Source organism: Barbus barbus, assembly GCF_936440315.1.
Source record: "Barbus barbus genome assembly, chromosome: 17".
In the NCBI taxonomy this organism is placed as follows: Eukaryota; Metazoa; Chordata; class Actinopteri; order Cypriniformes; family Cyprinidae; genus Barbus; species Barbus barbus.
Window position 1 is genome coordinate 4,435,195 of NC_136745.1, and position 144,179 is coordinate 4,579,373.

Here is a 144,179-nt window from a genome sequence, read left to right on the forward strand (position 1 = left end):
TCTGACAATTCATTAAAGATTTAAACATCTTTTTTACATAATTGTCAAACTATTGTTGACAAATATACAGTATCTTATTTAAAGTTTGTTTATACATCCATATAACTTGTCCTTAAAAACACAGTATGATTTAATGAGAACAGGTGGACAAAGTTTCAAACCAAAATTAATATATAACTAGAGTGTGTTTGCTGATGTCACATGTATAATTTTACCAATGTGAAAAGTGTAGCACTGCTTCAAAATTACCTTTTAAATCTGCTAAACAGATACATTTTATTTACATGCTATAAACTGATCACAATTATTTGTTTATTTCATCAATACTTACAGAAAAGGAAATCTACTATTAAGGACGTAGCACCAAAATTGAATCTTACACTCCACAGAAATCAAAGTGGAAAACGTTTGTACACCTCCCACCTTTATATTTACAATACATTCTTAAAAGTGGAATCAAGAGCATTAAGAGGGAATTTGTACTTAGATGGCACTCCCATATACAAACAACATGAAACCAAATAAATAAAGGTGAAATCATGGCCAGCTCTAACAAGCTCTCACAGGCCCTCAGAGGAAAGACTGGTGAATGCAAATTCAGTCTAATTTCCATTTCAGAAACATCTGAGCTCAGTCTCTCCACTGTTTAGAAAAGGAAAAAACGTCAAGCCCATTCTTACCAGAATATTCATCCAGTACCTTCTCCTTGGTGATCAGGATACATCATGCCAGCGATGGGTGGCAACTACAATTATAATTATACTACAAAACTATAATATTTAGGCCTTAAAGATGCATCTTCTTGTTCTGAGCTAAATGCTATAAATATAATATTAAACCATTACCACAGCCAAATTTAGCTTTTAGGTGCTTTAACATTTAGCTTTTAAACCATTACATACAGCCATATTTACGAAGGCCATTCTTACCAGGGCAGATCATTTCATCAAAGTCATCTCAGGAGACTGCATGATGCTGCAGAAAGCCCTCGACAACCACAAGTGGTCTCATAGGCAATACAGACTTTTAAAAATCTTTAATTAATTGCTCCGTAATTGTTTGTTAAATTAGATCTCATGTATGCGGTTTAAAATTAGATGCACGTTACTGGACAGAAGCAAACATAATTCATTTAGACGGTTTTATCGAAAAAGGGATTTACAAATGAGGAATGCAACAAGCGAATCATCTGAAAAACATTCACCACTGAATCGAATTATAGGCAGCAACATTTGAGCACATTGTCCTGTGGAGCGTCGACGGGAGTGGCGGTGTTTGAGGAGCCGGACACAGCGATTGGACAGCTCGCGACAGATACACACATGCACGTGTGAGCTGTTTTTAGCTTTCAAACTGAATTTAGGCGGGGTTTTCGGTTTACCTCACTTCAGCCTCTCTCGAGATCAGACAGCTCTGTGACGGCTTTTGGGAATGATTCAGTTGCTTTAGATTCGTAACCTGTTAAACTGCAGTGTTTTGATGGGGAATAACGGATCTTCCGCGGTGTTTTCCGCTCAAGGGACAATTCCCAAGACAAGAGTTCAGTGGCAAAGCAGCAGTCTGCAAGGTGGGTGTCTCGCTTATTTTCTGACCAGACTAGTAATGTAGTGTATGGTAAAGTATTTTAACAGTTCAAAATGTCACAGCATTAGACACGAAACCTAAAAACCGGTGGCATCTTAAACTTTTTGAGCTTCTCTCGGAAATAACTTTTCTGAGCCGTTTATACAGTGGCTCGTGCCAAGGTGAGTTTTAGTGGATATGTGACGTCAGTTCCCCTCACAGGTATCCCTAGCAGAGTAACTACGGGTGTAGTTCATTATCACACTAGCCTACCTAAAAATGAAAAAGATCCACACGTTTCGGTTCAACAAAGTGTTAACACTATGGGCTGCATCTGAATATGTCTAATTCCCCTTCGATATAGTAACTTAGGTGAAAGTATGTCCACATTTACAGTATTCATAAAAAAGTGATCTATTGACCTATTATTTGAACTGATTGTTGGCCATGTGATAATGACGACATGACGAATGTCGTATGTCTGGATTATAATCATATTGCACTCATCATTCATGCTATATAGAACATCATTTTTAATGGTCGCAAAATACTTAATCAATTAAAAGTTTCTACTCAGAGAGTTTGAGATTTCAGACACAGCCTACATCTCTTGGCGATGTTGGGGGAAGTTACTTTTAAAAATAATGCATTACTTAATTTTTTTGTTACTCTTTGTCTGAACTGGGCTTACTTATTACTTTTTAATAACACAAAACCCAAAAGTTATATTTTTGGCAACTGTAAAGGCACACCAAAAGTGAAATTAATAAGCCTCAGGGTATATGAAGTGCCTCTGCACCTCACTCCCAATTTTTCTCAACCCGGTGACAAGAGAGGTGTCAGTGAATAAATGGGAAAACATATTAACTCATTTGAAAAAGTCACTCTTGTAAATTTAAAAGTAATGTGTGACTTTACTAGTAACTTGAAAAAGTAATCTGATTGCGTAACTCGTAATGCTTATTTCAAATCTAAAAAACTAAACGAAACCATGGCTGTTGATTAGTCAGTGCATCACTCCAGCAGTAGCTGGCCACAAATGATTGTCTTAATGAGTGAGTAATTGAATCAGTCACTCAAAATGTTAATTGAATTTGTTAACAGATTTACACAAACATGCTTTTGGAAAATTTGGATTTATTCAAATTTTTGTTGTTAGAAAATTATTTTGGAAAGATGTATTTATTCATAACTTCTTGATGTGTAAGAAAACCCCATCACATTTGCAATTGTGCGTACGTGATATTACTCAGTTATGAAATTATATAATTCTTTATTATAAATCTACAACATCAAGGACTACAATAGTGGTCTTTGTTTTTACTGCAGAATTGTGACATTATTATTCATCTATAACCTCTTTCAAACTCTATTAATTTGTAGAATATAATACTGCTCTGTTATAATACTTCATAATATTGTTGGGTTGTCATTTATTAGGCCTACATTTTTGGAAAATACCATGAGAAAGGACACTGCTCCAGTAATTTTCAGAGTCAAGCAGGAAATGTAACTCCCACGATGAGAGAGGGGTGGCCAGTGGCTTCTGAGCTATGCAGAGTTGGCAAGGTTGTGGCTTTCCCAGGACCTTGATGAGAACAGTAGAGAGGGAGCAGTTATTTCTAGTACAGAAATAAGGACTCTGAGAAACATTTGGTCTGACTAACATTGTATAAAAAAATAAATTAAATTTGAATTAAGCCTTTCAATAAAGAGTCTCAGAAATTAAGTATAAATTGTCTAAGATGATGGCCTGGAGGATCTTTTAGCATACTATTGTACACAACAATAGACCATTAGTTTGCACTTAATGGCGTAATCTTACCAGCAGATGGCAGCTAATATCTAACTAAATAATGAACTATTTATTTCTTTTTTTGTTGTTGTTGGATATAATGTAATGAGAACAATAATAACAGAATATGTTATTTCTTTAACTAATAGCAACAATTAACAGTTTAAAATAAAAGTAGACAAATGTTGTTGTTTTGTTCAACCTTTTTTATACATCTTTTTAGTGATCTTCACTTTGAATGAGTGACAACTAATGCGGCTCTATTAGCCTTTATTAAACACATTCATGTTTACTTAGTTTTCTCCAAGTAGTCATCATTTAAAGTGTTTTCATGCTGACAACCACAGATGCAGGGCTCTAACATGTGTTTTTATGTATGTAACTGAGTAACAACTCTTTGAACATACATACATTGTTTAAGGCGCTTGGCTTCAAGTCAGATGAGTAGTTTGTCTGCATCCCATCATCCACTGAGTCACAGGCCAGTCAGCCAAATGCAAAAAACAAAAAGCGTGTTGTAAAATAAAAATGTTTAAAGAGTATCAGATTTATTGTATACCTTAGAGGGAGAGGATATAACTTGAGGGAGGATATATATATTAATTCTTCAAATAAACAAATCAAACAAATCATCCAAGACATAGGCCAGCTATCCTTTATAGTCCCTGGTTTGTAGCAGCTATTCTATGATAGCCAGGCAAACAGGCACAAAGTTTAGTGAGGATTAACACATCCTAGAGCAGGGGTCATGAAAGTGTCATACAGTGAGTGATAAAGACCAGACGTTGGTTGTAGACAACACAAATATGCGCATAAAGAGGAAACGACGCAGTGACACAGCTAGCAGCATATAATAATCTATATTTATAGACTAAAAAGTAAAGTGCCTCCCCAGCCTGATCTCACGGCAATTCGTACATATTTTACGAGGGGGCTAATATGTACAAATTCGTATGACCTCACTCATACAAATGTATACGATTTTTGCTAAATCGTACGTGTTTTACGAGTTGCCAATTCATATGAATTTGTACGAATGACCTACACCTAACCCCGCCCGTAAAACCTACCCGTCACTGGGGTTTAGACAAATCATACAAAATCGTACGAGTGAGGTTGCACGAATTAGCCACCTCGTAAAATACGAAAGATACGCGAGATAGCATTAGCCTCCCTATGGTGTTATTTTACTGCCAAATCTCGAGAGCGCATTTTTGTAGCGAGAAAGTAGATTAATATAATCTCCCCGCTCGCACGCGGATTTGCTTTGCTCTTGCACAAAACCAGACGATATATGACTAAATATTATTAAATTGTAAAGAAATTCCAGGATCAGTTCCCTCTTCACATAGTATTTTCATCGGGTCAGTCGTAGAAAAATCTGATTGGTTGATAACTTTTGACGTTTAATCCAGGTGTGAAAAGAATTAATATCTAGCGCAAGAGCACGGAGAGATGTGCGAGTGCACAGGACAAAGTTTGAGCGCGCACACTTGAGCGAGAGGAGAGACACGTTTTAAGTGCAAGAGCAAAGGATATCCACGTGCTAGCGGAGAGATTATATTAATCTACTTTCGCGCTACAAAAATGCGCTCTCGACATTTGGCAGTAAAATAACGCCATACCTCCCTGCATGCACTACTGACCTTACAGAGATTTAACCCATTATGCTGGTCTTTTCAGCATGGCCTTCAAAACAAGACAGTTGCTGTAAAAAGTTCAGTTCACACTGACAGCGCTTTGCATGGGCAAAACAAACGGAAGGGTTGGTGACTTCAAGCATCATTAGCGAACACTAATGATGCAACAAAGTTGAGTACGTCATTTTGAAACTTCATGTAAATGCAAAGGGATTCAAATTGTGGGAGTGAAGACAGTGGATTTGTGATGATGTATGACATGATGATACATCTGGGTACAGAAGTGGCGTAGGAATGATTGTTTGAAACCAACAGTCAATCAATTTTAGGATGACACAAACCTCGGTAAATAAAGGTAGTCGAATAGCTGTTAAAAAAAAGGTTTTAACAGCTATTCGACCAAGTTTTAATGTCAGTTAAATGTCAAAGATTATTGTATTTAAACGTGTCTTTAAAATGAGCCTGAAATGACATATGCAGCCTGTTTTAATTCTGTGATGGGATGGGTGGGATTTTATCTAGGAGAAATTGATTAGATTTCTGGTGAAACAAGTGGGTGATCCTTACCAGAATAGAGACAGACCTAAATGTTGGTATAATTTCTGCTAATTAGGTCATATTGACCAGGACTAGGATGTACAGACTAAAGATCAAGTTTACCCTCAAGACCACCTGAATCTATTTAATAGTAGCAACCTATATTACATTAACATGATTTCAAAAGGTCAATGTTTGGCCTTTTGAAATGGTCCACTCAGTGTGTGTGTGTGTGTGTGTGTATATATGTATGTAGCTGAGGATAGTTGTCAGTGAAGAGCTTGTGACTATGTGCATTCTTGGGGTGTATTAAGAAAGTAAAAAGGGTCAAATTTATGTTGACATTAACTGACTTTTAACTGTCCTCACAATCCTCATTTAAAACAGAGCGAGAAAACAGTTATAGCATTAACATAATTATATGTTCAGTTTAATATCATTCAGGGCAACTGGTTTGTCCTAGTTAGTGAGTACAAAGTCAAACATATGGCAGTGCGGCTTACTGTGCTTGAAGCTTGTTGTTAATCATGTAAAACGATCATTTGGGATATGAGATACCCTTACACAGAGGAAGTTCCCATATTTACAGCTTCTTAAAATAGCCCCTGTACACAGCACTTGGCATGTATCAGTGTCCCTTTCAGAAGCGAGGGGCCCAGATTTTTTCCCACACATGGATGAAACTGATGTCATGGTTTGCTGTGAAAAGCTGAAGGGAAGAAGGGAAAAAGGGAAAAAGGGCATATATGCACGGATGTTGGGCCTGGGTAGAGGAGCAAAAGGTGACCAGAAACTATAAAACCAAAGGCTCATCTCCCTTCATCATTTTACCAGTTTGCTGGGGAAACCATAACGTAATGCTAAAGAATCTGTGACCTGCTATTAACACCTTGTCAGCCATTCATCGTTGCAGTTTTGTTGGGGAAAATTGTGTTGCTGTTTCTCAGGGTGGACTCACATTCATACCTGTTGACATACCTATGGTACTCTTTTTTTTTATTTTTATTTTTTTTTATTCTCTATTTCACTTACATGTGTTGTAATACATTGGGCTTGGCAGTATCACCTGGTAGAAATGCTGCTATTCCATTTTACTGCAACTGGACTGCTTTATGTTATTTACATGTTTGACACAGAGAACAAAATACAGAGAGGAACGTATCAAAACAAGCATTAAATTGTAAACAAGTATTAATTGATAAGTACTAGGACAGTAAAGACAACATTTCTCTGTTTGCTGTGGAGTCAAGAAATCTGCAAATATGATTAAAAGATGAATATGAGAGAAAACTACAGAATGTCACATTTTATTATTGGGTGATTCGACACATAGATGTTTTACCAGCTAAGAAGTTCAGCACTTTTAGAGTTTCATCCCTCTATCTGATGTGAGCATAAGTATTGGAACAGTTGCCTCACAGGCCTTTCTAAGTGATCAGCTGTGTCCTGTTGCATTAATTCTTCAGATATTAAAAGCAGAGAATGTGTCGTATCAGTTATATCCATTGCTTCTGCATTCTGAATCTTACATTCGATGATGACACACACAAACCAGGATAAAGATGAGGGAGCTGACTTTGAGAGAAAAGTAAGCAATTTGGATGCTTTCAGTAAAGAGGAAGAGCTATAATTAGAACTATTGTAAAAACAAAGGGCATGCATGGCGAAATCAAGAGTTTGGAAACCACCGGCGACATCAGCAACCAATAATAACCTGATCGGCTGAGAAAAACAACAGCAGTTGATGACAGACAAATCATAAAAGCTGTGAAATGAACCCTAAAATACATGTGTGTAAAACCACCAACAACCTCCAGAAAGCTGGGGTCATGCTCTGACAATCTACTGTGCGCAGGAGACTTTGACACAGAATTACAGATGCTACACAGCAAGATGCAAACCTCTGACCAGCACCAAAAATAGAAAGGCAAGATTAGAGTTTGCAAAAAAGTGAGCCAGTAGAATTTTGGAACTGAGTTTTATGGACAGATGAGACAAAGATGAACCTTTATCAAAGTGATGGGAAAGCAAAAGTGTTGGGAAAAAAGGGAACTGCAAATGATCCTCATCTGTAAAGCTTGGTGGAGGTAGTGTCAGAGGAGACTTAAGGCAGAAACTCCCCAAAACAAGCAACAGTTGGAATTGGCTGCATTAAAGGCTGGGAAAAGCATTTCAAAGAATAAGACCAAGAGTCTGGTGACGTCTGTGAGTTGCAGACTCACTGCTGTGATTGCACGCAAGGGATCTGCAACTAAATATATATAAATATATATATATATATATATATATATATATAATACAGGTCCTTCTCAAAAAATTTGCATATTGTGATAAAGTTCATTATTTTCTGTAATGTACTGATAAACATTAGACTTTCATATATTTTAGATTCATTACACACAACTGAAGTAGTTCAAGCCTTTTATTGTTTTAAAATTGATGATTTTGGCATACAGCTCATGAAAACCCAAAATTCCTATCTCAAAAAATTAGCATATTTCATCCGACCAATAAAAGAAAAGTGTTTTTAATACAAAAAAAGTCAACCTTCAAATAATTATGTTCAGTTATGCACTCAATACTTGGTCGGGAATCCTTTTGCAGGGCTCCAAACTGCGACTAAAATGGTCGCATTTGCGACCAAAAATATTAATTTGCGAGTGAAGTTTTTGCTGAGGTCGCCACTGGCGACTATATATAATTAGCATGAAAGGGCTTTTTTCCCGATTGTTTTGCGCTCACATCTTTTGTTATGTTCACGTATTAAACTTACATAAGACGATGCGCATCAAAGTTTTACTGAAAAGAGTTTCAAACGGTCCTCGTCTCTGCCGCACACAGTCTGCTGAACGCAGTGAGAGAGACCTGAAAGGGCCTGTTTACACCTGGTCACTTCATGCATTTTCTCTGATCGGATATCTATATGATTTGTTAAAACGTTTCCCCATTTACACTTGGCCACATAAATGTGTCTTCGCAAAACGGATATAAATCCGTTCTTCAATTCCCGCTTCATATGCAAATATAACGGAGTTCACGTCAATGAAAGCAATGGATAATTTTATTAATTATCAGCTAATTTCAATATCACAGATCTTCTTATCGAGATCTTAGTCTATATGCTGTGTTCTGTTAATGCATGGACTTCCTGTTATTTGAAGCGCACTTGCCATCCAGTAATCGCAAAAAGCTTTGTGCTGTCTTACTTTTTAATAAACAAAGTATCAGCTTTAAAATGCTACGAAATTCAAATGATGCGGTTTGGGTGCTCTTTAATGCGGACCACAAGCGCACACTTTCGGTAATATAAACACCAGTACCCCGCGTCCACACGGTCCGTGTATGCGTCCGGATCGCGCGAGTGGAGAGTATCGCACTTAATGCTCAGGCGCGATCTCTTTAGCACCTCAGTTAAAGCAGCAAGTGAACCCATTATATATTTCCATTTACTAATATAGTATGAAATGAACATGATCAAAAGGTAGGCAATAAGAAAGCCTATAGTACAACTTACTGAAATGTTTTATGTAAAAGCTCATTGTTTCAAACTGAGGAAATGTATAAAGCTTGTAGCATGTAAATGTAAACATTGCATTGTAATACATTTACCTCAGAATAACCACTCAGTGTCCATAAACTCATCAGTCAGCTAGAAAAATAACTATAAAGAGGAGCGTTTTGCTATATTTATGCGCTGTTGCATATTAATATTTTTACTTATTCTGTTGTACATGATTCAACTCCTCCTATAAAATTGCATTTTACTAATGAAGAAAAACAGACTGAATGTGTGAAAGACGTGACAACATTTATAGGATGCACTGCACTCAGTTGCCAAGTGATGCTTATGGTCCATGATATTGGTACAGATTCTGTGTAACGAACAATTCTTTGTGACTGTACATTTCAAGTTGTAAAAGACATTTAATTCACACTTTAAGTGAACCTTAGTCCCCCGGTCGACCTGATCATCTACAAGATGGATTAAAATGCTGATAAAGCCTAGAAAAGATAAGACATAAACACATGACAAAATTATTGAAATGTTAAAATAGGGGGGAAAAATAAAATGATAATAATAAAATAAACCACTTTTATTCTGTGGCACCTAAAAAAATAATTTGGCGCCTAAGTTTTTCTTTTATAGGAGCCAATGGCTCCTTACTCGATTTTTTTGTCTGGAGCCCTGTTTTGCAGAAATGACTGCTTCAATGCAGCGTGGCATGGAGGCAATCAGCCTGTGGCACTGCTGAGGTGTTATGGAGGCCCAGGATGCTTCGATAGCGGCCTTAAGCTCATCCAGAGTGTTGGGTCTTGCGTCTCTCAACTTTCTCTTCACAATATCCCACAGATTCTCTATGGGGTTCAGGTCAGGAGAGTTGGCAGGCCAATTGAGCACAGTAATACCATGGTCAGTAAACCATTTACCAGTGGTTTTGGCACTGTGAGCAGGTGCCAGGTCGTGCTGAAAAATTAAATCTTCATCTCCATAAAGCTTTTCAGCAGATGGAAGCATGAAGTGCTCCAAAATCTCCTGATAGCTAGCTGCATTGACCCTGCCCTTGATAAAACACAGTGGACCAACACCAGCATCACTGACTGTGGGTACTTGACACTGGACTTCAGGCATTTTGGCATTTCCCTCTCCCCAGTCTTCCTCCAGACTCTGGCACCTTGATTTCCGAATGACATGCAAAATTTGCTTTCATCCGAAAAAAGTACTTTGGACCACTGAGCAACAGTCCAGTGCTGCTTCTCTGTAGCCCAGGTCAGGCGCTTCTGCCGCTGTTTCTGGTTCAAAAGTGGCTTGACCTGGGGAATGCGGCACCTGTAGCCCATTTCCTGCACACGCCTGTACACGGTGGTAGGGGTCGACCGATATGTGTTTTTCAGGGCCGATGCCAATACCGATTATTACAGACCAAGTAGACCGATAACCGATATATTGAACCGATATATATGTCTGGTGTAAAAATGAAAATGAATGTCAAAATTAAGAATAAAAGTGCGGTGGTGATGGCAACCTGAGCAAGACACTTAACCCCCTAGTTGCTCCAGAGGCGTGCGACCTCTGACATATATAGCAATTGTAAGTCGCTTTGGATAAAAGCGTCAGCTAAATGAATAAATGTAAATAACAAGGGCTCTGACAAAAACGGCCTTCCCTAGTGTTGGTTGCACTTCTTACTCTTGTCTTCCCCCATGCATCCATCTACAATAAGGGTAATATATAAAGAGAGAGTTAAAAGTGGGGCCACTGTATGCTTCATGATTAAGCCTATGAATACTAAATACTACAGCTAAACAGCTTGGGGAAATGTAAGTATTTGGCTTCAATAATGTACATGTTAGAAATGTATGTGTAATAGCATAACCTCTCATAATTCTTCATTAATAATTTTCGGTTGACTAAATCATAACCTACAAGAGGTGACTATTCAATTCATCATCTAATGCACATCAATTGATTAATTTAAAAAGCGCAATGTATATAATACGTGTAAATAATTTAATTGTCTTCATAGCTCCATTGTAGAAGTTGCGAAGAAGACCGCAACTATTTTAATGAAACTATAACACTAATAGCCTGTTATAGGCTCACTTGGTTCAATAGCTTATTGAAATGTCCCAATTTCCGTCATCCTAATCTTGGCCTATGTGACAGTAACTTAATCTTGGCCTATGTGACAGTATCTTAGTCTTGGCCTATGTGACAGTAATTTCCATTAGTTTTCATTTACAGAGCAGTGCAAATGAAGGCATAAAACATTAATTTAATTTATCTTTTAATCAAATGAGAGTTGAACTCTATTTTTTGGCAAACAAATGGGTTTACTATTAAAATTAAAACATGTAAGAAATAGCGTATTGTGTGATTGTTCTTTTAAACAAAAGTTGTAATAATTATAGTAGCATTAGTAAATAAACCGAACTTTTATTTTGACGGGTTGCTATGAGGACCTCTTAAGTTTCTGTAGCCTATTTATGATATGACGATCGTTTTACTCAAACGAAACAGTCAAATGCTCATGAAGTAACTCTCAGAGCATTTCTGGGGATGATGTTCATGTATTTATGTCCTCATTTAGTGACATGGCAGATGCGGAAAACACCGCGAGCGTCGCGCACTTCAGTGTGTGTGTGTGTGTGTGTGTGTGTGTCAAAACCGCGCGTCTGTGCCTTTCACATATACAGAGACACGCCGAACATGCAGAATTCATATTTAAATAGTCTTTTAGCAGCTTAATGTTTACAGATAGTCCATATCATGAGTCGATTTAAGTGTACTGACCTACTTTTGATTAATTCATCCAAACTTTGACTAATTCCGTGACTCCGCGTTATACAGTAAATTCCATATGACTGGATTCCGCGATTCCCCCTGCGTTTCCCCCATCTCGGAAATCATAAATAGATAATATTGAGGTTTTTACAACTTCAGTGTAGTGGATTGTAATTTATTGCAACTTGAGCAACGTCTGCTGCTGCCTTTGAGAGAGAACTGATGCGTGATGAAGCAGCACCAGTTAGCAAGCGCTTTCGGTGTGAGAGTGCCTTTAGTCTTCCACGTTGATTGGTCGGACTCCTGACTCTCAACAAATCAGATGCGCGGTGGGCGGAGACTGCTCTAGGCCACAGAGTGGTGAGTTCCGACAGGCTGCATCAGAGCCAAATAGTGCGTTTCATAATTAAATAATTTTATCGGCACATCGGTTTTGAAAATGACCGATGCCGATTATCATAAAAATGCTTAATATCGGTGCCAATAATCGGCCAGGTCGATAATCGGTCGACCCCTACACGGTGGCTCTGGATGTTTCTACTCCAGACTCAGTCCACTGCTTCCGCAGGTCCCCCAAGGTCTGGAATCGGTCCTTCTCCACAATCTTCCTCAGGGTCCGGTCACCTCTTCTTGTTGTGCTGCGTTTTCTGCCACACTTTTTCCTTCCCACAGACTTCCCACTGAGGTGCCTTGATACAGCACTCTGGGAACAGCCTATTCGTTCAGAAATTTCTTTCTGTGTCTTACCCTCTTGCTTGAGGGTGTCAATGATGGCCTTCTGGACAGCAGTCAGGTCGGCAGTCTTACCCATGATTGCGGTTTTGAGTAATGAACCAGGCTGGGAGTTTTTAAAAGCCTCAGGAATCTTTTGCAGGTGTTAGAGTTAATTAGTTGATTCAGATGATTAGGTTAATAGCTCGTTTAGAGAACCTTTTCATGATATGCTAATTTTTTGAGATAGGAATTTTGGGTTTTCATGAGCTGTATGCCAAAATCATCAATATTAAAACAATAAAAGGCTTGAACTACTTCAGTTGTGTTGTAATGAATCTAAAATATATGAAAGTCTAATGTTTATCAGTACATTACAGAAAATAATGAACTTTATCACAATATGCTAATTTTTTGAGAAGGACCTGTATATATATAAATATAACTTAATTTATATCGATCACTCCTCTCTGACTTCTCTGCTAATGTTTCCACTGCTAAAAGGACATACTATCATGACAAAATTAACAACTCACCTAACTCTCGCATGCTATTTAAAACATTTTCTTCCCTCCTTTGTCCTCCTCCTCCCCCTCCTTCATCATCTCTAACAGCTGATGACTTTGCCACATTCTTCATTTATAAAATTACAAACCTCACTGCACAATTTTCCACACCACAATCTATCAAGCATATCTTACCAGCAAACATACACTCGTTCACATCCTTCTCTCCACTCTCTGAGGCAGAAGTCTCTAAACTCATCCTTTCCAGTCATCCTACTACCTGTCCGCTTGATCCTATTCCATCTCATCTCCTCCAAGCCATTTCTCCTGCAGTTGTACCTGCACTCACGCACATCGTTAACACATCCCTTTGCACTGGAATTTTTCCCTCAGCATTTAAACAGGCTCGTATAACTCCACTTCTTAAAAAAGCCACTCTTAACCCAACTCTTTTTGGGAACTATAGACCGGTTTCCCTTCTTCCTTTCATTGCAAAAACACTTGAACGAGTTGTGTTCAACCAAGTCTCTGTCTTTCTCACACAGAACAACCTCCTGGACAGTAACCAATCTGGCTTCAGAAGTGGACATTCGACCGAAACTGCCTTGCTTTCTGTTGTTGAAGCCCTAAGACTTGCAAGAGCGGCTGACAAATCTTCATTACTCATCTTGCTAGATTTGTCTGCTGCTTTTGATACAGTCAACCATCAGATCCTCTTGTCAACCCTATTGAGAAAGGGCTTCTCAGGAACCGCACTCCAGTGGTTTGAGTCTTACCTCTCTGATAGGTCCTTCAAAGTATCTTGGAGAGGTAAGGTATCCAAGTCGCAACATCTAGCTAAATGGGGTGGTGATGGCGCAGTGGATAAAACACATGCCTTTGGTGTGAGAGACCCGGGTTCGAATCCACTGTGAGACACCAATGTGTCCCTGAGCAAGACACTTAACCCCTAGTTGCTCCAGAGGTGTGCGACCTCTGACATGTATAGCAATTGTAAGTCGCTTTGGATAAAAGCGTCAGCTAAATGAGTAAATGTAAATCTAGCTACTGGGGTGCCTCAGGGCTCAGTTCTTGGACCACTTCTCTTTTCTGTCTACATGGCATCACTAGGTTCTGTCATTCAGAAACATGGCTTTTCATATCACTGCTATGCTGATGACACTCAACTCTACCTCTCATTCCATCCTGATGATCCGACGATAGCTACTCGCATCTCTGCGTGTCTAACAGACATTTCTTGCTGGATGATGGACCATCACCTTCAACTTAACCTAGCTAAGACAGAACTGCTTGTAATTTCAGCTAACCCATCGCTTCATCACAATCTCAGCTTCCAGTTAGGCTCATCTACCATAACTCCTTCAAAAACAGCCAGAAACCTTGGAGTTGTGATTGATGATAAGCTGAATTTCTCAGACCACATTGTTAAAACTGCCCGGTCCTGCAGATTTGCATTATATAATATTAAGAAGATCAGGCCCTTTCTCTCGGAACATGCAACACAACTCCTTGTTCAGGCTCTTGTTCTGTCCAGACTTGATTATTGCAATGCTCTCTTGGCAGGTCTTCCAGCCAATTCTATTAAACCTCTACAATTAATCCAAAATGCCGCTGCAAGATTAATCTTTAATGAGCCGAAAAGAACGCACGTCATGCCTCTGTTCATCAATTTGCACTGGCTACCAATAGCTGCTAAATTCAAGGCATTAATGTTTGCCTACAGAACCACCACTGGCTCTGCTCCCCTTTACCTAAATTCTTTACTTCAGACTTATGTGCCCTCTAGAAGCTTGCGTTCTTCAAGTGAACAACGAATTATTGTACCATCCCAAAGACACAGAAAAACACTTTCAAGGACTTTTTCATTAACTGTTCCCATCTGGTGGAATGACCTGCCCAACTCGATCCGAGCAGCCGAATCCTTACCCTTCTTCAAGAAACGGCTAAAAACTAATCTGTTCCATCTTTACTTGACCCTCTAACTCTAGCACTATCTATTCTAATTGTATTTGATCTATGTCTTTTTATTAAAAAATAACAATAATAATAATAATTATCTGTACTGCGTTAGGCTAACCAAGACTTGTAATAGCACTTGCACGTTGTTGCTCTTTTGTTGGTTTTGATTGCTTCTAGGGCTGTAATCAACCAAAGAAAATCTTGGTCGACTGAAGTCCTGAAACTTTCGACTAAAAATCGACTAAAAATGACGTTGTGGAGAGAAAAAAAACGTACGTTACATTAATTAGATACGCACTGTGCTCAGTACTTGGTAGCCTTGTTGTCTGCCTAAATTAATTATAAATAAACATAAAAAACTAATAGGCTATTTGCAGTATATTAAATCGTTTTTGACCTAATTATTTTGCACTGAAATGAGTCTGACACACGAGTCTGTCGTCTCTGACAGCGGTGCATCACGTGCACCTGCGCAATATCATAGCCTGTGATTTCTGAAAACAGTACTATGTTGTCAACTAGTGATATCACAAGAACTTTTGAGGAATGTGCAACATAATTTAGAAAATTATTTTTGTCATATGTTATAAGTATAACTGTCAGACACTATCATTTCAGCCACTCTGCGCAGCTCGCACAGAGCGAGGCTGAAGATAAGAGCTCAGCTTCGCGGCTGAGACACGAATAGACTTAAAGCTTTTACTCTTAATAAACACAAAAGGCGCGTCCACTTTAATAAAAAAAGAATATTTATTAAACAAACAAGAGCAGAAACCAAATAAAGTGCATAACTGAAAAATAAAGTATCTTAGGCTCAAAACTAACACAAACAGTGGGCACAGCGCAATTGCGCAATATTGTGAGAACTGATCGCGCGCTGTGTGAGAACTGAGAAAGTGGAGCACTTCTATCAGAGTGATTCCGCCTATCGCGCCTTCACTAACTTTAAGTTAATCAACAACGAATTGTGACTCCTGGGAAAAACGGGATGTCTGGTCACCCTATCCCTATAACCATTCAGTTGCTGAGGCCATTGTTTCAGATCGCTAGTTTGCGTTTTGGTAGCGTATCCGCCCACTGCGGCTGCCATACTGTGAGATATACAAACGCCCCTCATCTGATTGCGATCCAGTGACAGGGACGCACATTTTAAAAGACAAGACAGTCAACTTAGCCTATAGGATGTATTTTGAATGTCCGGTAGTCCTCAAATAACATTTTAGTCCCGTCTCGTCTCGTTAACGAAGACGCGGATACATTTCGTCATAGTTTTTATCATCAGATATTAATTTTATCTCGTCAACTTCTCGTCTTAGTCACAGAAAAAAGGTTCGTTAACGAATATTTTTCGTCGTCCTCTTCGTTAACGAAATTAACACTGGTTCTTTGGAAGGAGACAGCTTCTTGTTTTTACACTAGCTTATTATTAAATAAATAATATTCAGCATCAAACCTTCTAAAGCCTACTTATCTGTCTCTCTTCTCCAGTGGGTTGGGCTAATCCAAAAAAAGTGAAAACAATGGGGGTGTTCTGAAAACAGACTGTTACCTGTGAAACAGGGGTGCTCTGAAAACACCCCCATTAGCAATTAGTGCTTTCCACCTGATGAAATGAGCGCGGCCAAACTGATGAAATGAGCGCGGCAAAAAATCGACCAATCAGATTTTTGGCCGAACCAGACCATATCGACCAATTAATCGACTAATCGACTGGGACGTTACAGCCCTAATTGCTTCTTATGTCCTCATTTGTAAGTCACTTTGGATAAAAGCGTCTGCTAAATGACTAAATAAATAAATAAATAATAGTAAATAATCTTATGCTCACATCAAATAGTGGGATGAATTCTAAAAGTGCTGTCCTTTTTATTTGGTAAAACATGTATGTGTTGAAACAGCTAATAATAAAATATGACATTCTGTAGTTTTGTCTCATATTCATGTCTTGACTACACAGCAAACAAAGCAATTTTGTCATTGCTGTCCCAATACTTATGGAGGGCAGTGTATATGTATACACACACACAGACACCCCATGTGATATGAATATTTATGATTTTGGTCATTTCGCCAATGAAAGTTGGTTAATTGAAATGTCCTTCTGAACAGCAATATCTACGTGACTAGCATGACTTGGAAGCAAGGCTCTGAAATGGGGAAAACAGAGTGCTGTGTCTGAATAGATCCTTCCTCTGCTTTTTTTTTGTGTTTGAAAAAGTCCCCTTCACAGGGAGGAACACTTCAAGAGGGTGCCAAAATAAGCAGATGTAATCACAAGAAAACAAGCAAGCTATCTTCAGACTTCCACTGCTGCACATGCTGCAGCTGTTTCAGCGAGTCATGTGATAGTGATGTACCTTGGAAACCGCCAAAACAGTAACGCTGACATGCACAGTCCTATTGTTGGTCACTACAGCTATTGTGTTCCCCTCTCCAGGAGGCTTGTTCTACTAATAGGTCTTATATTTGTATTGTAGTTGTCTGTTTCAAATCAAGGAGTACTGTAAATGTTAACTAAAAAGCAATATATAAAAATATATCTGCATAATAATGATCAGATAAAACATTATAATCAATAGCAAAGATTTCTGACTTATTTTACCAACCCAGGCTCATTGGAAAAATGTGCCTATGGTGAAATTTCGGCAAAAAGGTATTATGCTGCTTCTTGAAAGTTGCGCAACACTTTCAAAATGTCAGTGAGTGGTGCTGAAAGCATGTTTAGTTTTATCAGAAACAGATGAATGTGAATCGTTGATGTTTTATTGCGAAGGCTGTTAAAAGTATTGCAGCATTTCATGAAATTAGATGTCTAGTGGGTGGTGCTGAAAGGTTAATGCTTCATCATGTTTGAAAATAAGAGGATAAGTGCTCCACATTGCAAGTGCAATGCTGTACCAGGTGGGCTACCGAGCATGTTTATTACATAAAAAAACATACAAAAGGAGCTGATTATGTGATGCAAATGTCAAAAGGTATTATTATTATCATGCACTATGGTGAAAGTGTTTTGAGGCCATGACATAGCATTGTGCAAGGAACCACACATTATTAATCGATAATCTGCCCCTGTATTCATAGTTTGTGTCAACAGGAATAAAAATGATTGGTGTTTTGCTGCATCTAGTGATCATTTCAGCTGGAAACTGGAGTGAATTGTATGTGTTGTATAAGTACATTTTTGAAGTTTTACAAAATGGGATTGGGTTGCATTTACTGTTGTGCTCAGTTAAGTGAGCAAGTACAAATCTGCAAAAATCACTATACCTACACTAGACAGACAGATTGCCTCTGCAAAAGCCAAGATGTTGTGGGAGCTTGCCAGGGTGTTGATAAGGTTAATTGTTTTATTCTATTCAATGTGTCATTGTTTGGACAAACAGGTAGGAAATCAAGCCAGTCTACACACCCCTGGTAAAGGTGCTTTCTGGAATGTAAAAAAAATAATCATGTCAGAAGGGCTGTCGCAAGTAGGTTGTGAGGCCCTTTGCAAAGAGGGGGAGGGGGTTGGTTTAGGAAGGAATGCAACTTTCATGCACATCTAATGGACACAAACAAACGGCAAACCTTATCATTCAACTGAATGGTACACATCCATTTCAGACGCGGATTTCTAGCATACTTTCTTGAACTTCTCAGGTAATATTTTTGGTTTGACCCATTTCCGAGGCCAAAATTAGAGTTTAAAATGCAGTAAAAGCTTTAAAAGAGTAAAGCTCTCTTAACTTGACGTGCTCGCTGACATGAATGCGTAAAAAACACGGTCACACACACTGCTCGTTTATTTATTTATTTAATACAGTAATTCATTACTGTTAGTCACCCTTTACGTTTTTTTTGTGGGTTTTGCAAATATTTAACCAATGAAAAGTATTAAAAAGACCTTGTAACTAAACTTAACTCTAGCTTGAATGTAGTCCTGCACACATTTTGGTCTGTCTCTGCTTGTATGCTATGCAAGGGTAAATAAAGAAATGGTTGTTTGAATATGTGCAACATTTTCTTTACTTAAACTCTCTCTCTCTCTCTCTCTCTCTCTCTCTCTCTCTCTCTCTCTCTCTCTCTCTCTCTCTCTCTCTCTCTCTCTCTAAGGTTCTATTTAAGTTTGAGCATCTTGAGCATTTGTCGTCAGTCATAGCAAGTACTAATTAGTCTAAATAGACTGTGCGTAGCACTTGGTCTTTAAAATCATGACATTTTGGCTAAATGACAAAGTAGCGGTTTTGAACACAAGTTTTTTTGCTACGAGGTTTCTGCCCAACAGTGATTAAGTACTACTGCACAACACATTTTTTTAACAAGCAGAATAATACAGCATCATCATGATACACATAATCTCACTATTAGCTTTAACTTTGCTATTAGTCTTTCGAAGGACAAAAACTTGTGTGTCTGTGTCTGTGTGTGTGTGTGTGTTTGTGTGTGCACATTTTTGTGACAAATGAGGACATAAATATGTATAATGACACAGGTATGACATAGATATTACAAGGTGAAGGTGACTTTTCAGGACATAAGCCCATGTCCCCACTTTTAAGAAAAAAAGTAGAAATGCACTCTAGTCTCCTTTGAGGACTAAGTTTAGGTATAGGTAGGTGTAGGGCAATAGCACATACAGTTTGTACAGTATAAAAACCATTACACCTATGGGATGTCCCCACTTTTCACAAAAACAAACTTGTGTCTGTGTGTAATTGGCTTTACATTCATCAAGTCAGCTGTCACTTTATTTTGCTGCGAGGCCAGTGCGGTTGCACGCTTGGCCTAGCCCTTGCGATGGCGCTGCATGTCAGACCTTATTCTACATTTAAAGGTGGGGTGAATAATTTTTCAAAAACGCTTTAGAAAACTGAGTCGGGGCCGAGTACTAAAACAAACTTGTAGCCAACCAGCAGTAAGGGGAGGAGGAGTGTTCAGTGAACAGCCGAGCCGAGCGACAGAAAGCTAGAGATGGCGGATAAAAAACAAAAGAGGAAAACGTCTGCTGAATGATAAGGCAAGAAGTAGGACCCGTGTAAATATCGGATCAGCTTTCCAGCGCTGGAGAGAACTCAAGGAGCGGAATGCCTGCGATCGGACTAGGGATGTAACGATTACCGGTTTGACGATAAATCATGATAAAATTCTCCACGGTTAGTATTACCGTTTCATATTTTAATTATCATTAAAACCGTATTCGATTACCGTGATCTGAACAACTCAGGATAAATAAATACTGTCCATCATAAAGCAGAGTGTAACAGTCTCAGGTGCGCACGGCAGCAGAGTAGTTTCATTCTGAGAGAAAACAGGGCAGAAAAGCTGAGAGGTTTTAAAAGAGTGCTGAGGGACTTATACACATGAATATATCAGTGAATTAATTATATGAATGTACCTCTGAAGGATCTGACTGTCTTCAGAAACGATTCGATGGCATTTTGTTTTCATCTCAGCTCCATGTAATACCTAAAGGAAGTGTTCCTAAACGCAATACTGCTTTGTTCGCGGAGTTTTCACGGGATTCACGGGAATCAGCTGTAATTCAGCTTTTCCATATAGCGCCACCTGCTGTCAGAGAGTGGATTTACAGACACTTATTTACATTCAGTCTGTGTGCAGTTTCTGTCTGCCAAAAAACGGACCAAATGTGCATGCCCTGCTGTAAATATTAACCGGTTGATGAAAAACAAGCTTATGTGGATTCTACACATTTAAACAATTCAGATAAGCTATATAGAATTATTTATGGAGCAGATAAGTGGATAGAGAGTTGGACTTGTAACCTGAAGGTCATGGGTTCGAGTCTCCGGTCCGGCAGGGATTGTAGTAGGTGGGGGAGTGAATAACCAACACTCTCTCCACCCTCAATACCACGACTGAGGTGAGACCCTTGAGCAAGGCATCAAACCCCTAACTGCTTCCCGGACGCCGCAGCATTGGCTGCCCACTGGTGTGTGTTCACTACTGAGTGTACACTTGGATGGGTTAAATGCAGAGCACAAATTCAGAGTATGGGTCACCATACTTGGCTACACACCACTCCCCCCCCCTCCCCTTCCCCTTATTAATCAATTATCATTTTGACTTAACTCTTTTCTTTAAAGGCTGAAATGTGAGGTTTACCTTTATATGAAACTTTTTCAAAGCTTTATTTGAACATTTACATTATTTATTTGAACATGCTATTAAACTGGTGTCAGTCAAGTTGTCATTTAAAATCCAGACCTCATTGGTAATGTTATTGTTTTAGTGATTATGCAAACATAAAGTCATTTTATTTGCTGTTTGTTGATTTTTAAGTATAAAACTTGAAGTGATTTATGTATCGGTACTTTTTGAACATCTCCAGCACATTTTAACAATACCAATACTGATAACCGTGATAATTTTGGTCACTATAATCGTGATGAGAAATTTTCATACCGTTACATCCCTAGATCGGACGCTGAGGTTGCTTTGGTTCTTCTCGATTGGTGAGTAACACCGTGTCTACACCGGACGTGCCGCGCCGCAACAGCTAAAGTCTGCCTACACTGGATGCCATAAAGCGACCGTTGAAAATCATTAGAAATTTGTGTCAGTACGTCATAAATAGAACGCGGCAGCAGTTTTCCGTCAGGGATTTGTCGTGTCGAACCGCGCAGCATCCAGTGTAGACAGCATCACTGATTATAATGATTTCTATAGTATTTTTTAAGACACAGTGTAGCATTGGTTTTGCTTTGTTTCACAGAACTAATCGTTGCCTGGGTTGTGTAGTCTGCGTATGTGTGGGGCGAGACTCTTTTGGGGTAGGGGCGTGTTTGTTTTGGTGATTTCAAATATCAACATTGGCTTCCAGAAATCCACCTTTAATGATGCGAAAGAGCTCCAGATTGATCATATTGCTGGGAGATCTCTCGTTTACAGCCTTTTCAAGTATTTTAATGTTGTTGGTTTTTTTATTGAATTTAGGTCTGGCCTCAGATTGGGACTTTCACAAACTCTCTTCTTCTTCTGAAGCCATTCCTTTATTTATTTAGATTTGTGTTTGAGGTTATTGTTGTACTGAAAGATGAAAGATAAAAAGGATCTAACTGTTTCTTACATTTCTTTTGTTGGTTTTAAAATTAAATTACAGGTGGAAAAGATCTGAAAGGATTTTAATTAAATTCACTTTTTACATCTCAAAAAGCTTCAATTTTAACAGGGGTGTGCACTTTTTATACCTATGCACAAAGAAGTCATTTTAACATTAAAAAACTAGACACACATCACCTGTATAAACAGAAACCTAGCTGTAAAAAAAAAAACTGAGATAAGACATTAACTGCCAGTAAATGGTGTTATGTCTCACACTCTGCTTCAGTGAATGTTATATGAATTGAGTCAGCCATCAGTAAAATTAGATTTTTCACAACACTTAAATTAAACACAAGATAGCAAGACTACCCTCACGCCTCAGACCCAAGGTCAACAAACAACATTCAAATGGGTGCTTTAGCCCAAAAATACCCTGCAATGTCTCTATCCCATGGAAAGTGGTATGGCCCACCTCCCTTAAGGGCCCCTGTGCTCTGGTGACAGCTTTCAGGGTGTTGTTAACCTTGTGCAGGAGAGATGACACGAAGCCCTACAGGCCAGTTTGGAGTTGCTTTAAAGGGTATTAAAATAGCATTCAAAGGACAGGACAGCTGTCGTACTCAGGACTTCTGAAATAAATACTGTGCATCTATAACTATTGACATCACTGTGATCTGGATGGCTTTGTTTATACAACATTAGATGTTTGTATCCTTGATAAGCTGTTCTGGTATTATAAGTTAATGATAAAGAGCCTATTGACATACATTAATGCAAATACATTTTTGAACATATCCATCTTTCTGACAGGGATGTTTTTTCAGTTTTTAGCCATGCAGAGACCATTCATCACTACTAGTATTACTCATATCAAAGGTTAGAGATGTGTAAAAACCCCTGGGTATTAAAGTGTGGCACAAAACTGACCCTGCAGACTATCATAGAGACTTGAGTCACTAAGGTAAAATGTAGCACCCTAATCACCTAGCAACCCCCGTGACAATGACTTCTCAACGAAGAAGCATCACTTACATTTTCTTCAGAAAAAAAGTGGTTCAATTTAATATTTTCAAATAGATTTGGTAATGTGTAATGTTGCTGATATGGTAACAAGGATTCCCTTAAACCAGCAGTATTACTAAAAGATCAAATTCACCTCTCATTAATCTCAAATTCACATGGCTTCCATTAAATCTTACGATGTGTAAGCCCTATTTAGAACACATGGCTACATTCCACTGGTTTTCAAAAACTGAATTCTCAGGAATAACAGCATTGTGCCATAGGAGGGGGAATTACTACCAGTTCTTTGTCATGACTAGACATGGACTTGTAGGACTTTACATAAGTAAAAGCAATATAGTACAACTCTCTAAATATGGAAATTCCTTACAGAAATTACAAATTGTAAGGTGTGTGAACACATGCTGGTTCCCACGTTTAACAACCCTTTGACCCTTCAAGATATCAGATGCCACAGTTTGGACTTGTTTTTGTTGATGTTCATGTCACATTAAGAAAGCAAGTCTAATGGAAACATCCAAGGACATAGACATGCTGTGGAACCGCTTTCTTGTCACATGCCAACAATGTATCCAACATTTTTGCTTTGTAGGAGTTTGATCCACAGAACGGTTTTTTGTTTTGTTTTTTAATTCTCTGTAAAAAGTAACTGCAAACATTTGTGTCTGGGATCCATATGCGCATACTAACTACCGCATGCTGATCACTTGTACTCACGACATTTTGAAGTCACTGACAGCTCTCTCATGTAGCCCCCCCCCATTAATTCAAGTCAAGTCAAGTCACTATTATTTGTATAGCGCTTTTAACAATGCAAATTGTGTCAAAGCAGCTTTACATCGGCTTGATATAAAGCTGGGTGGCTTTATATCAGCTTTACAGTATTTAGACGGGGAAATAATTTGTCGAAATAGTGTCATTCTCCTCTGGCCAGACAAAATCAGCAGTTTAAATCTAGGCTAAAGCAGAGTCAGATTGTGCAAAGGACTCATCTGGTTCCTGTGGTGTTGTCCCGATGGCCGTCTTGGAGACATGGTCTTCACTGGGGATCAGTCTCTGGGGCTCATCTAGGTGTCCTGGTTGTAGAGGTCATCTCTAGATGCTGATCCAGCATCTGATCTGGATACAGTCTGGATCTGGGTGGCTACGGTGACCTCGGAATAAGAAAGAAACAGACTAATATTAGCGTAGATGCCATTCTTCTAACAATGTAACAAGTACATCAGGTGTTTTGGGAAGTGTTCCCGGTTCCGGTTGACCTAATTCCCGAACAGTGTTAGGTAGATTGTTCCAGAGTTTGGGTGCTAAATAGGAAAACGATCTCCCGTCTGCAGTTGATTTTGATATTCTAGGTATTATCAAATGGCCAGAGTTTTGAGATCGCAGCTGACGTGTAGGACTATAATGCGATAAGAGCTCACTCAGATACTGAGGTGCCAAACCATTCAGGGCTTTAAAGGTAATTAGTAAGATCTTAAAATGTATACGATGTTTAATAGGGAGCAGTGTTGGGGAGTAGTTAACTACAAGTAGCGACGCTACTAACTTAACTACATTTTTCAGTAGCTTGGCAGTAGCTCAGTTGCTTTTTAAACAGTGTAGCTTTTCCAGTAGCTAACTACTTTTTGCAGCAAGTAGCGGTGTAGCGCGAGCAAAAGCTACATTGCGTTTTGTCGAGCCTGCGCGAATCAGCGCGATGCAAGGATATTCTTCTTGTTAGATTACAAACTCATTTTTTGCCATTACTGCCACCTGTTCAGGGCTTGACACTTACCTTTTCACCAAGGAGCACATGTGCTCCTAAGTCAAAAAATTTAGGAGCGCATTAAAAAAATTTAGGGGCGCAATGCAAATTTTTCAAATTAGGTGTTTTAGCTTAATAAGGGGATACAAAGAGACATTTACAATCACAATTATTTAATTTATCATATATATCATAATAGGCTAATTATGTAATTAGTTATAATCCTATTAAACTGTGTCGGTATAAAATTTTCACAATAATCATTGAAGCTTTTGTCACGGTATATGTTTTTGTTTTTAAATCACAATATATAATTTCTAAGTGAAAAAAAGTGTTGTCCTCCTAACATGTTAAATAACTTTATTAATGATAATTTAATAAAAGACTTTTATAAAAAATACATAAAAATATAAAGTAAACAAGTGTTTCAAGATTAGAGTGCAAAAGATTGTTCAAATGAACGAAAGAACAATAGGTAAGTAAGTCCCATTTGTTAACATTAGTTAAAGCAGGTTAACATTAACTAAAAATGTGCAATAGCTGTTGCAGTAGTTAATAATCTTTGTTAATGTTGATTAATAAAAAAATACAACTATGTTAGTTAATGTTAGCTCCATTGAATTATATTAAGACAACGTTTGATTTTATAATGTATTATTAAAAGTAGAAATTAAGATAGCATTATTAATAAATGCAGTCATTGTTTTTTTCATGTTAACTAATGGAGCTTGTGTTACTGAACAATAATAACGAATCAGTCGTTGATATATAGATAGGCCCACTGTTCTCTATTATAGATCAGTGGATGGGCCATGTTTTAGCTTAGAAAAAATGTTTGAAAATAAATAGCTCATTAAGTCTTTAAGTAAGAATTATTTGATGCTATTGTGAAGACTAAAGCGAATATAAATATCTAAATGACTGCGAGTGTGAAACATTATTTACACAGTTTTAGCAAAGTAGCGCAGCTGATGTGTTTACTGGGTTACCAGGGTAACGGCAGCGCCCTCTAGTGGCGAATGTGCGTCATTCAGCGCGTCTTCACTTTAACTCGCTCCGCTTTTCTTCTCATCTGTGCTCATTTAAATTAAACCGTTGCCTTTTTAAAGTTCTAAAGTAATCATATGAGGCTGCATCGCAATTTTTCCATAAATAAACAGAATAAATTAATACGTTTGTTATAGGCTACTGTATAAGTTAGGCTGTTTTGTATTTTGTTTTGTATTCGGACTTGTGCTCCTAAATACATTTTCCAGTTCGCACACATCTATTTTTAGTCGCAAATGCGAGTGAAATGCTCGCACTGTCGAGCCCTGCTGTTGTTTAATCACGCATCTTGCGGCTAACGGTTCACTGACGTACAGAAGTGGGTTGACACTAGGGATGTAACGGTATGAAAATTTCTCATCACGATTATAGTGACCAAAATTATCACGGTTATCAGTATTATCACAGTATTGTTAAAATGTGCTGGAGATGTTCAAAAAGTACCGATACATAAATCACTTCACCAAGTTTTATACTTAAAAATCAACAAACAGCAAATAAAATGACTTTGTTTGCATAATCACTAAAACAATAACATTACCAATGAGGTCTGGATTTTAAATGACAACTTGACTGACACCAGTTTAATAGCATGTTCAAATAAATAATGTAAATGTTCAAATAAAGCTTTGAAAAAGTTTATATAAAAGGTAAACCTCACATTTCAGCCTTTAAAGAAAAGAGTTAAGTCAAAATGATAATTGATTAATAAGGGGAAGGGGAGGGGGGGAGTGGTGTGGTGTGTAGCCAAGTATGGTGACCCATACTCTGAATTTGTGCTCTGCATTTAACCCATCCGGAGCAGTGGGCAGCCATTGCTGCGGTAGTTGGGGGTCCGGTGCCTCGCTCAAGGGTCTCACCTCAGTCGTGGTATTGAAGGTGGAGAGAGTGTTGGTTATTCACTCCCCCACCTACAATCCCTGCCGGACCGGAGACTCGAACCCATGACCTTCAGGTTACAAGTCCAATTCTCTATCCACTTATCTGCTCCATAAATAATTCTATATAGCTTATCTGAATTGTTTAAATGTGTAGAATCCACATAAGCTTGTTTTTCATCAACCGGTTAATATTTACAGCAGGTCATGCACATTTGGTCCGTTTTTTGGCCAGACAGAAACTGCACACAGGCTGAATGTAAATAAGTGTCTGTAAATCCACTCTCTGACAGCAGGTGGCGCTTTATATGGAAAAGCTGAATTACAGCTGATTCCCGTGAACAAAGCAGTATTGTGTTTAATAACACTTCCTTTAGGTCTTACATGGAGCTGAGATGAAAACAAAATGCCATCGAATCGTTTCTGAAGACAGTCAGATCCTTCAGAGGTACATTCATATAATTAATTCACTGATATATTCATGTGTATAAGTCCCTCAGCACTCTTTTAAAACCTCTCAGCTTTTCCGCCCTGTTTTCACTCAGAATGAAACTACTCTGCTGCCGTGCGCACCTGAGACTGTTACACTCTGCTTCATGATGGACAGTATTTATTTATCCTGAGTTGTTCAGATCGCGGTAATCGAATACGGTTTTAATGATAATTAAAATATGAAACGGTAATACTAACCGTGGGGAATTTTATCATGATTTATCGTCAAACCGGTAATCGTTACATCCCTAGTTGACACACCCATATTATCCATGATGGAGCAAGACGTGGCGGCAGATTTGGAGGATGGAGAAACAACTAACGTTAATTACCCATGGCCTTATTTGTCCAAGTTCATGTCTCTCAAAGAAACGACAAGTAAAGGTTACACTTTTTGTAACAGTCTGAGATATTTGAGTGTTGTGTGTAATAAAACAATACTCTTTGAAATCATAATTGTATTGCATTGTTTTAAACACTAAATATTTTACTTAAAACATTCCTCAGACACTTATTCAGTTATTTATAATATACGTTGTTCAAAAAAATCAAAAGTAGTTTCAATGTAGCTAGCTACTTTTTGATAGTAACTTGTAGTGTAGCTAACTACTTTTCCAAAAGGGTAGCTTGACTGTAGTTTAACTACTTTAACTCACGAGTAGCTTGTAGCTTGTCAAACTACAGTTTCAGAGTAGCTTCCCCAACACTGATAGGGAGCCAGTGCAGTGTTGACAGAACCAGGCTAATGTGGTCATACTTCCTGCTTCTAGTAAGAACTCTAGCTGCTGCATTTTGAACCAGCTGGAGTTTGTTTATTAAACGTGCAGAGCAACCACCCAATAAAGCATTAATCTAGCCTCGAGGTCATGAATGCATGAATTAACATTTCTGCATTTGACATTGTCATATATGGTCGTAATGTAGATATATTTTTAAGATGGAAAAATGCAGTTTTATAAATGCTAGAAACATGTTTTTCGAAGGAAAGATTACTATCAAAAAGTATGCCTAGGTTCCTAACTGATGACGAAGAACTTACAGAGCAGCCATGTATGTCACTTTTGCATGTAATAACCTCTAAAACCTGACTGGAAATCCTCACATATATAATTTTTCTCTAAGAAGGAACATAGTTATGATGATACTACCTTTTCTAATATCTTTGACAGAAAGGGGAGATTCGAAATCGGTCTGTAATTTAATTAAAACAATACAGAGACCACGAATTACTGTGATTTGTACCACAAATACCCCATACCCGTTGTAAAATCCCTGTAGCATACGACCTAGATGGATTTGTTAATAAAATCCAGAATAAATCCTTCTGTTAATTATTATAGTTCATTAGTTTAACTGAATGGCTATTTACAGTTGTCAGGCAATGCTGAAATTAAAAAGTAATTAAATACAGAATTGCATTGATGTGCCATCACAGGTGTGTGTGTGTGTGTGTATTGGCTATTTAGCAACAGCTATAAATGTGGCTTATCCAGTCAGATTTCAGTGCCTGAAATAGTCAATTTATAATTGTCCCAGTTTACATTAGTTTATGTAATAACTTTACCATCACCAGGTCTGCCACACTTGTTCTACCAAGTTTGGGTCTGTTATATGTTCCTCTAGATAGATGGAAAAAGACTACTTTAGGACAGTCATTAAAATATTCTTTTGGTATTTGACCCCTGTTGACCTGTTGGGTTTGTCAGGCAGGTCAACCTCTGTTGTCAAGGTTCACACTATCTTGTGTCTGTTTATGTGTTACGGCACTTTAGAGAACATGACACTCAGCAACCTCCTACTGTTTGTCAAATGAACCTCTGATACTCTAGAAGCCCGTAACCTGAAATTTAAGACCTCAAAGACTAAATTTTGAACATATTTGGGACAGTTTTTACCAGACTGACTATGCAGGATGGTTTACCAACGGATATTGGATGTACAATCCGGTGCATCATGGTTTTCTGAGGTAGAAAGGTCAGTTGCTTATCTTATCTGCACTAGCACTTACCTTCCTCTGATAATATTTGAGATGTAAATATATATAATGTATTGCTAATATTACAATGATTTGTTAAAAATAAAAAAAAACATTTGGCTAATATGAACATTTAATTAAATAAGGCATTGAAACTTGACATATTTTTCTACAGTAGGCCACATTTTGCAATTAGCATCCAGCTGCTATATCTCATGAAGACCTTAAAAGCCAAAGTACAAGAACAATGACAGTTGCTTTCAGGATAATGAATTCTGATAGTTCTGAATTCTGATAGGAATTGCCAGTTAATGCTTTGGTTGAATTTATTTATTAAGCAGCCCAGTCATAACCCAAACCATGACAGGAGCGTGAGATTTGTTATCTTGTGATTAATTTAAAGGGCATATTTTGAGAGTCTGTGTTGACCTAAAACAAGGGAGTCAAACATACAGAATACGACCCACAAATCCAATCCGGCCCATGGGATGATCTGAACAAAAATATTACAAAATTAAATAAAATATTATTTAGAAAATTTAATTTTTTATTTAAAGAGGAACAAATGGCTAATTTATTTATATTCATGTTACACCGTAACACACATGCACATTATAAAGTGGCACCAGAATCTTGAGCAGCACATAAGTGATGATAACTGTGTTGTAATGATACTTGTCTGGCAAGATACTTGTTTTTTCAAACATTTTCGAAAGAAGAAATTTGACCTGGAAGGGTGGACATTTAAGGAGAAATTGAAAGAAAGATATTGTTCTGTGAGTTCAATGGCAAGTGGGATGTTTAATCACAACCCGTGGCTGTGGTAAATGTGTGCAATATTAAATGACACTATGAGATGCACTGGGCAGCAAAGTAAATGAAAGTAAATGAGCTAGGGGTGTGCGATACATACCTACTATACTATCGTAATTGTTTTGTTTTTAATTGTTTAAAAACCCCAAAAAAGAGCCTTTCATTGCAAGATGAAGTCTATTCGGTCCGTGTAACGGTTTGCAGTTCTTTGTTCAATTTGCAGCATCAAAATTAACCAGATAAAATTTGGCTTCAAACTTTCATTTTTCGTTTTTTTCAAATACCTCACAAACGAATAATTGTCTCTCTGTTTGATTTTCCAGTCTACAAGTTTAGGTTGTGGCATCCGAATAAGATTTTTGAACAAACATAAAACATGACTCGTTATTCTGATTTTCCATTTTTTGTGTTTTGCGCTCGCGGTTGGTCCGTACCATTACTGCCGGGGGACGGAATGGGGGATTACTTTAAGCCTGCAGCGGACCCAGAGCGCTGCCGCTTTATGTATAGGCAGGGTGCGATTTGCCGGGGGGACCTTTAATGCTTTAATGTCCCGTTTAAATCAAATGATTCAGGATACGTGCTTTAATGTCCCGTTTAAATCAAATGATTCGACCTGCTTTAATGTCCCGTTTAAATCAAATTGTTCGCAATAAGCACTTTAAAGTCCCGTTTTGAATCAAATAATTCGCAATACGGGCTTTAAAGTCCCGTTTAAACAACTGATTCGCGATCCGATTGAAGCGCTTCGAAACAGTGGTCTGATTCGGAGTTTCAAAAAGCTCCCTTGATAGGCTACTTTGTTTTTGCTCGCTTTATCAATTTATTCGTTGTTTGAAATAATCATTACAATTAATAGGCCTAACTTACAATATTTTTATTAAATTGTGATCACGTTAGACAGTTTCAGTCGTTTTAAAAACATTTCATGACGTGACACTCATTACCTGGTATACTTGCCTAAAAAGACTGGTATCTAATGTGCGTTGTTAAACGATTACACTAACAGTTTGGTCAACCTCCGCCTATATGGAGAGAGAATATATAGGCTATATTTTGTGTGTGTGTGTTCGGGTTTTTCTATCCCGATGGGGACTGCAACTTGAATGAGCACTGACTCATGGGTCTCTGTAGGAACCTAAATTAGGTCCCCATGGGGAAACAAGTTTATACAGAATGATGTTTTATTTATTTATTTTATTCATATTTTTGTTAAACCAAAACAAATGCATAAAGTTGTTTTATGTTTATAGGGGAATGTTTAAGGTAAGGGGACATAATATACAGCCATGAAGAACAACAGGAATATTTAAGAAATTTAAGAAATGCCGTCTAATCCAGGCCACAGACGTTCAGAGATTAGTTACATTCCTGCTCCAACACACTGTAGTTTTCAAATAATATTCTGATTCCTAGCTAAATCAGGTGATATTTAAAAGTGTTCTTTGTTTCTGTGCTGCATCTTTAGAGCAAGTGCTAAGCCCTTTTAGTCCATCCATCCACCAAATCTCATGCCTTCACATGCCTTATAAATGACAGCTGTGCTCACATTTGTTCCCCTTTTATTTGTTAAACCATTAGAGGACTGTGATCTCTACTTCTTATCCAATATTTTGTGTGTAATTACCAATGCAAGTGCCTTATGTTCTATAAATCGTGGAAGTCGTGGCCTAATGGTTAGAGAGTCGGACTTGTAATCCAAAGGTTGCGGGTTCGAGTCTCCGGCCAGCAGGAATTGTAGGTGGGGGGAGTGAATGTCCAGCGCTCTCTCCACCCTCAATACCACGACTGAGGTGCCCTTGAGCAAGGCACCGAACCCCCAACTGCTCCCAGTGGGCATAAATGGCTGCCCACTGCTTCCGGGTGTGTGTTCACGGTGTGTGTGTGTGTTCACTGCTGGGTGTGTGTGTGTGTGTGTGTGTGTGTGTGTGTGTGTGTTCACTGCTGTGTGTGTGTGTGTGTGTGTGTGCACGTTGGATGGGTTAAATGCAGAGCACGAATTCCGAGTATGGGTCACCATACTTGGCAGTATGTCACTTCACCTTCACCTATAAATGCACTTCTCATTTTTATGTATGCTCATGTTAGATACATTTTAATTTATATTTGAAGATCTAGCTGAGCACTGTCTCTGTTCTTTTCAGGTGTGTTTAACTAGGGTTTAAGATAAACACTGTGACCAAGAATAAACATAGATTAACATACCGGTAGATTAAACAAAGCATGACATAGTAGTGATATGTTCTGCTTCAGCATCATAATTAACAACAATCCTTGGAAATCACTCAGAAAAGATCTGATTAAAGAAATAGGTATGCCTTTAAAGGACAGCCAGATTCTACTGGGTACCAGCACATGAAGGGATTTCTAGAAAAGAAGCTGCAGATGAGTTAGCAAAAGGTTTAAAACAGAGGTGCTCTAGCTCCAACCAGCACCAATATAGTTTCTAGTAATCCCATCTGCTTATCTGGTGTGTTTAATACCAGAAAGATATATGAAAGAAAAGGGGTAATGAGAAAGAAAAAAAAGTTAATATTGCACAAGCAGTCCAGTAGATCAGAAAAAAGATCTGAAGAAATGTCAGGAGAGGCATTTGCACTTGGAACAGTAGGTGGCGGTGCACGCTCTTGACAGAAGAAGCTACGGAATCTGCGTCATTGTCAACGACTGGGCGTGGACACACATCATACAAGAAGGCCAAAAGATGAATGAGTTGTATCAGCTGCAGTTCCTCTACTAACCTGCGGATTATACTTTCGTAATCATCAAGCGCACTCCACTCACACATCGTACAGAAAATCTGTAAAGTCACAGTTAACAGTCACAGTAGCCAATAACTTTTTGCAACTTATTAAAGCAGCAGCGCTCTGGGTCCGCTGCAGGCTTAAAGTAATCCCCCATTCCGTCCCCCGGCAGTAATGGTACGGACCAACGGCGAGCGCAAAACACAAAAAATGGAAAATCAGAATAACAGTCATGTTTTATGTTTGTTCAAAAATCTTATTCGGATGCCACAACCTAAACTTGTAGACTGGAAAATCAAACAGAGAGACAATTATTCGTTTGTGAGGTATTTGAAAAAAACAAAAAATGAAAGTTTGAAGCCAAATTTTATCTGGTTAATTTTGATGCTGCAAATTGAATTTAGAACTGCAAACCGTTACACGGACCCTATTCAATCCGTGTAGCATAAATGTTTATTTAATATTGAAAGTAGAAAATGAGAAATCGGCTCCTTTTTCATTTTTTCTTTCACAAAAAAATGAAAAACAAAAATTCACCTTAATTTTTAGTTTTTAGTTCAGGGGTAGAAAATGAATAAGCATCTTGAATATTTGATTCTTAAATATGGGCGGGAATTAAATGCCCTTTTCTGCTGATTGGTCAGCCGAAGATCAAACAGTGCCATCATCAGTTCTTTCTCATTTCCGCGAAGCAGAATAATAGTCCTCCACTGCTGGAGTTGTACAGATTCTTGTTGCGTTTATTGCAGCTACATTTAATCATGTCATAACCTACCCTGCTTGCCCAGTAATATTTTATTTGATTAAAGGTAGGGTAGGTGATTTAGGAAAGGCTAGCAATAGCAAGTTAGCTTTGAATGCAAGATCCCCACCCTCCCTGCGTAATCACTCTGCAAAGTCACGCCTCCTTCAAAACACATGAACGCGCTCCGTTTGAGCAGAGATTAACCAGCGATATGATACAACTGCAGCAGTGGTGGACTATTATTCTGCTTCACGGAACTGCGGAAGAACTGATGACGACACGGTATGATCTTCGGCTGACCAATCAGCAGAGAGGGCAGTTTAATTCCTGCCCATGTGTAGAAATTGAATATTCAAGCTGTTTATTCATTTTTCTAACCCTGAACAAAAAAAAAATTAATTGAGCTGAATTCTTGTATTCTGTATTGTTTTGTTTGTTTTTTTTCAAAATATCAGCATGATCACAAATGAATAGATTTTAACAGTTTAACATTTTTTGGACATTTATCCTGAAACGGGCTATTTTGCCTATAGCAGGTTTAGATTTCATGGGGAAAACCCAACCCCACAAAAAACTATTTTATAATATAAAATAATTTACATTTTTGCTGGAATAATAACTACAATCACTTTTTAAAGTTTATGAACCAAAGAGTAATCATGAATTATTAACCTCTTTACCGTCACTATTAGTTCTGCATAAATTCAGTCTTCCGCATATTCTTATTTAGAATAGCTTATTATGAATTTATTCACATTATTTCTGCATTTGGGAATGAAGTGAATCAGGAGTTGTTCTTCGTCATTCAGAGAAATGCCTCACATCTACTAGTCTGAGTTCAGCCGATATTCATAGTTATTTTCACAAAAGTCTACACCTGCAAAAATAAGTGCCCCCTAGACTTTATAGGCAAACACTGAAAACATGTAGACCAATTCACTGTAATCCACCTTTTTTATTGTTTTATTTATTTTATGGCATAATGCACACCTCTTTAAATGTATAATATTCTAAAACACTGACTAGTACTGTACAGTACAATGTAAGCATACTTCGAGCACTGTCGTCGCTGTAAGTGCATTTTTACAATCTCTAGACTGAATGAAGATGCCCTTTGTGTTATTTCATACAAAGATAAGAAGAATTTGACATGAATGCTGCATCATTATGCAAATATGTTGTTCTTTCATTATAATTGAAGAAGACACCACTAAATATTTTGGGACTGTATGCATTGTGTCCAATGATGACTCGTCAGGCCAATACAGGCACAAAATGTCTTGACACATGTGGGCAAAAATGCAGAGGCATTGCAGTTGGTGCACTGGTAACTTTAGACTTACACAGCACATGCTTGTGTTGTGCTTCTGTTTGTGTACCTTGATTCAGAAGCTTGGCGTTCCTTCTGATTTAAGTTCTGCCAGGTAGGGTGCATAAGTGTCAGCATTTGCAGGCGGTTGTATCAATGTAAGATGACCTCAGGGAAGATTTGAGATTGTCCAACGCTGCTTCTGTCCTCCATGTGAAAGTTTACAAACAGAGAGCTCCCCCCAAAAAAGAGCTTCTTGGGTATTGTCATGATGTCCAGCTGGAATGCCCATGAGCTCCTCTAGAGGGCACTCCGGTCCACACCTTTTCCACTGTTTCTTGGACTCCATTTCCCATAACACGCCATGCCTAGGAACTAATTGCATACACCCTTGGTGCCTGTCTGGAGGACTATTTAAGCTGCACACAAACAGTCTCACATAGTGGCTGTGTCCAAATTCAGGGTCTGCATCCTCCTTAGGATCCTTCCTACCCGGTTGAAGGAGGAGGGATCCTCCGACGTCCGCAAAACCCGGAAGTCGGTGTTTGTGAATTTGGACAGCCTACCCTTCTTTCAGTTCCCTCCCTTACCCGTTGCTCATATCCTGTCGCCTAGCAACCGTGACAGCGCCAAGCAAGAAGCGGGAAAATGGACAAACAAAGAGTTTTTCTCCTCATTTTAATTCTTTTGGAAGAAATAAAGCAATTAAATAAATTAAATACTTTCTTTGCTTGTTGTCGGAGAGTTTTTTATATCAGACTACAAGACAGTCACATCCAGGTAAGCCATTATAGCCTATTTTTATTTGTTTTTAAGTATTCTACTAATTTCTCCTACAAATTCATTGAGCCGAAGCATAAACTTTAGCTTGTTTTGTCAGAGAAACTCCTCTCCCACTCCGCTACCGCTCGCTTCGTCCGCCATTACGCTCTGCCGAAAAGAATTATGGGATAGGTAGGACGGGAAAGGATCCACCACACCCATCCTTCCAATTCGGGGAAAAGGAGGACGTATTTGTGGGCCGCATTTGAAGGATCCTACGAATTCGTCGCGGCGCTGTGACGTAACATCCTTCAAATGAGTACTCCGAAGGATGCAGACCCTGAATTTGAAGCCTTGTTCCACTGTTAGCGGACATATCTGGGCGTTTATTGTTGTTTTCATGTTAATCTTGCCTTGTTTTTCCCTTGCCTAGTTTTTGCCTTGCCTTGTTTTTGGATCTTGGACTGTTTCCTTGTTATATGATTGTTTGCTTCCTGCCTTGACCATTGCCTGTGCTTTGGACTACTCTTTTGCCTTGCCCTGGATATAGTTGTTTGCTGGTGTTTGACCCAGGTGAGTCCCTGGGGGGGCCCCTAAAACCCATCCGCTGCCCGTGATGGCAGTTGCCATTTTGAGTGTGTGGGCTACACACTGCACTCCAGAGGCCTCTCCTGTTCATGAGTCTGTCCCAGAGGACTCTCTTGTTCATGAGTCTGCTCCAGTACCTCCTGAGGTGGCAGCTTCGCTACAGAACCTTCAGAGGCGGTGGGGTCCACTTCAGCTCCTCACAGTCTGCCCTGTTACGGCTAAGGAGGCCATCCATGAACTCTCGTCCTGTCATGGCCAATGAGGCTGTCCGTGAACTCGCTGCTTGTCCTGTTACGGCCTCAGCGGACGCTGTTAACCTGTCTGTGCTCTCTGTTCCAGTCCCGTCTGTTCCACCTTGGTGGTCACCTGCCTCGTTAGCTCTACGTTGCTGGATATCTGCTCTGTAGTGGTGGTCATCTTTTCAACTGTGGGGATCTTTGGTCTCATCTGCTACACAGTGGTAATCTTTGCTCCTGTCTGCTTTGCTGTGGTGATCATCTCTTCTGCCGTGGGGATCTTTGGTTCTGTCTGTTCTACTGTGGGGGTCTTCAGCTCCACCTGATTCGCCCAGGCTTCCTGCTCTGCCGGCTCCGCTTTTGCTTCCTGCTTTGCCGGTTCTGCCTCATTCTCCTGGTCCTTCACTGTTCCACAGTCGATCACTGCTTCATGGTTCAGGTCCTCCACTGCTCCACAGTCTGCTACTGCTCCATGGTCCAGGTCCAGGTCCTCCACTGATCCACGGTTTGCCACTGCTCCATTGTCCAGTCCTACACTGTTCAACTGGTCAACTGTTAACGGACAATTTTAAGCGTTTATCTTTGTTTTCATGAGAGCCTACTCTGTGATCAGAGTTTTACAATCTGTACTTAGGTAGGAGGAGCTCCCAAAAGACTGAGGTCCATAAAGTGTTACGGGTAGCGTACAAGTGTTTCAGGTCATTATGTCAGAATGTCCCTGAATTTCAGCTGCCTTGGCACTCATCCAAGCATTCTGAATTTTAACCTCTTTGTTATTGTTCTTGACTATCCTGTCAACACTGATGAAGGCATTCTTTGTAGTGATGGATTGTTCTGGTGGGCGCAATGCAGTGCTTTTCAGCAAGTAGAGACCAGTCTGGCTGCTTGAGCATAGAGAGCCCTATCAGCTTTGATGCAGATGAATAATAGTATTTTGGAAGTATTCCCAGTCATCGCTGTCTGCAGAGTTTAGGTCAGAGAGTCAAGCCAAGGGGGACCACCACCTCAGTTGTCCAGACACTGTTCCCAACTTCCAATTGTCGATGACATATTGTTTCTCCCGTTTCAGAATGTAGAAAAGGATAATTCATATTTAATATTTTAAATGGGTAACTTGCAATATGTTTCATTGATAAAATATTTAGGGATGCACCGATCTGATACTCAGTATCAGTTTTGGCTCCGATACGGTCATTTTCTACCAGATCAGGTATCGGTCATACGAGACCGATCCAAATCCTATATTGTGCGTATAGTATTCTGTGTTATTGTTGAGACCCACGAAAGGCACAGAAATATTATAAAGCAACATAACGTTTTTGTGCACTATAATCCAAGTGTTCTGAAGCCATTACATAGTTTAATGTGAGGTAGAGATGAATATTTAAGTCAAGTTCACGTAGACTCTACTCTCCGCTGAGGCTGTCTGTCATCCTCCATTCAGCATTCAACTGCGTGTCATGTTCAGTTACAACAGTCAAGACGATGAAACTCTCTCCAAGAGCACAGTAATTGAAATTTAAAACTGTTCAAAGTAAAGGCTAAATAAACAATAAACTATCGCACAGATTTAATACACTACGCATCAATATCTCTTCATTTTGTGATTTGTACTTTTCTATGCTGCATGCTGTGACTCCGTGTTGCTTCAAGCGTATCATTCTGCACACGGGATGCGCATGAGCGCTTTTGTGCCGCTCTGTATTGGAGCCTTTCGTATTATAATACTTTTGCGCAATGAAAGATTATTAATAGCCTTTCTTGTTCTGTCCTATCTATCATATGTTGCTGCCTCCTTTACTGTGCTATACATTTAAAAGAAAAGTCTTTTAATTCTATAGTATATATTTATATATAAATATATTTACTTGATTTTCATGAATATATTTTACAACAATACAAAGAGCAATAACATTTTACCAGATTCAGTCCTACACTTATTCACTTTTATTTGTTCCCCACTAAATAATGTTATTTCACTTTGATAAAATTATTGTGCACTCATGATTTTTCTAGAATAACTTGTGCTGCTGAATTATCGACTAACCTAGTTTATAATAGTATTTTGTCATAGATTATGATTATATATTTTTTCATTTATTTTTATTTAAAATTAAGTTGTCTATATTTAGTAGATTGTGTTTAACACACAAAACAGTGATGATTAGGTCAACACACTGAGGTATAGAAATTCTACATTGATTATAAAAAAACAGTGCTGGTATCGAATCGGTATCGATATCGGTCGATACTCAGAATTTTTGGTATCGGATCTGATCTGAAAAATATGGTATCAGTGCAGCCCTAAAAATATTGAATATTACATATTAAAGTAAACATTGAGAATATTTTGATTCTCCATTTCATGACCCCTTTAAGTGAGGGAGAGCAGTGCAGCGTCAGCCACACTCTCTCTTCCCAACTCCCATCTGGATGACAAGAGGACTGGAGATGCACCTGGGTGCAGTGGATGACCAGGATGTCTTCAGTGTCTTGTTGTGCTCTGCATGCTCCACAATGCTTGCAGAGACTACATTGTAAACCATTGGACCTGCCATTAAATCAAGCGTAGCGTTAGTTCTGGCAGGTCATGTTAGTCAAGCTCGCATCAGCTGACTTTCAGTTGATCCCCATCCACCGATAGGAATACGACACCTATCTAAGCATCCATATATAAGGTCCGCCAGTATTATCAGCAGTTTTCGCATTGCTCAATAGCTAATTAAATAGCGAATTCAGCAGGCAAAACAGCATCATCACTAGGAATCGGGAGTTTAGCGAGTGGAATTCGTTTCCGCAATGGACTCACCTCCGATTCATTCAAGTTCATTAACTTGTACACGTGAATTCACTGCATTAATCATAAGCTGCCTGATTCGGTAGTGACTGAGTTAGCATTACTGCACGCATCGCTACATTATTGAAATGTACTCCACGAGTTATGTGACCAACTCAAGAATAAGTTCAGATGGGAACTTCATCCCCAAGAAGGATATCAACAGATCAAGCATCCTCGCCACAGCTGCTATGTTTCACTCTCTCGAATGTCTTCACAAGTTCCTTTTAGTGCTCTCAGGTTATTGGCAACATGCGTGTTGCTATGGCTATCCACGTTGCTTAGGCTCATTTAGTTGTTTAGTTGGCAATGTTCGGTACTGTGTTACTGGCATACGCTTGTCGTTGCAATATGCTGCGCTTAAAGGGGGATACAATGCCATTTCATGCTATCTGAGTTGTTTACACTGTTAAAAGTTGGATTGTTATGCGCGCGCGCAATCAGCGACCCGAGCGAGAGCAAGAGTTCGCCGCTCAACACGTTTCATTCATGGTACGGAAGTCATCGGCAGCGCCGTTGTCTCTAAAGATGTGTTTTTGGATGTGACAAAAAGATAACCTTAATCAGTGTTATGTGAACAGTGGATGTAATTTGTTTTTCCGGGGCAGCAACGGAGTTTCACAAACGTGTTTTTTATAAAAAGATACATTCTGACTCTGGATTTGCACATCGTTTGATTCTAAAGATGGAGCAGTCCCAGCGATAAAGATCCCCGTCATGACTAGGAGCTGCTGTAAAACTGCATCAAATATCTGTGATTGTTGCCAATCGGCCCGTAAGTGCTCGCGACTCTTCAGGTCTGCCCACGGCTCACCTCCATGAGCTCGGCTGTTTTTGGAGAGAATTGTAAGCTGTATCTTTCTTTTATAAACCTGATTAAACTGAAGACTCTTCGGAGATGTGAATGATGCAATACTACACTAGGCTCTCAAGATTAACATGATATTGGCCCAAACTGTGTGTTATGTCCTCTTGAACTTAGTCAAATCACCTTTATTTTATAGTACTTACAGCACAGATTTAAGCAGCAGATCATGGTGCAAACGGAATAATTTCTGCTGCGGCGCAGCTCCAAGAGGAAATGGTTAACGATCATTGTTCAGTTGAAGTCGTCTGCTCCGAAAACCTTGGCTGTTGACATGCTACTTACTGCTTTTCAGTCAATGACTTCGCAGGCGGCGTTTGTTCATTAAGGTCATGAAACTGATATCGGACATGCTTCTGAGGCAGCTTAACGGTTCAATGATATAGAACAAAATATAACGAGCTTTGTTGATAACTAAGCGGATATTTAATTACTAATACCGATTTCTCACTAGAAATAACTTGACATCATCTTTATTTTGCTCAACCTCACAGGATTGTGGGTATCAAGGCAGCGAAGGATACATCTATTCTGCCTTTAATTATCAACTAAATGAAGGTATCTCAGGAGGCAGGAAGCTAACATTGGATTCGACATGTCTTGATGCCTTTCTTCCTCAAATTGTGTCTTCCGTAGGCAGCATTTTCCACTTCGGATGCAGCCTTCATTTCAGCGTTGATTCTGCTCCGGTATCAGACATGCTTGTTCTGTCTAGTCGTATTGGAAACATGCTTGTTCTTAGTTATAGTTGTATTGTCTGGAACACGCTTGCCAGTGGCTGGACTGGAGCACCGGGAGTTTTCCAGATGGGCTGCTGTACAATGTGGGCCGGCCCTTTGCGTAAATATAAATAAAAAAATGGTCCGTGCGTCCAACTTGATTAAAAAATTCTTATTAATATAGCGTGCTCTGGCTCAGTGCAGCGGCTCAAAAGCGCTCGTCAATTTCAAAATGTTTTAAATAGCCAATCAAAGTGTAGAAGGCGGGACCATGGGGTTCTCAGTTAAAGAACATAATTTATTTTAAATATACGTACTTTGTAATAAGTGTAAATGTCTTTACTGTCACTTTAATACAACCTTGTTGAAGAAAAAAATTTATTTATATTTTTTAATCTTAACCAAGACTGAATGGTATCACATTTTCCACAAAAATATGAAGCAGCACAACAGATTTCAACATTGATAATAATCAGAAATGTTTCTTGAGCAGCAAGTCAGCATATTAGAATAATTTCTGAAGGATCATGTGACACTGAAGACTGGAGTAGTGATGCTGAAAATTCAGCTTTGATCTCAAGAATAAAATAAAATTATAAATATATAATTGTAACATTATATATTTCACAGTACTGTTTACTGTATTTTTCATCATCAAAATAATTAGTATACTTTTTTCCACAATTGGAGCTCTTTTCCTTAAAATGATAGATGTCAAGCTCCTGCAAAAGGACAAATTGGCCTACTGTATATGATCAAGAGAAAGGCACCATAAAAATAGTCCACACTCTGCACTATTCAAGTCTTAGACGATACCAAAGCATTGTGTCATATGAACTGATAATATAGGCATTTAACTTTTAGTGATATTAAACTGTCCCTCGTAAAATTATTTTTACAATTATTTACTATTTGCCATATAGGCTGACACCAGGAAAGACAAATTATAATGTAAAGAAGCATGCCAGTCATTTATGGTTGTCACGGATCTGTCTGTTCTCCACCAGTCATGACGCACGCATGCACCTGTTCTCACCTAACTACTGATCACATGCACCTGCACATCGTTAAACCACTGGTCAAACCACATCGTTAAACCACTAGTCATGCCATAAATACACACACCTCACAGCACTCCAGTGTCCGGTCTCGTTCATTCGAAAAGGACTACCATTGCTGTCGCAATCTCTAATACGTACCTCCTTGTCGACTTACCTGCTGTGGTTTTTCCTGAGTGTTTTCTCCAGCGATCCCTAGTCCGTCTGCTCCCGAGTTCTGTCCAAGTCAGCCGCATTGGTGAGGTGTGTGTCCAGCTCCTGTTCCTTGACTCCTGTCAAGGAAAAGATACTCAACTTAACGTTCCTCCAGATCTCCGAAGAATCCAAGAACCATCACTTACCTGTTCAACTCCATTTTGCCTGAGTCTGTCAATAAATACCATTACTATACGTCACGCTGTCTGTGTCCTACATCTGTAACAATGGTGTGGTGCGGTGTGTTGCAGACCGGGTTTGGTGGGCCACTCTATGCCAAAAAGTCCAGGGCCACTTTTTGGCCCCAGTCCACCCCTGCCCAGAGCTATCTGGTTGTTATTGGAACATTCTTGTTCTAAAAGCTGTAATCGTATTGGGAACATGCTTGTTCTTAAGCTACCTGGTCCTTATTGGGAACATGCTTTTTCTTAAGTTACAGCTGTATTATAGGGAACATGCTTGCTCCAGAGATATCTGGTTGTTATTGGAACCTGCTTGTTCTAAAAGCTGTAGTTGAATTGGAAACATGTTTTTTCTTAAGCCTATCTGGTGTTTTTGAGAACATGTTGCTTAAGCTTTTAAGTAGGGCCGGGACTCGATTAAAAAAAATAACCTAATTAATTAGAGGCTTTGTAATTAATTAATCGAAATTAATCGCATTTTAATCGCATATAAATATTTGACCTGAGAACAGTGAGAAGTAAGTTTTTTCATTTGGATTTTTAAACTTCCCATCCACAGGGCCAACCAAAGCGGTCTCATCAGCTTCTTTGTCCATGTTCACTGTGGTTTGTTTTTGTCTGAACGCTAGTTGGTGCTCCAGTATAATCGGTCCGCCGAAACTCATCCAGTGAGAAACGTTCCGCGGTGCAAAAATAAGTGCGATTAAAATGCGTTAAAAAAATGTAACGCGTTATTTTTGTGTAATTAATTAATCTAAATTAACGCGTTAAAGTCCCGGCCCTACTTTTAAGGTATTGGCTACATATTCATTAGGCCATCTGTTGAAGTTACCATGCTTGTTGCTACAGGTTATGTGGGTTTTCCCAAAATATTTGTTTTGGTCATTGGTTAAGGGCAAAATTCTTGTTGCTTAAGGCTTTTGATATTTTGCTATCAGTTTGTGTTGGGGGATATCAGCATATGGTTTTGTTTCGGGGGGTTCTCGCTGCTCTCCCTGCTCTTATCCATGCTAGGCTGCATGGATGCGCAGGGAGTACTTGCCCAGAACATACCGCCAATCCAAACTGTATGCTAACTGTCAAGCATACAGTTTGGATTGGCGGTATCTTTGACGATAGTGGTCCTGACAGAAATCAAGCGTAGTGTTAGTCCTTGCAGGGCACGTTAGTCAAGCTCGCATGAGTTGATCCTCATCTCCCTATAGGAATATGACACATATCTAAGCATTCATATATATATAAGGTCCGTCAGTATTATCAGCAGTTTTTGCATTGCTCAATAGCTAATTACCCTTCTCCATCCCCAACTCCTCCTCTGTCAGTCAGGATCCAGCCTTCTGATTCTCTTTTGAATCAGACAAATTTTAAAATGTGTACATAAAATTACTGAACTTTAACAATATCTGAAATTCTTTGTTGGTTCTGTTCTGTTTACCCTGGGGGGTTATCGCTGCACTCACTGCTCTCATCCATGCTAGGCTGCATGGATGGCGCAGGGAGTTCTTGCCCAGAACCATACCGCCAATCCAAACTGTAGGCTATGCTAACTGTCAATCATGTTTGACGATAGTGGTCCTGACAGAAATGCAAATATGCATTTTCAATAAAATGCTCTTTAAGACCTTCCCTCTAATACAACCTACATCTAGCTAGCAATAGCAAGTAGCAAATCACAAATTATTGCTGTGATGTGAACTAAAGACTACTAGATTTTTAAGAAGCAGATGAGTCCTTTGATATATCCATACCCAATCGTCTGTTTAAATACGAAATATGACAACATTGGAAAGAAAACTACTTGTTAAGCCAGCGGTTCTCAATTCCAGTCCTCGCGCCCCCCCCCCCCCCCCCCCCCTGCATATTCTGCATGTCTCTCTTAGTTAGCACACCTGATTCAGATAATCTGTTAGAAGTGAGCTCTGTGCATGAACTGTGTTCCGATTGACATGATCCCTACACAGTGTACACACTGAGCAGGGGAAATCCGTTGAAGTTTACTTCACTTTGGAACATTCATTCATGGATGCGCTGCGCAGCGTCTTCACACACAGACGAGTGGACATCATATACCTCTGTAAATAAATACAATTTAAATTCACGTCTCGCACACTTCAATGCACTTTGAATGAAACATATACGTTCGCTTCGAACTGGAATCATGGCGGAATATCCTGTGATGTCCACTTCGCAGGGCACTTAGAACAATATCAAAATAACAAAATCTATTATTCGAATAGAACAAACGTCTGAAGCGATAAGAGAAACATACAAAATGTGCAGAGCGGGGGGGCGCTAGGACTGGAATTGAGAACCGCTGTGTTAAGCCTTTTCATTGGGTCTTTAATAAATTTGCAAAAATAATCATAAAATAAAAAAAGTAACCAAAACGTATTACAAAACAAATTGTTTATAATAATAGTATGTATGTTCTGGCAGAAAATGCATGTCATAATGGCACAGCCAAGAGAAGAGAAGACATTGCATGCATGATTTTGTCAAGTCATGGCTATTGTATTTTGGATTCAATGAAATTCAATGGATTCAATGAAAGCATTAGGCCCACTTAGACAGTGGTTATGACTCATTTTGTTATTAAATCTGTGAGTTTGGATTTGGACAAGATTCCCCGGCTGCTCAGACAACCACATGCAGTCCTCCCAGTTGGCCATCTGCTTAGCATTTCAGTGTCTTTGAAACTTGATGGGAATTAGAATACTGCTAATGTAACACTTTGCAGTCCAAGGACTAGTCACTCAACCGCATTGTAGCGATTTTGATGCCATAGTCCAAGTCTTACCACATAGTGTGACAGCATCCTCTCTCAAAGAACATTATGCTTCTACTCTGACAAAAAAACTGTCTGGTGGTAGCTTTGGTACATGTGCAGTTTTCCTGCACATTTAAACGTATTCTTAATGCTGGTACAAATTTAGTCTTCTCCAAAAAACGCACCATGAAGAAATGTTTTTTCATGCATATCCTTTTTGTCAAGTCACATTGCCCTGATTGCCATCCCTGACCATGCCGATGGCTGCCAGCGTTACATGAAATCAGACTGACAGATTTGTGCTGATTGTTCCCAGAGAAGATGGGATACTGAAAATAATGTTCAGAAAAAGGTTTGTATATTGAGGTGCTGTTAAGACCATTACATTATCAAAGAACAGTATGACTGAACAGTCTAGTGCGAGTTTAAGCACTTTAAAAAAGCACTCTTATAATTAGTGAAGCTGTCTGTACACTGTTTTGATGACTGAATCTCTTACTCTTACTTAAAGTACATCTGTACTTTATTGATGATGTGAGAATTTGCAGGTGTGCGGAATTCAGTCAGTAAGTGCTCGCACTGATCAAAACGCTGGTATTTCAGCGATGACTCTTCTGAATGCTTCTGACTGAACACTTCATTCACTCAACAGTCGTGTGCGATTGGTTATAATGTGCAACGCTGTAAAAACGCATGAAAATAAATATGATGCAACATGAGCAGATCTAAATTTAATGCCGCAATCAACTATTTTTATTTTATTTTAATTTTATTTGTGACAGCCGTAATGGATTTAGTTTAACTGTGCAGGAGCAATTTGTCCCAAACTCCTGTTGAATTCTGACCCATTGTAAGGCCTTACACAGGACGATGGTGTATCAAACCCAAGTGCAGTGTATTCCAAAGAGAGAAAATCCAAAACCAAACTAGTGATGAGTGTTTCAAAGTACTACTTCAAACTCTTTGCAAATCATTTTTGAACCAATCTTTTGGAGTGCATATAAAACTGGCAAAGTCATGTGATTTCAGTAAATGAGGCTTCATTATGTCATAACTGTTTTGAAATGTTTCAAAATTTCAATAGCTCACTGCCGAACCCATCAATCATGCAGGGTCACCCCCCATTGGTCAACTTGTGTCTATGGTTTTTACCTGATATGTTTTTTTTTTGTTTTACCTGTTTGTTTTTATAAATTTGTTGAAATTTGATTTAGCTATTTGTATAATTAAAAGGGACAATAGTAGTTAATAGTCTCTAATTGGCCTGTTTAGCTCAGCCATCCATAGAACAAGCAAAGCAAGCACTGATTGATAAAAGACCATATACAAACACAGACACTTAATATTTAATAGTATTAGAACAGATGATTAATTTCATTTGATAGATTATACTTTCAATAAAACATTTGCAATAAGTTTGTAAAAGCACAAATTTTATGCATTTTGATCTTTTGCTGCACCTCTGACCAGCAAGCGTAACCAGCATAGTTTGGTGTTTTTTTAAGTACAAAGAAACAGGTTCAATTGACCGTTGGCAAAGAGTTTGATTGACAGGCGATCTGACCAATCATAACGCCAAATCTGACATTTTGCCCGACAAACAAATCAGACACGAGAGTGGAATTAACTTCGGTGGAATTAAACTTTTTAAAAATGTTGTATTGACATCTTTCCATGGTTGAAATAAAATGTTCATGACATGTTTATTTCATGCTTTAAGAAAATATGAAAAGACGATTGGTTTATGTGCCGCTTGAATTGTGGAAAAACAGCTATCTATCGCACTAATAATGCCTAAACATAGCACCTAACTAATTTGAGGCAGTCAGGTGGTACAAGTTGTAGCTCTCAGAAAATTCCCAATTCACAAGCTACAAGCACATGAAATTTTTTTACAAGTTTGTATCTCGTAAAATCAGTAATTACAATATAGCAAAAATACCAGATAATACCAGAATACCAGATTCAAATGCCAGATTAGGGTAATCCATGACAAAAACAACCAATGACAAAACTAAACTAAACAAGATAACAAGACAAAGAAAATCAAAGAAATCATGACATGTAAATCAAAGGAACCACAAGATCACATGAGGGGAACTTCAAAGTTAAAAGACCTAAACAGAACCCAAAACAGATGTAACAGTATTTTTTAGGGGGAGAAAAAAACTGTTAAATGACAACATTATGAATAATAAGAATTAAAAAATCAGGTATGCAACACAATGAAAGAAATGTTAAATTTCTTGACAATAATCTTAATTTATTATTTTTAATCTTAATCTTCCTACTAATTGTAATTTTATATATTATGTAATTTCACATAATATAGTATTTGTTTTATATTTGCCCACAGGAGCTGATGGCATGCATTCCATTGCAAGATATCATTCTATCCCAGACAAAGAGCTTTTATGCTTTTATTCATGTGATGTTTGTTTACAGTGCAAGTTTCCGCCTCAAGCATTCTTCCTGTGTTAACCACAGTTATTGCCGCCTTTCCTTCTAGAACCATTACAAATGCTTCAGAATTTAATTGTGCATTAGCCCTGCCTTAGTTTACATATACTGTGTGCATAACAGGAGGGTCACCATTTCTATCTGGTACAGAGGAATAAATTGGTATAAATATATTAAAATGCACTTTACCAAGAATCTGCTGCAGTTATATTACAATTTAATGGCTTTAATATGAAAGAATATTGCAAGATTGCTTTGTTATATGGGTATATCTAAAACCATTATTTTTTCTTGAAAATAGCTAATGCATTAATAATCCCATGGTCTTTGACGTCCACAAATGCCCTTTTTTTGTCCCAAATGGACTACGTCATAAAATTCTTACCCTATCAACCATAGGTAAAACTTTCTGGGTATCTTGAAATTATTTTATATGCATGGATATGGAATGACCATGGGCCTTGTTACTGTCTGAATTTTCACACTAGGTGACATACTGTGCATAATATGAACATAACCTGTCTTGAGAAGATCTGGGGCAGATTTAATAGCCGTTGGCCTGCGGCCGGCAATCATGGGCTAGGTCTGTTTGGACAAGGCTCCTCAGAGACAGCTACAGCTCACAAGACAGGAAACAGCTTGCATGGATCCCAGCGGTCAAGGTTGTGAGGAGATAGGATGGGGGTTGGGGTAGAGAGGGGATTTCCTCGTAAGGGGTTTGTGTCATTTTCAAAAATACCCACAACTATGCTGCCGCCATGAAACATTTAGGTACTAATCTGTTTTTCATATTTTTTATGTCTTTTAAGTGTTTTACTATGTGCTGGCCTGTTTGCTATTGTATGTTGAAAAATGCAAAGTTTATATTACATTTGAATATCCATTTGAAAAAGGGAATTATAAAAGACAAATTTCATTTAGAGCGAGGTAATTTATATAAAATAAGCTGTATTTCAAAAATAACTGATATCTAGTAATATTTAAATTTTAACATTTTTAAAGCTTATATAGCTAATATAATAATAATTAAATTAGCTTGACCCACAAATACAGATATTTATTTACTTCAAATTAGTTGAGTTAGATACACCACACTTATATATAAAAAAAGTACCATGACGGTAGGCTACTATGATTTTTGGACATATCCAATCAAAGGTAGTAGCCTATATGTTCGTTGACGTTCCTGTACATTTCCTGATATATAATAAATCATATCAGTACCGAGATATGTAACATTACTTTGTTGCGTTTTGTTGAGTCTTGGCTCAATAAGAGGCACGCGTTTTGCCATGGTGTCGCGTCTCGCGCCACGAGCGTTGCGTTTTAAGACAGGCTTATGAAGTTAAAAATAATTCCATTTTAAAAAAGACTCGCGTGACCAGCTGTTCTTGAACACAAAACGCGTCATGTGTGAATGTTCTCTACAAGCTGGAAGAATCGGCGTCGCGTCGGTCACACAGGACGCATCTGTGATATGTACACATGCGCCATTGAGTTGCGTCTAGCTGTTTTTATCAGGGTTTTGCACCACCAGCGTTGCGTTTTAAGATGCGTGTCAAGTTAAAAATAGTTTAGCTTTTAAAACGCTTCTTGAGCTCCCCTCATTAACTGTTACATTTTGCCGCGAGCTTTTTTTTTTAAACGCAAGGCTTTACAAATCGACGTGCGCGCTTACAGTGCATCCAGTTTTGTTGATTATAACGACAGCGTTGTAGTTGGTCGCGTCGCGTCCAGTGTAGATGGGTTGATCAGGCGTGGGGAGGGTTTGGCTGGCCAATGCGCCAATAGACGCCAATGGCTTGAAAAGCCGCTTCTGTGTGCATGATAGTATGAAGACGCTGCGAGTCTCAGACGCGTAGAGATTTCACACAGCTGCGATTACGAAAATATTCCGTATATCTGATAATAAATGGACAGACCAGGAGCAGAAGCATTCGCGATCCACTTGTCACCAAGGGAGAGCAATTATTGGAAATAATGGGGAATACAACACCCAAACCACTAATAGGTAGGTGATGGCTTGGTTGGCCGTTGGTTGTGACAGAAATCAAAGCATTTTTGTATGCTTTAATGTGGATAGAGATGTGTAATGTCTTGATTTCTTGTGCAAATATAACGCATGTATACTAGCTTCTGAACTATATATTGGGATAACAGTGCGCGCTGCGTAGGAGTGAGAAGATGACGGGTGATGTTCAAGTTATTCAAAGACCCTGCAAATGTGTCATTGCTTAAAGCTGTCTAATTCATTAAGCAACATCACCCTTTATGTTTTAAGTTTCTTTCTTTCTTTCTTTTTTGGATGTTGCATGGCGATTCATACAAAATTGTGAATATTTGGAAAGGTGGTCATGAATGTTGTAAACCTTCTTGTTATAAATATTTTTTATTTGTCTGTATTTAAACGTTAAACAAAGATGTTCTCTAGTAACAGATGGATGATTTATTATTCTGTATTAAAGAGACCACAAGAGTTGATGATAAACTGTACAGAATTCCCCATCCATGAGAAAAGCTCTGTTTCTTTCTGCTGAATTCTAATATGTTCTACACTCTCCTCCATCACCTACATTGAATGTACACAGAGTGTGCCTCAGGCATACCTTATGGACACAGTTTCCATTTAAAGCCTACATTTTTCCGACTAGATCAGTGTAAGTTCAAATAATTGCTTTTAATGGCATATAAAGTGAGCTTTATCTGTCTGTGGTTAAAGTAGGCTATATGCGCAGTCAAAAGTCTGAGGGGATATTGGCAATTTGGAAGATATTTTTTTATATCTTGGAAATAAACTCTGAGAGTTTTGACCATTTTAAAAACAAAGGTAATTTTTTGAGGTAAACTGAATAAAGAAATATTTCAGATTATAGTTCAATAATCAAATACGAGAATTAGTGACACTGATCATGTGAAGTGCTTTGTAAGACTGTAAAATGTTCTTGCTCCATTAAAGCACAAGATGGTCATTGTCAAACCAAATGTTAAGACATTCCTACATTCGTGTCAATTTTTCACTCATCTTGTGCAAATGTGTAATTAAAATGTATCAATAAATGAATAAAAAAGAATTTTCATGACCGGTCTCAGAATTTTGGACCCTGCTGTAGGAAATTTTGACACTGACCTGACTATAAATAGGTTTAATGAGATATGTAATTAGCCGATTCCACACTATCAGTAAAGTTAATCACATGGTCAGCACATAAAAGCTTACAGTGTGCATGTAAATCAAAAGGTTAGGAATGACTCACGATGTGTTTCAGTGGCACTGCTGGAGTTCTGCTTCTCATTGACCCCAAAAGAATATTCTTTGTTTCCATATTCACAAATAAAGCTCTATCTGGTATCCATTATTTCCCATTGTGTGCTCATTCCCCACCCTCTTGTAAGTTCTGCTAAGAGCAGTTGCTTTAACTCTAATACTGGAACGCTGAAGAACTTTTGCACCCACACACCACAATGAACTGTATGTTGACTGTAAAATGGTCTATTGATGAATAATTTACTTATAGCCAAATGTGAACTTGTGTTTTAAATATGTATGGCTTGGCATGCCGTACAAAGCTGATTTCCAGTTTAACTCTGAAACGCAGCATTATTGGGTGTGTGGAACACAATGCTGGATCAGGTCACAGTACATTTTTTTGTAAACACGTGAATGTATTCATCTTGGTGTTTTCATAACTTTTTTCATTTTGGCAATTTTGGAAATATTAGATGCTGTTGCCTGACTGGCTGAATCATATTGGTATTTGTGTACATATCATAGAAAATGAAAGACAGGAAATTCAAGATAAAACCTGCTGACATTTTACCTAGCATGGATCACGCATCTGTAAAATCTGAGCCCTGATTTGACTGTACCAGAGTTAGCACTTGAACTTAAATTCAGAGTAACTTTTTGGCTTTTCAGTCAAAAAATTATTTGTATATTTATCTTGCATAAGATTTATGAGATGGTGCAGTTGTGCTTGACCTAATGTAAAGTTGTACAATTTGGCCTGAAAATATTACAAGCTATGTACATCTATACAAACACAAAAATTAGCCCATACGCAGTTCTGTCATACTAATTTGTAGCAAGACATGGCTAATGTAGACATACAGTTTTTAAATTCTGAAATTCTGAAATTTCTTAACATTTATCACAGTATTCTTAATCGAATTATGCATGATGCTAATTTGTTTCGCAAAGCAAACTAAAAGTCAAGTGATATGGTTTTTAAAATAAATGTTTAGGTCGGAGCCAATAGTCTTGTGGTAAGCGCTTTGACATGTAACTGTGCTTCCTTGTTTGTCCATATTTTTTTCGGATCCTTGTTCCCCTCTATCTATCTTAGAGATAGTTAAGGTCAATGAATCAGCCACATATGCATTGACAAACTGCAACATGAAATCCAGGCTCAATGGAAAAATGTGTCTCCACCTACATCTTTTAACCTGTACATACAATTTACAGCAGTTTCCAGCTAAAATGACACCAGCCATTAGGTGGTAGTAGTGATTTTGTCTGTGCCAAAAAATAAGAATATATTCAAAAGTAAGACTATATGTTTTCAGTGAATTTTCAAAAAGTTTGCTTTGCCTGAGAAAACATGAAAGACGTGAGGCGAGCAGTTCTCAGACAGTTTTTCTTGAGCATGAAATCACATGCAAGCAAACCAATGAGGACACAGAACAATAATAACGATTCACAAAAACAGAGTGTAGGTGCCAAAGCTGCTGTATCCACTCACTCCAACCCCTAAATAACTGGTACAGATTTGCAGAAAATTACAGTTGTTTGGGAAAAAAGAATTTAAGGACAGTTACATATGTATTCCCAACATTTTCTTATGTTAGCTTTATGTTGTGCCTCAGATGACAAAGGAATTCATAGTAATGCTAATATTTAGCAAATCAGGGTAATGCACGCCCCTGATATGTAGCCACTAATTAGTGCTGTCAAACCATTCAAATTTTTAATCTAATTTTATATGATGTTGATTAATCAAATTCATTGCAAACTAATCAAACATCAATTTGGGCTGAGATATTACTCCCCAAAAGATAATTTAAAGTCGTAATTGTGTTAAATGAGAAAATAATAGACGTTACAAAAAAATAGTTTTAAAAATTAGTATTTTCTTTCAACCTGGAACTTACACATAAACATTTAAGGCTACAATGTGGCCATGACATTGTTTTTTGAAGCTGCATCTGAAGTGGCATTTAAATAGGATAGAATGGGGGAAGATGCCCCTCTTAAGAAAAATGTGGATTAACTTTCAAATTGTAACATTTTTAGATAAAAGATTAACATGTGCACAATGATAATGATGAATCAGCCAAAGTGTATTTATAGGAAATAAATAGAAACATTTGCTAATATGGTTGTTTAAACACAACATGTAAAATAATATAAAGTAACATTTATATATTTTTAAAGGGGCATTCATGTAAATACTGACATAAACTATTTTATTAAAAATTTTATTTAGACGATTTTATTGAATAATTGAATAACCAGTGACAAAGCAAAAATATTAATTTGAAAGGTAAAATTATTCTATGACTTATATACAAGCATAAGAATATTTGCAGATTTAACTGTCCATATTTTCATTGAAATATCAACACTATGCAAATGTAATGATTTCACTAAGTTTTCATGAAAGCAAAGATGTCTGAAATTCATGAAAATGTTAAATAAACCCACAAATTACATTTAGTATCACATTTTGAAATAATAACACTAATAACAACATGCCACTTTGGGCCTTCTGTGCCAATTTATTTTTACATCACAAATCTAAAAACATTGTGTCCAAATTTCCCTCATTAACAAATAGACACAAAAAACTTTTTTTAACATATATAACGTTTTTTAACATATATAACGTATTATTTAACATAATACAGTGTCATAGATCACTATTTTCCAGAGACGGTTTCGACTGACTAAATATCACAAATGTTGATATTCAGATGAAATGACAAAATTAAAACTTGCGTAGCTTACTCGTGATTACTGGTTTTAAATGTGCATTAATGCTTTGTTTTTTTGTTTTTGTTTTTTTGAATATTGAAATTGAATATTGCAGTATGTAATTTAAAAAATAAATAAATATAGTCTAAATATGAAGACCAGTAGGTGGCGACAACTCATTGTCTTAAAGTAAGTCATTCACAGCAGTGTTTTGTTAATTAAATCGACGTTTTGGAAACACAGCTGTGTGTTTCTTGGAAATCCACAACAGTTCTGATGTGGTTTTGTTTAGAAGCATTTTCTTTGGTGAAATTGAGCAAAAACAGACAATACTTGGCAATATTGTATTAAAAATGTAACAATATTAATTAATTAATTGAACTGTTGTATAAAATAAACATCACAATATCACATCGCACAGTCATCATGTATCATGTTTGTCAGCTACTGCATGCAATGCATTATCGTGTTAAATCGACAGCCCTACTAATATATGTATCACAAAAACTGCTTCTGATGTAGTAAACTTGCTCTGTAGCTCACCTGATACAGCATTACACTTGTGATGCAGAGCTTGAAACGCTAGTAACAATCCTTTGAGCACAAAAACTCATAAAGGACAACGAAAATGTCATGTTTACTTGAGTTTTTATCTTACATTTCCTTTTGTTAACAGGTTAGGTTTAGTATAGGGCTCGGTGTAGGTAGTACATTATTTTCAAACATGATAAAGCATTTACCTTTTAGTGTCATTCGCTGGACGTTTCATTTACATGATAAATATAGCAACCAAAATAATAAAATGTTGTCAGATTCACATTCATCTGTTTCGGATAAAACTGAATATGCTTTTAGCGCCACTCACAGATATTTCACTTTGAAAGTGTTATGAAATGTGCAAGTAGACAAAACAATAATTTTGAGGAAATGTAGGTAGAGGCATGTTTTTCCCCTGAATGAGGAATAAGGATTGGCAATGTGGGATTTATTAATTTGAGGTATTATTTATCCAATTCAAATCATTATGAAGGTGTTTCACTCATTTTTTCATTTAAAAATAATCTTTATCTCTGTCTTCAAATCTTTTATCATTTCCACCGGCCTATGATATACTGTTTGTTTGTAACACTTATAGCATAGACAGAGCTATAGACTCTCTTATGTGTGTGTGTGTGTGTGTGCTAGGAGATAGGAGTCAAGGGGCTGGACAGTGGCATTGTCATTATCCACAGTTCTGATTGGATAATGTAGGCCTATATTTGGAAGCCACGAAAACCACGCTCTGCTTCACAAGTGGCGTTTATGGCTCTCATCTCTCTTAAGCCTATACGCAAATCAGTGGAGAGCTCTTTTAATCACAGCCTGTGAGAAGGTGACTTGTATTTTATGACTCTGCCTTAGATCTGTTGATGAAAAACACTTCAAACCTGCCATATTAGCCCATCCAGAAACTGCAGTTTAATGCAGCTTATCGCTATGAAATGTTAAGTGGAAGGAGAGACTAAATGGAAAGTACTTATATACTATATGTTTCTATATTTTTATCTGTATTCTGTCACATCCGCAAAATTTTGTCATTTCTGTCAAGAAAGTTGAAGCATGTAATGTCTTTTTTTTGCGACATCTCTGTTGAATGCAGTGCTTTTATTTTACTGAAAGGCAATGAAAATCATAATCATAATGACAGTGTGCTGCGTACATCCTCAATTTTCAGGAAGAATTCTATTAACTGTGACACAAACTCACAAAATACAACAACAGATGCTACAAATGTTTCACTGGTTTGTTTTATGGCAGCATTATGTTTTAAATGCATTTAGATATAATGCTTAACTTGGTAAATGTGGCATGGAACATTTCACTGTTTGTACAAAGAGCTAATCGGTGCTTGAACAGTATAGTTCAGGCAGAGTTAAAAGCAAAGTACAGTTAATCAAATTATATCAAAATATGTATATGGACCACAAAACCAGTCAGGGTATATTTGTAGCAATCGCCAACAATACATTGTTTGGGTAAAAATTATCGATTTTTCTTTTATGCCAAAAATCATTAGGATATTAAGTAAAGATCATGTTCCATGAAGATCATTTGTAAATTTCCTACCACAAATAGGGGTAGGGTGGGGGAAAACGCCCCCCCCCCTTAAGGATTGTGCACATTTTTTTCTGTGAAACAAAAGTTAAAGTTATCATTGTTTTAATGACAGTGACATAAATTATAAACCAAGCATGAACAATTTGTTTTCATGTTATTAGATTTTTAACAAAAATAAAAATTTGTGCCAAGGGGGTGTATTACCCCACCTATATGGTGCAAAATGCCCCCCAGTCTGACAAAGCAATTTGCTTTAAACCTTTACAGCAAAATCAGAGTACAGGCAGCTTTAGCTTAAAATTAAAAAATAATATAATCAATAATTATGAATTACAAAATTATAATAGCCTATTTCAAAAATAAAATTGCTAGCTGATGCTAACTGGCTAGCTAATTAGCTACCTGATGCTAACTTGAGGTAATTTTTAAATATAATGTTCAAATATTTTTATTTAACCAACTATTTAGAATACATCTGATGGAAAAACAAAGGATTTGATGTTCAGAACAGAATAACTACAGTAATTGCGTATTGCCCCTGGGGGCGTTTTACCTCACCTGCCTGGGTGTGTTTTACACAACAGTCTATGTTTGATAAAAAAAATGATGTCATTCTGAAAATATAATGATATTTTTATTAAATAGCACCTACTCCCTATCTACAGGCCCTACTGTTCTCATATCATATATATCTGTGTTGTTCTACAAAACAACAAGCTTTCAAACACTTTTTTTCTTACTGCTGAAAATTAGATCACAATAGATTACTGTGAAATACGTTTTTTTTGGTACATCACCAGTGTAAGCTTCATGGTGAAAACTTCTACATCACTGTTGTCAACGTAGTCCCTGTTTCCCCCCACTCTACCCTATATCAAAACTACATTTTTGATTAGTAATATGCATTGCTAAGAACATTCATTTGGACGACTTCAAAGGTGATTTTCTCTATTTTTCTCAATTTTTTGCACCCCCAGATTCCAGATTTTCATGTAATGTAATGTAATACCAGATTTTCAAATCTGGAATCTCTGCCATGTACATAAGGAAATATAAAGGATATGCATAATTGTCATGCCAATAAATTGTCACTGTGCAAAAAAATCTTTATGCTTCTAAAATGGTCTTCATTTTCTTTATGTAAAACATAACATAACCCACACATTTCTTTGAAAGATTCATCAAATGTCATCATTATTAGGCACAGATTTATACTTGGATTAAGTATTTGATTTTGCACTTGTAAAGTGCTATGTAAGACATCCAGTTTTTGTTCTACTTTGATTCAAAAGTATGTGGAGTGAATTATGAGAGTACTTTCAACACTGTCATCATCATACTCCTTAGTGCTGCTGTTTAAATGCCATAGTTTCCTGGAATAGTGCCCTTGAGAGATGCCTATAGTGAAAACCAGTGCACTTATACATTTCACTACATAGACTAAACAACAATACAAAACAAAAAGGTTATACAATGGAATCCAAAATTTTATACCACTAGTACAAATGTTCTTATTTATTATTACATTGTCTTTTCAAAGTATCATTTCAGTAATTTTAGTGTAAAAGTTTAATAATAATAAAAAAAAAGGAATTAGAATTATGGAGTTTCAAAGTGATTTTTCAGAATCCTACAACTGTTTATTTTCAGTTAAAAAAAACAAAATCTTGCATTTTCAGTATAGTCTTTTAAAGTATTTATTTAAAACGTATATGTGCATTTGGTAGATTTATAGAATGCTAATTTTTTTATGATAAAATAGTATTTTTATGTTATTGTAGGTGTCTAATAAGAAATAAATGTATACTTAAATTATATTTGCCATTTGTGTGTATTACATGTATGTTGTGGCTTTTTACATGTTTCTAATTTGCTCTTAATGCTTTCATTCAAACAGACAGCAGCCTGCAGCATCGCCCAGTGGCCAGTCGGCAGTACTGCACTGTGTCCAACAGTGGAGTGGAGCGTCGCACCTCTGCCCCTCCAATCAGTATTGAGTCTCCTCGTTTTCACCCCCACGCCAAAGGCAAAAATATCCGACTGGATGCACAACTGCGCCGGGCTACCCGGAAGAACAGTTTCTGCAATGGCATCACCTTCAGCCAGCGTCCTGTGCGTTTGTATGAGAAGGTGCGGTTGCGCCTCTCAGGTGTCCACACAGGCTGGAGCGGAGCTCTACGTTTTGGTTTCACCAGCTTAGACCCTAGTGAGCTTGCCTTAGCTGACATCCCCAAATATGCTTGCCCCGACCTGGTGACTCGGCCAGGATATTGGGCCAAAGCCATGCCTGAGAGGCTGGCCATGCGGGAAAATGTTGTGGCCTTCTGGGCTGACCGACACGGCCGGGTCTTCTACAGCATCAATGATGGCGAGCCCATCCTCTTCCACTGCGGTCTAAGTGTTGGCTGCCCGCTCTGGGCAATCATAGACATCTATGGAATCACACAAGAAATTACATTACTGGGTAGGTATTCAGATAATCTAACTCGCTTCTGAAAATGAATTCTTTCATTCATAATGTTGCTGGAAATATCAGCTGGTAATGGGAGAATTGTAGCTATCAGTGGGTTTGTTACCACACCAGTGGTTCTCTACATAGTATCAAAAAGTACAAAAAATGTCTATAAAATCAAACACTGACACACATATTAACATGAAATACAGTGGTGTGAAAAAGTGTTGGCCCCCTTCCTGATTTGTTATTTTTTTGCATGTTTGTCACACTTTAATGTTTCAGATCATAAAACAAATTTAAATATTAATCAAAGATAACACAAGTAAACACAACATGCAGTTTTTGAATGAAGTTTTTTATTATGAAGGGAAAACAAAATCCAAACCCACATGGCCCTGTGTGAAAAAGTGCTTGTCCCCTAAACCTAATAACTGGTCGGGCCACCCTTAGCAGCAACAACTGCAATCAAGCGTTTGTATTTGTATCTATGCCATTGTATATAAGTTGTTTTGTGAAAGGTACTAAAGGCACAGTTTATGAAAGCACTGGGTGCAAATGTAATTTAATTAACTCTTTTTACACAGAACAATAGTCACCATCTAGCCACGACTATTACAAGCACATCTGTGGTAAAGTGTTGTTCAGTGTCAACCCTGGCTTTAGAACTAGCATCAGATATATAGTTAGATAACTGCCATTTCAAGAGCTTTGAAAGCCTACAGCTTTGCTGGAACTACTTCTAGGAGGCCGCACACAGAAGGGCTGAATGCCAGAGGAATGTCTCAACTGAGGTGCTGTAATTCACTTCTCACCTGGATTGACAGCTCTGAAATGTGCCAGTCAAATGAGTCTCAACAGCCTCAGAATTAGAGGACTAAATACAAACCACAAGTTCAGTATACTGGACATCAGTGTCTGTTCTTAGTTACAAAAAATGTATGGGAGTACACTTTATGCATAATTACTAATGAGATTTTATACACAGATTTTATAATTAAACACTAACACTAAACATCCTAAATCTGACATCCTAAATCTGAGAATGGGAGTCAGTAAACTGTCCCTGCTTCCTGTTCTATCTTTCTTTCGTGCTCCATTTCTCCATTGCTGAAGGATTTTGTTTGCCTTCTGTCTGGCAAGATCATTGACCATGTTTGGTCAGGGCTGCTGCGTGTTCCTGAAGAAAGCGTCCCTGCCTACCTGAAAAGCTTACTGAACCCAGACCTATAGAGATGTTTTGCCTGTGTCGTCAGTTTTGTTGGCTTACAAAGAAAGAGTTACAGGCAGAAAGATTTTTTGATCTGTGATGGGAAATCATTTAATGAAACATTACACTTGTCTATGAACCATATTAAACCATCTTAAGCAGTGGTTCTCAATCTTTTTCAAGTGACGGACCACCTTAACATTATAATAAAATAATGGCCCACCATGCACCCCAAATCTGGGAGAAACTGCATGCTACCTCAAAAAAAAAAATCCCCAAAGTTTTAAAATGATCTTTAGTTTATTCCCTATAACCTAAAACATCCAGTCCATAATTTTGATAGTTACATTTAGTTAATGAACCATAATGACACTGGCAATGAAGTTGGAGAATACACTTAATGTTAACACAATCAGAAAATTCATTGTTATTAATAGATTATTCAGTCGATTGATTTGATATTTTTTTGTCTATAATAATTCTAAAAGAAATCAGTTTGTTTGTTTGTTTTTTCAGTCAACCTGCAGACCACTTCATGGACCACCAATGGTTTGCACTACAGTTTGAGAATCGCTGATCGATTTTTGGCTTGCCATGTGAACATAGCCTAATTTCCCAATGATTTTATGCTCAAATCAGTTTTGCAGTGGTTGTTCACGAACTTTTAAATGTGACCCACACTGCAGCTTGATTAAAGCAAAATAAGTGCATACTACAAATAAAAATCTCTAATTAATATACATTTTTTGTTTAAACTTTGAATTTAAATGTTTATGCTAAAATATTCTTTGAATCTCACTATAAAACAACATACAGTTTACACAGAAGAATAGTATATGAAAATATATGTCAAATATGTGGGTAAATCAAGTGCCCAATTTCATTGAATGTCAAGTTACATTGATGTACAAATCGGATGTATTCCTGTTGACACTAAAATTTGGTCACACATTTACTTACGTATTACATGAAAGTGGGCCAGATGAGACTGCACTGCTTATAACAAAGAACAGACTATAGACCAGAAGTGGTTCATTTTCAAGTGTCACAAGGGGCTATGTTGAGTTCAGAATCTCTGTGAATGCAGTATTATCTGATCTGAGCTTAAAATATGTTGATACATTTCAACTCATGTGAACAGAGTATGTGACCATCTGACTGAATATGATGTATTCAGATCAAGTGTGATATAAGAATTATCTTCTTTTTTTTTTTTTTTTTCTTTATTCTAAATATCTGCTACTTCTGTAGAATAGATAGTCAGAAGGCAGAAATAATTATTTACATCGGTTGCATCCGAAAGTTGAAAAATGCTGCCTTTGCAGGCAGTATTCAGAGGTAGGAAGGCAGTAAGGCACGTCAAAATGCAATGATCATGTGACATTCTGTCTACTGAGATACCTTGATTTGATCGATTTTTGAAGGCGGCTCAGATGTATCCTTTGTCCTTCGCTGCCTGATATCCCACAATCCTATGCATTCAATTCCAAGACAGTCGAGCTGAAAAATGAAAATAGTGTCTAAACGTTTCAGTTTGTGTAAATGTAAGTTTTAAAACTTTTTTATTTTCATTTCTAGTGAGAAATTAGTATTGTAGTAATTACATATTGGCATCAGGCTTAGGTTTTGTTGCTGCTTCTGAATTCTGATCAGAACACTATCTTAGCGCCTTACGTATAATATGTTCCCTCTAAAAGTAAAAGGTGGTCTTTTGTCCTACTGGGAGCTATTCATTCATCATTCATTGGTCACACCAAGGTCAATATATGAAGGGTAAATGCTTTTGCTGTAGGCAAAAACAAAAATGGCAGCTTCACAAACAAATTAAGAGTTCAGCTCCTGTTAAGGGGGCAAATTACAGATCCAGAGGTTGAAAAGAGTAAAAAATGCATAATTAGAGCAGAAGAAATTAAAGTGGATATTATTTTTAACGACTCACTGGTCTTCCTTCCTTCTCACAGAGAGCACATTTGCTGAGAGCGTGGGTACGAGCTGTCTGAGTAGTGCTCGACTCAGTGCCTATCTTCCCCAGAGCAACCACGACTCGGCCAACTACAGCAACAACCAGCTAGAGAGCAACCAGGCCGCTGCAGCAAAATTTGCCACGCTACAGCTCAGCAACTACAACCAGCTCATCCCCTGCTGCTCCACTTCCTCTACACCCTCTTCATCCACCTCCTTCAATGTACAAAGGGCCGCCCGTGGGCTCCCCACGCCCCTTGACGCTGACCTGCATTTTCATCCAGTGCGAGGCCCTGACGTGGTTCTCTCGAACGATCGCATGGTTGCATGTACGCACTTCCTGGACAGCAGCAGGACATTGATGTTCAGCGACAGGCCCATACGGGTGGGCGAGACGCTGTACGTGGAGGTGGGCCATCTGGGCTTGCCGTACTTTGGGGCTCTTCTCTTTGGTATGACCTCCTGTGATCCAGGCACCCTCAATGCTGGAGAGCTGCCAGCTGACCCAGAGGTGCTTCTGGACCGTAAGGAGTATTGGGTGGTCTACAGGGGTTTTCCTGTGCCAGCGGCAGGCGATGTGCTCAGCTTTACCTTTCTGGCCAATGGGGAGGTGCATCATGGGGTTAACGGAGGGGCTCGCGGTCGTCTCCTGTGTGTCGACTCCTCTCAGGTTCTGTGGGCCTTCTTCACACTGCATGGAGCCGTGAACCGGCTCAGAATATTAGGTAGGATTTAATAAAAAGTGATGATAAACGTATGTGAATTCAACAAATTGTTATTGCATGATATGTATCGATGTTCTTAACTACCAGTTAGAAGTTTGGAAACATCCATTCATTTTTTAACTTAAGTCATCAAAATTATGAATGAACACAAATGGAAGTATGAAAATTATGTAGTAACCTACATCATTCAAACCATATATTTAAGCTGCTTCTTTGTCTAGATTTCAGCTTTACCAACACTGTTCATTCTCTCAAGCAACCATTTTCTCTCAAAAAGTTCATGAAATCCCAAGAAACAAATTCAGTGTCCAAAACCTTTGACTGGTGCTATATATCTGATCATATAAAATTACTGTTAGGAAGGTCATTTATTTTACATTAGTTAATTTTTTCCTATTTTTAGTGCATCTGTAGATGATGCTTTTGCCAGTGTTCCAAAATAATTCCCCTTGAGTCCAATTATGAATCAGAGCAGCATGGCATACTGAAAAAAATAGTGAAACAAGTTTTACTGTTCCTCTTATTTTAATTCAAATGATTATATCAGATGAACACCATTACATCCTACACATCCTAACACCTACACCATTGGACAGTTCAGACACAGAATGTGGTTTTCCTGCCTGGAATGTCAAATGGAATACAGTATGTGGCCAACATTTATTTACGTCATAAGGCCATGCTATGTTGTGAGTATGGGGAGTGGCAAAAAAAACATAATCATGTTATATTGTGCTTTTTAGCATAACAGGAATGCTGTATTGACTAATCAGCATTCAGGATCCAAGTTGTGTTCAAATACAGCATAGCGTACATATAATGTAGTTTATCTATACATTCTTTAATATTTTGTTGAAAATCATTGTCATTGTCAGTTGAAGGTGACTGTCAGTGATTGTTGGCACAGACAAAGAAAGAAAGAAAGAAAGACACAGGTCCATTGTGGTAAATGATGTTCTTTTTGTCCACAAGGAACTGTTCAGGCCAACCCTCCCACCTCCCCATCAGTGTCTCAGGTTTCAACGTCTGATGATAGTGACTCTGATCTGGCTTTCACTGTCAACAGATCCTCATCCGCATCTGAGTCCTCTCTAGGTGAGTCTCAACAAGCTCGTTCATCAGCTTATATGGGGAAGTTGTGGCCTAATGGTTAGAGACTCGGACTCGTAATCCAAAGGTTGCGGGTTCGAGTCTCGGGCCGGCAGGAATTGTAGGTGGGGGGAGTGAATGTACAGCACTCCACCCTCAATACCACGACTGAGGTGCCCTTGAGCAAGGCCCCAAACCCCCAACTGCTCCCCGGGCGCCGCAGCATAAATGGATGCCCACTGCTCCGGGTGTGTGTTCACGGTGTGTGTGTGTTCACTGCTGTGTGTGTGTGCACGTTGGATGGGTTAAATGCAGAGCACGAAGTCCGAGTATGGGTCACCATACTTGGCTGAATGTCACTTCACTTCATATTCATTTCTGAACTGCTGGAAGAACCAAACACTAATGCTAATATCATGAAATGAAATTCATCCATGCGTGTTTCATTTTTAACATTTTGCATTTTTAATCAAAATACCATATCAATCTTGTAGTGAAATCTGTCAATAATCACAAAGTTTCACTTGATGGTATTGTGTAAATGGCACAATACAAAAGGAACGATCTGTTGCTACTTTTCATTTATTGCAAACTTAATAGAGCTGTACTAGTTTTTTATTTTTACTTCTAACATCCCATGCTAACATTTAAGGTTTTCATAACATGTTTTGCAAGCAAATTTTGAAAACATCAAGACATCACAGGCATCACATTCTGTAAAGTGTTAGTAATGGTGTTTGCTAAAGCACTACTATTACTATTGTTCTTACAGGGTTATTGTTTTTACATTCAGAAGACCTGTCTTGTACTATATATGAATTAGCCCCCCCCCCAAAGCAGGTTTATAATGCCGTTTCATGCGTTATCTTTCAGTGACAGCTCCCAGCTCTCCTCTCAGTCCACCTGTCTCACCAACTCTCTCGGCATCTGACGCAGCCCTGAGCAGCAAGAGCAGTGAGTGCACAGTGTGCTTTGATCAGGAGGTGGACACCGTCATCTATACGTGTGGACACATGTGTTTGTGTAATGACTGTGGACTGAGGCTCAAGAGACAGATCAACGCCTGCTGTCCGATCTGTCGGAGACCCATAAAGGACGTCATAAAAACCTACAGACCATGAACAGACTAAACATTTTCAATCAAATGATTCAGTGAAAAACTTTGGTAGCTGTGGTTTAATATCTGGACTAAACTTGTATTTAAGACCGTGTATGTAGCTTTGATTTGTGTAGCATTAAGCTCTTGTCCATATTTCTCTCACCTCATATGTTAAATGCAGATCATCTGAAGCTGGAGATGATTTATGGTTTGAGAATTAATCTCAGTTTTGATCAGATATTTCTAGTGCCTTTAACGTTGCAGCACCTAATGAATTAGACAATCATATCTGAGATGTATTGCATAGGTATGAATTAGCATTCAGAGGGACCTCAGATGCGAAGGAAAGAATGTTTTATTGTGTAAGTGAATAATACACAGGGCTACAAATATGATTTTATATGTTATTTTAAAGGAGTAAAAAGGTATTGTTTGGGATTGCGGTGGTAAATTGAAGAAAGATTTGCATTATGACAATTGAAGGGTTTGGAGATTTCTTGCACTTATAATTAGGGGTAAACTCAGCACTAAAAACACATCTGTCCCTCTGACTGAAGTGATTTCAGATGTGGATCTTGAAGACTGCATTTTAAGTAAGAACAAAAATATTTTGTTTATATAATAGAGTGATGTGGTATTGCATTGTATTTCATGTTTTGTTTTTTGAAGATCTTTGTTTGTTTGCTTTGGAATTTATGACATTGAATGTCGTTTTCTTCTTACCTTGACATTTTGTCCAATTAGCAGTATAAAATTAAACCACAAACAACAGATTTATTCTTTATCAGTAATCATTTTTCTTTCTTGACTATAAATGAAACAAAGGCTAGAAAACCACGAATACTGTTGCAAAATCACTGTAGAAATTGCCATCAATCCCAATGTAAATACAATCCAATGAGTATCACAGCTGTTCATCAGGGAACATTTTACTTTGGCAGTGGTGATGATGGGAGAAATGATTAACTATTTACTTAAATTCAAGTACTCATGTAATGGACCACATGCCCAATGTAACATGTAAAATATGCCAAATTTGTTTAGTTTGGTTGATACCAACCTATGATAAAATATATGGTTTTACAGTTGAGTTTGAGTTTCATATTATTGTCAATAAAACAGCCACAGTTCTGAAGGTTATACACCAATATATTTGTTAATATAAATAATGAAGTTTTGATTTCCTTTTGCATTTCCTACAATGGGAAACTGGAAATTCCCTACAAAGGGAAGTGGAGGGGCATTATCCTGCTGAGTTGATCACTAACCCTAACCAAACACACTCTAACAAGATAATTATTTGAGTTACAAATGACAGACAGTTGTGTTTAATTGGGGTTGAAACTAACGTCTGCAGGACACTGACCCTCCAGCACTGGAGTTGAAAAGCCTCGTCCAGAGCTCTCAGATATCAAACACATTTAGATTTATTATTTTGAATTTATTCAGAAATTAATGTTGTGTGACCATTTGCATAATCATTGTTGCCCTCTATTGGTAACAGATATATTTAAAAAGTGATTATCCATACCACAGCCTCTTTATTTCAAGTTAAAAGTTCAAACATCTGTGACCTTTTCCTAATTGTATACTTAGAAGCTAATAAAATAGCCTATGTAAACATGTTTTGATTAATACTTAACGAATCTCTGAAACATCTTCGAGCAACATCTTAATGCATAAAACATTAACATTAAAGCCAAAGAAATAAATGAAACTAAAACATGGTCTCCGGTGCTTTTCAGTTAAAAACAGTAAATAGATCAGTCACATCATACAATTGAACTCACATTACAGTTTCACAAGCTTGCATCTGATCAATTGTATGATGTGACTGACTGAAAGTGGTAACAGTAGTCAGATGAAGCTCGAAAAACATTTGGCTTGTTGTGAAAATTAATATTAGCTAACTGAAGGTCTCAGTGATATTTTTTGTTTTAACATAAACTGAAAAAAAGAAATTACCTTTTTAATTGCAGATTTGAAAAGTCTTGAGCAAGCTTGTGTATTTTATAGAAGTCTACAATCTCTGACATTTGCATATGTCAGGACTTTCTTTCATTCTGATTTGGAAGCCATGATGGATAGAGACCAGTTATTATAAACACCCTTTGACTTTTAATAACCACAGAGAGTCAGGACTCAGTTCATTCGCTATATAGTTAATGGCACTAATAACAAAAGTTATTAGCTAAATAAATAAATAAATGTAACAAAGACCAAGTTCCAGTGAAATATCTTCACAATCCTCTATGATGCCCTTATAGGGATAGTTCTTCGAGGAATAAAATCATAATTTTCTCACCCTAAATAATCTATTTTCATTTACAAATGTATAGATAGGCTGCCTCGTGAAGTTTAAATGAATGAATGAATGGAACTTCATGCCTGAATGAAGTTTAAATAATTTGTTATTATTAATAGGCTATGTTTAAAAATAAATAAAACAATAAAGTCTTTTAAATCCATTCAATAATAAAGGCTTTATTTTCTAAGATTTGTATATAGGGGCCAAGCACCAAAGGGGCATAGGCACCTATTTTGTCTGTTAAGCCTGTCAGCAAAAATCCAATTTTGCATGTCCAGATATTATCCAAATGGGTTTTTGAAAGTCTGGACAGCAAAAACAAAAAAAACAAAAAAAAAACACATCTGATTTGATCACTCGTAATTAATAGTGTGGACAGTCTGCCTGAAAAGATCTGAATTAAGAAAAGTCTGATTTGCCTGAAACCTGAACCTTTCTTTTCTTATTATTTTTAGGGGCCAAGCAAAAATGGTGCATATAGACACTGTGCGTAGCCATCTATTTTATCTGTTTGTTTTCTTCTTCTTCTTGAGTCAATGGAAGAACTTTCCTGTTGCTGGAAAGTTATGAAATTTAGCACACAGATAGAGGATGGCCTGAATATGAACTCTACTGCCTACTGCAAACCATTTTAAAAGACTACAAACTGACTACAAATATGGCACAGGAAACACTTCAACATAAAAGTCCAAAGACAAACACAAGGAACCTACACAGAACATGTGACATTCTTTTTATTTTTATCATTTATTTCTATTATACGCAAGAACTTTATAACTTTTTAAACTATGCATTTGAGTGAAGTGTTGTGCTTGATTATGCGCTGTTTAAATTTTAAAGTCCAATGTTTTGTAGAACTGAGACTAAAATCTTTTATTATATAAACCATGTAATATAGTTTCGCATTATAATTTGTACAATGTTTCCTCAAAAAGATAATCATAAAACTATAACTACATAGGGTGGAGCAAGATACCAGGTTGGAGCTGGCAAAGCAGGAGGCTGGGGCTCTTCAAAAACATCACTTTTGCACCTGCAATTAATGTTGAAAATGTTACAATGTGATGTTGCTTCAACATCATGCTTGCACTCTCAGTGCAACACAGCAACAACTGACTTAAAGCCACACAGCCTGAAATAAACTGCAAATAAAAGACATAAAAAAATCTCTCAAGATTTCAGCAGAGGAGGATTAAACAACTCCACAAACAGCATTACCAGCTTCATGCATTACTGACCAGAGGTCATACGTTTTATTATGCTTCATTTGAAATTATCATTATAGAGGTCAGTGTTTGCTTTAGTTGGGAAACCACAGTGGTTTGGGCAGAACTGTAACAGAGCACAGAGAGGTAAGAAATGGCCTCTGTGGCCATAACAGGACAGGCAGTGAGTTCAGGGATGACCTCCATGGTCAATAAATGGCAAGCAATGAGTTCAAATACAGCCATAACAAAGCAGGCAAGAAATTCAGAGACAACAACACGGGAAACCAGAATAATCGAAAAGAAATCCAACTGGAACGCATGACTTCACAAAGTGAGAGTAAACAAACCGAGCTTATAAGCATGCACACTGTAAAAAAAAAAAAAGTTGAGCCAACTTAAAATTTTAAGGCAACCAGCTTTAACAGATTTTTGAGAACTCAAAAATCTGCTGAAGCTGGTTGCCTTGAAAATTTAAATTGGCTCAACTTTTTTTTTTTTTTTCTTTACAGTGCATTAACAAGGTAATGACACACAACTGAATGCAATCACAACATAAGGAGTACAGGCAATGGTTAATGGGAAATGCAGTTCATGAAGTCAGGAGGAGTGTCCTCTGGTGGATATAATGGGCACGCCAGCTGGTGGATGTAATGGTTATAGTTATCTTTGCAGTCATCATTCTTATTGTGAACAGGCCTTAATTCTGTTTCACTACACTTGAACTTTCATATGCAAATGCTTAAATGTCTTCCCATCCTTGAATGTGCATAAATGGAGTTCAAAGAAGCTCAAAAATTTGTATGACCATACAAATAAAAACATTACAGGAATTTGGAAAATAACACCTCAGATGAACAACAACGCATGACGTATTGCACCGTGTCATTATTTATTTAACAAAAATAAAGCCAAAATGGAAAAGCCATGTGTGACAAAGTTAGGGCACCCTTAGGATAAGTAGGATAAGTAACGGTCAGGAATGTGGTGTTGTTCATCTGAGGTTTTATATTCCAAATTTTAAGACCTGCCAAGGACCAGCTAATTTTTTATTATGTCCTGATACAGAAAACTATGGAATTCAATAGGGTCTCCTGACTTTTTTAAATGACTGTATATTAATTACATGGTTCACAAACATGAATTACAAATGTAACTGTGAATTCTTGCAAAAAAAAAAAAAAAGGTATTGCACAATAAAGAGTTGTATTATTGCACTGAGATGTGCATTCAGAGTAGATAATACAAGTGTGTTACACTAAGACTGACATTCAAATTGAAGAATATATATGAGGTCAGTGCATATTGGAGTTCATAACGTTTATGGGTCTAGGAAAGAATCTGTCCTTAAATCTCCTTGTTTTAATTTTCAAATTCAGATTTTAGATTGTCTTTCCACTCATCTGATAACATTCATTGTTGCTGCTGTGTGTCACATGACACCCCTGGTCACACAACAGTAGTTTCTATCAGTTAGAGTTTTCTTTCTGGGTGCTTTTTTGTTACAAAAATTTAAATATGGGTAAAACATCAGAAAGTCAATTTTAAATATAAGCTCCACGAAACGAAAGCAAGAGCACTCCCAGTTGATAATATGCGACCCGTGCTAGTAAAATGAGTCGGAATGTGCAATAATTTTCAGCTACAGGCAAAAAAAGTGAAGAATTTCTGTTTTGTAATCTTTTCTAAGTTGTACACTCGAGTTACCCAACAAGTTGGAGATATTGAGCAACATGTTGCAAAATCTGTTGAATAAAAGAAAAGAAAAAACTTTTGTTAATGTACATTGAGCAGGTCAAGAATTTAAGTCTAAGCTTACTTCATTGCTCACATTTAAAGGTTCACACTGTCTTGTTTTCTATTATTGCTGGTGTGCACACTAACCAACTAATCTGAGTGTGTTAGTTACAACATTATTCTCCTCCCTTCACTTGAAGATCCATTCTTACGCACATTTCCACATACGACTCTTGTAATGTGCACCTGATCTTAAACAGCTAATGCTGCAAGATGTAAATTTGGATTCTGGTTATGAAAAATGATTTTGGGAGGTAAATATCTGTTTAAGAAACACTCCTAAATTGGTCAGCAGCTGTTCATTCTTTTTGGAATATACTGTGGTATATTCAGTCTATGAGCAAATCTCCTCTGAGCATCATGTTCCATTTGTACAGAGGTCAGTTATTTACAGGAGTGACAACTGTTTATTTGATTAAGCACTTACAGTAAGTGATAACTCACTTATTTGATTCACATCATTTACACACATCACACTAGAGCTGCATTCTGGGTCTCTACAGGGTTCACTGACGTTCACTTCACTTGACAAAAATCCTTAATTTGTATGAAGATAAGTTGCACATTTAGATTTTAATGTTTGTTTTTGAACATTTGAAGTTCCAGTAATCTCTGACAAATGAATTTGCTGGAGTTCATTTTTTTTTCAGCTTTCTGACCCCAAGATTCAACGAATCTCTGCAATTCTCCAGCTGTGATCTTTGGAGAGTCTTTGGCCACTCAAACTCTTCCCCTCACCGTGCATTAGGACGATATAGACACACGTCCTCTTACAGGAAGATTTGTAACATCTTTAGTTGATTGGAACCTCTTAATTACAAGATTAATTACCTCTTTTCTTACAGCCACTTTCTATTTTGTGAAGCTTGACAGTCTTTTTCTGCTCATCAGAACTATTCTTTGGTTTTTGGAATTTGACCTTTGTGTTCCTCATATTGATATTCCTGTGGAACAGTCATGGCTGGACAATTTCATGCTCCTAGTTACCCTGGTGTGCTAACACAAATTTAAATATGAATGGGAATATACTTCAGAGATATTTTACTCATAAGAATTTCTAGGAGTGCCAATAATTGTGGCCAACAAGCATTGGAGAAAAACATTTATTTCATCATGAGATGTTTTCCCCACTTTCAATTTTATTTACTTCAAGGTTAGAATTTTTGTGACTCTTTGCTCATATTTACCAAGGGTGCCAATAGTGGAGGGTACTCCACTCTGTTATACATGTCTGAAATATTTAATGTATTATTATTTCAATTAATATAAATAGTCATGTTTGAAATTGCTAAACTGAATTAAATATCTCTATTGTGATGTTTAATATGAACATAAAAGTAATTTGGATACATTAAAGAGATTAAACAATACATTAATATCTGCTGTGACTCACCTCAGCCCCAAAATATACAGTTGTGTGTAAATGCATTTATCCCACCTATGAGCAGCTTTAAACAATTTATGTAAAGACTTCATACGCCATTCTGTGCCATCTTTGAAGTGTAAATTGGGCATTAGATATGTTTTAACCATATTTAACCATAATCAGGTTGCAATGTAGCCTAATTGCTACATCTCATGCACTTTCTTCCCACAAACAACTGCATACAAACCACACTTTAAATGAAATCAATAATAATGCCGGAGCACCAAATCATTTTCACTAGCTTTGTTTTATTCAAACTTATTAAAGTGCTGGGGTGATGCACAGTGACTGGTGGGTAAATTATCCTTTTTTCACTTGTTTCCTGCATGGGGTGTCAAAAGAGCCACATCTTTTATGATATTCTGGTATCTAGATAGTTTGGGTCCCTCTTTTAAATATGGTGATTTTCACCTTTTTTAACCTCCACAAGAAAAAAAATAGCACGTCTCTCCTCATCAAGCCTATGAAGTATAATTCATGTTTGTAGCACAAACAGTGACTTGCAATTAATGCAAGTGCTATGAAGTCGCAAGTTCTTGTCTTTCCAAGATTTGAAGGAGAAAAAACAGAACCAAACAGAACAGCTTCAGTATGCAATATTTATTTATGAATTATACCATTACACATTCAGGACATATTGAATGAGACGTAAAGCTTGAAGACTAAAAGTCCGTCAAGCTTAATTATGATACAATTCTTGTGCTACACCAGCAGATGTTTGATTTAACATCGGCCTTGCTTTCGGATTAAGATTTTAGTACTTGATCCCCTAAAAAGACAGAGATTATATCAAACATTAAAGTCTGAAGGTCTGGTAACAGATCTTTAAGCAATCTATTTTTAAACTTATACTTTGTTTAAATGCATGCATAATTAAGCTTACTTGATTGCAGCACACAACAAACATTCATTGCTGCATGTTATTCCATTGGTTCTGCACATGGGTGAGTAGTTCATTGGACAAAAACCTAAACGATAAGTTGTTTTGGCCATACAGTGAAATTGTGGTCCAATGTTGTGTTTCAAAATCACTCTCTCTCTCCGTTTTATTTATTTATTATTTTTTTTGCAGCAAGAGAAAGTCATACAGGAACTGTCCCTTAAATCACACTTGAAAATGGCTGAATGTGACTTAAATGCCCAAATGCTTTACAGGGCCACCTGCTTCGAATTTGATCGCAAAGTATGAATTAGAATTCTCAAGAATGTAAAGATTTGAATGATGTGACAAATTCTCAACATCCTAACAACATTTTTTTTTAATAATCATAAACATTATATTACTCACCCAGAAAACAGAGGAGGACAATGACACTTCGTGCGAACATTGTTCCCGAACTGAGAGTCAACTCATTCAACTGATATAAAACTGAACTGATCATACAATCAGATATTTATAGCAGCCACACACAGACCTCCATCCCATTCATCATCAAAGGGAGGAACAAAGTCTGTTTACTAAGCACCTTTAGTTTGATAGATTTAGTTTGGCTGATAGGTGTGTGTAATTTAAAATGAATTATTACTTGTGCTGTAAAAAGTTCATCATGGGTAATCAATCATTCAATTCCTACTCAACTAGGGAACTATTTGCTTTTCCTCATAATAAAAAGTTCAAAATTTTCTAGGCCTATGTCATTTGCGATATATTTTTTTAAACATGATGTATAAATATCTGCAAATAGTTGCATCAGTCACTTTTTACCAATAAATTACCAAATATGATCTGAAAGTATAAAAAAATCATACTCCTGTTACTAACATTTTAGACATGAGGATTTTTTTTAAATGTGAAAAATATTTTGGTTTATTGGACTTGGGCAGTATTTTTGCATCTTGCCCGAATTAATAAAGGATTTTTATATAAGAAAACTTTACATAATTCTTACTAAATCATATTTAGAGATCATCAGTTTTATAAATTATATTTGCATAAGAGAAGCAGTTGAAACAGTGAAGCAGTGTAATTACTGACTATGAATGCAAGCTCTAAATTTCAGCTCCCAGACTTGCTATTTAATTATTTAATTAAACAAATCATCAGCCACATTTAATGTTCTTTAGTGATGATTATGATAACTTAAACAGAAGTATTGCATTTGTTCTACAATGCAAAAAAAACCCCGAAATAATAAAATAAATAAAAAATAATACAAATAATACAAAAGAATTTGGATATTTTTGCATTTATATGCACAGGCCGTCAAAAGTCTGCTGTAACTCTGTAAGAAATATGAATCATGTAGACTATGCTCAAAGTTTGTTCTTTTGGACAAGAGCATCATCATGTCCTGCTATGCCCAGAAAAACAAGATATGACACCACTGTACAAGAAGACTATTGGCCCGTGTCAGTCCTCTGTCGTGTGTGTCATGTGTTCCTGCCTCTTGTGTTCTTATTTGGTTTGTTTCCGGTCCTCATCTAGTGTGATTATTGCTTAATTCTTGTCTAGCCGTGTTTGTTTAATTGTCTGATTTACCTGAGTATATTAGTCCTGTCTGTTCTGTTAGATTTCTTCTGGTCTACTCGTTACTCCCCGGTGTTCCTGTCTGTGTCTGCCTTGCCTTGCCGTGATGTCTTCATTAAAGACATATTATTTGAGTTTACATCCTCGTCTCCGTGTTCCTTGTTCCTCCCTGCTGTGTGCACCGTGACAGCCCGTGCAGTGGGAGTAATGTTGTGTTTTACTGTTTATCCAGTGTAATCTTTGTTTGCTGGTAGTGTTGTCTAAATTACAAACATTTCAAGTTTATTTTGTGCCATTTGATTATTCTTTGTTTGATTTTGACAATTTGAGTTGAAAGCTACTTCGTTAATTTTTTTTAGCACTCAAATTTTAAACTGTTTAATTAAATGCTGACATAACTAGTTTTTGATTTTATTCTTAACAAACATAAGCATCTTTTTTTATTTTTTTTCAACAGTGTAATTGTTTAAAACATGATGTATAAATAGGTTATAATAAATAACCTCAAGGTGTTCAAGTTCAAGGTGATCATAATCATCACTAAAGAAGTCAAGTCAATATTATTTGTATATCTCTTTTAATGCAAATTGTGTCAAAGCAGCTTTACATCGGCTTCATATAAAGCTGGGTGGCTTTATATCAGCTTTACAGTATTTAGACGGGGAAATAGTTTGTCGAAATAGTGTCATTCTCCTCTGGCCAGACAAAATCAGCAGTTTAAATCTAGGCTAAAGCAGAATCAGATTGTGCAAAGGACTCATCTGGTTCCTGCGGTCTTGTCCCGATGGCCGTCTTGGAGACAGGGTCTTCACTGGGGATCAGTCTCTGGGGCTCATCTAGGTGTCCTGGCTGTAGATGTCATCTCTAGATGCTGATCCACCATCTGATCTGGATACAGTCTGGATCTGGGTGGCTACGGTGACCTCGGAATAAGAAAGAAACAGACTAATATTAGCGTAGATGCCATTCTTCTAACAATGTAACAAGTACATCAGGTGTTTTGGGAAGTGTTCCCAGTTCCGGTTGACCTAATTAATGCAGCTTAACAATCCTTTAACGGATTTTAATTATAGAAAGTTAAAGAGATGGGTCTTTAATCTAGATTTAAACTGACAGAGTGTGTCTGCTTCCCGAACAGTGCTAGGTAGATTGTTCCAAAGTTTGGGCGCTAAATAGGAAAACGACCCCCCGCAGTTGATTTTGATATTCTAGGTATTATCAAATGGCCAGAGTTTTGAGATCGCAGTGGACGTGAAGGACTATAATGCGATAAGAGCTCACTCAAATACTGAGGTGCCAAACCATTCAGGGCTTTATGAATGAATGATGCATTTTATATAGTGCTTTATTGTGTATTGCTGTACACCCAAAGCGCTATACAATCATGTGGGGGGCTCTCTCTTCAACCACCACCAGTGTGCAGCATCCACTTGGATGATGCGACGGCAGCCACAGTACAACGGCGCCAGTGCACTCACCACACACCAGCTACAGGTGGAGAGGAGAGAGAGTCATAGAGCCAATCAAGTGTATGGGGATTATTAGGAGGCCATGATTGACAAGGCCAGTAGAGGGAATTTGGCCAGGACACCGGGCTTACACCCCTACTCTTTACGAGAAGTGCCATGGGATTTTTAATGACCAGAGAGTCAGACTCAGGACCTCGGTTTAACGTCTCATCCGAAAGACGGTGCTCTTTTTGACAGTATAGTGTCCCCGTCACTATACTGGGGCATTAGGACCCACACAGAACACAGGGTAAGCTCCCCCTGCTGGCCTCACTAACACCTCTTCCAACAGCAACCTAAGGTCTCCACACCGGAGGTCTCCCATCCAGGTACTGACCAGGCTCAACCCTGCTTAGCTTCAGTGGGCAACCGGTCTTGGGCTGCAGGGTGATATGGCTGTGGTTTATAGGTAATTAGCAAGATCTTAAAATGTATACGATGTTAAATAGGGAGCCACAGCCAGTGCAGTGTTGACAGAACCGGGCTAATGTGGTCTTACTTCCTGGTTCTAGTAAGAACTCTAGCTGCTGCATTTTGAACCAGCTGGAGTTTGTTTATTAAATGTGCAGAGAAACCACCCAATAAGGAATTACAACAATCTAGCCTCGAGGTCATGAATGCATGAATTGATGTTTCTGCATTTGACATTGAGAGCATAGGTCGTAATTTAGATATATTTTTAAGATGGAAAAATTCAGTTTTACAAATGCTAGAAACATGTTTTTCGAAGGAAAGTTTGCTATCAAAAAGTACGCCTAGGTTCCTAACTGATGACGAAGAATTTACAGAGCAGCCATCAAGTATTAGACAGTGATCTAGGTTATTACATGCAAAAGTTTATGGTCCAATAATTGGGTCGCGAAGAAATATAGAGCTGGGTATCATCAGCATAACAGTGAATGCTAACACCATGTTTCCTAATGATATCTCCCAAGGGTAACATGTAAAGCGTGAAAAGTAAGGGGCCAAGTACTGAGCCTTGAGGTACTCCATACTGCACTTGTGATTGGTATAATACCTCTTCATTTACTGCCACAAATTGATGGCGGTCAGATAAGAACGATTTGAACCATGCCAGTGCACTTCCTCTAATGTCAGCATAATTGTCTAGTCTATTTAAAAGAATGTTGTGGTTGATAGTGTCAAATGCGGCGCTAAGATCCAGTAGCACTAATAGAGAGATACAACCACGATCAGATGATAAAAGCAGGTCATTTGTAACTCTCGTACTTGCAAGTTCACACACCTCTTTAACATTATATTTAGTGATCTCCGACCGGCGAAGTCAAACATCATTAGCGCCGACGTGAAAAACAATCTTACTGAATTTACGTTTAGCATTAGCCAGCACTTTTAAATTTGCCAAGATGTCAGATACTCTGGCTCCCGGTAAACACTGGACTATGGTGGCTGGTGTCTCTATTTTCACGTCCCGTACAATAAAATCCCCAATAACTAGAGCACTTTCATCAGGTTTCTCAGTGGGTGCGTCACTGAGTGGGGAGAACCTGTTTGATGTTTTGATCAGAACGGAAGAGTGGTGTTTTGACCCGCGACTAGGCCACCTCACAGTCACCCTGCACACAGGCTCTACCGGAACCAAACAATGTACAGGACTCCCTGAGCTAGTCGCATCCAAAGCAGTATCTCACATTCTTACTGTCCTCAACTAAAGTTTGGATGCATGTCTCTAATTCTGAAATCTTCTCTGTCAGCCGAAATATGGTGGGAATTAAGCTATACATTATCCCTTTAAACAACAGAGAGTGAAAGATAGAGATTCAACAGAAAAGCGAAGCTACACGAAGCTACAATCGCAAACCTCTCAGCAGCACGACAGACAGACATTAAGCTCAAGAACATTAAATGTGGCTGAAGATTTGTTTAATGAAATAATTAAATAGCGAGTCTGGGAGTTGAAATTTAAAGTTTGCATTCATAGTCACTGCTTAATAAAAAAATTACACTGTTTAGCACAGTTGTCGTTGCTAGGAAACGCTTGTTTTGTTTACTGTGTGGAGATGTGCTGATATCGCTTGCTTGGCCATTTGTTGTGGAAAAATAAGGAAAGTGTGATGGGACACCGGCAAAGGATATAAGTATCACTTTTTATTTTTCCTATTTTCTACTACTTGTTTCACTTCTGTTTCAGTTTTATAATCATTTCTTACTATGTGTAATTAAGTTGTTGTTTTTAGCATGTGTTTGGCAGTGTTATTTCTTAGGATTACTTATAAACTATACTGTCGTGATTTGTAATCTATTTTAATTTTACAAATAATGTCTGAATTTATTATGTCTGTATAGGTCTTTTATTAAGTTTTATTTAATTACTAATATATATATAATAATAAGAGTTATTTGAATACTTCAACAAACTAAATGGAAATGAAATGATTATATATATATATATATATGTATATATATTGAATTTATAAATGTGTATGTATATATATATATATGTATGTATGTATGTGTGTGTGGTTGTACATATACAGTTGTTTTTTGGTGTTTGGCTTAGTGTTATGTTAGAATCATTATTATACTCTTATACCTGTTGTTCTTTAATATTTTGAATTGTTTTTAGCTTTATTTTTTTATATATATTTTTTGTTTTTCATTTAAAATGTTAAGTTTGAAATTTTGTTGTGTGCATTTGTCATTTTTATTTAATTTCTTTATTTTTAAAATGTGTATGTAGTATTTATAAAGTTTTAGCTTTTATTTTTGGATCTGTTTTTAGTTGTCTTAATACTACAATTGATTGCTTCTGTTGTCCTCATTTGTAAGTCGCTTTGGATACAAGTGTCTGCTAAATGACTAAATAATAATAATAAATAATTTCCAGACTGAACTTCAATGTTTAACATGGCTACGATATATCAGAATTCTGTTGCCAAAAAAAAAAAAAGTTGCTTTAACTCAGTTCAAACACCGATCAATCACCTCACATTACTAACATCACATTTTCCCAAAAGTTTCCACATTTTTCTTTTGATTGTTGTCCATGTTATTATAAACAATTATAGCCCATAAAGCTTATATTCTGATACAACTTTGTCTTTTTTTATGTTTATGACATATTCATCAGAGAATCACTCGAGCTACATGAGTAGTGATGAATGGTGCCCATTTATACTAAAGAGAGTACAGTACAAAGCAGTGACTTCTATATCAAGGTTTTATTAAGTGATTGTAATGTTTTAAAAAGGGCACAACAGGGGAAAACACTTTATCTGAAGACAAAACCATTAAAAAAACTGCATGTGGTTCCAGCCTTCATGTCACATCTAGATAATATAAATGAGTGGATTTGTCTCAGCATTCGCCCGTCCTGGAGATTAAAGTGTTGACCTTGTCTTCCCTATGACAAGACAGTCAAACAAATTTTCAAAAGGACACCAGTAAGAACATTACAAACATTTAAATGGTGGATAAAAATTAAATATTGAAAACTTGATGTACTTACATAATTCCCAAACACAGCATGCATTCGTTGGGGTATGTGACTCCATCAGTGCCACACACAGGGCTATATTCCCGGGTACATATGGGCAGGAAGTACTCAGAGCATCTTGGCTGCCAATAAAATCACACAGAATACATTAGATACATATAGTGGTTAAATAAAGCATCATGGATAGGTTATAGCTAATCTTTTACCCACCTCTTTAGAGCCATTAGGAATAACAGCTGCACTTGCCAAAGCTGTTTAGAAGAACATAAAAGTGAAACACACATAATCAGAGAGAAAGAAAATAACTCACCATCTTATATAAAGCGCCTGCTACGTAATTTGTGTAGTTTGAGCTTTAAAGTAACTTAACGATTAAAAAATAAACGTCGTCTTTGTTATAAAACATGCTCAAAACATCAGACTTTTGTGTTCCTTGTTGCCAAAATCAGTTACAGACTCACCTGCCAAACAGAGTGCCAAAACCACCTTTGCCAGCATGATTGTTTGTATACAGCGAAGTGTTGACTGTGTAATCTACCACTCTCAGGTGTGGTTAGTCCTTTTATTGCACCTTTTCTCCCACCCACAGAACGGTTACAAATTTACTAAGTGCGTCACTCGAATTCCACTAAACCGAAACCTTTTTTTTTATTTTTTTTTGAATATTCATTAAGCTGCCCGATGCTCGGTCAATATGCCTCGCTGATTGGCTGACAATATAAGTGGGCGGTTGTCAGCTTGTCGAATAAGTAATGAAGGAAGTCTTGACTAATGAATATTGATTTTGTTACGTACAACACCCACCAAGCAACGTCAGCAGCGTTTAATTAATATTCATGAGATATTCTTAACCATATTCTGAAGACCTGCGCGGCGCAGGTGTAACTGTAGTACGCACACTCATATACTGCCTTATACATTTAAAATAATTTGAATAATATTGTATTAACGATTATGTCTCGGTTGTAGTTCAGTCAATTTTCAGTGAAAATGTTCACTAGATAGTTACTCTTATTTTGAAAATGGCGGCCTCCTCTCACTTCACAGTTGCTGAGTGTGTCTTTGTTTACATTCCCTTCTCAATCCCACTAAAATATTGTGATGAGTGAATTTCATTACTAGCTTAATTTTTATATAATACCAGTGATTATTAAAGCCTGTATCATTACAGCAGGTGGAGGAAGCGGTACGTGTCGTCCATTATATCCACTAAATATTTTGGGTGCGGTCTGCTAAAATGAGAAGCTCTCTGTCACTAGTAGACTTTATGAATCTATCTATATATCTGTGTTGAACAGCAGCTGCATAACAAAAATAATAGTGAGTATAATAGCATATGGAAGTAACTGTTTCTCAGCGATGGTTGGTTTGACCCATTCCTTCATGCATTCATTCTTTATTGATTCTGTTATAGGGTTATGTCAAGATGGACCAAACAATGCGTGATAAGCTGTCACAACTGGTTGAGGAGTACTACCTCAGGAGAACCACAGTTAAACCAAGACAAAATGAAGGAAGTGAAGAAAATATGCAAGTATGTTTTTAGTAGGTTGTTGATTTCTTCACACAAACAACAACAACAACAATGTGGACCAAACTGTGAGTCATGTGAATAGATTAGAACAGTCTGGAAACGATTTTATAGGAACAGGAAAACACTCTTCTTTAAGGGCATCTTTATTTGTTTAGTGGGTGATTTTCTTCTTCGTCTTCTTCTTGGTTTTTAACGGCGGCTTGCAACCAACGAAAATAGGTGCATTACCGCCACCTTCTGCTCCGGAGTGTGGAACAGATTTTTATATTATGTTAATCAATCCCGTCTCTCTAATACAATCATAGAAAGCTTTATTGTTTACTTCACTTGCCCATTTTATTAATACCTTAAAATTTAGATCCTGAATTCTATTTTTCCTTAATTGTTCAATCATTCTTCCTCTTTCTTGCTCATACTTCCTACAATCAATAAATACATGAGGTATTGTTTCTTCAACATTACAGTATTCACATAATCCATTTGGATGCTTCCCTATTATTTTAAGAATGCCATTTAAATTTGAATGCCCTAATAGTATTCTGTTAAAGATGACCTCCTCTTCCCTTGACTTTCCTATACACTTTATATTTTGATTTACTTTATTTATTAAACTATAAAGGAATCTACCCTTTTCCCTATTGTTCCACTTAACTTGCCATTCTTTATTCACTTCATTCCAGATTAAAACCTTAATCTCTGATTTACTTAATGGAACTTGTATCTCTATTGTTTCTCTCCGTAATGCTTGCTTTGCTAATTTATCCACTTCTTAGTGAGTGTTTTTGCCCCATTGCATTATTAAAAGGCCCATTGAACCAATTGAACCCTAGAGCCCATTGAACTTTACCTTAAAGTGAACTTAACGACAACTTGAGCCAGTAACAATCTTTTGTTTAACCATCATGCATTTTGTACTGGCAGATGGTGAGGCAAAGAATTAAAAAAAAAATCCATAATTTTTTTTTCAGACAGACATGCCATGGTCACCAAAGCTTTTGCCATCTCTGCCCAAAGTGTGCTTACGATCTCATTATCTAGCCACAGAATGAGGAAACTGGCCTTACCCAGTGTTTGTCAGTTATGAAGCCTAATCAAAGTCCTTTTCCTGATTTGCCAAGTAAGCATAAATCTCTTTGCTCATGTCAAGTCAAGACAATATTATTTGTATATCTCTTTTAACAATGCAAATTGTGTCAAAGCAGCTTTACATCGGCTTGATATAAAGCTGGGTGGCTTTATATCAGCTTTACAGTATTTAGACGGGGAAATAATTTGTCGAAATAGTGTCATTCTCCTCTGGCCAGACAAAATCAGCAGTTTAAATCTAGGCTAAAGCAGAATCAGATTGTGCAAAGGACTCATCTTGTTCCTGTGGTCTTGTCCCGATGGCCGTCTTGGAGACAGGGTCTTCACTGGGGATCAGTCTCTGGGGCTCATCTAGGTGTCCTGGCTGTAGAGGTCATCTCTAGATGCTGATCCACCATCTCATCTGGATACAGTCTGGATCTGGGTGGCTACTGTTACCTCGGAATAAGAAAGAAACAGACTAATATTAGCGTAGATGCCATTCTTTTAACAATGTAACAAGTACATCAGGTGTTTTGGGAAGTGTTCCCGGTTCCGGTTGACCTAATTACTGCAGCCTAAAAATCCTTTAACGGATCTGAATTATAGAAATGCGATAGTGTATTATGTGTAAGCCAGGTTAAAGAGATGGGTCTTTAATCTAGATTTAAACTGACAGAGTGTGTTTGCTTCCCGAACAGTGTTAGATAGATTGTTCCAGAGTTTGGGCGCCAAATAGGAAAACGATCTCCCGACTGCAGTTGATTTTGATATTCTAGGTATTATCAAATGGCCAGAGTTTTGAGATCGCAGCGGACGTGAAGGACTATAATGCGATAAGCTCACTCAGATACTGAGGTGCCGAACCATTCAGGGCTTTATAGGTAATTAGTAAGGTCTTAAAATATATACAATGTTTAACAGGGAGCCAGTGCAGTGTTGACAGAACCGGGATAATATAGTCATACTTCCTGGTTCTCGTAAGAACTCTAGCTGCTGCATTTTGAACCAGCTGGAGTTTGTTTATTAAACGTGCAGAGAAACCACCCAATAAAGCATTACAATAATCTAGCCTCGAGGTCATGAATGCATGAATTAATGTTTCTGCATTTGACATTGAGAGCATAGGTCGTAATTTAGATATATTTTTAAGATGGAAAAATGCAGTTTTACAAATGCTAGAAACATGTTTTTCGAAGGAAAGATTGCTATCAAAAAGTACGCCTAGCTTCCTAACTGATGACGAAGAATTTACAGAGCAGCCATCAAGTATTAGAGCGAGATCTAGGTTATTACATGCAAACGTTTTTGGTCCAATAATTAACACCTCTGTTTTTTCAGAATTTAGCAGTAAAAAATTGCTAGCTATCCAGTTTTTGATATCAACTATACATTCTGTTAGTTTTGCAAATTTGTAAGTTTCATCAGGTCGCAAAGAAATATAGAGCTGGGTATCATCAGCATAACAGTGAACGCTAACACCATGTTTCCTAATGATATCTCCCAAGGGTAACATGTAAAGCGTGAAAAGTAAGGGGCCAAGTACTGATCCTTGAGGTACTCCATACTGCACTTGTGATTGGTATGATACCTCTTCATTTACTGCCACAAATTGATGGCGGTCAGATAAGAACGATTTGAACCATGCCAGATTCGAGATCGGTCTGTAATTAATTAATTCTTTGGGGTCAAGTTGTGTTTTTTTTAATGAGAGGCTTAATAACAGCCAGTTTGAAGGTTTTTGGGACATATGCTAATGACAACGAGTTAATAATATTCAGAAGAGGATCTATTACTTCTGGAAGCACCTCTTTTAGGAGTTTAGATGGAACAGGGTCTAAAATACAGTTTGTTGGTTTAGATGATTTCACAAGTTTATACAATTCTTCATTTCCAGTGGAAGAGAATGAGTGGAATTGTTCCTCAAGAGATCTATAGTGCATCTGATGCGATACTGTGGCTGACAGCTGCATGGTTACAATTTTATCTCTAATAGTTTCGATCTTGGAAGTAAAGTAGTTCATAAATTCATTACTACTGTGCTGCTGGGTAATGTCTGCATCAGTACAAACATTGCAGGTTATTTATCATTGACACTTGTTTCTTTGGATAACGTTATATGAAGCACCATTACTTCGAACGAATTATACTTGAAACCCGACCACTGAAAAATACTGAAAATATTGCTATAAATTGTGGCAACACCTCCCCCTTTACCTTTTGGATGCGGTTCATGTTTGTAACTGTAATCTTGGGGGTAGACTCGTTTAAAGTAATGTAGTCATCTGGTTTTAGCCAGGTTTCTGTCAAACAAAGCACATCTAGCTTATGGTCAGTGATCATATCATTTACAAAAAGTGCTTTTGTAGAAAGGGATCTAATATTCAAAAAGCCAAGCTTTATCATTTGTTTTTTCTGTATTATATCTGTTTTTTATTTCTTGAACATCAATTAAATTGTTACTCTTACTTTGGTTTGGATGTTTTCTGTATTTTCTAGTTCGGGGAACAGGCACAGTCTCTATAGTGTGATATCTAGGTGAAAGAGTCTCTATGTGCTGAGAATTAACTGACTTCTGTGACGTAAGGCGGCTAGCAGACGGTCGGTTTAGCCAGTCTGTCTGTTTCCTGACCTGGGCCCCAGTTAGTCAAGTACGAACTCTAAGACTATGTGCCATATTTCTAGAGAGAAGTGCCTGTGTGTTTGTTTTTGTGGCCATAGAGCAGCACTGGACATATGACCTTACGCTCGTCGTTATGTTGAATCTCTTCTTCCTTTTCTGACCACAGAGTTTCCACTGACTACGTTGATCATTTCTACCACTTGATTATGACCCAACTGAACCAAGAGCACGCAGAGATCCGTCTCTCTGCCTTCCAAATGGTCACTGAGATTTTCAGCCGATCACATTACTTCAGAGATCTTCTCATCACAAATTTTCAGGAGTTCCTGGAACTTACAGTAGAAACAGATGCTGAGCAACCGTTGCCTCCACCCAAAGAGGTGGCGAGAAAACTAAGGACACTTGCCATTCAGACTGTGCAGTTGGCACGCCATGTATGGAGAGGCGTACAAGAAACTGTCTCTGGGATATCACTTTCTTAAGCAGATTAAAAAGGTATTTATCTGGATGCGCCTGTTCTGTGATTATAGTATTTAATGCCATCAGTCTGCACCGTGGGACACGTCACTATTGTTTGTAATTATATAAAGACTGTTATGGAAAATATATTGTGTTCTAGCTAAAATTAGCTGTGTAATCAAAAGTGAATGAATCGAGCAATTGATATAAAAAATTTAAATAGTGTCTCATTTTATTTTCCAACGTTATGTTCAAATTGTTTATTATTTACATATGGTTTTTATCACTTGATGGTATGGGCGGTTTTAATTTTGATTATAATTCGTCATTATCATAGTGAAATGTCTCCCTAAAGGGATAGTTCACCCAAAAATTTTAAATTCTCAATCAAGATTTACTCACCCTCAAGTTGTTCCAAACCTGTATGAATTTCTTTATCTACTTAACACAAAATAATATATTTTGAAGAATAAAGGTAACCAAATAGTTGCTGGTCTCCATTGGCTTCTGTCGTATGGAAAAAAAAAAGGTAAACACCTTTATGTTCATAAACCGTAACTCCACTGAAGAAAAAAACAAATCTACAGATAAGTACTTGTTACCATTTGAGCAAAAAAGAGAATTAACAAAAATAAATGAAAATAAAATGTAAAAGTAAAATAATTTTACACTAAAATCAGTTGTCTACACTAAAATCAAGTCATTTGATTATTCCTTGATATATTTACACACATTTTTATTTTATATAAATGTAATTTTTTATCATTATTATTAGGGCTGTGTATTGGCAAGACAGGGGTTGCGATACGATATATTGTGATACATAGCGATATTGTAAGCAAGGCGATATATTGGGATATTTCTTATTTTAGAAATAAGATATATATATTTTTTAGGAAAGCTGTCATTAAGAACACACCACCATATGCAAACCTTAGCAAAAAAATAAAAAAATAAATAAAAATAGTTTAACCAACACACTGCAGAATACACTGGGATCTGCATTTGCAATAATCATTCCCTATAACATTCGACATGATTGAACCACTTTTTGTGCAGTACGAGTAAAGGGGGAAATATTCAAGTGCTTGCATGATTCTTCAGTTAAATGTATGTATAAAATGTATTTTATAAAAAGACAAAAAATATATATTTATAGACTACTTTAAAGGTTCACAGTTTAAGTTTACAATTGTGACATACAATATCATAACATTTGATCTGAACAAAAAATTACATATGCTTATATCAATGAAAAATAAAGTGCTTGCAGGATTCCTAAACAAAACAAAACAATTGTAAAACAATCAAATAAATACAGATGTTAAACATTCTCAGAACTTTTTAACTTGGATTTCACAGGTTTTTCAGTTTGTATTTATGTTCCGCGTGAAATCGCCGAGACCGCGACGCGAGCACCGCCCCAACTGCACAAAACGCCCCCGAATTACGAGAGAAAGCAGCAGCTGCGCGGCGACTCTACTGCCCGCCGCACCCCGCGCAAAGGCTCTTTACACGGGACGCGGCAAGCGGCAGAACCGAGGTTGCGCTCACGCCGCGGGCCCAGGACGGGCATTACCACAAAAGCCCAAATGGCGCCACACTTCAGCTTTGTACATCGAAACGAGAGCTGGAACAATTCTATCATCCTCCATTACTGGCAGCGAACTATATTAATGCTAACATTAGTGGAGTGCCCGGATGCTAGTATTTCCTGTCACTGTTTAAGTTCAGAATATGAACTCAAAACGAAGCAACTGCCATGAGTCTTGTATGATTTTTATTTTTTTTATTTTTTTTAAATATCGACATTCCGTTTTGGAGAATCGATACAGTATCGCCAAACAAAATATCGCGATACGTGTATCGATATTTTCTTACACCTCTAGTTATTATATCATGTCTCCTCTAAACTTGAAGGTCTAGCAATGTGGCAAACAGTCATGTTGCCAATTGATAGTTTTCACTATCAATAGTATCTATAGTTCCTGAACTAAGCTTTGCTCCACTGACTGCCAGTTATTTTTACGCAGATTGCATCAAGTAATAATGTAGTAAAACACTGATATTAAAAGGCGATATTCACCTTATTGATGATGTATATTTTGTACAGCCAAGAAGATGAAGCCAGAATATGCAAAAGTTTCACATTAAATGGCTTCCCATAGAAAACCATTAGAAGGAAAACGCTGAACCGTTAAGCGGATTGCGTTCATATTCCGGCCTCATCTGCTTGCCTTTGTAAACTATGCATCATTAATATGGTGAATACTGAATTTGATCTTTTAATATTACCGTTTTAAATATTACGGCACTTTAAGTGTTTTTACAATGTTTTGTCGCAATGTTTATGATTGACATATATTCGCGGGTGCTTAATATGGATTGCAAATGGCCAAAACTTGCATTTTGTTCAGAAATACCGTTGTTTTATTCTTTTGAGAGGTGATCTAAATATTTGCGGTTTGGAAACAGATGAAAAATGTACACGCTTGATTAGCAGTTCTATGGATGTTTTGCTCTCCAAGCTTCGAGCCGGTCACGACTGAAAGCTATGAATTGAGTGCAAGTGCACTATTGGCTTGTTTTCAGAAATTTTGTCAAATTATTTCACTGAATACTAACATTAAATTTCTCAAAGTGGAACTACTGATCTATAATGAAGAACTGGGTTGCAGATGACATCACAACATAGACATCACTGCATTGCCATGTTTATATTTCCACACATTCTTGATGGGACATCATCTGATTACCCATCCAATCTCTGTTTTTATATCTGAAGCCAGCCTACATTATACAGCAGAATTTCTACACTTTTATTTTTATTTAGATACTGGAATTACTGCTTATTGAAAGCGGGAGAGAGTTATGTTCATCTTTAATTATAGTTCTCTATACTTCTTCTTAATTATAGTATTGAGCATCAGATCAAGGCACCTACACATATTTATTAAATACCATTGCGTTAATTCTGGAAACAGATTTATGCGTTTATGAGAGCAATTTATTATTACAGGCTTGTATTATAGTATTTGTACCACTTTTTGGAATTAAACCACTTTCAGTTAATAATCCTAGTCAAATCAAGTCACCTTTATTTATATAGCGCTTTTAACAATACAGATTCAACTTTCCAATATCAAAACAGGAAAATAGGGTAACACTTTATAATAACGTTCAGCTACAAGTCATCCACAAGTGACCAGTCAATGATGAACCAATCATCCACAAAACATGACTACGCGTGATACTATGACTAATAAGTGATACGTCCATACTCCCATCCATGTTTTGTAAGCCACAAATCATATAGAAGTGACAAGATGATGATGAACCAATCATCCACAAAACACGACTACACACCCACAAATGGTCAAGCAACATGCCAACGGCCCACAAATCTGTCACAAGTCATCTTCAAAAAACAGCATCATGACATAATCAAACAGATCCCCAATGGTTAACAGTTTAGATAGGCCACTAGTTTATCAATCACCTACAAATCATTGAAATGTCAACATTGCACCACCATCACAATAAACATTATAAATCATCTACAAAGCTCTCCGCATCCCCCAATCCAAAGTGCAAACCACCCACCACCTACAAATGCGCCACACACCACCCGCAGATCCTGTCCATCCACTACAAATGATCTGTAGGTGCACACAATGCTCCCACAACACTCCCTGCAGTATACAGTATAGGCACACCTATCTCAACCATGTCTGTATAGCTTATCCTGTGTAAATTGGCAATAATCATTACTGACATCCACAGTAACAAGTACTTAACATTGTCCTGAAAACTTATCCTGTCTGACTGATACCGTTGTAATTGTAATTACAAAGGTATTTAATTTAATTTAGTCATTGACACCCTGTAATTTAGTCATTGACACCCTGTTTGCGTATGCAATGTGGCTACACACTTCCCATCAGCAATCCAGTCATTTACAGTATCTCACAAAAGTGAGCACACCCCTCACATTTCGGCAATCAATTTAGTATATCTTTTCAAGGGACAATACTATAGAAATGACACTTGGATATATTTTAGAGTAGTCAATGTGCAACTTGTATAGCAGTAAAGATTTACTGTCCTCTGAAAATAACTCAACATACAGCAATTATTGTCAAAAAAGCCATTATTGTCAAAACTGAGTACACCCTAATTTATAACAGCTATACATCGTTTAACCATGCAAAGCCATGTGTCCTATTCATCATGTTCATGTTTTTGTCTGCTTGACAGGACCATACAAATTTGTATTTTTGTTTTAGAGCAGTTCAAATTTGGTGCTTTGAGTACAATTTTCTCATACTGACCACTGGATGTTTAACATGGCACCTCATGGCAAAGAACTCTCTGAGGACTTGAGAATTAGAATTGTTGCTCTCCACAAAGGTGACCTAGGCTATAAGAAGTTCGGTAACAGCCTGGAACTGAGTTACAGTCCAGTGACCAGGGTCATACAGAGGTTTTCCAAGACGGGTTTCACTCGGAACAGGCCTTGCGAGGGTCGATCAAAGATGTTGAGTCTTTGTGCTGTGCGTCAGATGCAGAAACTGGCTTCAAAAAACAGACGCATGAGTGCTGCCAGCATTGCTTTAGAGGTTGCAGAAGTGGAAGGTCAGCTTGTCAGTGCTCAGACCATACGCCACATACTGAAACAAGACGGTTTGCATGGCCGTCGTCCCAGAAGGAAGCCTCTTCTGAAGCTGGGTCTGTAAGCTTTCATGTAAACCGGATTAGATTGCATCTTTTTAAGCAGAATTGATACTTAATATTTGCCCCAGCCACCGCTACTTTATTACAAGAGTACCCTACTGGTCCAGAGACATTAATTTAAAATAATAATAATTTAAAAATTAATTTGAAAATAATGTTGTGTAGTCTATACTATAGACAAAGCCAGTATCTATACTCATTATACTCATTGAAAGATTTATTAGTGATGAAATAATTACTTTATAATTGTATTGGAGTCTTGCACACATGAGTGTTGACAGTTATTATGGGAGTGGCTTGATTAAGCGCAGGATAACTTGATCTCTAAGAAACTTTAATTAATGCTGTCACATAAGAAATCTGCTTCAAAGATAAAATTAAATGAATTGCAAATTACAACATTTAAATAAAAATGTAAAGTCTGTACAAATACTAGAAATCATAAATAATTGGGAATCATGTAAAAAAATCTAACAAATAAATGAAAAACAGTGCACATTTAATTTATCTATTTACATCTCTTTTATCTAGTTATTTCTATATACAGTTATGTAGTTTTGTTCGCTTGGCTGTTTCCTTATGAAGGTCCAGAAATTTCAGGTGTCTTTTTTAATGATATGATGTCATTACGTTGCTGTCTTGCCGCCAGCCAATCGCTGCGTTGCTGATCGTGGTTTCGAGTACATCTGCCCTTTTCGGGGAACACGAGAACGCTCAGTAATTTTATCGTAGTAATCTTAGACAACTTAATCCAGATATTTTAATCTAATACGCAAATTCGTTTGAAGAACCAAATTAGCCAGAGATCAGTTATCAGGATTAGAAGATCTGGCATCTTTCAAATCATCTCAGATGTATTAAGCGAGGTACGAAGAACGGACCCTTGGTGAATTCCATGCCCAAGCGTATTAAGGCAGTTTTAGATAACAGTGGTGCCCCTACAAAATATTGACACTTTGTATACAGTTTTGACATGTTCACTTGTACTCATTTTTGCTGCCAGTTATTTGGACAAAAATGGTTATATGTTGAGTTATATTTAGAGGACAGTAAATTTGTACTTCTATACAAGCTGCATATTGACTACTCTAAAATATATCCAAGTTTCATTTGTGCAGTATTGTCCCTTGAGAAATTATACAAAAAATTTTGCTGAAATGTGAGGGGTTTGCTCACTTTTGTAAGATAGTGTATGTGCAGAAAGTGGAACTAATTCTAAATTGCTGTCGTTAAAATGCACAGATAGAAAATATTTAAACAATTTAAAGCTTGCGTAAATGTGAAATTCCTAGATTTGTATTGCTATAAGGGTAAGTTTACAATAAAGTATTTAAAGTTTTTTTACAGCATGTTTAAGATTTCACAGCCCCACCAAGAATCAACATTTCCTGAGAAACTATGTTAAGCAAATACTTTATATGCTGGTTAAACACTAAATGATAGCTCCCAGGACATACTGTAAATTTGGCGCTAATATTAGAACATTGATGTCATTTTTCAAAACACTTCAGTGTTCAAAATGCACATTTTTCAAAACTCCTAGCACTCAGTGGGTCAAATAAGTATTTGATACGCTGCCGATTTTTCAAGTTTTCCCACTTACAAAGAATGGAGAGATCTGTAATTTTCATCATAGGTACACCTCAACTGTGAGAGACAGAATATTAAAAAAAATCCAGAAAATCACATTGTATGATTTTTAAATAATTAACTTCCATTTTATTGCATGAAATAAGTATTTGATCACCTACCAACCAGCAAGAATTCCGCAAAAACTCCACTCGCCGTGTTTGGAGGAAGAAGAAGGATGAGTACAATCCCAAGAACACCATCCCAACCGTGAAGCATGGGGGTGCTTTTCTGCAAAGGGGACAGAACGACTGCACCGTATTGAGGGGAGGATGGATGGGGCCATGTATGGACAACAACCTCCTTCCCTCAGTAAGAGCATTGAAGATGGGTCGTGGCTGGGTCTTCCAGCATGACAATGACCCCAAACACACAGCAAGGGCAACTAAGGAGTGGCTCCGTAAGAAGCATTTCAAGGTCCTGGAGTGGCCTAGCCAGTCTCCAGACCTGAACCCAATAGAAAATCTATAGAGGGAGCTGAAACTCTGTGTTGCCCAGCGACAGCCCTAAAACCTGAAAGATCTGGAGAAGACCTGTATGGAGGAGTGGGTCAAAATCCCTGCTGCAGTGTGTGCAAACCTGGTCAAGAACTACAGGAAACGTCTGACCTCTGTAATTGTAAACAAACAAAGGTTTCTGTACCAAATATTAATTTCTATTTTTCTATTGTATCAAATACTTATTTCATGCAATAAAATGGAAATTAATTATTCAAAAATCATACAATGTGATTTTCTGGATTTTTTTTTAATATTCTGTCTCTCACAGTTGAGGTGTACCTACGTTGAAAATTACAGATCTCTCCATTCTTTGTAAGTGGGAAAACTTGAAAAATCGGCAGCGTATCAAATACTTATTTGCCCCACTGTACATATAAACATAAGTTCATTTGTTCAGTGAACTAAAATCACATCTTCAAAATCTTGCAAAAAAACAAACAAACTGTAAATATCTAGAAAACACATAGCATTTAGCAATCTTGTTTAAAAAAAGTTTTGGTTCAAGTTTTGTTCTGTTGTCATTAATGTCATTAAGTGCACTTAATCCATAGTTAAAAACAGTGTGCCCATCCATTTCTATCCATGCTAAAATGCTTGTTTTGATCTCTCTTTCATTAAGAAATTACGACTGAGATTGAGGAAACCGTGACTGAGATGAACAACTGCATAAAACTGCTTGCAACCGATGACTTAAACCTGTTTAATGAGGAAGCAGCAGTTGTTAAAACCTCTGCGGAAGCTGAGAACATATCTGACCAACCCTGCTGCAGTAAAGACCTGAGCAATGAGCAGAAGGGAAAGATGACAGAGAAGACAAATGATGAAGGGCAAACAGACAAGTGTAGTGACGAGAGTGACACAGAGGAAGTTCCTGATGAGGACGCGTTTCTCCGCAGCACTGGTTTAATGTCTTATAGATATCAGCTGGAGCTCAGTGTATCCACAGGTGTATCTGACTGATCGGGTTCACAGCCATTCTCATGATACGTATCCTTTGTCATGTCATAGCATGGCATGGAATTTGTAGTTCAAATTGGGAAATTTTGTGAATAACCATTTGAATCATGTCTGCAGATTTAAAATTGAGGGAGACAGAGGAGAATGAAGCAATTGTAAACACTGTGAGGGATCTCCATAGACTCATCACAACCAGACACCTGCCTCTGGTGCAGTCCTGGATCCAGGTAAACCCTTTGACCTCTGAAAGGAATCATTCATTCCCAAATGAAAAACCTTTCAGTGATTATTGAAAAATACATGTTTAGCGCAATGTCCAAGCTGCTCTTTTCCACAAAAATCCGTATTTGAAACTTAATAAACCATCATCTTTCACAGCGACCTGTAAAATGTGTCTTTTACAGGTCTTTACGAAGGTGGGTGTTGAGGAAGAACTGATGAGGAGAGCCACTGAGTTAAAGAAATCACTGGAGTACGCCTTGAAAAAACACGAGTATCTTCATATAGACTTCAAAAACAGAGAAAGAAGAGTGGTGAGTTTTTTTTTTTTAAACGGATATAGGCCTATACGTTTTTGCACTGATTTTGAGGGTTAAACAGTAATGAGAGTACTGTACTCTCACATCCTGTTGTTTCTGTTATAACTGAGTGCTTCCTATATTTGAAGCATCTGTTGTGTTCTGAAGGAGAAAATGTGAGTTGACTGACAAATATTTTTATTTTTGATGTGCTGCACGACTGTTGCAGGATTTTACAGTGACAAATATCGTGTGAATTTGTTTTGTGAATTGTATTCAATATATTTAACTTTTCACAGTTACATCAAAGCAAGGTTATAATGTTTCTGGTCTGTTTAAATCATATTTTTACATGTTACATGTTTACATAACAATGATTATTATTAATATATAATATTAATAGTTATAATATATTACATTTAGCAATTAATTTCCATTGATTGGATACATCATCCAGCCCACAACTGATTTTTCTGTGTTGAGTGAGTAAGATATAGTGTATACATAAGATATAGTGTATACATACATACATATATACAGTATGTACCATGCTGTAAGCAGTAGTGATCACAGTAATTCAGCAATGCAAATTATATCTGGAATAACTTCAGTAATGCATTATCCCCAGAGGAGGGTGCTCTTTCCCCACACATTAAATACTGGAAATTTGTCAAATAGTGTGCTGAAAAATGTTTGCTTGTCAAAAGATGTCCAAATGTAACACATGACGAGGGTGTTGAGAAAATGTGTGTAGTGTGGACATTTTTTGATTACACTGTTTATTGTATGGTCCAATTCTAAAGACGCGCATCTTTGCTACGGGGAGGCACAGCTCATATGCTAATGGCGATTTGCTCACTCTAGGGTGGAATGGGACACAGCAAGCAGTTAGGAGATCATTATGACACATGTTATCCATTTTTAACTGGCTGAAAAGAACAGACAGGGTAGAAAAAAAAAGGAGGGGTGTGACATTGACAAAGCACTTGACTGCACGCCAGAGAGGTTTATCACTCTCAGTGACGATTTTCAATGCAATAAGTCAGTGCTTTGTGATAAAGCAACAACTAAAAGGCCTTTATCATAATTAGTTTTTCCTTTTCCCCCTAAAAGCATTCCATTACTTTATTCCCTGCGTCATTGCTATGACATGGGCGGAATTGCTTTCAGCTTAAACTCCTACTGATTAAAGAACAGAAAAAGGTGTAAAATGACTATTTATAATTTTTCTGTGTGCCTTTATCGCATGATAATGAGTTTTAGATTAAACAAAAACTCCAATAGCTTGGAAATTTAAATATAAGGAAAAATGAATTATTAAAGTATACCAAAATATCAATGCATTTTTGGCTATTGCTACAAATATACCCTAGTGACTTAAGACTGGTTTTGTGGTCACAGGGTCACAAATTTACTCTGAAAAACACTGTAGGATTTGCTTTCTAAACTATTTGGACTCAGAAGTTGCTAGTAAATCTGAACAAATAATTACAAAGAAATGGCAAATAACACATTGAATTAAGTGTAACATTTTAAAGCAGAAAGACTGAAATAGTATTTTATATCATACTTAAGTAATCTTAGTTTTTTTTACAACTCATTCGATAGATAGATAGATAGATAGATAGATAGATAGATAGATAGATAGATAGATAGATAGATAGATAGATAGATAGATAGATAGATAGATAGATACAGTGCCCTCCATAAGCATTTACATTTACATTTACATTTATTCATTTAGCTGACGCTTTTATCCAAAGCGACTTACAATTGCTATATATGTCAGAGGTCGCACGCCTCTGGAGCAACTAGGGGTTAAGTGTCTTGCTCAGGGACACATTGGTGTCTCACAGTGGATTCGAACCCGGGTCTCTCACACCAAAGGCATGTGTCTTATCCACTGCGCCATCACCACCCCCCGTTCCAATAAGCATTGGAACAGTAAAGACAAAATTGCTCTGTTGGCTGTGGAGTCAAGACATTTGCAAATATGATTAAAAGTTAATATGAGACAAAACTACAGAATGTCACATTTTATTATTGGGTTATTCAACACATACATGTTTTATCAAATAAAAAGAACAGCACTTTTAGAGTTCATCCCACTCATTGATGTGAGCATAAGTATTGGGACAGTTGAACATAAGGCAGATATAAAAGATTAAAAGCTATTATTTAGTTGCAGATCCCTTGCGCACAATCACAGCAGTGAGTCTGTGACCCATAGACATCACCAGACTCTTGGTCTCATCCTTTGAAATACTTCTCCCAGCCTTTAATGCAGCCAATTCCAATTGTTGCTTGTTTTGGGGAGTTTCTGCCTTTACTCTCCTCTTCAGCTGGTGAAATTCATGTTCAATCAGATTTAAATCTGGAGATTGACTTGGGAAATCTAAGACTTTCCATTTCTTTGCTCTTATAAATTCCTTGACTGAACTGGCAGGGTGTTTTGGGTCATTGTCCTGATGCAATATGAAGCACTTCCAAATGAATCTGGTGGCATTTTCTTGAATATTGGTAGGCAAGATGGTTTCATACCCTTCCAAATTCCTTCTGCTACTGTCATCATACATTAAGTCATCAGTAAAGTTGAGAGGGCCTGTTCCAGAGGCAGCCATGCATAACCATGCCATGACACCACCTCCACCATGCTTTACAGATGAGGCTGTATGCTTGGGATCATTGCAGTTCCCTTTTTTTCTCCACATTTTTGCTTTCCCATCACTTAGATAAAGGTTCATCTTTGTCTCATCGGTCCATAAACACAGTTCCAAAACTCTTCTGGCTCACCTTTGTGCTTTTTTTGCAAACTCTAATCTTGCCTTTCTATTTTTGGTGCTGGTCAGAGGTTTGCATCTTGCTGTGTAGCATCTGTAATTCTGTGTCAAAGTCTCCTGAGGACAGTAGATTGTCAGAGCATCACCCCAGCTTTCTGGAAGTTGTTGGTGATTTTACAGTCACGTCTTTTAGGGTTCATTTTCACAGCTTTTATGATTTGTCTGTCATCAATTACTGTTGTTTTCTCAGCCGATCAGGTCGTTGTTGGTTGTTGGTGTCGCTGGTGGTTTCCAAACTTTCGATTTCTCCATGCCCTTTGTTTTTGCTAGAGCTCTAACTGACTTCCTCTTTTCTTTTAGCATCCAAATTGCTTGCTTTTCTCTCAAAGTCAGCTCCCTCGTCTTCATCCTGGTTTGTGTGTCATCATCGAATGCAAAAGTAATGGATATAACTGATACGACACATTCTCTGTTTAGAGAATGTGTCTCTAATGCTTATGCTCTGGTGGGACATATGCTCATACTTCTGCTCACATCAGATAGAGGGATGAAACTCTAAAAGTGCTGTTCTTTTTATTTGGTAAAACATCTGTGTTGAATCACCAAATAATAAAATGTGACATTCTGTAGTTTTGTCTCATATTCATCTTTTAATCATATTTGTAAATGTCTTGACTCCACAACCAACAGAGCAATTTTGTCTTTACTGTTTTGCATAATACTTTTGCAGGGCACTGTAGATATAAAATTGTGAATTTGGGTAAATTAGAACACTTTTGTCATTGAGATGACTGGGAAAATGTTTCAATTATCCTGAAATAACCCTGTGTGTGTGTTTGCATGTATGCATATGTGTGTGTGTGTGTGTGTGAGAGCTTTCAAATTGAGATATAACAGGATATAACAGGAGTCTCTCTCCAGGCTGCCTAGAACGTGTTCTCGTGGCAAAGCGCATTTCATTCTTTTCTGCGGTCAGCTAGCCCGCTAGTCCATACACCTGAGTTATTGGTTTGCCGTAATAATTTGCAAGACCTTCCCCGTAAGAGAGGAGATTAGCATATAAATAGCAGATGCACAGAGGACCATCACAGCTGAGTACATTTAATTTTTGGTTTATAAGATTGAATGGGTTTTTAAACGCATAGCTATCAAACTTGGCCAAAGACAAATGAAGTGTAGGGCTCAGTTGTCCGAAGCTACCTCCTCAGCTCATTTTTTAAAAGGATAACAGACCTGCTTAAGGAGTGTGCTTGGCCGATGCTTCCCTGGGCACAAAGTAATTGAGATTGCTTACAGAGTTAATTAGACCATACAAAATATATTGGAGGGCACGAAGAGCACTGCTGGAATGTGTTTTCCCCATAAGTGGGGGACATTTAACCGGAAACTCATTATCTTATCCTCTCAGGGTAGAGGCCAGGGGCCACTGCATGATCAATAGAGTTCACTGCAAATGTCTGCCAGTAGTCCACTCGTGGAAACACATCATCTAAATATTCTCTCACTCAACATCACTCTTATATGTCCATGTCTGCTGATGAAACAAATCATGGAGGTTAAAGTATTATTGTATATAAAAGGTATAATAGTATATAATATATATAATAAAGTATATAAAGGTTTAAGTATTATTGAGATACTATCATAGTTTTTATTAATATTTTGAATTAGTTTTAATTTAATAAATGTTTTTTCATATTTTACATTTTAATTTTACAGTTTTAGTATTTTGTGGTGTTTTTTGACATTTTATTAGTTTTATTCCTTTTAGAATGTCTAAAAAAAAATTCTACATACATTTTTCAGTTTTAGTTTTATTTATTTGTTTCCTTGGAGAATAGCTAAAATAAAATTACTTTTACATATAGCTCTTTTTTTTTTCTTTTTTTTTTTGATTTTATTAGATTGTTTTTGTTAACTATAATAACCCTGGTTAGAGGGACAATATCTCAGCATTTACATTTAGATTTCTTTTTTTTATATTTGTTGATTATACATTTAGACTTACTATAAACACAAAATTAAGCGTTTTTCATTATATTATAATTACTAATATTCATTTAATATATTAAATTATTCTGGGAAGATTATTAGTAGATAATTTATTATTTTAATTTATTTAAATGTTTATATTAATTTATATTAGAAATTAATCTAATATAAATGTTCATATTACGTAAATATATAATTATTAAAATGACTAGTGTATGATTATTACCTAATTAGACACTTTTCATGTGATATTTCAACTTTTCAATCATTAGGCTGATATTGTATTGTGAACTGTAAAAGAATCAAACTCTCTACATAATTTGTATTATTTTCTGGAAACATTCCTGGGCTACTTTACATTGTCAGGAGTTTAGTTTTCCTTGAGACACTTGGAGGTGTGCTTGACATGTCAGCAACACCCGCGTCAGCAAAAACCCTTATATGGAGACTCATTCTCAGGATCTACACACTCCAGTCAAAGAATTATAATACTGCCTTTACAAGTTGACAGTGCTGATTTTATCACAACAGAATTAAAGTGATTTAAACATAACAGTTTTTGGTCTGCAATGTCTATTGTGCAAGCATTTTTAACTGCACTTTTATCTATCAAGGTAGTAACTGCATTTGATTAAATAAAGACAAGATGAATAGACAATCTGTTCTGCAGCTGGTGGCAACAATGCATAAAAAAGGTTTAGGTGAGATTGAAATGATGTGTAAAGTTTGTAATTAGTTGCAGAATGACTGCTCAGTGTTTCAATTTACATCAAATGTTCCCTCCCTTTTTTAAAGTGGTGATGGACTTTCCTGTTTCTCTATGTCTGAAGTGGACTCTGTCGGCTATTAGCAGTGTTGTTTACATTTGTTAAATACTAAAAATGTGAAAGTAACTAATTCAACTTAACTCAAGTACAGACCAGGGGGAAGGCCAGACATTTTTAAATGGGTGGGCCTACATAAAACAGGGTGGGCAAAGTGTACTGTGTGAAAACTGCATGTCAAATTTTCAACAGAAAATATAACGCAGCACAAACTATTTTCTGTCTGGTATAATGACATTGTAAACATTATTTGAATTATTGTTTGGAAAAATCTCTGTAGTTACCTATAACACTTTACAATAAGCTTTCATTTGTTAACGTTAAACTAACAATATACTTCTACACGATACTTCTAATGCATTGATTAATGTTAATTTACTAATACATACGTAAAATTAAAAGTTGTATCTGTTAACATTAAGTGAAGTGACCTATACTCGGAATTTGTGCAATTAACCCATCCAAAGTGCACACACACAGCAGTGAACACACACACACACCGTGAACACACACCCGGAGCAATCATGGAGCCATTTATGCTGCGGCGCCCGGGGAGCAGTTGGGGGTTCGGTGCCTTGCTCTGAGACTCGAACTCGCAACCTTTGGATTACGAGTCCAACCATTAGGCCACAAATTCCCTTGATCTAGAACACTTGATCTAGTACCTGATCTAACACAAAGTAACAATGAACAGTTGTATTTTTATTAACTCGTGTTAATAAAGGTTAATAAATATTGTAACAAATGTTGGTTAATGCTTTAATTAACGTTAACTAAAGTAAGTTTATTACCTCAGTCTGATACATCAGGCATTTGGGTTAAACACGCAAGTCATCTCATAATCAAGTGGTCTCTGTCAGTTCTTGTTCAAAGGAGAGTAAACTGAGGACTGTGCAAATACGCAGTTGTTGTGGAGAACAGTATCTAGAACATTGTTTGTTTCTTTCTACAAAAAGACGCATGTATTTAGCTAATCAAACACTGTTACATGTGCTAATATGACGTTTGAGACACGCTTGGCTCAGAAGTTTCCGATCTATAAATCTATAAATAAACCTGCAGGTGGTGTGGTCTCAATTGTAGATGGTCTGGATTCATTGCTAAGACTTAGTTTAAAGTTAAAAGTAGTTAAAAGTAGCTTGCAGACAGTGGTACAGAAAGTGGATTGCATTCATTCAAGTGGATTTCATTGCATTACAAATTTTAGGTGGAGACTATAGGGCTTGAGTATGAAATGAAGGGATTATTTAATTTCATAACCACTGAAAACACACAGATGTGTTCTGTGTTCACCGTAGAAGGCTCATTTCTGAACCCACGCCATCAGTGCACGTAATTGAGACCTCATGCAAAGACAGTTTATACCTCAATATGGAATTGCCAACATTTGAACGAAAGCAAAGCAAGCTACAATCTTTAGTACTTTATACTGAGGTAATCATGGAGACAATTAGACAGAAAAAATGGAAAGGCACGCTAGAGCCGTACATTTTAGCATTGCCCTCGGAAAGGAAGGGCACACAGATTATATATACCATTTTATACCAACGACCCCCATATTTAAAAACTGGCATTCTGTTATGCATTGTAGCGCACGAGCTGCTTAAGCACCTTTTGAGTAAATTAAAAGGCATAAATTCTGTTTAGCACTAATGCAGACGTCGTCTCCCCAGGCCTGCGAGTCTGAACACCCTCGGCTAAGGAGTGGGGCCCAGGAGGAGGGGGGTAAAATAGCCTTGAGTTGCTTTTCACCTTTCATAAATTCCAGGCTGGGGATTTCTGTACCAAAAAAAAAAAAATCATTTGCTGCCTGGTGGTTCATTGCTATTCTGTTTAGATTGATGGTGGTCATTTACCCGGCAGTGGAAGTTAAGTGCTGCTGTCACTCTTGAAGAGCATAATTGGGAGGTTCCACAGGTCAGTGGCGGTGACAGTTTTCTCTTTTGATTAGTGTTAGAGTGATAACAAAACTTACAGCGCGAGTGATGGATGAGCAGGTGCAGATGGCAGCAGTAGATGCTCGGAGGGAGAGCAGAATAAAGCTCACCTGCCTCCTGAAACCATGAGCCAGTCACCATCGTCTTCAGCACTTAAAGACATTTATAATGCGATGATGCTTTATTTTTTTTTAATTAGTTGTGTTTGCTAAATCATCACTTTTACTATTGAACATACTTGCCGTTCGTAAATATAGATAAACTTTGGCCCTTAACTGCCCTGAATTGTGGTACGGATATTGATGATATTTCAGATCTATCGGTTGATCAGTTGTGGGTTTTTTAAAAGCTTATACAAATACCAGTATCTGAGAATATTGTGGCTGATGGCTGATATAATACCGACAAAAATGTTACTTACAATTTAATTATATCCAATAAGACATACACTAGCTTATTTCAAATGAAAACTAGTTCATTGAAACACAAGTTAAACATCCCCCCCCCCATAGAGTATTATACATTCATTCAAATCTGTCATTTAAATGTTAAAATTGCAAAATTGGTTTCAGCGTTAACATATGACATGGTAAAATATGAGCATTTGTCATTGATACTTTCTCCAAACCTTGAGATTTATGAAAGCTTTTCAGCTTACCTTGATCATAGATACACATAAGATCAGAGAAACCATAACTTCTCTTCGAGTCTCAGGTTCTTAAAGCTTTGATCTGGTTTGAATCACTTTTAAGATGGGTTTATCCGGTGCCTCGTGTTGACTTGATCTCCTTACAGTGATTGCATGGTGAACACGGGACTTCAGAGTAAAAATCGTATCACCTTGTTCGCTCTGCTCTTTTGTAGAACAACCTGCACAAAGATGTAATCAGTAACAACTCAACCTCACCATCTCTAGCCAAGTCTAAGACCCCCAATATTAAGTGGGCATCCACCAGCAGCTTTAGTTTATTTTGGCTTGTCAGTAGTCCCATGTAGCCCTACTTTCTGAACCATCACAAATAATTATTATTGTCTCCTTTGCGTGCTGACAGATGCTGGAAAAAGTCTGTTTAACATAACTATTATTTTATGCGGTCTCAGTTAGCTGGGACAATGCTCAGACTACCACTAGAAAAAAAATTGGATGTGGTCAACTGGAAATTCTATTAAGGCTTTGAATTAAAATGTTAAGATGTACCACGTTACTGCAGAGTTTGCCATTCATAGTGCTGTAAATCTCTGGAATATCCTGAGGCCACAGTGAATATCCCATCTGAGTGTTAATCAGCCAGAAGAGAATTGCAGACATTCTTTGTAAACTGTCAGCAAACAAGCGTTGTTTTGAGAATGACAAAAAATAGGAAATGTTTTGCAACAGTAGTTTTTATTGCATTTTCAAAGTAAAATGCAAATGTTTGAGTAAACCAAGAAAAATAGGTTCATAGTTACTTAATTCCCTCACATGTTACCATCTATATTAGGTGTTATTTATTATCGTGGCTTTAAAGCGACTCTGTTTTTCCCGAGCTAGATGAGAGCTCCTGCGGATGGAGAAGATGACGACGATGATTTTGTAGACGTGCCGGAAAAGGAGGGCTATGAACCTCACATTCCTGAACATCTGCGTGCAGAGTATGGTGAGTTTGTTCAGGTGCAGATCTGAAGCTTAATGCTATAAGACAAACCTGTTCATCAGTAAAGGGACTAGCTTTCTCTATAGGATCTTGCTTAATCCAAATAATCTCTCATAGGATATCGCCACACTCTTATAGTGGCTGCTTCAAAGTAGATATGAGCTGAAAAGTCCTCTGGGGATTCCAGTTTGTTTGTATTTTTTGGCTTAAAGCAGCAGGATATTTAAATGTGGAATTAAGAGCACAGTGGTGAGTTTAGTTAGAAATGGTTAGCTGTTGAAAAGCTTCAAAGCACAAAGGAAAGTTTGTTTATAGAGTTAAGGTGTAAAGCATAAAGCATTTGTGTTCAAAGCATTGTGCAACTTGTGGTAGTTGTGCTGTTTAGCTATGAGTTTTACTTTAAAAATAGGTATGTTGACAGTGAATTTAATTGGAAAAATCACAGACTCATATATTAATAAATATGTTACATTTATTGGAAAAGTGAGTCTCAACTCTGTGAAGAACATTGCCAAGGTCACAATTTTCTACAAAATAAATAGGGAAAAAATTTACAAAATACGACCAATAAAATAAATAAGACCATGAAATCTATTATTTTTGCATTGTGACATTATTTGATGACAATTAAGCTCTTTCCCCCTAGATTCTTTGTTTAAAGTATAAATTGTAAAATATTAATACATCACAGTAGTATTTGTTGTACTGCCTTTAATTTATTTATAGGTACAAAAATCATCGTAAGAAAGAATGACCTCATTACAGTAATAAGAATCTCCATTTGAGAATAATTTGGGGTCAGATGTGGGAGCAAAATAATATCACATTCCGTGTAAAAATTAAAAAACTCTGATATCTTTTTGAAAGGTAATAAATAGCTTGGAGCCTGGTTTAAATCAATTATAACCTGGGGCCGCCAACAGAAATCTGTTTTGACAGCTGACTATTTGTACATGCAAAAGATTCTTGTCCATATGGGCAAGGACAGCTCTATTGACAAGAAGCCACAGGCAAAAGACAGAGGTCAAGCAGTAGGTCAGACACAAGCTAAAGAACACAGATTATATTTGACCTCAATTCCTGTCCAATTTTAAATTTACTGTCATGAAAATAATCGATTTCAGTGGCTAATGGGATTTACGCAGTTCTTGTAGGAACAGCATGCACTTTGGAAGTAAGTAGTTTAGTAATTTCCAGATTTTAATGTATGATGAGCTCCACGCCGCACACTAATTATGAGATGCAATATGATTTCACCAGACTCTCCTGTTCTCTTTCTTCATTTATTTCCTTTCAGCATCTCTAAACAAGCACTAACTGAAGATTCATTAGGATATAATTTCTACAGCTTCACAGAGCCAAGCTGCTTTCTGCAGTAAAGTATGTAATGATCAGTGCACTGGCCATGCCAAATTAACAATGCAATGGTGTTAATGAGCGTCCATTAGCTTGGAGTGGTAATTTACAATGCTCACCTCACAGGCCTCTTTGCGCTAAATTGTTCACCTACAAAAGACTGAATTATTCTGAGTTTAATTTAATCATATATCATACAAATACAAATGAGATGTTTAACATTTTCTTTTACTTTGTTACAGCATTACTGTGCTGTACCGTACTGTACAGGTGGTGATGGCGCAGTGGATAAGACACATGCCTTTGGTGTGAGAGACCCGGGTTCGAATCCACTGTGAGACACCAATGTGTCCCTGAGCAAGACACTTAACCCCTAGTTGCTCCAGAGGCGTGCGACCTCTGACATATATAGCAATTGTAAGTCGCTTTGGATAAAAGCGTCAGCTAAATGAATAAATGTAAATTACTATGTGGTTGTGAGGGTTTATTCATTTATTTATTTTTAAATGTTTTGCCCAAGTCAAAAGGTCCCATGTCCAGGTCTTTATGATCACTTAGAAAAGTAATAATTCTCTTTAACAGTGCACATTCTGAAATATCCTTCATATAGCACGAGTGCAGGATGTGCTGAAGTTTAATACGTATGGTTGTTCTAGTCCTTAAATAGGAGCAATAGTAATATTGATGCTTACCTTAAACTAGTAATGTTGTACCACAGTAAATCAGATTTGAGGCTCATTTGGAGACGTGCATGTAATTTCTTTTCTATTGAAAAATGTGAAAAGATGTATGAAGGGGTTTTTTTTGGGTGCGCACTACATGTGGAGGAATATAGATTGAAAATGGAACTTGTGCATTGAGAGTGCAACCATTCGCAGTAAAAACTCCTAAAAGGGGACTCAGAAAAAAATAATTCTGATTTACTGTCAAGTTAACTCCATCATTTCAAATTTATCAATCAGTGCAAGTTACCATCAGCAGTTTCATTTAATATAACATCAACCTGTCACAGGATTCGAGCTCATCCCTGGCTAATCCTTCCCTTTCTTTTTTCAAAATCACATCAGCTCCCTCATCCAGAGAGAAACACTTTAATTTGAAAAGCATTTTGTCTGTTCCTCTCCTCCTTTCTCTCTCGCCGTTCCTTTCACTACAGAGCTTTTATCTATCCCTTTATCCCAGCGTTCCTGTCAGGACGTTATCTCTCTCAAAATTTACATTTTAATTACAAGGCCTGTTGAACTCAGGAAAATCAATAACGCCACCATTGGCAGCTCAACTCTATGTCTACTGCTGGGCCTCTCTATTTCCTCTTATTGATTTATCTCTTTAGCACCTGCAACTTTATTGCTTCAGACAAATAGCTACCATTTTGGTCAATTTGAACAGAAAAAGAAAGCTTTTGGTCGTATTTCATGATTTTGCACACCCGAGTGCCACTATGATGCAGTAAGTCATTGAAAGGGAGTGAACCTGGATTAACTGTTTACACCAGATGATTACAATCAGGAATTCTCATCCTGTCCTGAGACCATAATTCGTTTTCTTTTGTAACCCACTACATTTGTTGAACTGAACTGCTGGTATTATCAAGGCATCACTGTTGCTTTTGCTTATATTTAGGGTTAGTGATTTGATAAAGTAATCAGCACATAACATTTGTGCAAAAGAAATAAGTGATCAGACTTGAATTTGCAGGAGGACAATAAAATAGGCAAATTAATCAATCAATCAGTCGTACGTTTATGAATTGGAGGAACCTAAACCATATATAGAGACCAGAATATTAGACTTTAGTAAGCAAGTATGTTTTTTTTCTGAACTGCAAACTAATTTTATGAACCGAGATGGGCACAAATACATGAAAATGTATTTAAAATTAAACAAAGTACCTCAATTATTTATTATAAAAATACAAATACAGTATTTTATATCTTTAAAATACAGAAAATCCATGTAAAATTGGTCATTCAATGAGGTATCAATAGCTGGCTAGTGAACTTGCTAATAGTTAGACTAGTTTGCTTACCTGGCTGCTGACTAGTTTTGATTTCCTCACTGCTGATACACGTTACATTAGCTGGTGAAGAATGTCCTTGCTAACTTAATATTTTATAGATGATAACTGATAATAAACAGCTATTTTTTGTAACAATCAAATCAACCATCACAACTTACTTACCAGACATTTTGACTCTATTGTGACAGAATTGACTCAATTCCATGTTCAGTTCCATAGATTCTGAAAAAAAAGAAAAAGTTTTTAACACGGATCATGTGTGATTATAGAGACTGTTTTCAGTAGTGTTGGTCAGTTGTAAAGTACAAAATTTATTTTATATATATATATATATATATATATATATATATATATATATATATATATATAATATCTGAAAAATAAGTCTTAATGTTCTTGATTATGTACAGCTGAATTTGTAAATCTTTGTGAAAATTGTGGAATGAAATTAGTGTAATTGATCTTTTTGATGAAGGAATTTTAATTGAATCTCTAGTTTCAAATATAAAAAACATCAGTCAGATAAAGAATATAATTTTGTGCAAGAAAATAGTTTTCTGAATAAATAAACAAATACCAAACCTAAATGTGTTTAATGTATAAATTATATTTAGATTTTTTCAAAGACTTTAAAATATGAAAAAAACCTATCTAAAAATACTGCCTATTATGTGGGGGGTTTTTTTATTCTTGAAAACCATATTTGTTGACAAGAAATAAGAGCAGACCAGGCTCCTCATATACCCACAATCGCCATTTGTCTTTGAAAAGTGGTCAGGTGTCCCTGACCACTTTTCCTCAGTATTATGAGGAATTCACTGCACTTGTTTTTAATTTCATCTCGTTCTGGAAGCTAGAAAGCTTAAGTGTGAGTCTTAGATCTTTGTGTCACTCCTAAGACCACCTTAAGCCCCTGCACACTCCTGCTGGAACCCCCTCAGTCCATTAGACTACACTTTTGAATGTTGTGTTCTGAATATTTGACCTTACATAACATCATATAGTTTCCTTCTTCCTCTTGTATTTAATAGGACTTGATGAAACTCCCTCAACATCAACCTCTGGGGCCAAAGCCAAGCCATCAAAACCTGTGGTCCTCTTGTGTCCTCCAGTCTCTCTCGACTCGAGAGGAAGATGTATGATGAAGAGCAGGACCCCACCTGTGCTGCTGCAACGCTGCGTGTGCTCAAACAGAGGATTCATTCTACTCCTTCAACAAGGTGATCTGTATTTCCATGCCCTATTTTATCAGGTAACGACTGGTAAACAGTAGGGCTGAAAAAAAGAAGAAATGGACTGTTAGTAGAAAAAAACTCAAATATTTGGAAATGCTCAAATGATTAGAATAACAGAATGATTTCAAATATAGTGAGAGAAATCTGAGAAAACAAAACATTTTTTAAAGTTTTTCTTAGTTTTATATGGAAATATGGAAATATTCATACAAAATATATTTCATATAGTATTTAAAATACAAAATAGGAAAAAACTAAACTTTTTTTTTTATTATTGTTGTTGTCTTTTGAGATTCAAGTGTGTTCTGGTTGTTTCAGTATGTCTGGGGGCTCTACTGAAGTTGCAGTGTGCAGCAGTGACCAGGCAAAGGCAAAGCCTCTGTTAAGGCCCCTGTTGTTCCGTTTGGTGTGGATCTTTACTACTGGGGAGAGGAGCAGCCCACTGCTGGCAAAATCATCATGTACAGTCTCATTCATAAGAAGCACTGAGAATGTTTTACATAACATTTATCAGTCTCTTTTTGAAGTATAAATGGATTGTGTTATGTGATGTAGCCACTAGAGAGCACCATTGTATGCTCACTGACTTCAGATCAACTCCTATTCCTTAAAATTAAATGATGAAAACGTTGATCTGGAGGTTTAACTTTTTTACATCCTATTACAAGATAAACAATATAGTTTTTTCTGCGGTCATGGAAGACCTGTAAATTGTAATTTTAAGGCCTGAGAAAATCCATACTATTCTATACTATAGAAATTCCATTATTTCTATACTAAAAATACATTTTACAAGTTATGCTCACCCCTAAAATATTTCCCCTGCAAAAAATGCACTATATGATGGTTTTTACAAATTCTCAATGATCACACGTTGATAGAGTTTGAGCAGTTCCTTTACTAAGACCCTGTCCTCACTGGTTTTTAGAAACACATCACAGCACCAGTTCTGGGTGCCTCATGAGGTGGAGGAGGAAGTAGAAAACAAGGAACTGTGTGCAGAGATGAAGTCTAGATATATCACCTTTGCTGGGAAATTCAAACCTGTGGAGCACATGTGCAATGCACCAATGCCAAATGGTCTTTGTGTGAACGCCAAGATAGAGTAAAGGTCAGAAAAGTAACAATAATGATGCCCTAAAAAAATGCACAGAGATGTAATACTGAATATTTTTGCCCATATTTAGCTGTGTTTGGTATTCTTATTTCATGGTGTAAATAAATAGATATAAGCAGGACACTGATTGAATAAACTGCTGAATTAAATGAGATGTAATTTTAGTGCCCGTTCCATGGACACATTATCCCTCGGGATGAGCTGGGCAGGCCTGTTAACCCAGAAGATGCACTGCGATTGGAGAAGGAAAAGAGGAAGCGCGAGGAGGAGCAGCCAGGTTAGACCATTCATGCAACCGATTTAACAATATTCAATTCAACAGTCATGCCAGTAATCAACAGTGTTAGTTACCTACTGGGATATTTCACCCAAAAATGAAAATTCTGTCATCATTTACTAGGTACTGTGGATCAATTTGATGGGTTATTTGGTCATTCTGAAGCATGATAGAAGGCATGTTTACATATACTACATTTCTATGAACCCTAAACTTTGAAGTCCAATTCACATATTCGTTTACATGTGCTTCACATGTATTCCAACTAAACCCAGTCACCACGTTCAGCATCAGAGAAAGCCACCACAATGATGTCACTGGGGCCTTGATTACATATCTAAAAAAGAAAGCTGACATTTAAGTCAGAAGAGCTTTTTAGCAAATATTTAGTAAATATTCATTCTCCCCCGATGACCATTTTGTAATATGTTAATTGTATGTAATCATACCCATCACGTCACTTTGCATGTGAGCAAGGTATTTTTGAATGTGATTCTACTTTTCTGAGATCCACATTTCACATTCTGAGATGTTTACATTTAAGTCTTTTCAGTCCAATTAAGCCATCAGTCCCAATGCAAATAGATTATTTGGCTGCATGTAAACATGTATGGAAAAGAGCAGCATGAGAATTTTCAAAATATCTCATGTTTTTAGGCAGGTGTAAGACTTCCATCTGTGGACACAAAATGAGTAAATTCTGACAAATTGTGCTGAACTACTGCTTGCAAATGTTTGCAAAACTCTTAAGGCATGTTTAGGATCTTGCACTCTTGCCAAATTAATATCGCACCCCAAACCTGAAAGCTTGATGATCTTCTTTCATGTTTGGTCAACCCAGTGCTGAAGACCCCAAGGCCTTTTCTACACTGTCAAAAGCCCTTTAGTAACGGGTAGCCAGGCGAAATCCTAGACCTCCATTACCCACAGTTCCTTCCTTATAGCACAACAGTCCAATCAGGAGGCTGTGAGACTCTAGGAGGAGATGAACTGATGGAATCCCATCCAAGTCATCATCAATACTCAGATAATAGGACAGGCTGCATCTCACTCTGCCTCTCAGCTTTTCACTTTTCTCCTTCTCGCTCAGGTTTCTTTTCTTGTGGAGTCGGGTCCTAAAAGCCAATTAAGTAGCGTCTCCATGCTGTCACTGGAGCGTCGGATGTGCTTTCTTTGGCCACAGTTTACTTGTTAACAAACAGTTATCTGAGGCAACTGACTTCGGGGGCCTGCTGACCACTGGCTTGTGAAATAGCATCTTTTGTAACTAAGTAAGCTATCGATCCCTGCGACTCCATCACACCCTCTCCCCGTCGACATGCCGGTTGTCAGGGTAACCACCGGACACCCCACCCGTTCTCCTGCGCTGCTCATGATGTCCATCAGTTCACTGACTGAACACTTGCTCCCCTGCTGTGCCATTGATTTCTGCTTCAGTCTTCAGCCTTCCCAAAATATTTCAGTCGCATGTGATTCTGAAACACTGTATGTGTTTCAGTGTGTCTAACGTAAATCTGTCATTTGTGTCATCATGATGCTGCTCATACTTCTAAGTGTGAAGTCAAATCTAACACCTGTACTGTTGCTTTTCTAAGCGCTCACACTTGAAATTTGATAAAGCGAGTGAAAAAAATCCCTTTGATTTACAACTATTATCCATAACTAGAGACAAGAAAATAATACACTGTCAAAAGGAATCTGTCAGTGGGACAGTACCATTTAAAAAGGGACCATTTATCTTATATTATGTTTGAGGTACTGATATGAAGGCTAAATAAAGTACAAAGGTGTAGTTTTGGAAATTGAACCACCCTGTGACAAGTTTTGTACCATTTTTTTTTTTTTTTTTTTAAGAGAGTGTAGAGGCATGAGGGTGCAAGACTCTAACAACAGCATAGCAACAGACTAACAGCCATTCAGAATTCCTTAGTAACTGCAGAGTGATGCCCTGGCATCCCCTACATAACGCCCAGTTTAAAGTGGTCATGGACTGAAATCAAAATTTGCTTGATCTTTTGATACAGTATATAAGAGGTCATTGTGCTATAAAAACATTCTGTAATTTTCAGAATTTAAAACTTTCTCACTAGTCTAAAAACAGCTTATATTGAAGCCAATCTTCCAAAACGACAGGTTGTGGAATGTGTCACTCTGTGACGTAATAGTGTGGCTAAACGCAGTCTCCGCAGAGGAAGATCAATGCCTGCTTCTACGTCGCTACCTGTTTAGCCCCGCCCACCGATTCACGCATGTAGTGTAAATAACAAGAGGCGAACACGGGTCTACGTCGAAACCAAACGATAAACTTTATTTGATTAACTTTATTTTTAATGAAGTGCCAGACCATGTCAGTAAGAACTTGGTTCTTTGTTCACTTCATTTTACGTCAGTTTCGTTTACAAAGGCACAATTTGATGCAGGATTTTCAGAAAGATTGAAACTAAAAGACGAGGCTGTGCCGACTATATTGGATCCGACAGTGAGTGTGAGTAACTTTTTTTTAAAAGATTTATTTTTGCCGTTTTTGCCTTGTATTTGATTTGACGGTAGTGAGACAGGAATCGAAGTGGGAGAGAGAGGGGAGATGGGATCGGGAAAGGTCCACGAGCCGGGACTTGAACATGGGGCACCCGAAGCACAACGGCACTACATGTTGACACGCTGCCCACGAGGCTATCGGTGCCGACGTGTAACTGTTTTTATTAAGTGATCACTATTGCTTTGTCTGTTATTACAGATCGTTTGATATGTACTGAGTATTTATGCATTTTTTACCTAAATCACTGCAACGTCCATCTATGAGGAATGTAGAGGGTGTCAAACATACACAGCTGTTAGCCAATCATAGAAGTGGGCATTTACTTCTGAGTCTATAATCCGCCATACCTATTCAAACAGAGCGTTCTGATGAGGGGGGGTCAAAACAGGTTTACTGTTTACTATTACTTCTAAATTATGATGATTTTTTTATGTAGAAATCTTGACATTACAAGTGGACCTCAGAGAACAGTACAAAATAAAAAACAAAGGCAGTTCATGACCCCTTTAAGTTGCATTATTGCTATAAAAGAAGGGGGATGCTTTATTAAAACTGTGAAACATTTTGTTTTTCAAAGTGATAATATGGGATGACTACTTTGAAATCTTTCTGTAAAGACAATGTTTTTTCCCCTTATTTTACAACAGGACATTTAACATTTAATATATTGGTCTCACTTTTAACAAAAGGAAACAAATATGTTGTTTTCTCATCATTATGACAGTGGGCACTGTGGAGCCATGCATTAAAAACAGCTATGGTCAGTTTTGCCTTTTAAGATCAATCTACCTGAAAGTGAGTTGAACTGTCACCATGCCTATAGAATAATTACACATCCCATGTTAGTGGGACATACTTTTGAAGGAAAGTATTGGCCAAACATTTGTTTCTGGCTTTAGAGCTGCTGTCTTTAAGGAATATTATAGGTTCAAAATAGGTTAACAGTTGACAGTATTTGTGGCATAATTCAGCATAACACTACAATTATTTTCCTCTATTTCTATTAAAAAAGCAAAAATATGTGTCATAGTGAGACTTAAAATTGAATAGGGCCAATTTCATGACATCAAAACTGTACTCACACCTTAACCAAACACATATGAACCAGCTAATTAAGATCTCAGGGACACTTGATAATTAAAGACAGGTGTGTTGGAGCAGGGTTTGCACTAAGCTCTGCAGGACGGAAGATCTCCAGGAACAGGATTTGGGCACCCCTGTGATAAACCATAAAATGGCTGTAAAATTGCAGAGAACAGCTTTGTAGCTAAAATAATAAAAATTTTAACAGAAAAAATACTCTGAAGGCTTTTATAAAATTTCTGCCTCACCATAACCGTAATTTTTGCCTTGTTGCAGTCAATTCTTTAACTTATATTTAACCCAGAATAGTCTAGACTGGTGCAAACCTGCCAAAGAGCAATATTACTGTGCAATTCACAACCATCTTATCATAGCATTTTTGTGTTTAAATGTGTTTTAGATAATCAAATAAGCTCACTGCAGCTGTTGCCTGTGATGCTCATGTGTGCCTGACTTATGCAGATGTGAGCTGTTGACAGAGTAGTCAGTCCTGCTGCACAGCTTAAGCTAAATGCAGGGCCCCCCATCATCCTCACAGGGATGAAGCCCCTAAAGGCTTGACTTAAGCGAGGACGGATTGTAGCACTCGTAACGGGGGCCTTTCACCTCCATAAATCCTTATAGGGACGACCAACTCCTCCATATTCATTTAAAAGGCATTTGAAAAAGCTGTTTGTTGCATGCATGCGTTTCACTACAGACTGATGAAGCGCAACACTCTGTGCAATTAAACACTTTGGAGATTGTAAATAATTTAACAGCTACCATTTTATCATTGCAAGATATGCATGTATCAACAGTAGGGGACATGCTTAATGAAAAGTTGATGATTTTGATCTATCTACACTACTGTACAAAGTGTGCAATGTTTTTTTTTTAAAGAAATTAATAATTGATCAGAAGTGACAGTAAAAACTTTAACATCGTTACAAAAAAATCTATTTAAAATAAATGCTGTTCTTTTGATCTTTCTATTCATTAAAGAATCATGAAAAACAAAGAAACTCTTTGGTTTGGAAACCATTTTTTTTTGTTGTTTTCATCATCGATAATAAGAAATGTTTCTTGAGAACCAAATCAGCATATTAGAATAATCTCCAGTAGTTTCACCATTAAGTTAGAATGTTTCTGTACCATTACTATCACTCATTTTACCAAAATCAAAGGTTGATCAGATCTTTGTACAATTGGATAAATGATTTAACATAGATGAAACATAATTCAAATTTGAATTGTTTCTTCTTTTTTTTTTCAAGAATTCAAGCAAGTCAAATATCCTAAATGTGTATAAATATATGGTGCATTGATCTCTATTCTGGCAACCGTTCTCTTATTGGCTCAGATTGGCGTGACCCAGAGCTCATGAGGGAGATCGAAGCTGCAACTGGAGAAGATCTGGGCTCCTCAAAGACGTACGGGAAGGGGAAGAATGGCAACAAAGGAAAGTCAAAGAAAAAGTACCCAAACCTTACAGATTTAAAGCAAAATGCCAGTACATCTCGTTCAAGACTAGAGAAGAAAGTCTTTAACAAGTAAGTAATAGTAGATGTTCAAGATATTGCCTGATACGTTTGGCTATATTTGGAGATAACTCAAGTCAAGTATATTTGTATTGAATTCTGGTGAACATATTTTACATGTGATGGGTAAATGAATCATTTGAATCTCAACCACAATGTCCTCATAGGAGCTCCATGAGACGAGTTGCGGAGGTCATGAACAAGATGGACAAGAGGAAACATGAGAAATTTTCAAATCAATTTAACTATGCACTGAATTGAAGGATACAGCCATACTGCCACACACCAGTTTTGATTTTTATGCAGAACAGAAGTGCATCGTTAATACTGTGCCTCAAATGAACTATAATCTTTGTATTGTCAACTTTGGGTTGTCATTTGTAATGCCTGAATAATTTATTAATTCATTTATTTTTTGTTCTGAGTGGTAAATAACTAATTTAAAAAAACGTTAGGCTAAGTCATTTTAATTTAAAATGGAATTTTATTCAGTTTTGTATTTTCAACATTGTATTTTCCAAACTTTTGTCTTTGCTACATTGTAGTAGACCTATTTGTGATGCAGAAGTTTAAATATAACAATACTTTTAAAGAAATATGTTGTCAGTGTGAATGTTAATATAGAGTAAATTTCTACTGATTTTATAAGACATGACTTTGTCTTTATTCATTTAAGGGGATTCTTTGTTGTGACGATTAAAAACACACCACAGCAACATATGAAGGCAAAGGCAAGGCAGGATTTTTTTTTCATTTCAAGACTTACAACATTTTTTGATTTATTAATGTTTGCATGTTCTTTAAGTAACATTTTAACAAGTTTACCTTAATCGATTAGATCCGCTGAAACAGTAAGTACACATATTGTTTTTTATTAATATAGTGTTTTTGTAGCAATTATTATAAAAACAGCTTTTCATTACAACAAATGAAGAACCAGCCAAAAGCTGTTAATTGGGAAAGTGATTTCACTGTTACAGAATTCGTGTTAATTGACATTGGTGTAGCTCGTGTGGTCTCCATCCATCTACACTGATGGGACGCTATTGGCAGCAGTTAGCATTCTTTTCTGCCTTGGAAAACAAACTTTAAAAACTAATAAAGAAACCTACTTCTCTAAATGTGTAAATAAGTATGATGATTTCCAACAGACGACGACGAATATGTTAATTGGACAAAACTAATTATGTATTAATAAAGATCGCATTGATCCGTCTTTCATACGTGTTCAACGACTATAATTGACCCCATACGTAAATATTTTATGCACTTGCAAAATTGGAGAAGAAAGAAAATTGCGTTTTAAAGAATATTTAAAGTATTTAATACATTCTAACTGTAAAAAAAAAAAAAAAAAACACAGTTAATAATGCTGTAAACGTGAAATGTAGCATTTGCACCAATTTCATTGTGTATTCATATGTCTGGACACGAAACAAGATCATACTTTGGCATGCAGTAAACGAATTTAGCAATTGTTTTAAAATATATTTTGAATAGTTTTTAATTGTTTTAAAACCCCATTTTATAAAACAATCACTAACAGTATCCCGTTGAATATCGCGTAAAAGAAAAGTTTGCTTATAGGTTTAATGTAATATTTTATGCTATTCGAAGTTTAAGCAGCATACAAAGCATGCATCAAAAACAATCGCATCAGCAAGGTTGAAAATCGTGCGAATTTTAGCAGCATTATACTAATGCGTTTTAAGGAGTTGGACTCCTTAATATTAGTTAATTAATATTAATAGTACTTAAAGTACGCAAATTTCAGATACGATAGAGTCCTGTGTTAAACATCACAGTTTTTACTTTCAGTATCAAACGGAAATCTAACAATAATAGACAAAAATATTTTTTTAACGAACAAAACTGTAAATTGCAATCGAAATATTCTAATAGCCTACTTTTCAATTACCTTTCTGTAGTCCTCAGCTGGCATTTACGTTATTAATATTTAAGCAACAATCAAAACAATAAGTGAATTTGAAAGGAAAAATAATTATCTTATTTTAAAAATGTATAAATGTAAAATTACAATATTTTCTACATGATATAGGCCTATTCGTAGATATAGGTAAATATGTAGGCCAATTGTTCAAGTAAATCAACGCAACAATAATCTATTTCAGCCTGAGTCATTAAACACAAGGAAGAGCGGAAACTTTCTGTATTCCTAAAAATGAGTGAAATGTAAAGTAAACGATTACCAATAGAACACCTGTTCGCGCTTCATTGAACGAAATTGACCGCGAGTAATTCCAGTTTTTCGTCCAAGAAAGCGGTTTCTCAGTTTATAAAATTCCATTTCAAATCAGACATTAGCATATAGTGCGAGATCATGTAAAACTTGGTTTTAAATTTAGTTCATAAAGCCAGGTTTATGCCAACGAAATGTTTGACAACTGATCTTTGTCATCTGTCTTTTTATTTCAACCATTTAATTGTGAGACAAACAGTTAAATTATAGCATAGTCTATGCAACGTCAGAATTAAATAATATGGTCCACAGTAAAAAATGAAAATAAAAAACTTTTCATTAGTCTTATGTTTACACGATTTTAGTCCAATCTCATTCTTTGTTTCAGTACATACCGTTTAATTCCCTACTACATGTGCATTCAAAGTTAATGTCTAAACACATTTCATAATAACTAAATATATACAGTTTGACCTTGAGAAATATTCACAGTTGATCAAAATGAAGCAAATTGAAATCAAATCTAATTAATTAGCATATATTCCCGAACATGAGGAAAATGATTCCTAAACTTAATTCTGGGTTTGCCACAGTGCAGAATGGTTGCTACATCTCGGTTTTTAAGACAAACCTATCAAATGTCTTTGCAAGTGTGTGACAGCATAGTGCTTCATGTTAAAAAATGTTCCTGTGCAGAGTTGACCGGACACTCTGTTTCTTCCGACCCAGGACATCTCCTAAAGATTTCTTCTTATAAGTGCGGCGCGTAAAATGTGGGAGCTCCGTAAGTCTGAGAGCCGAGCATGAAGGGTGACAGTACCGCGTGACCCGGCAGAAAGGGTAACTGAGCGGTGCATACGAGTCCTCCTGGCGCGTGACCCGGATAGCTGGTGTGCATGGACAGATGACCGCCCATAGGAGGAGACGGGCTCAGAGGACTCAGGCTGCCCAGCCCGTTGCTCGGTCCACCTCCGCTCCCGCTGGTCGGCGCGCTCGTGTCCGCGCCCGGGTTCTGTTTCTTCCACTTGGTCCGGCGGTTCTGAAACCATATTTTCACCTGAGTCTCTGTCAAGCTCAAAGACAGCGCCAGGTTGAGGCGTTCGCACACGGACAGGTATCGCGTCGACTTAAATTTGTTTTCTAGAGCCACCAACTGCTCGTACGTGAACGCAGTCCGGGCCCTTCTGGGTTTGCCAGATTTTGAGTCCGAACCGGAGCGCTTACGCTTGGGTTTCACCTGGTGATTCTGTCCGTTTGATGAGGACTGTTGAGTCTGCTGTCCTTCTGGACTTTTGTTTAGTGAGTCGTCGTCCTCGTGCTGCCCAAACTCGGCGTCGTTGTTTCCAAGCAGGGCGCTGCTCTCATCACTGCACAGATCCTCCTGCATCTCGCTGTCCGACTGATTCCCTCGGGTAAAATCAGCCTCACATTCCTCTGATCGGAACACAAATCCGTCTTCTGTGGAAACACAAAACACTGTTGTCAAAGCCAGCTTTGCACCAATTACCTGAATGACAAGGTGAATTTACACAGTTTAACACACGTTGATATGAGGTAGCACCAACAGGGGGAAGAAAAACATTTTAGTAAGTACATTCAGTTGTTTCCTACTCTATATTTCCTCTATTTTTCTTATCTATTTTTCCTAAAATAAAAATCCTTAATTTTCTCATTTAAATATGTAACATTTCTTGTAATGTGATTTCGACTGAGTAACGTAGAAATTGTTTTCTACTTTAATTGTCTGAAATAAACTTCAGCAGAGATGCTTAATTATGTTATAGCACATCGTTTACTAGTTTAAAGTTTAAATCCTTCAACAACAACAGAGAATGACAACATTTTTACACTTGAAATTAAACCGAAATTTCTGTTCTAGTCGTTCTTTATCCTCTTTATATAAAGTGGGGACAGAGTAGATGGCACTTCTTTTGGCGTGTCAATTCGTCTTGACATCTTAAATCACAGCACGGTCGTCTAATCGATAGCTCTCAATTTACTCATCCATTTAAAGCGGCTGTTAAAAACAGCACAAACCTTATCAAATTATTGCAGCCTACAATTACTGTTTATTGAAAATTGCTTTCGCGCGCTGCCTCCAATCAATCATAGAGGTTGACACATATTTGTCCTTGCAAATGACGGCATAGAAGATAAGATGATCCCATGAAGGCCGCGCTTTCTGTTCTCATCATTTAGACTCGATACAAAGCACTAATATATCTGAAAAAACAAACAAAAAAACAATTAAACCCATTCGATTGCGTTTAATTTAATGCAACGTGCTGCGTAAAGACGCTGATAATGTGGAGGATCTGTTCCAGACTGGTCGATATCCTATTATAGAAATGAGTATATCTCTTTCAGGCAGCTTGCAAACTCTTTCTCAACATTTAAATTATAGGACCAAAATTCGGATAATTACAAGATTAAAATCTATTATACTTATTAAAGGAGATATCGATCATGGGTCTCAAAAAAAAAAAAAAAAAAAAAGTGCAAAAAGTGGTCGGACAGTACGACTGTAGTGCTCCAAAATCATTCTTAAACGTAAGAATTATCTGAAGATTTGTTTCAATGTATTCACTTGACAATTAAAAAAGCCAAATGACATATAGGCTACATTTAAAAAATTGTTTCCACCAGTCTCAAGATTAACTGTAAAAGTAGTATCTAATAGCAATCCTAATAATTCCTCATTTCACTCCACAACCACTCAGTTAAAAGACTTAACATGTCCATTTACAAGAATTTTAATGATTAAAAAACAAAACAAAAAAACAATGATACAATTCCTTCTGCAAATAAACTCTTCCATGTGCAAAATGTGATTTAAGGTCTAGTTGCATTTAACAATAAAGAAATTGTTTTGTTATAAATCTTGATTTTTTTTTACACTAATAAAAAACTAGTAAAAAGAACAACAACAAAAAACTGGTCTGGATATGGGCATTCAAGCAGTGTCCTGCAATTACATGTTATAAAAACTACTTTAAACATGTTATTATTCTACATTTATTTTTATGACCTAAATAATTATGAGACTACATTGAATATTCGTACTTTTATTCATTCATTTGACACACCACAGTATCATTTTAAGTGAAAAGTGAATTATAATCGTGAAAAACTTTTTTTTTTAAACGGTCACCAATCACAGCACCTTTTTACTCCCTGATACATCAATGTATATTTTGCATTAAGATGTTTAATTGAAGAAGAAAAAAAAAAAAAAACGTGTGCCCACATTTAAATTATATAATTTTAATTTATAGGTTACAATGTTGATGTTGAACAAAATGCTTTTCCATATTATTTGTATGTACTTTCGTGCTGTCATGTTAAACATCATTTTGAATATACACACAATGACAAGGGAGAAACAATGGTAACTTACTTAAAATCCCTGATGTTTTTTTACAGTCGTAGTCCTCTTGATAAGACTTGTGCTCGATCGTATGATTTGAGTCATCGCTTCTGTTTTCTGCACCAAACGTGAAATCACAACCTGTCCTGTTAGGTGTTTGCCTCTTACTAGTAAATTTATTGGGGTCCAAAATGTCCAGAACCGAGAACGAGGTTGTCCGGTGGACGGTAGGAGGCGCGCCCGCGGGTGAGGGCTCGTGTCTCGGTGAGGTTTCTCGACTCTCCGCCGGTAAAGCGTCTCTCCCTCCGGCGCAGTTAAACACTGGCAATTCCCCGGCAGCGAGGCGCTTGTCGTCCATGCCGTCCTGCGGAGCGACGACTATCACGCCGGCAGCGGCAGGTACGATGGAGTCGCCAACCTGCACTTTATCCCGGTTCATAGCTCTCCAGAGGGCAGCACAGCCGTCTGACTTCTGTTCTCTTTTGCCGTTCTTTATTCAACAGGACGCATACTGGTGAAAATACAACAAATAAGTGCAATCTGCTACTTAAGAAGATTTTGGTCAGGAGTTGATCCAGCCGGTCTCTGGATGGTGATGCTGATGTCCCCCTGCTCAGGTCCTTTTTGGGTTTGAACCGTCCCCTCAGGACACCCCGTCGTTTATGTCACATACACTCACGCGCGCGCGCCCAGCTGGCTACCCTCCCCTTTACACAGCTCTGATCATCTCCAAAACTTAGACACAAGCCGTGGCTTATTTATGCATTCATATTCCACTGTGAGTGGTAATTGGCTACAAATTAATCCCATGCCTCTAATAGCCTATTATCTCCGTCTGAGTATGAGAAGCACCACAGGAGAGTGAGCGATGATGTGGCCTCTGATATACACAGCTGTCAACTCACAACCAACGTGAGCGCACTGGACTGGAAACACACTAAATAGGCTTATTTTTCCCTACTTTCTCCCTCCCATCTCCCGCGCTGGGTTAAGGTTACGATAATCATTGTTTCCAGAGAAATTAATGAGAAAATGGGCCTCTTGAAAGCAGTGATGTCTTGAAGTGGTTAGCGGTGAGTCTTTTTCATTTGACGACAAAACAGAAACACATAGAAGCGATTTTTAATTCTTAATTGGCTGAATATAATATATATATATATATATATATATATATATATATATAATATATCCAAATTAATCACAAATTATCACCCTAATGAAAATAAAACTGAAATAAAAAATGATTGTTATTTAGTTTACAACAAACAAGTGACCAAAAAGCAGTTTTTAAACTGATAACAACCATGAGAGCAAAGTCCTAATGGTGTAGTTCAGATGAAAAAGCGCCACAGAAGTATGACAAAATTGAATTTTCTTTTGTTTGGTTCAGATGGGCAACACGAACAAGGTCAGTTCTTTGCAATTACCGAAGGCAATGATCCTTTATAAGCAAGAAATTAAAAGTTGCACAAAAATGGGTAAAACAATCAGCTGTAAGGATGAACATGATTATCCCATCAAGACCGGTCCCATGGGAGTCACGATATAAGCCCCTGCAAAGAGGCTGCAGCATCATGGGCCATGACATTCAACTTTTAATCTGATCTATCGAGGGGCCAAATAATAGCCATTATAATAGGCTTTCCCATGAGTGTTTCTCAATTTTGTAGCCTAAATTTGCACATTCGTCTGTATAGACTATCATCCAAATTTTAACAAGCTGATTAAATAAACTACATTTTACAGTGCAAAACTTTGCATTTGCACCTTGATTATGGTGCAAATGTAGACCTCAGATATGTTTATCCATGAAAGCAAAATTTGTCTATCCATGAAAACACATAATTGGCTGTTGAGTCAGCCAGGCTGTTTTGCAAGCTGATTGGGGAATTGCTGTAATTAGAAAATTCTCCCAGTAGCCCACTGAATAATTTTGTCAATTGAATCATATTATGCACAATAATTTGCATGCTGTCACAATTGTCCTATTCACAGACCCCCAAGTCTACACACAAGAAACAGATCGAACCATTTTCCTTATTATTTCAGCCTAGATCATGTGAGAAAAGCATTGACAATTGCATATTCATTATTGACAATTTAATAACAAAGACAGCGTTCCAAACCATTGTACATGAGCACACCCTTTCTGTCATGTTAGCACAAATCAGTTACCTATTCCAGATCATTTGACCAAACAATAATTCAAAATTCACAGGTCTCTATTGTTTTGAATGCATGAAATAACATCAAAAGCTAAAACTGACCAGAATAATATCTGTGAAACCACAGATCCTGAGTTGAGCAATCTATAATATTTAGAAACAGATCATTTAATGCAAATATGACTGCTGGAATATTGCAACATTTTGACTCTTTCTGGCAGATTCAGGGAAGCTGGGGTAGATCAGTGATATTTAGGACACTAAATTATGTTGTTTCAGCTCTAAATAACAATCATCTTGAAATAAATAAATAATAATAATAATAAAAAAATTCTGCTGAGACAGAACAACTGCAAGTCAGTTTACACAATATAAAATATTGTGATGTTCTAGTGCTCTGGGAGGAAAGACAGCTTTAGTCAAAGCGTCAGAAGCAATCTAATGATTTTAAATGAGCACAGAGTAGTAAAAGCCTGACAATTCTCCATCACAACAGCAGATGATGGTTAAAACGACTAGAAATCAATATTCTGACCGGGTGTCTCCCACTGATAAGAGGTGCCAAGACAATGTTGACTATTAAACTCGACAGCTTGAGATATTACACTATTACTTATGCTATTTTTAATAATCTATAATATTTGGGCTATAATTAATTAATTCTATGGATCAGATAATATCTCGGTCTGGGATGAGGTCGAGGGGGTCTATTAAGACTGGTAATGAGAAAGGAGAATTCCAATCTTAGCGCCCAGGGTTTGTGAACGGACAAATATACACCCGACTGTGTCAAACACAGCGGAGGGAACGAGAGAGGAGAAAAAAAGAGGAGAAATGAGAAAATAACAACTGAGGTGTAATACCATCCCTTATAAATTGTGGTGCATTCATGTTTAAGCAGAGGGATGTTTTTTTGGACCCATAAAAAAAAACAAATACCTTACAGACGGATTCTTGTTCATGATAATGAGTGCATAATCTAATTTTATAAGCAGTTCCCGTGATCTTATGATGTATTGTTTTAACTCTTATTGTGAAAACCCATATTAGTGATAAAAAAAAAAAATGCTTTGGTGGGCGGTTATAATTTCTACATTTTTTTTATTCTGAAATCTTAATGATAATTAACACAGGAGACATGGTGACATCTGCAAGTAGCAAGCAGCTGCTGCTATGCAATGTTAAAACTGACCAGAGGGGGGCGCGCTTCTCTTCAATCTCACAACTCCTAGCCAGAATGCATAGAAGAGAATCTGTACCAGAAAAACTGAAAATTGTAGCATTTTATTAATCAAATTACTGGAATTATATTTTACCAGGATCAATACAAATAATTTGACCTATATTTGAAGGAACAAAATGATTAGACTAATTTATTTACACCAAAATAAGATGAAAAATAAACTACTGTTCAGAAGTTTGGGGTCTGTAAGATTTGTTTTAAATGTTTTTGAATAAAAGTCTTTCATGTTCACCAAGGCCGCATTTTTTTTTACTTATCAAAAATACAGTAAAATGGTACTATTGTAAAATATTATTGCATTTTTTTTAAAAATAACTGTTTTCTATTTCAATATATTTTAAAATGTAATTCAGCAAAGCTGACTTTTCAGCAGCCATTACTCCAGGCCTCAGTGTCACTTGATCCTTCAAAAGTCATTCTCAAATGCTGATTTGGTGCTCAAGAAACATTTATTATTATTATTATCATCAATCTTAAAAAACAAACAAACAAACAAACAAACAAACAAAAAAAACCTAATGTGCTGCTTAATATATATTTGGATATTTTGTAAGGATTCTTAATTTTTTTATTTTATTATTATTATTATTAATATTTTATATTATGACATTTTCAGTGACATTTCTGACAATTATTCAAATTTTCCACACAATTCTCATTACCATATTATAAACATTTAAATAGTTTAAAAATGTTTATACATTATGAAAAAAAACCACTGTATTACAACATTTTTACAGTAATAAGAAAAATCAAGATTAATTGGAATTACAAAAACAAAAGTAAAATATTTGCAATTATGGTAATGGAAATTTGGGGACTATAATGCAAAAAGGCGTAATATTTCTAAAATGTGCTTCATTTTCATTAGGCAATAATACATTTCCTCTATATAATTATGGTTCATTCTTCTTTTTTATTTTTTAACCAATAGATGCATTTACTGATATCTACTGTGGGCCAAAAAAAGGACACAACTAGCAAAAACATTCAGGACCTATAAATAAAGAACACTTTGAAGCCATGAGAAAAACGTATGCTGGGGGCAGTCGTTTCAGGTTAGAGGCCTCTGCTATTGTGTCACGTTGAGGTTATAGTGCCTCAGTCAATAAGCAATACAGCCGTTTAACACACTGATAAACATTCCCTGGCGAGTGAGGCAAGGGGACATATTGATGACCATCTGAATTTTTCTTACCTTTGCAGGCCTCTTATTTCTCTACTTGGTGAGAGAATGTTTGGGGAGATTTATGCAAGGGTGGTCTGGTATCTCCTGCTGCACTTGCAGATGGAGCTCTAAATTGTGCATCACAGCAGATAGAAGCTGTTTAAATGCATTGAAACTAGGAGTCCTATAACCTAATTTAACACACAGAATGCTGGCTGTAAATCCAGCATACATACACATACACCAAACAGAGGTAAAAGGACAGCATTCTGAGGCTTCTCTTGATCACTTGGTCAATCAGTCAATATTCATTTGATCACACAGTTTCAGCGAGCAGAAACTGCAGTAACACAACTGAATCTTCTGTCCTGGGCCGGGGCTTAAGGGGGGCTGGACTGCAAAGATGTGATTCAGGGGCCTATGCGGTCCTGGTTATAGTTGAGAATTATAAATGTACTCTAGAAGAAAATTTGAATGTGTGATTTACACTGGCAGGATTTACACTAGCAACCTTTTAACAATTCTAACCTTATAAATTAGGAGTGCATTTCAAATCATCACTAGCAATAGCTACCACACCAAAAACACAGCAAACATACTACAAGAACTACAAGACACAATTTCTAGTTATGTTAACTTTACATATAAACAATAAACACCACCATAGATTTTTCTCCTAAAATGCCTTAGGTGGAAAAAAAACAATAAATGAAATGTAAATTTTGATTGCAGACACTAGTATCTGGACCAGTGTAATTATAGTATCATGGACATACTTTTCGCAGGGGTGCCCAAACTCGGTCCTGGAGGGCCGGGGTCCTGCAGAGTTTAGCTCCAACCCTAATTAAACACACCTGAACCAGCTAATCAAGCTCTTACTAGGCATACCGAGTTTGGACAGCCCTGTACTATTGTATATTATAGTTTTTATAGTTCTGTGTAATTATTTTTTTTCACTTCAAATTGAACTAAATGTAAATGAGAAATATTGACTTGCCACATAAAACAAAATAAAATTAAATTGTGTTATTTATTTATTTTCAAGTAATGGAAATATTTTTTTGGTTTTAGTTTTAGTTAATGATAATAACCCTGATCTGGGCAAACTGAGATTTCATCTGAAACTTCAGAGGAGACACGTGAGATTACTGGGGTGTTTTTCTTATGAAAAAAAAGCAGGAGAATTAAATAATAGTCATTTGCTTTCCATTTAATTTAATTGGCGAAACAATTATTATATATTATTTGTGACTTTTCTTTATTTTCTATGGCTTTCACAAACCATTCACATTAATAAATTAAACTTGAATTTATACATATCTACTGTATAGCCACTGTTCATGAATACTTTACTAAAATTGTTAGCTTATTTTTTTTATATTATAATACACAGCAGTTAAACTGTGGCAGATGAACTGTAATATCTTCGCCATGCATGGAGAAGAAATGTCTCTTTAAAGAGGCATATTATCATTATCTCCAATTCTAGAGATATCTAAAAGTCTTCAAAGACAGAAAGACAGAGGAAAAATATTATTTTCAGTGGATAGAATCTGGACTATTGCAAAAGAAAACAGCCAACAAAAATAAGTTGTCTTCACAGCTTTGCTGTTTTCAAATAATTGGTTTCCACTTTTATTGTCCCTGCCAGCTTCAACTACCATTAATCCCCTTTTATTTGGCTACAGTGTTACAACCTGTAAAGAACAGATTTACTGTTGTCAGCAAAATGACATTTGAAGTGCAGTTTACTTTAAAACTAGTGAAACAGATGTATAACTTATGGTGTAAGGAGAGACTAGTAAATAAAATGTGTGTACAAGAATACAGAACTAAATAATGGGTTCCTCGGCGCTGTACAACACATACAGAGGATGAGCTGTTAAAACCAGAGTATAGAAATTAATATTTTTGAATAGTCATTAGTATTGCACTGTTGTAATCATTCACAAATGCGCTCTCTGTTCATGTCAAATTCAATCAAGCTTCTGAATAGCTCTTTCCATGGCCTCAGTATAGATAATTAAGACAAGATGTTTCACTCTGCTCAATTGTATAATACTCTGAACTTGTACATGGGCTCAAGTCAATAGTAGCTCCTATGGTTATCAACTCATTTAGATGAGTTGATTAAGCCTTGCAGATTAACAAAACAAATAAAATAAACAAATAAAAGAGAACATTGGTGATTGTAATATCTATCAAGTGCACCCATGAACAATGGCTGAAGTTTTGGTTTTTGCATAGATTCATCATAGTTTTGCATAAAATAAGATGTTATTTTTGGTAATTAAGATCTGGCACATTTTTCTGCTTTTTCTTGCATGATATCACCCACATGCCAACATTCCACTCAAAACACAGAACAATAATGACAATTCATAATGTAAGTAACAGAGGCACCAAAGCCAGAATCCATCTGCTCACCTGAATCCCTCCTTAACTGGCACATATACAGAAAATTACCGGCGCTCTGGCAAATAAATAATTTACAGACAGTTACATACAGTACATATTCCCAACATTATGTAAGCCTTACATACATTATATCACTATAGTGCCCCAGTGGCCTTTTATCTATATACTGTACTAGTGCGCTTTTCATTATCATAACACATTGGCTGAGGCATTATCATCCTGCACATTTTAAACTTAAATATTTTATAATTTGTAAGTAAATCCACATTGTTTTTAAGGGGCACATCTTCTCCCATCATATCCTAATGCATTACAATGTGTTGATACCTTTATAATGCGATATATATATATATAGGCTACTGGGCAGGCTTAAATAAAGTGTGCTCACAGTGTGGCATGGCCAACAGTAAAATTAGTCTAAAATTAGTCTAAAATTAGCATCTGTATCATCATAATGCATTAAGCATGAATTCATTTCCCTCTACTGGATGAGAAGAATATTATGTGTTATTCATGTAACCCTGTCAAGCATTTGAGAAGGAAAAGCTAGTCAAAAAAAGTTCATATACACTTACATACAGAATAAAACAGCATCGTTTTTTTTTTTTTTAATGACTGAATGGGGGTAATGATTTTTAAAATGCTTTGAATCAAGTTGATTGCATTATCTTTGCAATCAAAATGCTTGCTAAAAACCTCTGTTCTACCAACCCTAGCTATTAAGTAGACAGGCGAATTATTATCAAAAATGAAAATAAAATTTAATTGTAACAGAAGCAGTAAAATCCCAGTATATCTGTGTTAATCACTGGAGGCTGGTAATTACTGGATTCATTTATGGTTCTACTGCCCTGCACATATTTTCACAGGCATTGTTAATTAAGACAATGCTCATTGAGAGCCTAATTAACAATTAGCATAAACATAATTAGCAAGTGGTGACATTTTACTCGTTACATTGTTGAAATAATTTTTAGAAATTGCCCTCAGAGAAATACTGTCACGTTAACATAATGGCTGTACTTTGTCAAAGCATGCAAGTGACTGCCATGGCTATTTTCTCCCTGTCACTTTCTAACCAGGACGCTTTCTTTTAAGATGCCCAGCGCTGGCATTTAACTTACACCATGTGAAAAATCCTTTCCATCATACAGCATAAGTTGTAAATTGTAAAACGTACCAAGATCATAGCGTTCAAACCCCCTGATCACAAAACTACTGGCATAAAACCACAGGTTATGTCATCATTTACTCACCCTGTTCCAAACCTGTGTCACTTTCTACCACAGAACACAAAATAAGACTGACGGATCTTCAGCAGTGTTCTTTTCTATGTAATGACAGCTCATCGTGACCATCTGTGAAAAAGAAGAAAATAAATAAAAACATCACAATAAATGTTTTAAACTGTTTTGTAGTATTGCAGTATAGTTTTATGAAGAGTTGCCATTTTATGAAGATTATTAAAATATTTTCATTTTGTGTTCCACAGAAAAAAAAAACAGTATACCAGTTTGGAAAAACTTTTTGGTGACTAAATAAAGACAGAGTTGTCAGTTTCTGTAGAGGTGTGACAGAACCTCCCCCGACTGCTTTATACTCTAAACACTGGCTATGAAAAAATTATCTAAAAAGAGAAACATCTAAATGAACTGGTTTTAATCAAGCCAAAAATATTATTTAATATTGCTGAATAAACCTAAAATACATATAATGTATACCAATAAAACAAAATTTAAGGGTTAAATCAGGTACAAATAGCTCTTTAAGGTCACAATTGCAGTTTACCACGTTTATAGTGCAGTAATGTCATTTGATGCTTGAGGGTGTTAGGCAAATGATTTTTATGTTATCTGTTGTAGTCATCATTTATGGAGTCTCCTGCATTTGAGGACAGACCTGCAGAAATCTGTTGGGAGGAGTCTGTTCTCTTTTAACAGCAAAAGGAGATTAGCTGACAGTCAACATTCAAGCATTGACAAAATCTGTATCTGCCAGAGGTAAACTGTTTGTCTTGGAGGTATAAGACACTTAGACAAGACAAATTTGCTTTAGGAAGACAAAGTACAACAGGAAAGTTCTGTAATCTGAGAGGAACCCTCATTGTCACACAAGATAAGTGAGTACAAGTGGATTAGAGCTCTCAGGAACAGATCTGTTAGTCTTTCACGGCAGGATTTCATTCTGTCCATCTGATTCATTCTCCAACTGCATTTCACTCTACCTTCACTATGAAAAGGGAAACAGAGAGTCTGATAGCTGTTTGTGCTATAGCACTGAACTTGTGTAAACAAGTCACCCATTTCCAAGTCATAGCTTTTCCCTAGAGTCAACATGAAATGAACATTTGTCTGAATGCAGGTTTTAGATCTCATTGTGAACTATTAATCTGTGAATGTTTCTTTTATTTTTCTTCTTTGTCGTCTTCTGCTTCTTCTTTTTTTTTTTAAATGAATATTTTGGCCCCATAATGTTTAATGGATGTTCCTTCAATCTAGTGATGTATACAGGACTTCTCCAGTGATTTTGTTGTTTTGAATCTGTTTCAGCTTTTGAGTGACACACCCATCTCTTAACAGTCAATCAACAAATGATGCCCAGAACCAAGTCTATTCCTATATTCTTCCCTTTTCAGTATCCTGTTATACTAATAAAATGGAAGAAAAGTATTGTCTTTCCCCGCTTCCTTTTCATCGTGACTAGACTATATCTACAGCACACACCACAGGAATAACTGACAAACACACAAATGTAACAACTTGAGGCTGCATACCATCAGTATTCATTTTCAGTAATTCAAACGTCCGTTGTCAATTATTTCCAGTATATTTCTATTTTATTATAAAAAAAAAAAAAAAAATATATATATATATATATATATATATATATAAAAATTCCTTTACACATTTTATTAATTTTAACCTGCATAAAAAACATTGAACCCAAAAATCTATAAAATGTTAAGCGTCAAACGTGGATGAAAAACATTGAACCCAACAATCTGTAAAAAGTTAAGCTTCAAACGTAGACAAAATAATGTTCATGCAAATATGTGAGTCCAAAACGGATCCATCAAGAGTTAAATATTGTTGGGTCTTATCTTTGCATCTCATCTCATTCACTGTGGGTAACAGGATGCTCTGTTTCTAACCCATTGAGATTTACTAAACTGCTCTTACCCTATTGCATCTGCTTATCAAAGCCTCAAATGAGAATCTCATGTGTTCAGACAATCATGAATGCTGTAATAAAGAAGGTGCAAACTAGATGAGAGGCTATCACAACCTAATGTTTGATTGACAATCTATGACATGCATTATGACACACAACCTAGCACATGGCAAGTTGATGGAAATGTTTCAGCGCGATCCAATATAAGCAGCAAACATGCTCCACGGGAGAATTTAACAAAGAAATTTCAGCTGCTCTGGAGTAGATTTGGGAGAAAGAAATACAATTTGGATGGCACGTTACGAAGAGCTATGAAGCCATTTGGTGGCGATAGTTGCTCCTGTAGGTGGTCTGAAAGTGTTTGTGCAGGCAGCAAAACTCAGTCCCATCTTAAGATCACTGGCAAATTTCTAATTTCCGTTTGGTGGGTGAACTGTCTAATTGCTATTTAGCTTCACCAGTCAAGTAATTCGGGCCAATGTCTTAAAAGCAGCCACTTGTAGTTAAGCCTCCATGCCAAAGGCTCTGCTGAACAATAGTGACATCTCATCAGGGCCCCAGGCTCCTGGACAGGAGTGCGAATCAGGTCCCTCTCCTCTTGAATGGGCAAGCAATCTTCAGAAAATTAAGTCTGAAAAGCCAGGGAAGAGCTGTGCGATTCATCACGACAGACTCTGTCAGGCAGAGGGCTATTAGAGGATCTGGCACTGCTCGGGTGCCATGTTGTCATCTGTGCAACAACTGCATCAGCGGACTGATGTGCATAGCAGGAACAGGAAGGACGGCTCGTGTTGAGCTTCATACAACTGATGATGTCTCATTTGTCAAGCAGGAAATCATTTCACCAAAATCGCTCGCTAGCGTTTCTGCTAACCGATGGCAAATGATCATCTAAAGACATTTGATGAAATGTGCTGCTCACAAAACCCATGTAACCGATGTGTACGGCCCAAAACGGTGAAAGCTATTTTTTTTTTTGGAGAAGGACCATCATTTAGGAGACTCAGTTTTTTTCTTGTGATGTTAGTTTTATAGTAGCTAATGTGAAAAGACTTAGCAACTAAGCAAGCCAAAGGCGACTGTGGCAGGAAACCCATACTTCATAAGGTGACAGAAATAGAGGGGGGAAAAAACCTTGGGAAAACCAGGCTCAGTCAGGGGACCAGTTCTCCTTCTCCCAGGTATGATACTGATCGGGATGCTTTACACTGGCAAGAAAATAAACTAAAGTTGTTGGTTTACTGCCACACGTGTTCATTTGCAGTGAATTTTATGTGTAGGTTTGTTTTTGGAGTTTTGCAGAAATGTAGCCGGAGTCACAAACTTGGGTTAAATAATAAGATACAGCAAATTCTTGCTTGATTCCCAGTCAAGGTCACCAAACCTTGTCCATCTTTACCAAGGTAATTGGACACTGATTGCTGATAAAGCCATCTCACTTATCCCATGCTTGCCTACCATGGATCTGCAACAACATTCTCATTTTTAAGTCTTAATACATCAATTTAACGTAATGGAAGCTCTATGTCATGGTGGAAGAACTGAATGAGAACTGCTTAACAATAAAAGAACCTTGGCTTAGCTGGCTGGGTTAAAGAGGCCCTGGGAGGAAGAACCTATTGATTTTAATTACACTGAACAGCCCTTGGGGACACAAGGACTTTGGCTGTTTATTTAGCCATTGCCTCTCACTGTGATTGTATAGGCTGAGATGAAATCAGTCTCCTAATTATTACCATAATAAGCTTGCGAAAGGCTCCAGGCCTTGTCTTTTCTATTTAAAGAGAAACCACTAGGAGGAAGAGGAGGATAAAGCCATCAACAAGCGCTTCCAAAACTGTTTACTATCGGATTTATTTATTTTTTTTCTTCTTTTTTTTTAAGCCTATAAAATTGGTTTGGTACCTTTGTGTACCTTGGTACACAACAACATTTTACAGTGTTTGGTATTGTGCACACAAACATCGGTGTAGACCACAGAGAAAGTGGCAAACTGTAAAGATATAAAGTTAGGAGCTGGAGACCCCATGTCATGGACGACTCTTGTGGAGTATATCAAGATTTCTGTGCCCTGTGACTGGACAAGGGTTATTCCATGAAGGTTCAATTAGATCCAGATCTGATAATAGTCTGGACCAAGGTTAGATGGCAGCTGAGATTGTACTTTGGAGAAGGCTGAGCAAGATTAGTTGAATCTGGACAAAGCTAATGTTTGTCCTCCTCACTCGCAACACCTGCAGAAACGAAGAAATTTGATGGGGATTCATAAACAGCTTGGCAGTCTTATTTAGAGGGTGAAAATAAAGTCCGAGACAATGTTGAAATTATGATTTTTGTCTTCTTCTGGAAATAAGCAATGGTTTAGAGTTTTGAAAAATGTAAAATAATAAAGAATAATGGTTCAGAAATAAAGGAGAAATAATTTAATATTCTGCATTTTCTCTGGGTCTCTATTAGTCCCTAAATGTAAGCTTGATTTAAAACAATGTCATAAGGTTTTGCTTTATTAAAGCTAAAGAGAGACAATAAAAACAAGACAATAAAAAACAAGAAGAGAGTAAAAACTAAGAAATCCTAAAATTCATGTTTCTTAGTGGTCTAAGACTTTTGGTCTAAGACTGCTATAGTAAATATGACATACTGAAACAAGTTTCCCTAACAAAATATATTTTAAATATTTTAACAATACTTGTGTTAGCTATAAATGTGTTTTCTATATATACAAAACCACATAATGAAGTTCTGGTGCAGTGGCTTTTGGTTCTTATGAAATTTCCGGCCTTAGTGTGGAACAGAATATTTCAGGACCGCAGATCGTAACCTTTAAATTCGGCAGCGGCAATAGCATTACCCTGACAGGCTGGAAACGCTGTCCCTCGGTTTTCCTCAGCTACCATGCCTAACAGAGTGAAATTGACCTGTATTAAGGTCCTCTCACTCTGGCTAAATTATTTGATCATAGTCCCTGACAGTTGTTTGGGTCAGTAATTGCTTGTTTATTGGAGGAGAGGGGAGCCGGTCAACGGTGGGCTGCGGGACAGGTGTGGAGGGCTGGCAGACAGGTCCCAGACCAGAGCTGGCCGTCGGAGATAAGCCACTCAGCTGGGCTGGTGGCTCTATCTTACCGCCATAAGTCTGGTAATCTGCCGTTTTTGCCATCGGCATCGTAACCCACCCCTAACATCCAGACAAACACTGGCCACAAATACTGTCTGTACACCTGAAATATACCTTGCAGAATTGTATTATTTTCCACTTGTCCAGTTATTCCTAAATGTCAATTTCATGGAGGCCTGTTGGGGAGATTATGATTACATGGGAGCAGACAGACGAAGCATCCATGTATTTTTCTGCCTATAAGCAAGGATAGTTAGATAATTAGGTGTTTTTAGACAAGGACACTTATACTGCGGTCCATCCAAAGTGAAAATTGGGAAATTCATAATTAATATCTTTTGGTCAGATATGGGATCACAAAAACATTTGATGCTCAGAAAATGAGGTGCAAAGAAACTGTAATGCTTGCATGCTTTTCAACAGAGAGGATCATTTAGGAGCTTCCAGGTTGGAAGTTCCAACTTTTTGAGTCGAACCTACTAAAAATATACACCTTATAAATTTCCATGCTGGTCTAGGATGGTTAAAGCTATATAGTATTAGTGTGGTTTAGCTGGCGGAACTATAGTTTTACCAAAACTATATTTTATCTATATTATCTATAGTTTTATCTCTCTACTAAAGGCTGGCTGACCAAAGAAATCTTAGTGGTTAAGTTCACCTTAAAAAAATCAGTAATTTACTCGACTTCATGTCATTCCAAATTCATATTCAAATTCATATTAGTACACTTCTTTTGTAACACAATAACTTTGTACAATAAACAGATTGAAATGTAAGCTATTAACTTTAGTGAACAATAAATATACAAAATTTGTATTTGAAATAAGTTAATAAGTTAATACATTACACATATAATATAAACACATTTACATATGTTTATATTATATGTGGGAAGACGTGGGAAGTCGTGGCCTAATGGTTAGAGAGTTGGACTTGTAATCCAAAGGTTGCGGGTTCGAGTCTCCGGCCGGCAGGGATTGTAGGTGGGGGGAGTGAATGTCCAGCGCTCTCTCCACCCTCAATACCACGACTGAGGTGCCCTTGGCACCGAACCCACAACTGCTCCCCGGGCGCCGCAGCATAAATGGCTGCCCACTGCTCCGGGTGTGTGTTCACTGCTGTGTGTGTGCACGTTGGATGGGTTAAATGCAGAGCACAAATTCCTAGTATGGGTCACCATGCTTGGCAGTATGTCAATTGACTAATATTTATGTACTTACTAAAAAAATACCCTGCGATTTTTCTATTTTGTACTTTTGAACTCAATTCGGCACTGTTTATTTGTCTTTATCTAATATATTTTTTTTAAATACAAGGTTTCATGGGTAACAATGGTAAACAATGAAAACAACAACTTTTTTTGTACCGGGGGCCATGCAGTAACCATTTTGACAGGACAAGTAAAAATTGAGAACACCAGCATATCAGCATCCATTTAAGGAACCAACATAAAAAACAACAACATATGCAGCAAGGAATAAAACATGGTGACAGTATATATTTTCTAATTGTTCATTTCAGCACCGATACCATACCAATACGAGCCTCAGCACATAAGCTGCATGAGAGATCTGTAATCCCAAACAACCCAACGGTTGGCTACATTGACATATACACTCTTCATGTGTTTGCTGGAGCGTGAAGCAGGCCAGCCCCCTGTGATCTCGCTGCTGGAGTTCTGGGCTCTTAGGGATCATTCAAAGCAAGGAATACTTTGTGTTCTCCAAAGCCCTAAGCAACTGAAGAAATACATGGCTGTGCCGGAACATATACCATAGTGCTGACTTCCAACAAGAAAGCCAAGAATCCCCCATGCACTTCCAAACACAAACATACACCCACCCCATCATTCACAAACACTACATTGTATGCAACACATGCAGATAGCATTGGCTTTTGGCTCCCTGACATCAATAACAGCAGGTTATCAGTTTGGTGGTCTTGAAGGCCTCACTGGGGTCGCTGTAAACAGCCTGCTCATATCCACGTGTTCGTGGTTAACAGGGACCCCTCCTCTGTTCCACTGCACTTATAGTAGCACCATGGGCAATTTATCTAAATCTCTCCTCTCCTTAAACAGTTTTATCAAAACTGGCGGTCGGGCGGCTGGCGTATGGTGGTGGCCCCAATTCTAAATGCAGCAGCGCAGATTTTAATTTTGGAAAGATTAATGTCCTTTCCCGTTCTAATGCTGCAGGTCTCAGTTATCTGCCTTGATGTCTATCAGCTAATTTCTACAGTTGGGTAGGAAACGACCCACATTTGTCTGCACTCGAGGGTGGAAAACACAAACCACAACAAGATGCTTCAGGCTCAGTGGCGAAAAAAAAGAATCTAGCCATTTTACCAAATTTCCTCTAAATTAGAAAGTGTCTGCCCCACTTGGAACAAACACTTAAAAATCTGAACAGGAACCTTTTTCATTACAGAGGCACACATCCCGAGGGGATCCAAGGAAAAAAGGTATTCGCCACTGAGGAAAACACAACAAAAAAAGAAAGATATAGTGTATATAGTGTATATGGCCAGACATAAAAAAAAAAAAACTAAACTAAACTCTCTCCAAAAACTATGATGAAGTTATGATACAGTAGGTTTTATAGTGTTAAAATAGTTAGCATAACTAATATCAAAAATAACAAAAAAAAGCTACATATATTTATATATAGTCTTGCAGTGTGAAATACACGTCATCAAACTATTTTAAATAGTATTTTGCAAATTATTTTAATTATTATGCATGCATGATAACCGCACAATAATCTGAGAGACTACACAGAATATTTGTACTTCTAAAAATTCATTTGTCATCTAAAAAATTTGTGAAAGCAAAAACAGTGGGAAAAATGAAGAAACTTTCCCTTGTACAATTTAACTTAAAATCCTTTTTAACTACCAATTTACAGTTCATTTAAAGGTTTCTAACTTTGTGAAAAATGATCACAGCCTCTTAATTTCCTAATAGTTAACTTATGGTTTAAGTTCAAGCCTGGCTGAATCATACAGGTACACCGTATGCAATCCATTTTAATTATTATACACTGTTAGTTGCACAGTCAAGAGTAAAATTAAAATGGCAATCACAATTAGAAAATTGCAGAGTCAATTACAAGACATTAGCCAGAGCTAGCAAATGGGGGGGGGGCCTTCACCCTTTCATTTGGTTTTTATTAATTACAAAAAGACACTGAGCTCCAGCTTCACCTGCATAAGACATGCTACAATTATCGCAACTGCATTCTTCTTCAGCATTCAATTTAGCTCAGGTGGAATATTGCTTGAGTGAATGACACAGCTGTTCGCAACAGGCCAGAAATGCTCTCCCTGTAGATTGTTTCTCTCTGAGCACCTTGCTGTGTGAAGGTTAATAATATGTCTGTGATGTATAAGTGTTGGCATGCACCCTTGCTCCTTCTCTTTGTTTCTGAAAACCGCTTTATGTTCACTACGCCTGCCTGGGCGCATTATGCTGACTGCAGACTGTACCCTGGAGAATAAGCGCCCCTGATTGTGATTGTTCTCTATTATCATAGGATGGACTTTGCATTTTCGCTGTCTGAAATGAATTTGTAGTGGTGCAGAGTGTTTTGTGATGGCGCTACCATACAGCGTAGCAGGGAGGTGGGGGTCAATGGCATTCTTTTATCTGCCACATAATAAAATTACCGAGCTTACACACCGGCCTCTGCATTCTAAGATATGTTTAATTCCCTAAACATGAAGAATTAATTACATATCTGCATTTAAAAGGATTTCTTTGCCACACCAGGAACTTAAAAGCCTACAGCGAGCATGTCGCATTGATATTACCAACAAAAGAAGAGCCGCGTAATAGCTTTTCTTTTTTCAGAGACTGAAACTTTAATCTCGCAGCAAATTTACTTGGATATGGCTGTAAAAGAGCATGCTTGGCTGCTTTCTTTTAGTTCAGCTTCTGAACTGGAAAGTGCAACATGAGAGAAATCTGATAGTTTCTCAGGAGTGATGTGGTCAGTGGTCAGAAGGAGGACCTTATGTCCTGTTGATGGCCCGGAATGACCTTCGTCTCTCAAGCTGAACAAACCCTGATGCTGCCAGAGATGCACACAAACCAACAAAGTGACAATGTCATAATGCATATTAAGTTCACAAACTAAATAAAAACTGCAGCAGTTGCATCTAATCACATAATTGTTAGTGTTTGCTAAGGCAAGAATCAGTACCATGTAACCGTGCCATTACAGGCATAAATTACATTTTGAAATAAATTTAGCAAAAAAGAAATGTCCTCTCACTTTTTACTAACATCTGCAGATATTTTTATGAACATAAATAGATTCAGTAACCGAAATGTAAACTGAACAATTTTCACAGAAATTAGCAGAAATGGAATAACAAAGGGATCAAAAGTAGAAGCCAGTATCTGGTGTGGCCACCAGCGGCTTTAAGCACTAAAGTGCATTTCATCTTTATGGCCTACAAGGATGATCAGCTGTCCTTCCTGTCTCTCTGTAGCACTATCCTAGGTTTCTTACATTACGGACATTGCAGTTTAATGCTCTGGCTATTCTGCATTCCTCAAGCCAACCTATAGCAGGACTATGTCATGTTCATGTAGATGAGCAGGGACCTTGGTCATCTTCTGGTGTTTTTCAGAGTCAGTAAAAGGTCTCTTTAATGTACTAAGTTATTGCAACTGTGACATTGTCCGCTGCCTGTAAAGTGTCTTGTGCAATAATTGTTTATGAATTGTTTATGTGCGTGTGCAACAACTGTTTACGGTTCATTGAACAAGCTTTGTTAAAACCTTTCTCAAAGTTCTGTAAACCTTATATTTATATTTATTCCATATACCACAAAGGAAATATGGAAAGATTTTCATTTTTATTTTCATTGCCTATTTTAATGCCCACATTTACGCACCTTGATTTAATTCTAGATATTTTCTTCTGTGGAGTTCAAATGTGTGTATGTTTTTTTTTTTTTTTTGGTCCATACAAGGAAAGGAACTGGTTGTACTGTTGTTTTTGACCCCCTGGACATTCAGTGTATGTTACAAAAACATACTTCTTTGTGGTTTGAAAAAGAAAGAAAGCCACACACATTTGTTAGTGTTATATATGTTGGGTGATTTAGTAATGTGCATTTTAAAATGCAGGACTGTAACAAAGCTTGGGGTAATAGACTAAGTCTGCTATTATCCATTCAGCAAAAGTAATAAATGACTCAGCCAAAGTGTCTTATATACCACCAAACCAAGATAAAAGCTCAGTGGAGGAAATGAACTTTAGCTTTTGTTGAAACATTATGATTTATGTATTGGTAATACAGCTTGCTGTTCGTGTTTGCATCTATCTTTTGTGTTTGTGCAAATGTTAATCTGTGTGTGTAAAGCAATGATCTTCAACACTATGTTGGAGGCAGCATCCCAGACAGCAAGCAGTGTCGGCCCAGATCCGGCCACATCTGGGATATTAGTGATTTCAGTAAAAATTAATTCACACTACTTGATATATACAGTGCCTTGAGAAAGTATTCATATCCCTTAATTTCTCTCACGTTTTGTTATGTTGCTGCCATTTGTTAAATTGCTTTATATTACTTTTTTCCCCACACCACTTCATACACCATAATGGCAAAGCAAAAGACAGGTTTTTAACATCTTTGCAAATGTATTAAAAATAAAAAACTTAAATGATTCCATTGCATAAGTATTCAAACCCTTATCTGGCACAGTTGAAATTTAGCTCAGGAGCATTAATATTGCTTGTAGATTTGACTACACTTCAAGTGAACTTAACCTGTGGCAAATTCAACTGAATGGGTATGATTTGGAAAGGACACACGTCTTAATAAAAGGTCTAACAGCTGAAAATGTATATCAAATCAAAACCAAGCCCTGAGGTCAAAAGAACTGCCTGTAGAGCTCGTAAACAGGTTTGCGTCAAGCCACACATCTGGGGAAGAGCTCAGAAAAAAATTCTGCTTCATTGAAGGTTCACAGAATCATGTAGCCTTCATTACCCATAATGGAAGACGTTTAAAACAACTAGAACTCTCCCTAGAGCTGGCCAAACTGAGCAACTGATGGAGAAGGGCCTTGTCTAGACTGGTGACCAAGAAGCTGATGGCCACTCTAGTTGAGCTCCATGATCATATATGCAGATGGGAGAAACATCACTGCAACACTCCACCGATCTGGGCTTTATGGCGGTGTGGCCAGACTTCTCCTCAGTGAAGACACACAAAAACCCACTTGGAATTTGCACAAAAAAAAAAAGCACCTAAAGGACACTTAGATGCTTAAAAACAAGATTCTCTGGTCTAATGAACCTCAATTCCAAGCATAATGTTTGAAGGAAACCAGGCACTGCTCATCACCTGCAGAGTACCGTCCCAAAAGTAAATTGTGGTGGTAGCAGCCTCATGCTGTGGGGCTGTTTTTCAGTAGCAGTGACTGAGGGACTCGTCAGAGTAGAATAAAAGCTCAATGAACCAAAATATTGAGATGACCTTATATTAGATGCTCAAAATATTGAGATGAAAACCCAGTCCACAGAGGGGCAGACTGGGCAGAAGGTTCACCTTCCAACAGGACAATGACTCTAAGCACACAGCAAGAGTGGCTTATAGACAACTCTGTGGATATCCTTGAGTGGCCCAGCCACAGCCTGGGATTGAACCCAGTCAAATATTTCTGGAAAACCTGAAAATGTGTGTCTGCCCTCATCCAACCTGACAGAGCTTGAGAGGTGAAGAGGTGAGGAGAAGAATGGCAGATAATTGCCAAATGATGATGTGCAAAGCTTGTTGCATCATACCAAAAAATACTTGAGACTGTAAAGGTACTTCAGCTAAGTACCGAGTTAAGGGTTTGAATACTTATGCAATGTACTTATTTCAGTTTTTTTTTATTTTTAATAAATTCACAAAGTTGTGACAGTTCTGTTTTTGCTTTGTCATTATAGTGTATGGATTGTAGATTGATGTGAAAAAAGTAATTTAAAGCAGTTTTAACATAAGGCTGCAGCATAAAACGTGAAATAAATGAAGGGGTGTGAATACTTTCGCAAGGCACTATATATATATATATATATATATATATATATATATATATATATATATATATATATAATTGTGACGAGTCGGCTGCCTCCCCCCTTATCATCATCACCACCCCGTCCCGTATTCGCCGCCCTTCACCAGGCTCCCGACGGGGGTGGGTGTGTGAGAGAGGAGGGGCGCTGAAACAGCCAGGGCTGGCGGCGTGTGATGAGGCGCACCTGATGTGAATAGAGCCTCATCACCGCCGCCGTTTAAATGCCGAGCGCGCCTCGGGAGACCGGTCTATTCCCAGTGCATGCACGCTGGTGTCCTCGTGGGTCCAGGAAGGGCGCGTCGAGTAGGAAGACTGCCGCACCCGTTACGGCTGACGGGCCAGGATGCCGGGCCGTTTAATACCCCAGAAGCTCCGGGGGCCAAGGAGTAGGACGAAGCCGCTGGAAGAAGCCGCCGCCACTCGCTCCCGGACCCGAGAGGGGAGCGCGTGCAGCCACCGGACTCCGCCCCTTTGCGAACACTGCCCTCCTTCACTAACCCCGCAGCACGACGAGGATACCAGATCCCCTGTTTATTTTGGACACTTTTTCCCCTTGGACACTATTTTGTTTATTATTGTTTAATAAAAACCTCTCCGAGGCCTGACGCCACGCCCACTGTGTCTGTCGTTCACCACAATATATATATATATATATATATATATATATATACACACACACACACATATATATATATATATACACACACACACACTAACAATCCGTCCCTCAATGTGGGGAAGACAAAGGAGGTTGTGATGGACTTCAGGAGAAACTCCGTTGACCACCCCCCCACTGACCATCGACAGCTCGACTGTGGAGAGAGTCAGCAGCACTAAATTCCTGGGGGTGCACATCACAGAGGATCTCACCTGGACCACCAACACCTTGTCACTCTCCAAAAAGGCACAACAGCAGAAAAGAGCAAGTCTCCCTCCAACCATCCTCACCACATTCTACAGGGGCACCATTGAGAGTGTGCTGACCAGCTGCATCACTATCTGGTACGGGAACTGCAGTGCTGCTGACCGCAAGACCCTCCTGCGGACAGTGAACACAGCTGCAAAGATCATCGGTGCCCCTCTCCCCTCCATCCTGGACATTTTCCTTACACGATGCTCCAGCAAAACCAACAGCATCGTGAAGGACTCCACCCATCCCTCCCACAGTCTCTTCCAGCTCCTACCATCAGGAAGACGGTACCGGAGCATCAGAGCCCGCTCTGCCAGACTGCTCAACAGCTTTTTCCCCCAGGCTGTGAGAGCCCTGAACTCAAACCACCCCGCCCCCCTCTGAAACCCTATGCAAACCCCTACCTCCTGAAACCACCCCCTACCCCAAACTTACCACACCAAAGAAAAAACTGTATGGAACTTTTTTGTGCAATTCGAAGTGTGCTACACACAGCTGAGTGGGCCTGTACAAACCACCTGTAGTTACACACTCTCCTCTATGTGCACTAGACACTTTACACACACTGCTGCGTGTACACAATCCCACAAAAGACTCAGCAATATATGTATGTTCACATGCTCATGCACTACAAATCATCCTGCACTGTTCCCCAACCAGCTGCTTGACTCAAAATGTTTCTCTTTGCACATGTACAGTATTTATGTGAAGCATTCGTATAGTTTGTATTTTTTATCTTTTATTTTTTTTTTATTTGTATAGGGTAAATACTTATATATGGTATACTTATAGTTAAAATCTGTCAGTAGGTTAGTTGTGTATAGGTTTATAGTATATAGGTTTATAGTGTTTTTTATAGGTTTATAGGTTCATAGTGTTTTTTTTTTACTTCATTGTTGTATGTCTGCATTTATGTAGCACCGTGGTCCACTGTAGCGGAATGACAATGAAGCTCAACTTGAACTTGAACTTGATATATATATATACAGTATATATACAGTATATGTATATGTATGTATATATATATATATATATATATATATGTGTGTGTATATATGTGTGTGTGTGTGTGTGTATATATATATACATATATATGTGTATATATATGTATGTGTGTATGTATATATATATATATATATATATATATATATATATATGTATGTGTATATGTATATATGTATATGTGTGTATGTATATGTATGTATACACATATATACACATATATATATATATACACACACACACACACATATATACACACACATATATATATATATATACATATATATACACACATATACACACACACACACATATACACACACATATATATATACACACACATATATATATATATATATATGCATGTATAAAATACTAAATCAAACAGTCTATTGTCATGAAAGGTTACAAACACTGCTTTTCATGTCATAATTTGTTCTCTGTGTATTAAGGCTACTGAAATGAAGAAAATACAGAATACCGACCCTTGTGCTATTGCATCTATTTATGAGTATACAGAGAAAAACTCAACATGAGAGAAAATCCATACAGGAGAACAGCAGACTCAGTCTTCAATAGACAGGCCCAAAACTAGCCTGCTTAGTGTGTTAATAAATTGACTTTAAAGGGGGAGCTTTCATAACAAACAAATTTTAGGGTCTTCATATCACATTAAGAATGAGTCCAGCTAAATCTCATCAAAGTGGAGGGTCCTGCTGCCAGGGGACCCCAGCTAATGGCTGAAAGTTAGAAGAGCTGCAGTCAATTGACCCGGGGGCAAATCACTTGACCCTGAGTCCTCCACGCTCACTGTCATGTGAGAGACCTCTGAAATGGTGACATGCACATGCAATACATTTATATAGACTCACACACACTGACCTGGTACATGAAAACACACAGCTGAAACCAAAATCTTACAGCTATACATTAAAGGAAAGTGGCAACATCAATTCCCACAGTGTCTGCAGTGAGCATGCCGCTATCTGCTGTAGGTTTCTATGCAATAACTGCAGGCACAGGTCACAGGATGCCACAGCCAGTGAAATTAATACCATGTAGCAGGTTTCATACTGAAGCGATATCAGAATGTATTACATGGTGTTATTAACATGGTGTTGCAAGAGTCAAGCATCAAGGTAAGATTATTATAACTCTGGCTGTTGTCTCAAGGGCCACAAGGGGCTAACAGAGCCCTTACTGAACATGAACTCTGTGTGCAGAACACAGTAGAACTGAACTTTGCCTTGGAGTTAGTGATTTGAACAAACCCCAGTCCCACTGTATATTACGTGAAACCCATTTTTGGGTGACATTACAGTACAGTTTGTACAGTACAGTTCAACATTACAGTACAGTTTGCTGCCCTCTAGTGGGATATGTCAATGTCAAAACCCTTCACTCATCTAACTGAGAGTTACGCTCTCATATATATATATATAAAGAATTTACTAACATGATTTTAAATGCTTTGGATATTGTGGCCATTAATTACTGAATCGACAATTGACTGTTGATAACGTTGGCCAGATAAATAAGTATATGCTGTGTAAACACAATAAAGAATTTGAGTTATTAAAAATATCTCTTACCATGACTCTGAGGCAAACTGCCAAATCACATGTTATCTTTTTATTGTAAGTACTAACAAACACAGAGCTGAGAGTGGTTACTGAAGTTGTATAGGCTACAGAGACATTCAAGATGTTGCTATTGATAGAAAACTAAATCTAAGTGGTAAAACTGTGGACTACAGGTCCGTGGGCATGCTTCCTGAGAGTGAGAATTTTTAATAACCATGTGATACATAATGTAAACAGGACTGGTTAACACTTTCACAATCTGGCAAGCTCTTATCTGACAGGCTCAATCAGTGTGCAATGGTTTTATCAGCTGCCTGGAAACAAAGCCAAAGTTTACAATAATAACTTTACTATTTCAGTAAATTTATCCATAAGTAATCTGAACAAAAATGACCGTTAAAAACAAAATTACCTATGATTGGTTACTTTACATGTCCATCAAATATTCTCTTCTTGTCTGAGTAGGCATTTCTTGACCAGAACAAATCACAAAGTTGACTAGAGTTTATGCTGGTATCTGAAACCTTTAATTTATCTACTTTCAAAATCCATGTAAAGATATGCATTATTATTATTAATTATTTAATTATTAATATTAATTATGCGTGCATAATTATTATGCAAGTTGATATTCTTATCATATTCTTTTCCCCAAGCTAATTTGACCAATTTCAAACCACACCAATCCTAATAACTACTACTAAATTTGTTTTTAATCATTTATAAATGAAATATAATTGACCATGAAGTGAAAAAGGCCTTCTATTCAGGTGTGCATAATTATTAAGCAGGTTTTCTTTTACAGATAAAATGAACATAAAAGAGATTTAACTCGGATGCAATACTAGAAAATGCAATGTTAATTTTTATAGGCTTTACAGACCGATACGTTGAGAGTGATCCTAAAGGACCAGCACCATATCCTCTTGTACCACTGTTTGAAAAATTTATCTTCAAGAATCTGGCAGTAAGTTTTGGGAGATCATTTTTAGTCCATCTTTTATCCTGAAAAGTCTGTCTTGCAGAGATCTTCCAAAACTAGTTGGGAAACGTTTTTCACTTCCATCCTTCATGGGCAATTATATATCATTTATAAATTATTAAAGACAAAATGAATAGTAGTTATTATAATTGATGTGGTTTGGAAAACAAATAATTGAAATGTGCTTGGAAAACAAATATGATCAGAATATCAACTTGAATAAAAATGATGCATGCACTGTATATACTATACAGTGTTACTTGTTGCAGTATCTCACAGAAGTGAGTATTTTTGTAAATATTTACAAATTTTTGTATATATTTTATTATATCGTTTCATGTGACAACACTGAATGACACTTTGCTACAATGTAAAGTAGTGAGTGTACAGCTTGTATAACAGTGTAAATTTGCTGTCCCCTCAAAATAACTCAACACAGCCATTAATGTCTAAACCGCTGCCTTAACCCTCTTGGGCATGGAGTTCACCAGAGCTTCACAAGTTGCCACTGGAGTCCTCTTCCACTCCTCCATGACAACATCACGGAGCTGGTGGATGTTAGAGACCTTGCGCTCCTCCACCTTCCATTTGAGGATGCCCCACAGATGCTCAATAGGGTTTAGGTCTGGAGACATGCCTGGCCAGTCCATCACCTTTACCCTCAGCTTCTTTAGCAAGGCAGTAGTCGTCTTGGAGGTGTGTTTAGGGTCGTTATCATGTTGGAATACTGCCCTGCGGCCCAGTCTCTGCTTCAGTATGTCACAGTACATGTTGGCATTCATGGTTCCCTCAATGAACTGTAGCTCCCCAGTGCTGGCAGCACTCATGCAGCCCAAGACCATGACACTCCCACCACCATGCTTGACTGTAGGCAAGACACACTTGTCTTTGTACTCCTCACCTGGTTGCCGCCACACACGCTTGACACCATCTGAACCATATAAGTTTATCTTGGTCTCATCATACCACAGGACATGGTTCCAGTAATCCATCTCCTTACTCCTTAGTCTGCTTGTCTTCAGCAAACTGTTTGCGGCATTTGTTGTGCATCATCTTTAGAAGAGGCTTCCTTCTGGGACGACAGTCATGCAGACCAATTTGATGCAGTGTGCGGCGTATGGTCTGAGCACTGACAGGCTGACCACCCACCCCTTCAACCTCTGCAGCAATGCTGGCAGCACTCATACGCCTCA

The 144,179-nt window shown here is 37.3% G+C and overlaps 3 protein-coding genes and 1 pseudogene across 5 annotated transcripts; 2 read left to right on the forward strand and 2 right to left on the reverse strand.

The window, feature by feature from the left end:
- Nucleotides 1-1,240: 1,240 nt before the first annotated feature.
- LOC306883745 (E3 ubiquitin-protein ligase NEURL1B-like) lies at nucleotides 1,241-65,703 on the forward strand. 2 transcript variants are annotated; one of them, XM_079439192.1, is made up of 5 exons: nucleotides 1,241-1,567; nucleotides 57,439-58,005; nucleotides 61,165-61,890; nucleotides 62,863-62,985; nucleotides 63,853-65,696. In XM_079439192.1, exons 1-5 carry the CDS (start codon nucleotides 1,480-1,482, stop codon nucleotides 64,098-64,100), a joined length of 1,752 nt encoding a protein of 583 aa, XP_079295318.1. In that variant the 5' UTR covers nucleotides 1,241-1,479; the 3' UTR covers nucleotides 64,101-65,696. The 2 variants fall into 2 exon arrangements, with proteins under 2 accessions (XP_079295318.1, XP_079295319.1); XM_079439193.1 differs by lacking the exon at nucleotides 1,241-1,567 and adding an exon at nucleotides 48,893-49,484 and having other exon boundaries at nucleotides 63,853-65,703.
- A 12,249-nt stretch (nucleotides 65,704-77,952) lies between these two features.
- LOC306883798 (trypsin inhibitor ClTI-1-like) lies at nucleotides 77,953-78,896 on the reverse strand. The gene is made up of 4 exons (XM_079439286.1): nucleotides 78,708-78,896; nucleotides 78,457-78,497; nucleotides 78,259-78,368; nucleotides 77,953-78,153 (listed from the first exon to the last, which is right to left on the reverse strand). The coding sequence occupies exons 1-4, from the start codon at nucleotides 78,742-78,744 to the stop codon at nucleotides 78,108-78,110; spliced, it is 234 nt and encodes a 77-aa protein (XP_079295412.1). The 5' UTR covers nucleotides 78,745-78,896; the 3' UTR covers nucleotides 77,953-78,107.
- A 776-nt stretch (nucleotides 78,897-79,672) lies between these two features.
- LOC306883199 (UV-stimulated scaffold protein A-like) lies at nucleotides 79,673-113,225 on the forward strand (annotated as a pseudogene). The gene is made up of 12 exons (XR_013785915.1): nucleotides 79,673-79,780; nucleotides 83,635-83,997; nucleotides 91,410-91,736; nucleotides 91,865-91,974; nucleotides 92,152-92,280; nucleotides 101,330-101,435; nucleotides 105,840-106,028; nucleotides 106,362-106,504; nucleotides 106,972-107,154; nucleotides 107,326-107,437; nucleotides 112,402-112,591; nucleotides 112,747-113,225. The product of XR_013785915.1 is annotated as a UV-stimulated scaffold protein A-like (transcript).
- Nucleotides 113,226-115,530: 2,305 nt separating this feature from the next.
- On the reverse strand, nucleotides 115,531-118,585 carry LOC306883107 (NK1 transcription factor-related protein 1-like; the record flags this gene model as incomplete). The annotated part of the gene is made up of 2 exons (XM_079438205.1): nucleotides 115,531-116,237; nucleotides 118,177-118,585. 2 exons carry the CDS (start codon nucleotides 118,583-118,585, stop codon nucleotides 115,531-115,533), a joined length of 1,116 nt encoding a protein of 371 aa, XP_079294331.1.
- Between the last annotated feature and the right edge of the window lie 25,594 nt (nucleotides 118,586-144,179).

What these genes read in the sequence shown, in the direction of transcription:
- LOC306883745 (XM_079439192.1), top strand. Translation starts at nt 1,480, where the DNA reads ATGGGGAATAACGGATCTTCCGCGGTGTTTTCCGCTCAAGGGACAATT. An exon ending in GCAAAGCAGCAGTCTGCAAG is followed by an intron (nt 1,568 to 57,438) that starts GTGGGTGTCTCG and finishes TCATTCAAACAG; the next exon opens with ACAGCAGCCTGCAGCATCGC. An exon ending in CGCATCTGAGTCCTCTCTAG is followed by an intron (nt 62,986 to 63,852) that starts GTGAGTCTCAAC and finishes GTTATCTTTCAG; the next exon opens with TGACAGCTCCCAGCTCTCCT.
- LOC306883798 (XM_079439286.1), bottom strand. Translation starts at nt 78,744, where the DNA reads ATGCTGGCAAAGGTGGTTTTGGCACTCTGTTTGGCAG. An exon ending in TTTGGCACTCTGTTTGGCAG is followed by an intron (nt 78,498 to 78,707) that starts GTGAGTCTGTAA and finishes TCTTCTAAACAG; the next exon opens with CTTTGGCAAGTGCAGCTGTT. An exon ending in ATGCTGTGTTTGGGAATTAT is followed by an intron (nt 78,154 to 78,258) that starts GTAAGTACATCA and finishes GTCTTGTCATAG; the next exon opens with GGAAGACAAGGTCAACACTT.